Here is a 144,179-nt window from a genome sequence, read left to right as displayed (position 1 = left end):
ATATAAGTTTATCACGAATAATCTCAACTGTTAATCGGTTTTTAAGGATTTTTTTGGAAATTCTTCATGGCGACCACAACTTGATAATCTGGAAAAATTTGCCTAAAATAGGGATAATTGAAAAGCATTTTCCTTTTTTCAGCTAAGTATTTTAAAACGAACTGATATTTTCGGTTGATCTAGGGAAATCTTGAATTATGCTACACATTGCATTATACGCTTGAAATAATGTATTCCCTATTTATATTTACACATGAAGGAAAAATTACTTAAGGAAAACAACAAAAAGAGAATGCATGGTTTTTATCCAATCTGAAAGTTAAACAGTTATAATGTTGGTACGTTTAGTTCGTTCTTGAAGGTTGCACACAAATTGAGAAAATTCTGGAAATAAAGCTTTGGTGATGTGAAGATCAAATAAACAAAGTGTTGGGGTTTTTTAAAAAAATGGAAGTTTAGCTTTTCTAAACGGAGAAGAACAAAATGGAAAATCTGGTTTTTTAAATACAACGTCTGCAACAATAAAAAAACAACAAGTCTTCATTTTACCAATATCTAATGCGTTTACAAATAGATTTTAATGGAGGGAGGATGAAAATCACAAATACTTTTTAGTGTAACTGTTTATATCGGCAAGGGGTTTCCGCGTGCCTTATTAATACATGAATGGGAATTTAAATCAAGCAAATATTTAAACAAATTTATAAACAAGAATATAAATATTTGAAAAATAAAAGTTAACATTGTTATTACAAACCCAAAAGTTAAGAAATTAAAAATCCTCTTTAAAACTTTTTGGGGGGAAAAGGGAAAAAATATCTTTTGTATTTAACAACCGGAACCGAATCGTTAAGTTTGTAACCCAATCAAAAAAGTTTAAAACCCCGTCAAAACAGACAGAATTGGGTTTTCCCCAAAATAAAAAGTAGAAAAAATATCGCCACAACAACAAACCCCTCCGGGGTACTTTGGGTTGGGGGAATCTAAAAAAGATATTGCAGATGCAAAAAATAAAAGCAAAACAAAAATCTGAATCAAATTTTTTTTACTTTAGAAAATGTAAAGATCGTTGGGGTTTTTTTTTAAATTTATATAACAGTTACTGAAAATTTTTCAAATTTAAAATAAAGAAAAAAAAAATTGCCCTTTTGACGTCATTTCAACCCGCACAAGGTTACCCGTTTTTGGAAACCGGGGCAATTAACTTCTTACTTAAAACTAAAGGAGGACGTACATACACAAGAAAGGGAAAAACAAATTTTGCCTATTGTACAGATTTCAAATTTTAGCTCAATACAAATATTTTGTTAATAAAAGCAGGTACTTCTTGTACTTTATCAATAATATGCTAAAACTTTTTCGATTCCCTTTAACCCATTACGCGATATACACGCCTTTTAACGCCTTTTTCTCCCACCCCATGTTTTGTTGTCTTAAATGGTGAAAAAATGCCTTATTTAGGCCCCAACACTTGTTTTTGTTTGAGAAATGTTGTTAAAAAAACGTACCACTTTTTACGGCGCGGCCCCCAACCAAAAGATACATCAGTGGGTTGCAATAAGGGGGATGAGTCCCCCTCATCGCCAAGAACATTTTGGACTTGTGAGAGGCTATAAATGACCCCAGATTGATCATAAGGTAACATGTAACCAACGCTGAAAAGAATTTGACTCTTTCTCAATCCATTGAGAAATTGCAGCACTTTGAAATCAATTTTGATGGAATAAATCAACGCAAAATGGTGATTTTTGGCAATTTTGAGATGTCCCCTCGTTGCCATGGTAACAGAAAATTTAAGCCTGAGCATGTTGTTGCAAGGGCAATGGTACAGTCAACATTTGTGCCAAGTTTGATTAGTGTTGAAGCAGTTTTTATATTATAATAGCATTTTGAACTTGTAACAGGAGACTTTTCAATGAAAACAGCCATTTTTTCACAAAATGCTCATGAAGTAATGGGTTAAAGGGTCTTACATAATCGGGTTTCAAATTTGTGCCCAATTAAAAAAATTTGAAAACATGCAAAAACAACCCTTTTTAATAATATTTTAAAAAAAAATATAAGAACAAAAACTAGGGTATTTTCAGGGCCCCTTTGGCAAGATCAGGTCATTATGCAAAAATTCCCGGCCCCCTTGCTTCTCGGCATTATTTTTCCTTTTGGGCGAGGGGAAAAGAGGAAGGGGTGCAAAAAGGTAATAAAGTGAAATTTCAAGATGGCTGGGTGAAAGTTGAATGGACTGTTAAAAATTCCCCAAAGACGTAAACAAACCCCAATCCCAAAAAATTTTTAAAATTGAAAATTTTTTTAAACTAAGAAAAAAAAAAACCCTTTCTTACCAAAACAAAAAATGAACCCCCAGAATTACAAAAGAGAAAAAAAAAATTTGGGGGGGGGCCGGGTGGGGGAAAAATTTTTTAAGGCTAGAAAAAATTCGGAAACCGGGGTTTTTGGGGAAAGGGAGAAACTTTTAAAAAATACTAGAGTATTTAAACGTAAAAACAAAAAAAACATTGTTCTTTTTTTTTTTGTATGTTTTAAAGGTATTTCAAGGATTAAACGAATGAAACTAAATGTGTTTTTGTTTACATTGACAAAGCCGTTTCTTAAAAAGGGGCGAGAACCAAGATTAGGGCGTTCTAAATCCCGTTTTTGGGACATAGGAAAAAAAACTTTAAATTTTTGGTTTTGCTTCTGGGTTTTATGCGATAATGGTAGAGTTCTGAAGTCATTCGGCCGCGGCCTAGGTTTTATGCCATCTTGGGCCCAAATTACGCATTATCGAGACCAAACTAAGAATTAAACCCTAAATATTGAAAATGCCCGTAGGGGGAAAAATAATTTTCCATAATTTTTTTGGAATTTAATTAACCCTTTATTAATGTATTGTTATCCTCATATGTTCAATTTTCAATGGCTTTACAGCTGTCATCTACCTGAAGGACAAACATACTTGTCACCATTAGATAGAATCAAAGGAGGAGATCTCGTATAAATTAGATATATCTCGATTAATGTTGGACTAGTTTCTATATATCCTTGACTTCCTGTCACGATTTGCATTATTTTCTCATCATCTACCCGATGAAGGAGAAATTGATGATAATGTGACGGATATAGCTCAATCATATAAATAACGCAAAGGATAGCCTACACCTTGAAGCATAGTGCTGGATGATTGTTAAGCTAACTCAAAATTTTGGAGAAAGGAAACCATTCGTATTGCCGACTGCGTATTAGGCTTACAGTCACAATTGTTCCAATGTTTACTTTGATGTGTGTTATACAGTTTTGTTTAAATGTTTAGGTTGATATTTTATATAATATTCGTATCGATGAAACAGTCACTTGAAAAAAAAAGATTTTAATACATTTCAGCCTGTGCATAATAAAAAATATAAATTACATACTCGAGGACACTGGTTTAAAGTTACATTAAATAAATATGTAAAAATATTTTGCCGTCGGCCTAATAACCAAGCATTCTACTGTTTTATTAACCTTTTTAACAGTATTGTTGTAAATCTCATCAAATATTGTTCATAAATTACGATTTTAAACGGAAAACCCCACGGTAACACTAAAGTTCGTATACGAATTTTAACATGCAAATGAAGACTATAATCAGTTCATGTATGTGCTGCGTCACAGTGTTATAGTTGCTATACAGAACACAGCAAATACGAGATTTTCATGTGCATACACACTTTAACCGTTTTAGCTTCACGGTGCACTTGGCATAGCGTTCAGGAAAGAGTAATCATCTCGTAAAAATATTATATTTGTATAAAAACAACCGTTACAAAGCGTAAATATACCGTTATATTAGGACTGCTACTTATAACTATGTTTGTTGATTTAATATTGATGTACGGATTACCCGAAGGCGGAGTTTCTCATGTAAATTACGATTTCGCCACAATGAGGTCGCAGATGTTTATGCTTATAAAACTCATTTTAGTTGGCTTGACACCATAATAAGATCTGGAGTCGATATGAAACCAAATTAACTAATGAAATTTCGCTATTTCTGTTTTTAAGAAATTCATTTAATGTAGCTTTAAGTGTATGCGGATTGTTACGTTTGAAGACACATTCCTACATTCCATTGTTTATTTCATTAGCAACTGGGCAGGGAAGTTCAAAAGTTGAAAGGTAGAAGAGTGAGGGAGGAAATTGCAGAATAAAACATAAGTAAGCTATTTTACCGTGGGCATGTTATATACACTGTCATTTACTTGATATAAAGCCAAGTCTAGTGGCCACACATAAATTAACCTGCGAAGCTTCTATAGGGAAAACCAAATATCTTTATTTTAATGGTACATTCAAGCAAATAATACTGCCCTTGAAAACGAGCACGAATTTTGTTTACGCTATGCATTAACCAACTAGCGTGCGATGACCTGTCGTTACATAACTCATGGGAATGTAAACTATTTTTCTATCATTCTTTGCTTAGTTAATGTTTCCAAGATGTTATAAGATTGTTTCCATTATACAGGTGCATTAAATACAGAGGTACAGGAATGTAATAGTTTAATATAGATCATATAGATCAAACGAATACATAACAGAGAGATATATGAAGATGAAGGTATGTACTAAAGCGATTCAATTGTTACTGCCAACTTGGTGGAGGTTCTCTGTAACTTATCATAAATTTTTCAATCTTACAAATTATTGTATATCTAAGAAATCTGAAATTGAAGTCAAAATCAGAATAATTCGGAATAATCCTCTTCATAAATATGTTATTAGCTCTATATTGGCAGTTCCTTTATATGATTTACAAAAACAAAACAATCTCAAGAGAAAAAGGGGAAAAAAGAAAATAACCACAAACATGTAATATATCGCCAAATAAGACAATAACTGAAAAAGATAGACACATTACAGAGACCATACTGAATCAAAAGTATAAAGAAAAATACAAAGGAAATGTCATTGCTATGGCTACAAAGTGTTGTTGTCTTTTCATTTATTTGGCAAACGATTTTTATTTTGGATTTTATGTTTCAATGTAGACAGCATATGATCTTTGTATTGAATTTCTTCATAATAACCTCTCTGGTGCGATAGTGGTTTTGAAATAATTATTATGCTTACCGTGACATTTTTTATGGAAAAAGAAGACAAAACAAACAACAGCTATTACATAAATATTAGATGAAAATATTCTAATATCTAAGTGTTCTGTTTATAAAATATTAACCAATCATTAAATAAATTGATAACCCTTTCACATGCAACCACCCCATTTCAAGATTAAAAATGGCGAATGATAGCATGAAGCAACGTTTCAAAAATATTTTGAAAGTTTTCATGCTCAAATATAGAAAGATATCATATTCGCAAATTACACTCACTCCATCTGAAATATAATTAAAAAATAAGCAACTGCTATGTCAATAAGGACCAATAATTAATAACCATTAATAAGATGATGAGATTAGATGATATGGACAGTGAAATATATTTAATAATTTACAAATGTGTATCAAGATTTATTAGTCTTTTTAAGCTCTCGATTACTGTTTTGAATTTTGAAGTTTTGCGTGTTATGCATCAGACCATGCATGTTATAAAAAGAAAATAATATATAGAAAACATTTTATGATAGTTGCCATTTGTGTATCGTTTTTCGTTTTTTGGCTGTTGTTTCATAACATTTGAATTCGCATTATTTCAAATAGATGCCATACAATGCAAATAATAGTTGTAAATTGATTTCACATCTCATGTGACCATATTAATATCGACTGAAGTCATAAAATATACAATTACAACACAGACCTTTTACTTCTGGGAACAAGAAAGTAATTCAAATACAAATTTGATTTGACGGACGGACATTCACGTTTTACAAAACACATAATCATCCTCTTCTAAGATTTGTTTCCCTTCTTTACATGTATGAAATATGAAAAATGAAAAAGGGTATGTGTTTTGTTAAAGGAAATGAACCCGGTTTAAAATAAAGTAACAGTTTTTTTTATAATTTTATTCGAATTTCTAGTTTTGAAATGACTTGACGTAGGGAACAACTCTTCGCCCATTAAGAAGCCATTACAACTTAAAACAAGGTAATGGTCACTAGAACAAAGATATGACCGGGGACAACCATCAAAATACTTTTAGTATTTGAAGTATATTTTTCTAGATCTCAAACCGAGATTTGCGTGTGACAGGTCTAATGCGTCACATTAAACGGCCGATGATAACCGCCGTATGAACACGTCTGCGGATGTTTCTAAATCAAAATTTTTTACCATTTCATAACAGTGTTGAATTCTGCTTAAGCCGATGTTAGGAGCAGTGACGATGGCTTGCATGTTTCGAGAAACGTCTATGAACAGACTCAATCAAACCGAGCATGCAACATTTTAAAATTTGCCTCTGGAGCTTGCTAAATTAGAGCCGAGTAAAAGCCCTAAACGACAAATAGAACTTAATCGAGGATCGGAGATTAAATAGTATGCGTTTCTCATTACGAATCGTATATGTCAAAAAACGGATAGAAATTCTAATTGATTTTTTAAGTAAAAAAAATCTGGAATCGGATCCCTCGGAAGCAAAAGTCACAACAAATTACATGAAAATTGCAGGCTCAGTTTAACTGAGTCTGAATATCGGAGATAATGAATAAGTGCAACATCTTACATTCTAGCACTGGCTTGAGCGGTATTCAATTCTCAACACTTAATAGTGCTGGAATCAGAAGAACCAGAAAAACGTAAAAAGACTAAGTGAAGTACGGGGCAGCGTTTTCTGCCACACGGCAAAATAATCAAATAAACAGACACTATTTAGCCCCGTTATCTTATTTTCGTTTGATAGAGATACGCTATAACTGTCTGTAAGCCAATATAAAATTCATCGAATACTTCGTTTGGCAACTTACGCCGATATTGGAATGTTTAACAAATATAAAGATGTTTTAACTTAATGATCATAAAATTATTAAATCCCCACATGATCGTTTAATGTTTTGTTATATAACAATTGAACGGCTTAATGTTTGTACTTATACCATGCAATACATTGAAACAGCGTGTGTTGATTTCAAACGTAAATATCTCACTATTTATGATAATATGGTAAACCCATGATTTTACATTTGGTAAGCACACTTGTTCATAGTTTCATAGGAACCAAGACCAATAGAATAATGGGATGTTGCTTGGAGTGTGAGAGATGTTGAAGTGTCTGTTATATTTCTCATGCACACACTCAATAAAAATATGATTTGCAGTTTTCAGGTAACTGCGTTTGTTTAAGTGCCACCGAAGGAGAATTTTAGCATCACATGTAGCTGTTTCTAACAAATGTTATCGATAACATTAAAGGAGATTTTGCACTAATATGGTAATTTTGCATTTCACTAAATAAAAAATAATTTAATCTAATATTCTAAATATTTTATTGAAAACCATTTTTCCGTGTGAGCTTTGCTCAGTTATAATTTGAACTGTTGATTACAAATTGATAGACGTTCCCCCTGGTATTTTTTATACAAACAACATTGTTATATTGTTATGCATTTAAATATTGCTCTCTAAAGATATGGTGAGATTATTGTTTCCATCACTTGGTTTTGCGATTTGCATTATTTTCTCATTATAAAACTTATTGACAAGAATGTTGTGAGAATGTGAATAATAAAGATCAATTTGGTCAATATTGCAATAAACACAACTCTTGAAGTGTTCTAAGTGTTTATATTGGTGCTAGATGCTAGATAATTATTTAGTAATGAACAGTCAATATTTTACAAAAAAGAAATCGTTATTGACAGAAGAAGTACTACTTGAAATCTAAACTTTACCGTCATACAAGTGATTCACTTATGTTTAAGATCGAAGTTGTTTAACAGTTTAATATGTTCTACAAATGCCGAACCATAAGATTTCAGAAGAAATAGAGGAATATGCATAGTGTACATATTTTTGTAGTGTAGTCGCATCACATGTTTCTATTGTCCATTTAGAAAGTGTGCTTTTTATGATCGTTTTTCTTAGCAGCTGATTCAAAGTATTAGTCGGGAAATGCTTTTGTTACTGCAACAGAACCATCGTGTTTTCTTCTTGGAATAATATATCTTCACCTTTGTTAAATTTCATTAATTCTTACTATTGTCTTGAACGGGGAAAAGCTTTTGTATTATATAAACTGGCCATAACTTAAACAAACGCATTAGCATTGCTCAATGTCAACGTTCCATAAATGTTTTTAAACATGCATTTACCTAAATGCTCAATTACCTGAATGTCAAGATTATTTAACATTTTGCTATAATTCCTTTAAATTGAAAAGCTACTTGTCATAAACGATAAATAACTAACTGGCCAAATGAAATTTTGTATCTGTTATTTTCAAATTATAAAGAGTGGGACAGTCTTTTTATAATTTAGGCAGAATAATTTTTTATCCTATTCACTTTTCAATATCAACTGTTTGTCAATCACCATTATCAATCTTTTTAAATAAAAAAGTCAATTAATCTCTACTTGACAAGTATAATGCCACTTTAAGGGTGAAATAGAAAGTTAAAATATTTATGAAGAAGGTAGTTCACAAGCCGTTGATATACTGTATATTTATCCTATATTAATTTGTGTCTTCATGTAATTGAACTGGTGCCTTATAGACCGGATGTGGGTTTTCTTGTCCTTATGTGTTATATTTGTGTAGAATATTCATGCACACTAATAAACAATATCTTCTTTTATCTTATTTTCAAAATACCGTGCTAAGGGTAAAAGGAGATATTCGGTCAGTGTTATAAAAAAAAACAACAACAGCAACTGAACATTATTATTTGTTGTTTGACAACATAATATTGGTAAAATATCAATCTTCATTATACAGTAGGACATTACTCACTGTCGTAGTGGCTTATAAATGTGATCGTAAAATTAAAAATCTAGTGAATAGTTCATTGGATATTTTACTTTGATGGCTAATTAGATATTTCACTGTAAGGAGAGGAAACTGTTGAAAATGACATCGTATATTGGTTTGGTAACGGCATTTTCTAATTTCCGTATATACTTAGTAATAAACCGTTGTCGTTCTTGATTCAATTTTGAAAAACAGACCACACGTGATATTACTAATTGTGATTGAACCGATAATGGAATAGCAATGTCCTTACTTAATATCTAAGAATTGCATTAAAGAGGGAAAAATCATATTGTTTGTGATATTTCGGTCATCAAGGTAATCTTTATTCCTCTAAAAATTGCATATTTATGTTTGAATGCATATTATCCCTGTTAAGACTTACAAATTGAGGAAAAGTTACGTAAGGACAAAAAAAGTTAAAAAGGAGAATGAATGGTTTATCAATCTGAACGTTAAGATAATTATATCTTTGGTTCGTTTAGTCCTAACGGTTGCATAAAAATGAGAACCTGGAAATAAAGCTTTGTGAAGATCAAATAAACAAGTGTGTTTAAATGATGTTTAGCTTTTCTAACGAGAAGAACAAATGGAAATATGGTTTTTTAATACAACGTCTGCACAATAAGAAACAACAAGTCTTCATTTTTCTGTGTCTAATGATAGTACAATAGATGTAATGGTGGATGATAAAAAATACAAATACTTTTACTGTAACTGTTTATATTAGAAGGTTTCGTATACTAATTAATACATGAATGAGAATAAATCAAGCAAACGTTTACAAATTATATAAACAAAAATATAAATATTTAAAAATCTACACACAAAGTAAACATTGTTATTACACAAACGTGAAAGAGTTACACTTAAAACTTATAGGAGACAGAAAATATATCTTTTGTCTTGAACACCGACCGCAATCGTTAAGTTTATAACCAATAATTAAGTTTAAGCTGTCAAAGTAGACGGAATTGTTCCTTACAACACAAGTAGTAAAAAATATCGCCATAACAACAAACGCTGCGGGACTACTTTGTTGGCGGAATCTAAATAATATTGCAGATGCAATAATAAATGCAAGCAAAAATCTGAGTCAAATTAGTTTTATTTTTATTACATAATAGATCGTGTTTGAATTATATAACAGTTTTACTGATATTTGCATTTAATTAAAGAGAAAAAACAAGTTGCTAATGACGTCATTTCAATTGCACATGTGTTCACTGTATCATGGAAACCGGTCAATAAACATCTTTCTTAAAACAGAAGGAGGACGTACATACACAAGAAAGAGAAAGCAAAAACTGAATCAAATTTGTTTTACTTTTACGACAGTCATACTAGATCGTGTTTTAAATTCATATAACAGCTTTAATGATATTTGCATTTACTTAAAGGGGAAACAAGTTGCTTATATGTCAGTTCAACTGCACATGTGTTCCATTTATCCTGGAAATCTGTCAATTAACTTCATTTTTAAAGCTTAAGGAGGACATACAAACACAAGAAAGACATTTTATACATCATACAGATATCATATTTTTTCTCTTATTTTGTTCATGAAAGCAGCCTCTTTTTGTACTTTATCAATTATATGCTAAAACTTTTCCTATGTTTTTAATAGAGACTTACACGATCACTTGCAAATATTGTGGCCCAATTTAAACCCTTTGACCATACATAGAAACGATTGATGATAAGAAAATGATCGTTAAGAGGGTCTAATAGTGTCTTCCAGTAATACTTTAGAACTTAATTTACCCTATATTAAGGGTGGTCATCCTCTCATTTTTACTGTTCCATGACTTACAATGTCTTTTGTTGTCATCTATCTGAAGGTCAAGAAAACTTGAGACCATTACATAGAATCAAAGGAGGAAATCTCGTATAAATTAGATATATCTCGATTAATTTTGGACTAGTTTCTATATATCCTTCCTGTCACGATTTGCATTATTTTCTCATCATCTACCCGATGGAGGAGAAATTGATGATAATGTAACTGATATAGACCAATCATGTAAATAATGAAAATAATAGCCTAAACCTTGAAGCAGAGAGCTAGATGATTGTTAAGCTAAATCAAAATTTTGGAGAAAGGAAACCATTCCTATTGCCAACTGTGTATTAGGCTTACAGTCACAATTGTTTCAATGTATAATTTGATACAAAAACTTCAAAGTGTGTTACACAGTATTGTTTAAATGTTTAGGTTGATATTTTATATAATATTCGTATCGATGAAACAGTCACTTGAAAAAAAGATTTAAATACAATATAAAAAAGATAAAACACATGCTCGAGGACACTGCTTTAAGTGTATGCGGATTGTGACATCTGAAGACACAGTCTTACATTCAATTGTTTATTTCCTTAGCAACTGGGTACAGAAGTTCAAAAGTTGAAAGGTAGAAGAGTGAGGGAGGAAATTGCAGAATAAAACATAATTATGTAAGTTATTTTGCCGTGGGCATGTTATATACACTGTCATTTACTTGATATAAAGCTAAGTCTAGTGGCCACACATAACTTAACCTGCGAATCTTCTATAGGGAAATCCAAATATCTTTATTTTAATACGGTACATTCAAGCAAATAATACTGCCCTTGTAAACAAGCACGAATATTGTTTACCAACATGTCAATCTAGCGTGCGAAGACCTTGTATTACGTAACTCATGGGAATGTAAACTATTTTTCTATCACTCTTTTCTTTTTAATGTTAGCAAGATGTAACAGGATTGTTTCCATTGTACAGTTGCATTAAATACAGGGGAACATGAATGTTTTAGGTTAATATAGATCAAAAGGATAAATAAAAGAGAGGTAAAAAGCTGTATGAAGATGTAGGTATGTACTATAGCGATTTTATTCTATTGTTATTGCCAGTTTGGTCGAGGTTCTCTGTGACTTATAATCAATTTTTCAACCGTAAAAACTATTGTATTTGTAATAAATCAGAAAATGAAAAGTCAAAATCAAAATAATAAGAATAATATTGTTCATGACAATTTTAATAACTTAATATTGACATTTTCTATTTGATTTACACAAAAAAAATCACAATAAAGGAAATGAAAATAACCACAAACAAAGAATACAAAATCATATCGCCAAATAAGACACAAATATATAGGCGATTTAAAGAGCACATACTGAAGCAATAATATAAAGAAAATTACAAAAGAAATGTCATTGCTATGACGACAAAATGCTGTTTCTTTTATTTATTTGACAAATGATTTTTCTTGTGACATTTGCAGTAAAATGACGCCTGTTTCAAAAACAGTTCTAGTGCATAAAAAGAAGCAATTGTCTCATATGATAATTTTGGTTGGTGTTTTAATGTTTCAAGGAAGTCATCAAATTGAAACACCCTGCCTTTGTAATCAATTTGCACATACTTTCAATGTGTTTATTAAAAATTATGCCAACATTTTATGAAAAAAAGATGATAAAATAAACTGAGACAAGAGCTATGATGAAAATAATGAAATAGGTAAGTCTACTGTTTAAAAAAAGTATTAATCAAATATTGAAGTGAAACATTACTTAAATAAATCGATAAACGTGATAACGATACATGAGAGCAAAACGGCAACGCATCAAAACTATTGTGAAAGTTTTAATACATATATAACATATTTGCAATACTCTCACTCCGATTTTAAGTCCTACAGGGCCAGTATTCCATAATAATTTATAATATACTAACATGAGATGATATGAATATATATAATTAACTACAATGGGCATCAAAGTGTGTTAGTTACATGTATTTTATTTACGAAGCTCTCGAATACTGTTTTAAAATTCTAATGTATCGCATATTATGCATCAGACCATGCATGTTATAAAATGAAAATAATATCTACAAAACATTTTATGATAGTTGCCATTTATGTATAGTTTTTCGTTTCATAAAATTTGAATTCGCATTATTTTCCAATGGACTCCATAAAATGCAAATAATGGCTGTAAATTGATTTCACATCCCATGTGACCATATTAATATCGATTGAAGTCATATAATATACAATTACAACACAGACCTTTTACTTTTGGGAATAAGAAAGTAATTCAAAGACAAATTTGATTTGACAGACGGACTTTCACGTTTTACAAATCACCTTATAACGCTTTTCTAAAATTTGTTTCCCTTCTTTACATGTATAAAATATGAAAAATGAAAAAGGATATTTATTTTGTTAAAGGAAATGAACCTGGTTTAAAATAAAGCAACAATATTTTTATTATTTTGATCAAATTTCTAATTTTGAAATGACTTGGGAACAACTCTTAGCCCATTAAGAAGCCATTACACCTTATATCACGGTAATGGTTACTAGAAGCGGACAACCATCAATATACTTTTTAGCCTTTGAAGTATATCTTTTATCTGTTTAGATCTCAAAATGGGATTTGTGTGTGACAGGTCTAATGCGTCACATTAAACTTTCGATGATAACCGCCGTATGAACACATCTGCGGATGTTTCTAAATCCAAAATTTTTACCATTTCATAACAAGTGTTGAATTCTGATTAAGCCGGTGTTAGGGGCGATGACGATGGCTTGCATATTTTGAGAAACTTCCATGAACAGGCTAAATCAAATCGAGCATGCAACATTTTAAAATCCGCCGTTTTGGATGTTTTTTAGGGATTCGTGATTCGTCATTTCCCTTTTTCTGAACGTATCATACAATTATGCTTTGTTATTTTAAAATCTTACCATGAATAGTTGATGACCGGACACGACCATCAATGAACTATCATGTACTAACATACTGTAACTTATGATATTCAAATATAATCGTTGGGCTGCTTACTTTATAGGCTACATATTTATCAATAATTGTTTCACAATTCACCAATGAATAACCATGAAGTGTCCGAGAAGAAAATTTTTACATTTTATGCCAACCTTCAGGAGCATTAAGATATGAGCATAGCTGCTTCATGATGAGGAAGGTAAATCAATGTCATTGTGAAATGCAACACCACACGTCAATTTGTATATTTATTGCTTCGACAGAATCACAAGTAGCGAGGAAAACAAAAGTCATGACATTCAGACACTTTGTGATTAAATAAGTTTATATTTAAAATGATATATGCAAAAGACAAAACATAATGGTATTAAACACTGCAAAAGTGGATTATTTGCTGGCTTACTTTGATTAAGACTGTTTATAGACAATGATTGTATGTGGTAAGTACCTCAAAACCCCCAAGAGCTTGATAAATTAGCACTTTATTGATTTTAATTGGAAATAGGTGCGCTTAATATAGAATGAATTTCGCATGGCGGTTATCATGAAACGAAACAGCTGTTTCTAACAAATGTTAACGATTACAATTAAGGATATTTTGCACTAATATGATTAATTTTGTATTTCACTTACCAAACAAGTATTTAATTTATTCTATGTATATTATTGAAAAACCATTCTTCCAGGAGAGCTTTGCTCGATTATAATTTGGACTGTTGTTTACAAACTTATAGACGTTACCGAGCTATCGTTAGACAAACATCATTGTTATATTGATATGCATTTCAATACTGCTCTCTAAGGATAAGGTTCGATTATTGTTTCCATCATTCGGTTTTGCGATTTGCATTATTTTCTCATTATATACCTAATTGACGAGAATGTTGCAAGAATGTGAATAATAAAGATCAATTTGGTCAATATTGCAATAAACACAACTCTGGAAGTGTTCTAAGTGTTTTTAGTGGTGCTAGATGATTATTTAGTAATGAACAGTCAATATTGTTACGAAAAAGAAAGCGTTATTGACAGAAGTACTTGAAACCGTTATAAAAGTGACTCACTTATGTTTACGATCGAAGTTTTTTAACAGTTTATATTCTACAAATTGCCGAACCATAAGATTTTAGAAAAAATAGAGCAATTGTATAGTGTACATTTTTTGTAGCGTAGTCGCGCCACATGTTTCCATTGTCCATTTGAAGGGGTGCTTTTTATGATCGTTTTTCTTAGCAGCTGATTCTTTCAAAGTATAAGTCGAGAATTACATTTTTTATTGCAAGAGAAGCATCGTTTTTTCTCCTTTTGTTCACCTTTGTTTTTCTCACATATATCATGGCCTTCCTTGAATAAATTTAATAGTATTATGTCTTGTAACAGCAAAAAGAAACTGATTTTATTATCGAAATTTATTAAAGAAGCTTTTGAATTGCGTAAAAATACCCTTGAAACTTTAACTGTTTCATGAAAGTTTTTGTTTGTATGAATTTGTATTGTTATTATACTATTCTGTATTGTATGTCTTTGCCATACTTCATGTGTTTTCTTTGTAAATGGCCAAAGGCAATTGATTTGCTGATGATGCTAATAAATTTGAAACTTGAAACTTGTTTAATTTCATTATTTTTTACTATTGCCTTGAACGGTGTAACTGGTGCCTTATATAAACCGGCCATTACTTAAACAAACGCATTAGCCTTTTTCAATGTCAATGCTCTATAAATGTAGTTGAACATGCATTTACCTAAAATTATCAGAGTTTGAAATATTTTATATTGGTCTCTCCATTCGTTTTATCAAAACTATATATCTATATAAAATACAAACTTAGATTTCATACGAGTCAATGTAACGACAAACATTTTTTTCAATCATTGATAAGTCTATGTACTTTATTAATTTGCAACATTTGTCATTTTCTGAATAGATTATAACAACTAATGGTTTTGTCAACCTATAGTGTTAACACGAATTACTAACTGACTTCATCAAATTGCATGCATACCATTTGGCTGCGGAAATATACTAAATTTCTTAAATCATATCTAAATTGGTTGTTTTTGGTAAATTTATTTAAGATTACATTTGTAAATGTAGGAAACGAAAAACACAATAAAATAGGAAGATGAATGGGAAAGTCGCATGGACGATCAATCAACACGAAGAATTTTCCCTTAGCCTGCTAGCGACAACAGATTTTACCCATACAACAAGACTAAGAACACGCTATTGGTCACTAAATATCTTGAAAATGATAAATAGAAATGGCCCGGATTGAACGACTAGCAAGACCATACAAGTTACTTTTTAGCATATCAAATTTTGCTCATGCAAGGGTATATAGTGAGTAAACAGATTAAAGTCAAAATATGTTAACATTTTGCCATAATTCCTTTAAATTTTTATAGTTTAGTTCGAATGATTAGTAGCTTACGTGGCCTTATTATTATTTTTTGTAAACATCCATCCTAATTTACTTGTATTATTCAATTTATAAAAAGAGTGGGGCAGTCTTTTTATGTTTCAGGCAGAATGATACTTTATCCTATTGACTTTCCAGTATCTGTTTGAAAAAGTTAATCTTTTGAAATAAAAATTCAATAAATCTCTGTTTCAACAATGAAATAAATTAGCATAATGTCACTTTAAAGGTGAAATAGACGCGTTAACATATCTATCATGTCCATATAAAAGGTATTTCACAAGCCGTCGATGTACAAAGCAAAATTACATTCTAGTAGATAAATGTAATTGGAATATGTAAAATAAAAGTAAAATTGTAGTAAAATATTTCATAAATATTTAATCTGTATACATTTGTATAATTATTTTTGAACTGATTTACTCATGTACGGTAATAATCTTGCAGAACCACGGTTAGAAATAACTGTTTTGTGTGTTTAGTGCGTCTCGTATAAGAAAAGCTGCTGTTACAGACTTTCTTTGAACAAAATACTGACACAAATTACAGCTACCGCAGGGACAAATCGTATAAACGTCAGTTGCAATCTTTCAATGCTTACTCGTGTCTATGTAATACATTAATAATAAAATACTATTGTATAAACGCTGTTAAAACTGAAAATATATCATAGTATTGAAAGCAATACAATTGAGAATTGTTTATGCATTCATAAGTGTTTGTCTCATAGCAAGAAATAAATTCGGTTTCAATTTTTAAAACAAAGGTATATAGAAATAATTATCATCAATTGCCAAAAACTATAGAAAGAATATTGACTAAGATGTGATAGAATATATATTAATTTAAACAAAGTGATGTCATCTGGGTTATGAACATTCTTACGCATATCAAAGGAGAATAAAGACAATGATAATCCGTGCCACCTGATCATGGTCTGCATTGTTTGCTATTCAGTCAGTAAATATTGTGGAAATTTCCCTCAAAACAGTGAAGTAAGGATTAAAAAACATTCAGTTAGAACTATAGCAACAACAACAACAACAACTGAACATACTTAATAAATATGTGTTGTTTGACGACATAACAGTGGTAAGATATTAATCTTCATTATACAGTAGGATACGAATTACTCACTGTCGCACTGGCTTCATTAATGTGGTCGCTAAAAAAGAAAACTAATTGATAGTTCATTGGATATTTCACTTTGATGGCTAATTGGATATTTTACAGTCATGGCTCATTAGCTTTTTCAACTGTAAGGAGAGGAAACTGTTAAATGACATCGGATATTGGTTAGAAAACGGCATTTACTAATTTCCGTGTGTAATTAACCGTTCTCATTTGATGTTTCTGTACATTTCTTTAACGACAGTAAACACGAAAAGACTTCAAATAGAAACAAATTATCGCGTTCAAGTTAATTTGAAAATAAACAAAAAACGCAAACATTACAAGAAATGCTGTACTTGTACATGCTTTAAGTGGTCAAATATTTTGTGTTTGTTTTGTTTCTGTTTATAATTGAAACAAGCCTCACGTCAGAAATATAGACAATTTAGATTGCTTACAGTAAATCATATTAATTGTAACATTTTGCTCGTGACTGTAATATTGTTTCAAAAGTAAATGATCAGTCTTGTAATGTTACCATATTCTGCATAAACAATTTAATATGTAAAGAAGATTAACTTGGCGATGGTTTTAGTTGTATTTACAGGTGATAATAAAGAATTTAATATTAATAGTCTCTGAAAATTTCACTAGTGAAGACAACTTATCACCACGTTATTAAACCCCACGTGACCTTTTTGTTATCGGTATTTAAGTGGTTTTGCTGCCAAAGGATGGGAAACTCTTTACTTATTATATTTGCTTTTACTTTAATTAGGAGACATTAATTTGATACGGAAAAGCATTAACCGATTTTTGAAAGTTATTTAGCGACATTAAGGGAACAGAACGAAATTTAACGTATAGAAAGCATTCATTTACATCAAAGACATATAAAGATTCTGAATTAAGTAAATCTTAGCCTTAAAGGAAAGGCAAAACCGTGTTTTTATAATTTTTGATCTTTGAACATCCTTAAAGTTATTTCGCGACTAAAAGCAGCAGTGGTGTAACAGAATATGTCATTGAAGTAGCAAAACGTAAATAAAATGGCTTTGTAAATTCCATACAAAAAAAAATGAAACCACTTTAATTTTACTACTGATCAAACAGCAAAAGATGATTCAGCTGTGTAACCGATGTGTACAAAGGATTGACTGCTAAGAACAAAATGTATCAATTTTAGGTTATTCAGTTTTAAACAAAATTACTTTAGATTTCGATAAAAAGATAAACAAAGAAAAAAGATTTACTCCGTAATTAAGAATACTTTGGGTTCAAACAAACTTTTGCCAATAAAACTTCAAATATAAGCGCAACAGTATGTGAACTATATTGTGCCAAGGGATTAGCATGTGGCAAATACCTTTGGAGGAGTTTGGATAAAACATGTTGGAAGCCAAGTTACTTTCGTAAACACTATGATGTTTTATTATAGTATTACTTAAAATAAAAATGAGATTGGACGAGAAATGATCAGTAAACCTGTGTTATATAAACTTTGTCATCAAACTTCAGCTACTTTCTGCTTTTACGGGACAGTGATTTATCATCGCAGCTGGTGTTCCTCTTTATTTAGGTAGCAGTGACTTTGTAAATAATTAATAAGCCTTATTCTGGATTACTTTTTTCATGCATTCTTTACTCAAACAATTCCTTTTTTCAGTCTGTTCATTGCAATAAAAATAACACATAAAACATATTCAAATTTTAGTTAAAAAAACTTATTCAATGATCGGGATTAAATATAAAATGGTAAACAGCTTTTATAAGTGAAGGAAAACGTATAAACTATATAAACTACATGAAATTGCGGATGGGTATAAATAATTTATCGTTCATTCTTATTTTTTTGGGGAATCTTGAATAATATATTAACCACATCATAGTCAGCTCGTTGAATGAATCTAAGAAGATTTTGATGATTTTCTCGCTATAAATAAACCTTGATGAGGAAGTGAACGATTAAGATTAAAAAGATACCATAATTGTGTACGTTAAGATGAAGCTGTTAACAATCTGTGCGTACTAAATGATGTTTCAGTGCTAATGGTGATATTTCATACCGATAAGATGCGCATTTAATAATTGATTTCAATAAATATAAATGTGGTTTTCTTTTATTGTAAAAATGAAAGAATGGAATTTAACGCAGTCATATAATTAGAATTGTAATATTTAGAGTACTATCCTGATATTTGAAAATATGGCAATTGCAGCTGGAAATAATTTTGAAATTAGGACAATGGTTTGAAAACATTACATAAACAAGTTGTCTTTTGGGGAGAAATTTTGTTTCAAATTTGTTGATTTACACTTCTAATGTTTTATTCTAAAAATAAATCAAAACAAAGAAAATGATCTGTGACTTGACATGCTTTACTCTTTCATATTCGAAAGAATGTTCGTTAACTATACCACAAAAGTACGGAATGCCGTTAGGGCCATCGCCTATGAATGTGTTGATCTAAAACGCGATAGTCGATAGTACGATGGTGAAAACGCGAAATCACGAAACTACGATGGTGAAAACGCGAAAGCACGATGATGAAAACGCGATAGTACGATGTTGAAATCGCGACAGTACGATACTACGATGATGAAAACGCGATAAACTATCGTGTTTTCACCATCGTACTGTCGCGTTTTCACCATCGTAGTTTCGTGATTTCGCGTTTTCATCATCGTACTGTCGAGTATCGCGTTTCAGATCAAACCATTCATAGGCGATGGCCCTAACGGCATTACGGAATGCCGTAAGGGCCATCGCCTATGAATGTGTTAATCTGAAACGCGATAGTCGATAGTACGATGGTGAAAACACGAAATCACGAAACTACGATGGTAAAAACGCGATAGTACGATGATGAAAACGCGATAGTACGATGATGAAATCACGACAGTACGATGGTGAAAACGCGATAGTACGATGATGAAAACACGACAGTACGATGATGAAAACGCGATAGTACGATGGTGAAAACGCGATAGTACGATGGTGAAAACGCGATAGTACGATGATGAAAACACGACAGTACGATGATGAAAACGCGAAATAACGAAACTACGATGGTGAAAACGCGACAGTACGATGGTGAAAACACGATAGTTTATCGCGCTTTCATCATCGTAGTATCGTACTGTCGCGTTTTCATCATCGTACTTTCGCGTTTTCATCATCGTGCTTTCGCATTTTCACCATCGTAGTTTCGTGATTTCGCGTTTTCATCATCGTACTATCGACTATCGCGTTTCAGATCAACACATTCATAGGCAATGGCCCTAACGGCATTCCGTACAAAAGGGATTTGTTAACATGCAATATTATTACTTTATCATCATTTCATAGTTATTCTTTGATTCTGGAGATGGATGACTTTTAAAAATTGTCTTGCGTTTTTAAAATTGAAACCGATTTAATCTGTTGCTAAGAGACAATTAAATAAATGTACTAATTTGACTCAAAAATAAAAGTCAGAGTTTTTTGTTTGTTTTGTTTTTCAATACTCTGATATCATTTTTTTAGAATTAACAATCTCTTTGCGGCGAAGACGTTGCCTTTACAGGTTGAGGCATCAGAATTGTTGCGACCGTTATACCCTGCGTGATCGTAAGAGGCGGCTAAATGGGTTCGAATTACTGAAGTCTATGCATCTCTTAGCTCCTGCAGGTGAGATTGTTTAGACTCTAGTGTTTAGGTTTGTAACAACCAAGGTTAGCCAAACCCATCTGTCCTGTTTCGGCCTAAACTATATTGGTGCGCCGTAAAACCAAACAAACACAAACAAAACAAGATATGTTTGTAAAACATGTATGCCCCCTATCGGCAGCCAATTTGTCATGTGATCAGGTTATTATGCATGACTTCTGACCCAGTGAACAAGCAATTAATAAGGGTTATCTAGTATCTACTGGTCATGACTAGTCACAAGGTAATAATTATTGTGACCCCATAGGTTGTGTGCAGCAATTAATGTTATTAAAAATCTTACCAAATAATATATACATAAATTTTATGAATCACATAGGCCTCATTAATGACAGCCAAGTTGTTATATTACATAAGACCTTCAAATGTGTATACCAAAAGCACATAAAAATATCAACCAAGACAACTTGAGTTGTTGAGTTATTGCTCAGAAACAGTCATTAAGTACAAGGTCACTATGACATTGACCCCTTGACCCCAAAATCAATAGGGGTCATCTACTGGTCATGACCAATCATCATACTAAGTTTGAAGTTCCTAGGCCTAAGGGTTCTTTAGTTATTGATCGGAAACCGTTTTTACCTACAAGGTCAATGTGACCTTGACCTTTGACCCCTTGGCCCCAAAATCAATAGGGGTCATCTGCTGGTCATGACCAATCATCATACCAAGTTTGAAGTTCCTAGGCCTAAGCGTTCTTAAGTTATTGATCAGAAACCGTTTTCACCTACAAGGTCAATGCGACCTTGACCTTTGACCCCAAAATCAATAAGGGTCATCTGCTGGTCATGACCAATCATCATACCAAGTTTGAAATTCCTAGGCCTAAGCGTTCTTTAGTTATTGATCAGAAACCGTTTTTACCTACAAGGTCAATGTGACCTTGACCTTCCCCCTTGACCCCAATATCAATAGGGGTCATCTGCTGGTCATGACCAATCATCTTACCAAGTTTGAAGTCTCTAGGCCTAAGGGTTCTTTAGTTATTGATAGGAAACCGTTTTTACCTACAAGATCAATGTGACCTTGACCTTTGACCACTTGACCCCTAAATCAACAGGGGTCATCTGCTAGTCTTGACCAATCATCATACCAAGTTTAAAGTTCCTAGGCCTAAGTGTTCTTTAGTTATTGATCGGAAACCGTTTTTACCTACAAGGTCAATGTGACCTTGACCTTTGACCCCTTGACCCCAAAATTAATAGGGGTCATGTACTGGTCATGACCAATCACCATACCAAGTTTGAAGTTTCTAGGCCTAAGGGTTCTTTAGTTATCACTCGGAAACCATTTGGTCTACGGACCGACGGACCGAAGGACCGACAGACCGACGGACCGACGGACCGACAAGTGCAAAGCAATATACCCCCTCTTCTTCGAAGTGGAGGCATAACTAAGATTTTACAGCTTGTCTGATTGTGTGGTATCGTATAGACTAGAGAAAGTACTTGCAAGATTGCAAATGACATTTACATGAAATGCCTCTCTTAGTCGTCATTTGTGTGTGCGTGTGTTTTTTTAATGCTATGCATAATGGAAATCAACATTTAACGCCTTTCTTTTACGAGACGCAATAAAATACAAAAATAATACACATATTACTGTCATAGTTCTGGTTGCGACAAAATTGTATCATTGGGATACAAATTTATATTAACAGAATTACCATTTTATGAAACATTTTACAATAAATTAACAATTTGACATTATTATTATTTTTCTTTGTATTATTTCCTTCAATGTCTTGTCATCTATAAAATGATTAAAAGCTTTCCTACTTGAACGTAATATATCTCGACTAATAACGTCTCGAAATATATTGTTTAAGTTAATATGTTTACAGGAGAATGGGGGGGGGGTTACTTTCTTGTTTTCCAATCACGTCCAAACAAATATATTCACATATAGATTTTAAAACAGATGTCAATCACTTTGTTATACAAAGAAAATTTTACTTATCCATTTTAAAAGGTTAATTATCTCTATTTACATTATCCTGCCTGCCTAAATCAAATCTAAAATCAAACTCTTACCCATCATTGTTCGCTTAACAGCAGTGTATTTACAAAATATAACGATATTGTCAGTTCTTTGAAATATTACTTTTAAAGGTCAGTTATTCATTTACTTTTAACAATTGGCTGGTTTTTACCGACTTTATACCATGTAAACTTATATCATTGTAGTACATGATGCGGAAAAAGAACAAAATGTTTTCTCATAGCAAACCTAACTTTAATTGCTTTACCAAAAAATAGATAAATACAGAACATACAATTAACATTCTTTTTGAGCAGGGAAAATGACCCTTTCTTGGTAAATTGCCAACAGCAAGTAATCTATCCACACACGATTCACTTTTAACACTTAATAATAATTTTAGTCTTTATTGATACAACAAAGAAGTATATTTATATTTTCTTAATTTTTACAATAGAAATATACTTTTCTGCGTGTAATAATTAGATCCTTAGATATCAACTTTTGGACACAAGACAAGCATAAAATTCAGATTTAGTTTGATTTTTATCAAATGATTAATGACAGATAGTGAAAGATGCAACGGTTATCACATCTAGTCTGTATTTAAAATTCAAAATACAATAACTCCAATGGAAAATACTAAGCAGGAGTAAGGTAATCCGGATATTGCATATGATTTATGACACAGGGTACCCCACACAAGTTACTTACAGATACAATATTCAACCAATCTTTCATGAAATGAGACAATTCAATGCCATAAATTCATTTGTATATTTCCAAAAATAACCTATAACATTTGTTAAAGGGTAGTCGGATGTGTGTTTTGGTCTTTGAAGATAATTTTGTACATCGCCAATTTTGAGCATGTGCTATTTTCGTTTACTTAAACCGCACCATGTTTCGATCAGGGGTTCAAACATTTCTATAGTGTAGTCAACACTATGACGAAGGCTAAATGCTTACTTTACATATATGTCTAATACAAGCTGTGATGCGCAGGGCTACTAGAAATAACTTGCGACCATGTCTAAAAGTGCTTTTGTTTTGTTTCATTCGTTTCATTTTTGATAAATATTCCTATAAAAGGACTGATGGGACTGATAACTATAATTGTTTGATTGATCTATCGGCTAAATTTAGTTTACAACCAGCTTTAATTTATGTAAGACTGTATATATTCAATATTCAACACCCTTTAAATCAATCACAAATCTCTCAATGACTAGGACGACTCAATCAAACTCAATTATGTTTTTGTTTTAGTTTTTGAATCGATAGACGACTTATCTCGCTTTTTAAGAGGAGATATTTTTCTAGTAACCTTTATCTAAAAGTCTGTCTAGAAAATATCAGATTTGGATGGCATCACACAACGTCTCGCCAATAACATAATTTACAAATATTTGGTTCATTTGGCAAAGCAGGAATATTCGTTCATACAAGTATCTACAATCACATGTCTACCTTACACAAAAATGTGCCATTTATTTACTATTGTCATTTACTGAAAGGGATACACTGGATATCTCTCGCATTGTTTGAATGAAAACCATTATCTTACTATTAAGATAGTACCTTTGTCTTTGTTTTAAAACTCGAGATCTATATTTTAGTCATTCAACGTCACTAAGACTAAACGATGACCATTAACTTGATTATCTGTTCCTGTGTCAAATGAAGTCATTTTTGTGTCGCCTCTACGGAGTAGTGGCGACAAATAGGGATCACTTCTCCGTCGTCTGTCTGTCCGTCTGTCTGTCTGTCCGTCCGTCCGTCACAAAACTTGTTCGGACTACTCCTCATAAACTACTGGTGCAATTTCATCCAAACTTTACAGGAATGATCAGTACCAAGTGTAGTTGTGCATATTGTCAGCATTTTCCGGTTCAAAGATTTTTGTAAGAGTTATGGCCCTTTAATATTTTTTATTTTTAAAGTTTGTCCGGACTACTTGGAAATGTTGCAGGCTTTGATTAATACCGTAAGCTCATTTTAAAGAAAACAAATTCGTATCATTTACATACCTCAGACAGTTCTGGTAGGTGTATTCGTGTCTTTAAATGATTAACATGGAAAGGTGAATTTGACCGTTTGATATCCATATCAGTTTTTTTGTGTGCAGTTTAATGTTTAACTCCAAATTTATTATAGTTCCGGTACATCCATAAAAATGTGAAAAACATCCAAGTTAATATTTAACAACAAAATTATGCCCAATTTACACACCAACACATTTTCATTTCAATTATATCACTTTTCATTTTAAACAAAATTTATATGTCCGCAAATAAAATATCTGTTAATTAAATACCGTAATGTCCCTGTTGTTAATTATATTGAAAATGACTATTTTTATCTTAATTAAGCTTCTTTTATTTCTCCAACATCATGGTATGCTAAAATACATCATTTTTTATTTTGAAAGAAATAAATGATTTCTGCTCAGATGTTTTTAAAAGGAAATATTATTGATCATTTCTTGATATTAGAAAACAACTCGCTGAATATAATAATCCAGAAGTGACGCAATGCAATATCTACTAAAGTGTACAATTGATACTGATTTGAATAATAAGAACAAAAACATAAGTGTTTATCACAGACTTTTCACTCCGTATTGCTCAGAAGATTATTGGTTATTTCCACTCAATGTATAAACTATTATAACGTTCCGCCATGCCATTACTGTCAGGTGTCGATGTCCGTAATTCATTATTGGACAGTAACAGAAAGGCGGCATACACAACGATAACAACAGAAAGGATTTTATAGCCAACACGCGTCCGATTATTTATCAATTATTTTTAATTAATAGTAGATTAAATAATCTACTTATACATGTTAGTGACAGATAAAAAAAATACAAATAAGAAAATTGAACAAATTGTACTATTAAATGGGCGTTGGCCTTTACATCTCTTTCTACCTACATCAATAGTCAAAACCAAAACATTTAAGGTTTGCTTACACAGCAAAGTTGAAAATTATGAAGGCTTAATTTGTTTGGGTAAATTAAGTAACGACAGTAATAAGTGCAATTAACCGACCTACCCAGATAGCGATTTTGTGTATGTGTTACATTGTCTGTCTATTTAATATCATATTAATGAAATTTCAAAAATCTTTAAGGGATTTTTTTTCCAATTCATATCATTTTGCAATTTCATTTTATCAGAAACGTATGCATGTTTTAACTTTTGTAACGAATCAGTTATTCCTATATTTCCTATAAAATAATTAAACACAACTCAATCACGTGAAACTTCTACCTCATACTTACTTGCGTAAATGTTATTATATAGCCATTCAATAAGCTAATTGTTTTTATTGTGTGTCAATTATCTATGATGTGCAGATAATTAAGCTTTATCGCTGATAATGGAGAGAAATGCCAGAAATAATGCTATAAGAGAGAACACAGGTCAACAAGATGTGATGCTACATTGATTACGATATTATTTGGGCAATTGCCTGATAATTGATTTTGTTTATGTGGGTTATGGGTCTGGAACATAATACAATGTCCCATTTTGGTTACAATTTTAACCCTTTTAGTTTGAATTATATTATGGTTGAATTGTTCATGTTACTCAACTATAATTTGTCAATAACCGATTAAACAAGTATTTTGTTTAAATTATGCACGTTTATATGGAGAAGAAAACGTGCTATAACGCCGTTATTTTGAAAATGCAAGATCTTGGTGCCACTCAAAAATTGCTGACTGCAGTTAAACCTATTGACGACTCCAGCAATTACATACCGTACTTTACCATCTGCAAAGTCACTCAGACTCTTTTTTCAATCCCTTGCAATGCGGGTTTGGGCTAACATACGTCCTCGTGCGAATATGGTCCTCGTGCATATGCAGAATTGATGCAAATACAAGTACAAAATTCATTCACCCACTATCATTATTGAAATGGAACAATGAGTTAACAGTAAAAAACTATTTTTACTATAACTTTGTTTATTCTAAAAAGTCATATTTCAGTCCTAAAAAAATATTCCTGTTGTTGGATTGAAAATTGAATTTTCCAATGTTACACGATTTATTTGTAAACAATCTTGACAAAGTAATAGTAGTAAAAAGAAGAGGGTAATTACATCATGTTCGCATCGTTATTTCGGTTTAAGTACTATCATGCTATTATATATTTATGTTTATAGGTCATACCATTGTTTATAATTGAGAAAAATAAGTCTGCAGGAAACCTGAATCATTGAGAAGATAGAGTATTAAACTGTCTTGATAAGATAAGCATCTGATGAGAAGCTAGCGGAAAAAAACATTATTACGACTTAATATTTAATACATTGTGCGATATTCTTTCTTGCTAATTGATACAAGATGTTGAAGCAATACAAATAAGGCCGTGTCTACACCTATTCAAGTTTCTTACATGTCACATTTAGATAAGCTAAATAAATGGCCCTTTCAATATTTAATCAGGCACAATTTTTACTGGAATGTCTAATTAAGATTGTCCAGGATTTATACCTTTGTCTTTGCAATGCTATCATGTTTCTGTAAAATATGTGAATAAAAAAGCGGGAAAATGATGCAATTAGCTAAAAACAATGGAGCAAATGAAATTGAAATGTGTACATTCTTATAAAATAATGGAAAATGTGAGAAAAATATTTTTTTGAGCTGATAAATTGATGCAAATTCTTTATTTGATGAAAGTTATTCACTAAATGAACAAGATCATTTAAAATCTATTTTGACTACTTGAAAAACTTATTTTTTTTTGCTCTTCTGGTGTATCAGTTTATTGATATGATCCTCTGACCAAGATATTTTATACATTTATTAAAATTTACAGATCATGAACACTGAATCAGTAACAAGAAAAGTCAGAAAATAATAAAAGAACAACACTATCACACCTTCGGGGCACATGTTTTGTGTCAAACCGGTGTTATCAGTGTCTTGACAGCCAAAACTTGTAGAAAAATAGAACGTGTTCTAACTTTCTTGCAAGGAATTATCTTCTTGAATGTCACATAATTTCTCTTTAAAACTCATTCAAGTAGGGTGTCTACACTATCCAATACAAGAGAATATGATACTTGCATTCAAGACTTGGATAGGTGAAGACGGGCCCTAAGACTGAGCCAACACTCATTATCTTGTTTTCTTGGTATATAAGACACCGATGAATCTTATTAATTATAGCATTCCAATGTCAACACTGGTGTGATGAACGATTCAAGTTTACTGTCCGGGTCATTTATAGATTTACAAAGATCTACAATATGTCTGACTATATTATACAGCACAACGTTACAAGCTAAATATATTAACTGCCAAGATTTGGGTTTTCATTTATATTTATTCTGCTACATGTTCATGGGCTATTATCAGTTTAGAAATATAGAACAACATTCTTCAATATATTTCTCTTTCTCCCTCTTTCTGGATGAAAGCTTATTGTACAAATACGTTGTTCAGAGGAGACCGAAATATAAACATTGTTTTTAAATTTCACTCATTACAATCTGTCATTCATATTATATTTCCCCACCTTCTTAAATGCTCTAAGATATTAAAATATCAGATTACAGTCCATTTGACATTATTGTCTAAATGATCCGTCAAATCTTAAAGTGAAATATATGACTTTATGAAACAATATATGTTCTTGACATGTAATGTTTAGGAAGAAATTTATTATGAAACATATTTTTAATTTTTTACATAGTCACAACTGGCCTCATAAATATTCATATGAAAATCACCTCATTGTATCATTTTCATCCCCCGGACAGTTTATTCATTTTCAAATATCCATAATCACACAAATGTATTATGATTGTATCAAGTTTTGTTTTTCCCCATTGTGTCATTTGATACTGATTTATGACAAATAATTCACATTTTATCTATCTTATACATTGTCATTATAAAAGACCCAAGTGACATAGACTTTGTCAACATTGTGTAAATAATCATGTATTCACGGTGATACAATTCTCGGGGGATTGTTACAATTACATAGAAACATATTATAGTTGAATCAATGCGTTCTTTACCAGATTTAGACTATGTAGAATTCCATACTAGGTCTTCAATTAATGATGACATATAAACACTTATCATGTCAATACTCCCGCGTTGTTGATGTATAAATTTAAAAATAATGAGGGTAAGTAAGCACAGTTGATAAAAAGTAATTGAACTGTGGTTGAAATGTTCATGTTACTCAAGTATGCTTTGTCAGTAACCGATTTATGCATATAATTACACACCTTTATACGGAGACGGATACGTGTGTTAACGAATAATATCACGCGTGCAAACGTCGTTATTACACGTTCTTTGAAAATGCATAATCTGACTGCCACTTAGAAATTGGCTGACTGCAATATAACATCATGACGGCCTGGCGTTTCATAATGTGTCGTGCTTAAACATCTCCAGTGTCACTCGGACTTTTTTTCAATTTCTTCATATGCGGATTTTTTTTTGCGGGATGCATTTGCAGATTTAAATACTCGAAAGAAATAGATACACCCACTATCAATATTGAAATGGAACAAATGAGTTAAAAGGAAAGAAAGCTATTCATCTAAAACTTTGTATCTTCTCAAAGGTCAAATTTCAGTCCGAAAAAATTATTCCTGTTGTTGAATTGAAAATGAATTTCCCAAATGCTACACGATTTATTTGTTAACAATCATAGCAAATTATTAGTAGTAATATCAAAAGGTAGGGACATCATGTTTGCACTTCTAATAGCCTCATTATTTCAGTTTAAGTATTATCGTATTATTGTTATATATTTGTGTTTATAGGTCATACCATTGTCTATAATTGAGAAAAGAAGCCTGCTTTAAACCTTAATCATTGAGAAGATGATTAAACTGTCTTTATAAGATAAGCAGCCGATGAGAAGCTAGCGGAATATAACATTATTACGATTAAACATAATAAACATACACATCTACATTGTGCGATATTCTTTCTTACTAATTGATACAAGATGTTGGAGCAATACAAACGAGACAGAGCCAACAATCATTCTATTGTTTTCCTGGTAACAGATTTTAGTTATAAGAACCAATGAATCACAATTATAGTTTCTAAGGTCAACACTGGTGTGATGAACGACTCAAGTTTACTGTCCGGGTCATTTATAGATTTACAAAGATCTACAATATGTCTGACTATTTTTTACAGTATTGCAAGCTAAATATGTTAACTGCCAAGATTTGGGTTTTCATTTATATCTTTTCTGCTACATGCTCATGGGCTATTATCAGTTTAGAAAAATAGAACAACATTCTTCAATATATTCCTCTTTCTCACTCTTTCTGGATAAAAGATATTTGTGTACAAATATTTTATTTAAAGGAGACCGAAATATAAACATTGTTCTTTTAAATTTTACCCATTACAGTCATTCATATTTTCCCACCTTTTTAAATTCTCTAAGGTATCAAAATATCAGATTACAGCCCATTTGACCTGATTGTCTAAATGATTCGTTAAATCTTAAGGTGAAATATGGCTTTAATGAAAGAATACATTTTCTGGACATGTAATGTTTTGGAAGACAAGTATTATGAAACGTATTTTTAATTCTTTACATAGTCACAATCTCGCTTATGAAAATCACCACAGTGTATCATTTTCACCCCCGGACAGTTTATTCCTTTTCAAATATCCATAATCAAACAAATGTATTATGATTGTATGTTTTTCCCCATTGTCTCATTTGATACTGATTTATGACAAATATTTCACTTCTTATCTATCTTATGCATTGTCATTATAAAAGCCCAAGTGACATAGACTTTGTCAACATTATGTTATAGGTCATACCATTGTCTATAATTGAGAAAAAAAGTCTGCTAGAAACCTTAATCATTAGAAGATAGAGTATTAAACTGTCTTGATCAGATAATAATCCGATGAGAAGCTAGCGGAATAAAACATAATTACGACTAAATATTTAATACATTGTGCGATATTCTTTCTTGCTAATTGATACAACATGTTAGAGATACGCCAACAATTAATTTGTTTTCCTGGTAACATATATTAGTAATAAGACACCAATGAATCTTAATTATAGCATTCTTAGGTCAACACTGGTGTGATGAAAGACTCAAGTTTACTGTCCGGGTCATTTATAGATTTACAAAGATCTACAATATGCCTGACTATAGTTTACAGTATTGCAAGCTAAATATGTTAACTGCCAAGATTTGTTGTTTTTTTTTTTTTTCATTTATATATTTTTTCTGCTACATGCTTATGGGCTATTATCAGTTTAGAAAAATAGAACAACATTCTTCAATATATTCCTCTTTCTCACTCTTTCTGGATAAAAGCTTATTGTACAAATATTTTATTCAAAGGACACCGAAAATTAACCATTGTTTTTTTACATTTTACTCATTACAGTCATTCATATTTTCCCACCTTCTTAAAAATGCTCTTAGATATCAAAATATCTATGTTCTTGACATGTAATGTTTAGGAAGAAAATTATTATGAAACGTATTTTTAATTTTTTACATAGTCACAACTGGCCTCATAAATATTCATATGAAAATCACCTCATTGTATCATTTTCATCCCCCGGACAGTTTATTCATTTTCAAATATCCATAATCACACAAATGTATTATGATTGTATTAAGTTGTGTTTTTCCCCATTGTCTCATTTGATACTGATTTATGACAAATAATTCACTTTTTATCTATCTTATACATTGCCATTATAAAAGACCCAAGTGACATAAACTTTGTCAACATTGTGTAAATAATCATGTATTCACAGTGAAATAGTTCTCGGGGGATTGTTACAATTACATAGAAACATATTATAGTGGAATCAATGCGTTCTATAACAGATTAAGACTCTGTAGAATCTATACTAGATTAATGATGACATATAAACACTTATCAAGTCAGTATTCACGCGCTGTTGATGCATAAATCTTGAAATAAAGAGGGTTGGTAAGCATAGTTGATAAACAGTAATTGAAACTGAAAGACTCGTTTTAATTGGGTCACTATGCTAATACTGCAACGCTACTTTGCGAAAATATAACATTTTGAAAAAAAGAACTTTACTTCCATGCCCAGCAAACACATGACGTTAAAATAACGTCGGATTACTGTAAGATTTTGGTCACAACATCGGCGACCAAAATACGACGTAAATCTGACGTTAAAATACCGATGTCTAATAGACGTTTCTTTTTGACGTCGTACTAACGTCAGGTTATGGTCGGTGTCCTGACGGTAGGTAAAAAAAAATAACAAAAAATAATCCTTATTCGCTGTTGTAATCATTTAAACTTTTTTCAAATGTTATTTGGATTACAAATGAAGTGTTCTTATATAAATACAGACCAAGATCGCGGCGCTGCAACCTAATAAAACATATAGGTGGCGCTGTATATACGCAAGTTACATGTGTTATTGTTATGAAAGCTATTTATAGTCACAGATCTGTTTACAAGTTCCAATCATTTAAATTTTAACGTTGTACATAATATTATCATTTGTGGTACATTATATGTATCAAAATAACGCGTTTTTAATAGTGGTTTAACATTTAATCTTAGTGACAGAAAAGGGAAAGAAAACATGATTAACCTTTAATTCGAATCTAAAGTCACGTGGATGGAAATTCAAATTCGTAGGCGTTACGTTTTGGCTGTCGGTCAGGAATTGGAATGCATTTATAAGTGAATATTATAGATTTTCTTGAACAAAAAGGTCAGTTCAATTTATTTAGATTTATTTCTACTCTTTATTTGATAAATAATTGCATGGTTGCAAGCACTCTTAAATTTAATTATCATTATTTGAACAGCTGAAGTAAAATGTCACACAAATTCGCGATAATGTCTAATAATAAATCCTTTTAAAATTGACATGTTTTAACTCTGCTTGTGATAAGTTTATAATATGCCTTTCAGTATTACCAAAGAGAATATTTAGTTTTCATATTTTTCTTAAACTGTAATGTTTTTGTCAGTTAAAATCTGAGAATTGAGAATGAATTTGTACGATTTCGAGCATTTCGGACCAAAACGTTTCGGTCCCAAATAACCAAAAACGTTCCGGTCCCAAATAACGCAAGACGTTTTGGTTCCAGACATTTCGGCATTAAATCTTTAATTTAAGACTATGAAATATTTAAAGTAGAATATATACATAAGTTAGAATATAATTTTCTTTTCAGGTAGTTAAAGTGTTGGACATGCTCTCAAAGGTCGGAGGGACGGAAACACGTGAATATGTAAAAAGAAACATATGAAAGTAAGATTTTTGTAAATTCTATTACATACTTTAATCCATACTAAACTGGAATTTAAAAGCGGCTTTTTAAATGTTCAGTATTTATGTTTACTTTTAATTTTTGTTAAAGCTCTCTTATAAAATGTTGGCATAATTGTCCATTAAGTTAAGATAACCATGATAACCATGAAAACATTTTTGCTTGTTATTTTTACATGTTTCATAAATTTCTTTTTTTTTTCAGTGAAAATGATGTCACACACGCTATTGGGCGCTACAAACGCTACATATTAATTCTCCGGACAGACGAGGGGTGCTGAAAGAAGGTCATATCTTAAAGCATCACACCTCAAAATTCGTGCTAATTCTCATGGATATCTAAAAGTATAACTTTGTGAAGTAACTAAAAGGCAGCAATTTATACATTCCTGACAATTATCAAAGGAGGTCAAAATATGCAAAATGGCATTAAATGTTTTAGAAATGCTGTAGAAATATAGTTAAAGTACTGAAAATCTGTCATAAATTGCTTGAAACATTATTATCAGAATCTTTTAACTTTTCTTAAAATTATAATATTTTCATTGTTTTATTTGATACAGCAAACTTTGATAGAAATGTGCATACATTGTTTTGTTCTTTAATATTTGTACATGTTTTCTTAGTTTCATTTATGTCATTGTTTTTGTAATACTTTTTGTTTTGTAATTAACTTATTTTATGTTTTATTTTGTTTAATTATGAAAATTATTTACCTTGCAGAATCTACTAAAATTGTATGTATCAGCTTAAAATTGCAACTTTTATCTTAAATTAAAAAAAGCATGAAACATATTTTTTGCTTTAGTTTTCTGTTATACATTTCATTTGAGGGAAAGTTACTTAATAGAATGAGTTATATTAAATTAGATCAAATCAGGATTAGCCAGAAAATATTGATGACGTGGTGAAACAAAAAGGATTAGGGGAATGATAAGATGAAGGTCAGAAAATGATCAGATTTAGGGCAGAAAAGGCGTTAATATTTAGGTCGGAAAATGGTCAGATTGAGGTCGGAAAATGGTTAGAAACTGGTTAGATTTAGGTCGGAAAATGGTCAGATTGAGGTCAGAAAATTGTCAGATTGAGGTCGAAAAATGGTTAGATAATGGTCAGATTTTGGTCAGAAAAAGGTTAAATAATGGTTAGATTCTGACGTCTACCTGACGTCAGATTATTACGTCAAAAAAACTTTCAAATCCAACCGTTTTTCCGACCGTCATCCGACGTCAGAACCTGACTTAAATCTGACATCAGTATGACGTCTTGTGTTTGCTGGGTGTTAGTCTATAAAAAGTACATTATCGGGAAGGAGATTGAATCAGCCAAATTTTGATTCAACGTTTTTGATAATTTAATAAAAGTGGGGAGTATGACCCTTGTAAAACTATGGTAGGATCTTCACATATTCGTTCATCCACAAGTCATTTATCAATATTCTGGATTTATATTATATGAGATATTGTTAAATATTCTTTTCTTTGATGTATTGATACTTTACCTCCAGAACATTTAATAATAACTTTATCAGTAGAGAAAAAAAAACGTTTTGTTAGGATTTATGAAAATGCGAAACAAATGTTGCGGTATGTAGTTCAAACGTTTTTAAACGATTGTCAAATATACGAAAATTCCTGTACCAACCTCGGAATATTCTGTATGAGAATAAAGTTACGCTCTTTACCAGAATTAATCTTACTTTAAGCCAAAAAGGAAAGGAAGGGAATGTTTAAAGAGTAGCTATTTCTTTACTACTTCATGAAGATTGACATGTTTTCTTATGTTTCATCACCTATTTCATTTGACCAAAGTAAAATATTTAAGTTGTCTTACTTGGAAACATTTTCTGAAATTATTACTACGTTACGAATGAAATTTAGAACTATTTTAGAAATATTTATGCCTATATTTATCTCTAAATCATTATATTTAGTTTAATATCCAAATATTTTTAAACACGAGTGCAAAAATAACATATGTGAATGGAGATTTTTTTTTATTCAATAAGGAACATAAATGTAGTAAATGTTGCATGCTTCTATGCCTTGCGTGTTTTAATTTGCGCATGCGAATGTGTCACATGGGACGACCAATGTAGACTGAGTGCATCAAATATTAATTAACAGCCGCAATCATTACCCCTTATAGAAATTTAGAAGAAGAAAAACACCTCTTGTTCTTGGACAATGAATAATACAGCAATTCTTGTCTTATGTAATAGTTATTTAGAGGTAGCTAAACAAAATCAAATCTACCTCTTAATTTGTAAATCAAGATTTATTGCAAAATCTTCAAGATAAGACGATTTGTTTTGATTATAATGATTATTTTACTGCAGCAGAACTAAATTTAGAATCTTTTCTAAGCGATACATGTGGATCGAATCTGTACATCTACCAAATTGTACTTTGCTGTACTTTGCTGCGATTGTAAACAACTACGATTCCGTACTAAGAACATAATTACTATTTACAGAAAAACGTTGAAATTGAATATACAGTTTCCGTTATCTACATGAACCACTTAACAAACTGGCATGTGTGCTTTGTAAAAAGTATTTTTAGTGTGTTTGAACGTCAAACGAGAACAACAATGTAACACATACTGATTTTATTGTACTTTTCTTATGATGCGGGCAATTAAAACACTAAGTTAATTACTACAATGTGTTGAAAAGGTGTGTTAGCCACGATACAAAGTATTTGTCGAAGAAAATGATACGTAGTGGAGTTTATCTAAGAGTAATAATTCATCTCCTGCGAGAGCAAAATAAAAACATCAATATTATGAATGAATATTACTTCTCAGGTAAATCTTCCATAGCTTTGATAGAGATTGAACTATTTAATACAATTATTTGTTAAAAGTAAATTAATGCTTTAGAGAGTAATAGATTATATATTTCTAAGAATCAGACGTTACCGTGCATTTTTAAAATAGGTCGTTAATGTAATGTTGATCAGTTGATTACATGAAAATGTTAATATGCCTGTACTCACCTCTGTATATTCTGGCGGCGGATGGCGGAATTGTAGATCCGATTGATTATAAACCTTGTAATATTCCTTATCCATTGTCTTAATTAAACGAATCCTTGTTAATTTGACCACTTATAGCATCTAAATTGTTGCTGATTTCTTTAACGTTATTCCAATGTATTTTGAGAACTATACAATCATAAACGCTTATTATCAATCATGTAAATTCATAAGTTTGAAGAAACATCTCTTTTGAACTTTAACGTTAACTTTAGAATAATTATCACAATCCCCGACAATAATTCAAAACTTGGCCGATGGCCTAAGGTTAGTTATAATAATTTATTTTAGTCCCAAATCATGAACACTTCTGGTGAATAAATGTTAAAATTAGCGCGACTAAAGTGAATTATACTCTCTACTCTATCTTTAATTGATATTTTATCATGTAAATCCTTTATCAAGGTATCCAATACACTTAACTGATGATCTGTATAAACAGGCAAAATACTAGAGCGCATTGACTTTTGGCGTATTACAAAACACTTGATTATCGGGATTTTTACTCAATAAAAAACGATGTTTGCGTGGCTTCATAATACGACAGTGAATTGGAACTACTCGTCGTCTAAGATAGCATTATAAAGTGTATGAAGAGAACAATTATGTATTGATGTACAGGTTCCTAGTTATTGAATGCAGGCCATTTGACCCATTTGCCATTTATGGACCTACAACACGCATAATGGTTAAAATTTATGAGGCGACGCAAGAGGTAACGGACGGCCAACATGCTGTCTACTTTTGTTTAGTTTTATATGGTTATTCAAAAAAAATTCATCAACCGTTATGAATATTTTAGTCCTTTTTACAATCTTGCAATCTTGCCAAGTATGAAAGGTAATATAATATGATTGTTATGTGCAATAAATGGGTATTAAAGTTGATTTGCTCTCCGACATTGTGTTCACCAGTGAATGTATCAAAAGTGGACTAAAACAGAAGAGTTAGTGATAATTAAACCAAGACCAATGCCTTATGATATAGCAAATCCATAAATATTCTCTAAATCAACTTAATCCATCCAGGTAGCAATACATTTTCAAAAAAAATGGTTTCGCAGAATTTGATTTATGTTTTAAATGCTTCGTCAAAATTTGTTTTTATAACTAGTTATATTTTTAATTATTGGCATCTTTTGTTGATTTTTTATATATAGAGAGAAAATTTTGATATAATAATTTGTTGTTTTTTTATTCTAGGAAATATTGCTAAAATGTTTAGGAAAAACAGTCTAAATTGATAATTATATTATAGTTAAGGTAAAACTATTGCATAATTCATATATTATAGATGGAATCTTGTAAGGTTTGTGACTATATAAGTTGTTACAGTATAATAAAGGCAAGACAAAAAACCTACTTAACACAATATTTCTATGCCGACTTTTTTCTAAGAAAATAATATCAGTCAATAAAATCATGGCATCTTTACTTAATGATAACATTTTTCAATGATATCACTTTTATTATATGTTAAATCTAATTTCATCATATATATTATTACAGTCAGTGTTATATTGAAGCAGAATTACAAATGTATATGTGCCTGCTCTCTACAGAGCTGTAAAATACTATATGACTTTAATAACTAGAAGCAAAATGTCAGCAGATGAAACCGACATGTTTAAATTATATCAATTAGTATCTTGGGAACTTGAAACTAAGCCATAAATGTTCATTTGTCAGTTACTAATATAATTTGTTCAGGCTTTAAAGATAAATTTAAAACGACGATGAACGGTATGACTGAAGTTACAAAAAAAACAATGCGATATTATAATACACTTTTGATGTGATTTTATTCCGACCAATCATGTTCTAAAGTACAAAACATGTAATTTATAGCATTTAAAATGACACACTATCATTGTAAAATATGAAAAGCAAGATCAACAAGGAAAGGAGGCATTCAACGAACGCATCCCTCAACACAGGACCATCGGCAAGGAGCCCAGCAGGACACCAAACAGGACAGGGTACACGGCCGAAAAACGGCGGGATGTCATTATAAATTATTCAAACAGGAAATTATAAAACTTATAGAAACCATTCGGAAGATGGTAGATAACTGTGTTGAGAAAAGTATTAGTACCAAGCAGATATAATAACGAAATCCCAAGGGTGTATCTATGCAATTTGCTGGATAGAAAATTAACTATTTATGATTGTTGGCGTTCCAAATTTAGAAAAAACAATTGCATCAACAGGAGATCAATGTTAAATGATATATACACAAATATTCCTCGACAAACAAATTACTGACAGTACCGTAAATTGTATAAATTATCTTCATCTTACAAAGAAATACTTCAAAATGAATTTCAGACACACTCATAAAAGTAGATGGTTTGATACTGTGGATGAAGGAGAAAAGAAGAAACACTTGCATACTAGTATCTGTTCTTATAACAAAGTTTGGTTTGTGATCAGATCTGCTTTATGTTTCTGAGATCGCAGTATGAACAACAAACACTTTTCTAATTATTTTTATTACACCTTGTATTTAGTGTATAGGATAAGGCCCTTTAGAGCAAATTCAACTTGTAAGGAGGAACGACAGCATAGAATTCTACAAAAACAATTTTACTTTTTTAATTATTAATTCATGACATCTTGCAATAAAACTTGAAGAAATATCTTTCCTGATGTTAAAGTTAGTTTAATCCGTCTCAGTAATGACGGTACTGAAAAATTCATATGTGTGCTAAGTAAAAATTCAGCTAAACAGGAAATGGAAAATGACATATAAAGTAACTATAAATCTACTTCTCTTTAAACACACTGTCGTAACTGTTTTCACATTTAAGTAACAAAGAACTTGTCATTTTATTCAATATATATATTACAGAATAGTGTGTTAGAACGCACTTAGTAATACGGTTTGTCCCTCTTGTGGCTGAGGGTTGCTTTTTAAGGTTGATGCCTAAGAATTGCAGTCGCCGTATACCCAACGGCGACTAAATAGGTTCGATTTACTGGAGTTTATGTATCTCTTAGCTCCAGAAGGAGAGGTGATTTTGACCCCCTGGTGTTGCTTTAAAGTACATGTAACTAACACTCTGGGTTGTTCAAAACTGTTTGACTTTAAACTGTTTTATTTATTGTGTATTAATTTTATCTGTAGTTTGAATGTACGTATTTAGTACGAGTATTCTTATAACTAGTGATATTTATACGTTGAACACTTTGCTATTCACATTTCTATGACATTGGGTTTATTTAAAGACGTAATATAATGAATAGAGGTCTGTTAATGGAATTGTAATGTAATGCAGGTCATTACATTTCAATGTAATTGACCCCAAGTTGCAAGAAGTCGTGCTGTTATGTAAATTTTCACTTTTAATAATACGATTTCAAAATTATAATCACCAACAAAAATATATTCTCAAAACAATGTATGAACATTAGAGAAGAGTAAAAAGCTGACTGTAAAAGCGGACAGTAAAATGTTCTAAACATTTAAATTCAATAAACTCTCCTGCTTTCATTTCACTTTATCAATACAAATCTTGTTATGAGGATTTAGAAATTTATGTTTTCCCACAAATGTTGCCTCTGACATAAAAGAGATTCAGTTTTTCTTTAAAAAAAAACCCAGCACGCTGTTAAGCTGAAATTCAGGTTAAAGTCATTCTAAAATACAAAAAAAATGTTATCAACTTGAAATAAATACAGCGATTCAATGTATATGGCGATTTAGTCATGTGCATATGAATAGACGCACTGAGATAAGAATGTTTAAGCCACTATAAAGTTCAAAACACTGGTTTATTTAGAAACAATAAGAAACATAGTTATATATCTAACGTCCCAAATCAAGAGAAAAAAGTATGTTATATGCTATATATTGTCTTTTTTATTTGTATTTGTCTAACAATTTGCCATGTTAATTATTATCTGACAGTAATCTTTACAGTACTTGTACTAATTACTTCAATATGTAGCTATGTCTGTTAACAATTTTTGTGGTGTTTTTTATAAAAAAAAACTATTATAAACAGATGTACCGTATGTACTCTTAACCATCTTTTATAAAAATGCTGTATGTAATAAAATTTCGTTGTTAGACAATATACCAAGTTAAATTGGCTATTCTTTCCAATATAGTATAATAATCAATGAAAAGGATTCAGGAAAAGGACATAGATTTGAAAGGAAATCAAATTTATCATACTTAAAAGCTTAATTAAAAAAGGATGTTCAATTCATTTTTAACAAAGGTAATACAGTGGTAGTCATACTAAGTATTTATTAGTGTAACGACAAGTTTACGCAAGGAACAAAATACCGTGAATTTGATTATTTAAATTTTAAATGTTCTATGCAAGTTGTTAAGTTTGTTTGCTGCTCCTATTTTTGTTGTGGTTACTTTTCATTGCTTTTTACAAAGTGAATTCAAGCTTATTCATATTATTTGATACCTGTGTTTTGACGCATTTAATTTTGCAAAATATAACCCAACGAAAAAACGCATTGTGACTTTAATTCAGTTGTTACGATAAGAATTAATAAGTCTACTCTATCGTGGGAATTTATCATTGATATTTTTTTTAATTATTGTTAATTTTTGTTATTCCTCAATGATAATATATAGATGACATGTTTTAATATAATTTTGTCATCCAGAAGAAAATGTCGGTTTGTTTGTAAACTGACTGTTGTTGGTACTTGTTTTTGTAGAGAAACGCATTTTTTGTAATATTAAAGATACTTATATATAGAGCATTTTTTCCACCCATGCAATTTTTGTCATTTAGGTCAATTTCACAATAACGCTTATTTTTACCTCTAAGTATAACTTACAACGTACATGGTAGTATAATTATTGTTCTAGTATTGCATGACAAAGATTAATGAGACTGATTTATGAAAAGTAAAACTAATAATATCTTAAATTAAAGACAGATATGACCAAATTTATGTAAAAGAAATGTTTGTTATTGAAATCTGATATGGTTAAACTCCTACATATTACAAGAAATTGTTTTTGATATATACTCAGTTGCAAAAGAAAGCGTGCACTTGGTTACTTGGATTGGCAAATCTGAGCAGAATAGTGACAAATATGATATCAAAATTTGCAGAATACACAATATTTTACTCTGTTTTGACGTTTTTCAATTGTCACAATTGTGGCTTCGTGTAAATAGCTGAAGGGAAAAAATGATACTGTGACTTTTAAAAGACTATTGTACAATTAAGCAATGCGTCCATCTAGAAAATGGATCATCCAAAGTGTTCGAGACAGCATGGAACTGATGTAACGTCATGTTACGGACTTGAGATGATGAATGATGTTTCGGTCAAGAACTCAGATATCCAAATGCAAAACCGCATACACAAAAGGTATACTTCTGAAAATATTATTTTCACCTCTCCCTCTCTCTTGATAACCAGTATTTGAAGTTCTGATAATGATCAAATTTTAATTAAGTGTAAACCATTTAGAAGTCTACGCATTTCTGCAAATTTTGATACCAACAGTTTGCTTTTAAAAAGTAAACAAAATTTCCCTGTAACCAAGGCCAGACTTTTGAAAGGGTATCGGCAAATAATATGTATACTGTAACCAATACGTGCAAACTTTATCTTCAACATCGACATCACCTTTGCCATACTTTCCATGACTTATTATTCAATTATTATTCCATTTCTAAGTATCTTAAGTGCTTCAGTACATGGAAAAAGCCAATAAAACAGACACTTTTGTCCATTCGTGGCCAATGGAATGGTTTGCATTAAATTGTCTGTAGACCGGGCTCAATTAGTGGGCCTGCCATATTCGGCACTTATGTTAAAAGGGTTAAAAATACGCCATATTTTAAGTATGTCTCGCATGAACATTGATTGATCTAATTGATTTTCTAGTTCTTGATGTATAAATAATATAATATTACTAAAATAAGCCTGATATTAATGGTACGAGCAATAAGGTGTAATTTGTTGTTGTCTAGGGGATGTAATAGCAGCAAAACAGCCGACTAACTTTGTTATACAGAGATGTTTGCATGCTTTCCAGCAAAGAATATCACATTTGGACTTATAAATCGATGTTTGAACAATTTCTTATCAAATGTAGACTTTTACCGTTATACCACCAATTGTCAGTATATAGGGGAACAGCACTGATAAAAAACGGGTTTTAATGTTTGTCTCATATTAAATCCCCGTTTGCAATGGATTGCTGTTGTATTGTGTTATTTGTTTTATTGTTATAAAATATTTAACGTCGTAGATATGAGAACGACAACAAATTCATTGTAGAATAATTTATTGCTTTGTTTTGTATGAAATATGGACCCTCTTTGGATAACATGATATAAAATGACATTTAAAGGTTACTTCTGCTATACGAAACTATCTAACATCCCCAAGGTGCGCAGCTACGTATAGCTTATCGCATTACGTAGTTTTCGAAACCATTGGAACAAAAGAACAACATTGTTAAAGATTATATTGATAAGCTTGACTAAGTAATACCTTCAAAATTCAGATTTAGTTGTCGTTCATGTAGTTTGTAATGCATTTTGAACAAATTTTCTATTGATAAATTATAAAATAATATTTATTATGTTTATACATTTATCTTTTAATCCATCACGCTTCGTACACTATTAGTAATACAAGTTGCTGACGAGAAATCAAGAAGGCTATATACTCCCGTATATGCCGTCAATACTAGAATAACGAGAATTATAAGAACGAAATATTGTAATTGACTACAAGTTCATAAAATACCCCAGCAACTTTATACTATTTTTTAAAAAGCGCGGGAAATAGAAGTACATTATCAACGGCTACGCTTACGCTGCGCAATGAAAAGTAGTTCAAGTATAAGGGTCATCATTGCGGTTTAACTTTAACTAATTTTTGGAAGTAATGAGATTTGAATGGAGAAATATACCATAAAGAAAATAAAAAGGAATAACAAATATTTATGCACACACGTACTAGTTAACTGTCGAAGAGCAGAAATATATTGTTATGACTTGTGTGAGTGCTTCGGTTCTTCATGGTATAAACAGCATAGTATACATTGTGTTAAAGTCACTCAAATTTTGAGAAAATTATTTGCATTATTATGATATTAATTATATTGATGAAATAATTTCTTATTGCTTGAATATTAAATATTGTAAAGTTTACTTGTTCTGTAAGAGTAATGAAATATATAATATTCTTAATAAACAATATAATTTTGCTTCAACTAAGAACAAACCCCATTATTTTGATATATACAAATTTCCGTGACCGTTATTTACATACATATATGTGGCATAGTTTGTATTCGTAAATCAAACATTTATTCATACATGAAGTTCTTACCTTAAGGATTGAAAATGATACGTTAATTTTATTCAGAAACATCCGCATTCTCCTCTTTCCCCAATCTTACTCGCTATTATTTTCCATGAATTACTTACATATTTGTATTTCTTTTCTAATTTTTCTTCATCTATTCTCTTTAATTAAAATTCTAATAAGTCAGGTATTATATGTTCGTATTGCTTTTATTAAAGGAGAGAACTACCATGAGTTACTGTAGCTCCTGTCCAATTTCTTTTGCTTTAAATTGTAAAATATAAACATGTGTATATAAAAATATCTTAAATGCAAATATGTTTAAACCAAACTATATTATAACTTAACTATATTATTGAACTAAAACAATAATTGATATGCAGGTAAAACGTTAAATAAACAATTTTGTAATTACCTCACTATGTTCCTCTGGAGGTTGACAATAAGAAGGTTCACCAACAGAAACATCCGACATACTACTTGTTTCTTCCATGTTTTGAATTTAAGTTATTTTCTTGATATAAGTAAAATCAATTCTATAGATATTCCTTTTTATATGTTTTTTTTCCAGAAACTATTATTACTACTGATTAAGTTATTATTTCTTTTTCCTGTTTCACGTTCATTACGCGCAAGCTAATTGTTAGTTAATCAGACTCGAAAATCTGCAATTGATTAGATTAGCAAACACTAATACTGCTCTAAAGCAGCAAAACAAAGTATAATGTTTGAATAAAACCACACGACAGCACACTGTAATGAGATGATATTCGCGGCATCATCAAATAATGACACACTATACATAAATTTCTTCCTGCCTTAATCTGTACTTAGGATCGATACCAGTTACGGTAATGTTTTTCTCTCATTCCTTTTGAATATATAATTTCAGATCAATTGAAAAGGAGCTCAATACAGCAAAGAACTTGACTCTGGGTCTATTGCAATAGGAACATTATTGGATTTTTTTTTCACATTGGAGTTACGATGAATAAATGCTTATGTACTGTATTTGACATACTTTTTGTGTCATTTTGGTGTCAGGTAATGAATTGTTTGTTGTTTTATTTATAGTGGCTGCAGAAACCCCAAAACAAATATCATCCCAGGGGGTATGTAGATTGTAGATTGTGGCGCATAGTGTGAGGTACAACATTATTACAAAATTATAGTGTTTTTCCTTGCATATCAGACTGGATTTTCTTGCATATCAGACATGATTATATCTACCGTTTACACCGGTGCTAGAAAAACCTGTTATATTCCCCCCACCCCTCCCGTAAGCAAGTCACCTTTTTTTAAACGACGTCATTCCCGCGCGCCTTTTATGCATGAATTGCGTTCTTATTCTCGAGCCAGATACTGTGATTTGTACCGGCAGCCGGTATAAGACTCGTATGATCTTAAGTGTACTTGGTTTGAAAAAAAAAATTTATGGTACTTCGTTTTAATTATCATTGCAAACAGGTTTAGCAATTTTCAGCTCGAGTTCTGGGGATTAGTGACTTTGAACGGTGATCCGAACTTGTGGACTGGACTGGACATTATTGCTTTTCAGATGCTATTTAAGGCAGCACCAGGGCGTTCTCCTTCAAAGTGGTTATATGTTTTATACTTCATTATTTGAACTTAACAATGCGCATTTTTAAAAGGAACATAAGCATAAAACATCCTGTTATCATTTGACATACATATCTGAACTGTTCTTTATTATCAGCAAACATCGCAATAAGCACAAATCAAGCAAATAGTCAAAATAATATATTTTTATTTCAAATGTTAAAATATATTATATAAAAATAGCTGCAATTTCGTTGGTTCAAGCAGTTTTTAACAGAATAAATTATAAAATCATATTCACTTGATGACGTATCATTTATTTTCCATCAACAAATATCATTACTGATTCGGCAAATGGCAACATTATATTATAAAGGCATTATCCTCTTCAACAATATGTACATTAATGGATTTGGTAATATGTATACATTTTTATACTTTACTGGGTTGTAATAATACACACAATAAATTGGCATCATCCCATCCCTTAAGTGATATATCAATATTGAAAGTAATATCATTAACTTTGCAATGGAATTCCACAAGATATCTGACATTATGGTAAATACTGTATATTTATGTTTTCGCTAGCGCTTACGCGTCAAACTACAAGACAAAAACATATGAATTTCGTCTGCTGCTTCAAGGAACCGCACGACAAAGCGATATTAGCTGGGCGATAATATTTAAATACGTGAATTTGGCTATTTGTCGTCAAGAAACCGAGTAAGCAGAATAAAACAACTGAAAGTGGTTTGTTATCCTCTTTTCGTAAGCAACAAACGAATCTGATTTGTTGTTAAAGTTCTTCGCTGACATCATTAATAAATCAGCAACAACGGACAATCCTGAAATGATTCATATTAAAAAGATGTTTTCCTTTATTTACTTCTGTCCTTTCGGCAAAGCAGATTTCGTGAGCTGGCGGCAATTATTCTCAAAATACTTTTAAAGCAGCATGGTTCCAGCTTTTTTCATGAACATTACAAATGTGTTTAAAAGTAAAATATTGTGAAGTGAACAAAAATGTAAATTACACATTGCAAACGGCACTTTATATCTATGTAAATTACCACAAAAAAAGTAAATACAATGTAAATGCAAAACTAGCCATTACTGTGTTAGTCACACAGTAGAAATATGGTGATAAATACTGTAAAATCAGTTTTTACCGTGTATAACATGTACTAATTATAACTTAAATCACTAATAATTTCTACTTCGTACATTCTTTCAAGTTTGATTTCTTGATAAACATTCGCTCATCTGAAAGAATGCAGCTTTAAATAGCATGTAAATATAGTACATTATACCAAAGAGTACAAAATTCACATTGAAGACAACCATTAGTTTTTACAAGTATTTTTTTTCGACTAAAATAATGTAACAAAACAAAAACAAAATTTGAAATAAATTGTAAAGATACATTCTCATGACAATATCCCAAAGGTTTTGATCGATTCGATGATTTTGATCGAATCGATGATCATGACAAAAATCTCTAAGTTGCAATGCCAAAAATTATTTCCTAGTATAGTAAAAAGGAAACAACAACACAGTATTGTATTATGAAGTTACGTCCATTCAATATCAATTATGCCGTTATTTGCTTAGTAAATAAGCAACACTCGTACAACAGGAGCTCAAAATGATATAGTGCGTGACTTTTCACTAATACGAAGAAAGATAATTGGGATTTTGACACGAAAAAGTGACACCGACAGAGTGTTTCTATTATTTATCTGTCAGTATGGTGTATACCGCTGTGTCAGGAATAATGTGAAAACTTTGTTAGAGGTAGAATTGAAAAAGATAAAAACACATTTGAGCCGCGTCATGACAAAACCAACCAACATAATTGGTTTGCGATCAGCATTGATCCAGACCAGAGAGCGCGGATGCGCAGTCTGATCAGGATCCATGCTGTTCGCTATCAGTTTCTCTACTTGTAAAAGAGTTGGTAAGCGAAGAGCATGGATCCTGATCAGACTGCGTGGATGCGCAAGCTGGTCTGGATCCATGCTGGTCGCAAACCCACTGTTGATTATGGTGTTATTTAACGTACCAAATGCCTGACGTGTTAGCAATCTTGAGAACTGATGGAGTAGAATATGTTTTGTCAAACGTTAAGTATGATCAACATGTTTTCTCTGGTTTATAAAGTCTGAAAAATTCATGGCATTATGATTAGAACATTAAAATGGCACAGTCATTTTAAGATATAGATATAAATCTTTTAAGATATAGATATAAATCAGCAAAATCATAGTCTGAAAAAAGTGATCCATCAATAGCATTGAATAAAAAGACTTTGGTTTGACTGAGTCTATTCATGGCCATAAATGGGAAGCGCAATACACCTTATGCTCTCTAGCACAGGTTTAAGCAATATTCAAGCTTTAACATAAAAATATTAAAATTTATTTAAAGACGTTTTCCGGAGTTTTCATATAGACATATAAGCAAAATGAAAACTGTTCAATAGAATTTCTTTAAACTTTGCATGTTATTAGAATATGATAACAAAACATTTTAAACGGAAAAAAATGGGGTCATGTTTAATAAAAGGGCACGTTTGAATTCCCTATTTGCCAATTACTTCTTAAGGATAAATTTATATACATCATGCTTTTAAGATATAAACTAGTACTTTTTTCAGAACCAATACAATTCAAACTCACTTACATGTATGGAAAATATGTTAATTATGTACATTGTAATTTCAATGGAGTGTTCCTAAAGATACGACATTGTTTTTCATATTTAACGGCAATTTCAAAATAACTTTAATAGAATGTACATACAGAAAACACTCTTAAGGACTTATTTAGAGGACAGGGTAACAAGTGTTAAAACGCTATAGTTCAATATGGCAAAAACAAAATCAGGTACTACTATGTTAGACATCGTTGTTATCGTTTCTTAACAGTCTAGAAAAAAGCAGTCTAAATTCCAACCATTCACCGATTGAAATATTTGTTCTTGATATCTTCTAATAATTTCTTTCATGGCGGGAACGTGTAATATTTTTTACACGATATGATTCTTTTATAATTTCTATAGGACAATACATACTCCAGGCTTTATGCAAAATGTTGCCTATACAAAATAGTTTCTTATTTACTGCATCACGATAAAAATGTGCAATGGTCATAATATAATGTACTTATCATGTATGTATAACTTCTTTTTTCAAAGTTCTATTGCTTACTTAATGTACCTGTTAATAAGATGTCTGTGCTAAAATAAAAAATAAAAATATTTAGATTACTAACCTCGTTATATTCTGGAGGAGGATGGTGAAATTGATGTTCATTGGCCGGAGTTTCTGACGGCAGATTAACATCCTTCTTTTCCTCTTCCATTCTTTCTAATTCAAATATGTCTCCACGTAAATTTGATCAAACACTACTTCTAAATTCCAATTTATCTCCTCACGTAAAATCTCGAAACGACAAGGTTTTATCAGGTAAATTTAATCAATGAAAACGATGATGTATTCACGCTATCTTATAATCTAAAGCCAAAAAAAAATCCTTTCTTATCTATATTTCTTAATTGGCAGATGATCTAGTCTAATTTAGTAAAAAGAGATAGCTTGGAGTAAACATTTGTAGCAATCCGAGTCAAAATATACTTCCTAAAGTAATGCTTACACAAAAAACATCCTACTATAAATATTTATAATCTTTTCTTTCCTCCCTATCGGATAATTTTAAACTATAATACGGTAAAACCGCATTCCCAAAGCGGGCAGATTTTACCTTTTAATTTATAATCCCTGGGCAAACGGGTAAAAGACAATAGCCCCATTGACTCTTAACGCTTTACAATGAACATGATTATTGGATTTTAAACTCAATAAAAAGAGCGGTGTTTGCGTGTTTCCATTTAATATTTTGAAAAGACAATGCAAATTTTTTCGGGTGGAATTACAATTTTCAAAAAAAACAAAAAGGAAATTTTAAAAAAAATTTCGAATTGACTTGTATATTTTCATTGCATTTTTACACATTTTTTTAGTTGATTAAATTTCTGTGGGTTTTTTTCGTTTGCACCAAAACAGTTAAAAGGTCAAAATGGCGACTTAAACCCGTTTTTTTGGGAAAACCTCAAAGGTTTTCCCTTTTCCCTGGGGTTAAATTTTAGGCACAAAAAAGGGTTTCCTTTTGTAGAACCACCCCCCGTTCCCCTAAAGCTTTCCCGGATAGGGTTTTTTCACCCGACACTGTCGGGGGTTCGAAGCCCCGCGGTTGGGGTTTTAAAAATTCTTTTTAAGTCAGCGACCTTAAAAACCCGTCGTCAACCGGGCGCCCCAAAAGTTTAATAAATACATTTTTATCTTTAGCTGGTTTCATGGTTTAAATTGTGTGTACCAAACATTGTCATACGACTAATGTGCCATTGTTGTTTAAAATGTTTTAATGAGGTTTAATCTTCGTGACGCAGTAGTATTTGCTATCATAACAACCACCTCCAAAAACAATGGAATATTGCTTGCTTAGTGCACGATTTATGTCAATACTAATTCCGGTCTGTTGCACATTTTCCATTTTAATTTAAGAAAAACGGTAAGTAACATTTAAAAAGAGTATGCACAAATTCCTAATACAGCACAAATATCGAAAATTAATAAAACTCTTATGTATTTCAGAAGCAGCACAAAATTACAATAATGGTTAAGTCACTACTCTGCACAACTACCCGAACGCTGTGCATACTAAAGTAATTCAAGTTTATACAAATCATTGCGGTGTAATTCACCGGGAATTGCTCTATTACCTGCCGTTTTAATGTAAAGAAAAACGAAAAAAGGCACGATTGATATGCTTTGATGCGTCATTTTCTCATGTTAAACTGGTTGCGCGTTTGGAAGGGCAATTTTTCTTATTAAAAAAAAACAACAACAACAAAAACACGTGCGCTTCCAGGGAATTGATTAGATGTTTGATATTTTTAGAACGCTGTTTTGAAAGATACAAAATTGGATACAAGAAATGAATAATATATTATTCAAATTAATTTTGCGTCTGCAATGTTGAATAATACGCTTTTTTGTTGAATGAATGCCAGTTGGGAGATGAAGTCGGAAATATGTGTTGCTACTTTTAATATCCCACCAGAGAGCTCGAAAGACCCTGCAACATTACAAGCTTTCACTTTTTCAATTACCAATAATATATATACATGTACGAGGGTTGATCAAAAATAAACCGGGCTGGGGCTGTCAATTGAAGAAGTTTTAACCTATCACGTATGCAAAGTGAGTATATCACACTTAATCGTATATCAATATTGCATCGGAAAATTGAAACAGTCAAAGTGAATTCAAATATCATAGCCAGAAGAACATATTCTCATTTCCAATAGGAATATACATTTTTTTCTTTGCATGATATTTATGATTCAGAATTGACAAAAATAATGTACCGTAAGTGCATGCCATAAAGTTTCTTCTTGCATAGACAATTGATATTTAGGAGTCAACACGGTCTCATAAACATGGAATTGCATTTGCCAAGTCATATTGTAATGCCGGATACCATGTTGCAGAACGTTGCCTATTACGTCCAAAATAATTGCACTGAGTCACGTTGCTTATTTACACCATACAGTTCATGGTGTGTGTTATTCTTTGTCTCATAATGACTTTTGTCTTGAACCTTCGACCGTCGGAAGTTGTTTGAAGTTTTCAATTAATTTTGAGTCTTTTTCATGGGTTAGAAAAAGAAAAATAATGTTGAAGATAATTCTTCTTATTTTTCTAGTGTTGAACAGTATAATACTCTTAATTATTGTACATTATTACATTTCTGTTGGGTTTTACGTCGCACCATCACAGTACAGGTCATAAATGGCGACTATCCAGCTTTTGAAATGATGGAGGAAGACCTCAGGTTCCCTTCCATACGTTTTTTCAGGCATAAACGGGTACCTGAGTAGAACTACCGACGTTCCAAAACCTAGCTGGGTAGCTTCGTCATATGAAAAAGTCAAAAGTCCTTTCGGATTTGATGCCAACGGCCTTAACATCTCGACCATTGACGCTCAATGTTGATTTTACATTATCTGAGCTATATACATGGTAATCATTTTGGTTCACTAAACACTCATACTAGCTTTGTACACGATTTATGTCAATAACAATTCTGGTCTGTTGCACAATTTAAAATTTGATTTTAAAAGAACAGCTAAAGAAGGTGAACATATGTAAAATAAACATTTAAAAATCCCTAAAGCAACACAAATATATTTAGAAAAAAAATCTTATATATTTCTGAAACAGCACAAAAATACAATAATGTTTCAGTCACGACTCTTTAATTAACCAGAAATTACTTTATTACCTGCCGTTTAAATGTGACGAAAAATCATAAAAAGGCAGGTTTGACCTATTTTGATGCGCCATTCTCTCCAATACATTCATAGATGTTTAACTGATTGCGTTTGGAATAACAATGCGATTTCATAAAAAAAAAGAAAAAAAAGAAAGAAACAAAACCAAAACAACACGTGTACTTCCAGAGAATCGATTGGAAGTTTAGTCTTTGTATTTTGGAACACTGTTTTGATATATAAATATACACAATTAGACGTGCAGATGAATTATATATTATTTTAAGTTACATTTCGTCTGCAATGTTGAATAATACGCCTTTTTGTTGAATGAATACCAGTCGAGTGATCAACAAGGCAATATGTTGTGTTTTTTTTAATATTACACAAAAGAGAGAGAGAGACCCAGCAACATTACAAGTTTTTCTCTTTTTCAATTTTCAATTCTTTATATCGATAATTATATTTATCAATATTGCATCAGAAAATTGTAACAGTCAATTTCAAAGATTGAATGTCATAGCTAGAAAAAATGTTTTTCAATAAGAATATACATTTTTGTTCTTTGCATGAAATTTATGATTCAGAATTGGCAAAATAATGTGCCGTAAGAGCATGCCATAAAGTTTCTTCTTGCATAGACAATTGATATTTAGGAGTCAATGCGGTCTCATAAACATGGAATAGCATTTGCAAAGTCATATTGTAATTCCGGATACCATGTTGCAGAACGTTGCCTAATACGTCCGAGATTATTGAACTGAGTCACGTTGCTTATTTAGACCATACAGTTCATGATGTGTGTTTTTTCTTTGTCTCATAATGACTTTTGTCTTGAACCTTCGACCGTCGGAAGTTGTCTGAAGTTTTCAATTAATTTTGAGTCTTTTTCATGTGTTAGAAAAAGAAAAATAATGTTGAAGATAATTCTTCTTATTTTTCTAGTGCTGAACAGTATATTACCATTAATTATTGTACATTATTACATTTCTGTTGGGTTTTACGTCGCACCATCACAGTACAGGTCATATGGCGACTATTCAGCTTATAGAATAATGGAGGAAGACCTCAGGTGCCCTTCCATACGTTATTTTAGCAACGAACGGGTACCTGAGTAGAACTACCGACGTTCCAAAAGCTAGCTGGTTAGCTTCGTCATATGAAAAAGTCCAAAGTCCTTTCGGATTCGAACCCACAGCAGCTAGTGGTTTGATGTCAACGTCCTCAACTTCTCGATCGTTGACACTCAATGTTGATTTTACATTATCTGAGCTATATACATGGTAATCATTTTGGTTCACTAAACACTCATACTAGCTAGTACATAATTTATGTCAATACCAATTCTGGTCTGTTGAACAATTTAAATTTTGATTTTAAAAGAACAGCTAAAGAAGGTGAATATATGTAAAATAAACATTTAAAAAGAGTATGCACAAATCCCTAAAGCAACACAAATATATTGAGAAAAAAATCTTATATATTTCTGAAACAGCACAAAAGTACAATAATGTTTCAGTCACGACTCTTTAATTAACCGGAAATTACTTTATTACCTGCCGTTTTATCCTGAGGAAAAATCATAAAAAGGCAAGTTTGACCTATTTTGATGCGCCATTCTCTCCAATACATTTATAGATGTTAAACTGGTTGCGTTTGGAATAACAATGCGATTTTATATATATAAAACAAAACAAAAACAACAAAGAAACAGAACCAAAACAACACGTGTACTTCCAGAGAATCGATTGGAAGTTTAGTCTTTGTATTTTGGAACACTGTTTTGATATATAAATATACACAATTGGACGTACATATGAATAATATATTATTTAAAGTTACATTTCGTCTGCAATGTTGTATAAAACGCCTTTTTGTTGAATGAACGCCAGAGAGATCAACGAGGCAATATGTTGTGTTTTTTTAATATTACACAAAAGAGATAGAGACCCTGCAACATTACAAGTTTTTCCCTTCTTCAATATTCAATTCTTTATATCAGTAATAGATATTTATCAATATTGCATCAGAAAATTGTAACAGTCAATGTGGGTTCAAATGTCATAGCTAAAAAAAAATGTTGCTCATTTTCAATAAAAATATACTTTTTTGTTTTTATTCAGAATTGGCAAAATGATGTGCCGTAAGTGCATGCCATAAAGTTTCTTCTTGCATAGACAATTGGTATTTAGGAGTCAACGCGGTCTCATAAACATGGAATAGCATTTGCCAAGTCATATTGTAATTCTGGAGTCCATGTTGCAGAACGTTGTCTTATACGTCAGAAATTATTAAACTGAGTCACGTTGCTTATTTATACCGTGTGTTTTTTCTTTGTCTCATAATGACTTTTGTCGTTTTAGACCAATAGAAGTATAAGTCTTGGACCTTCGACCGTCAGAAGTTGTTTGAAGTTTTCAATTAATTTTGAGTCTTTTTCATGGGTTAGAAAAAGAAAAATAATGTTGAAGATAATTCTTCTTATTTTTCTAGTGTTGAACAGTATAATACCATTTATTATTTTAAATACAAGACACTTTCACGAATTATGCTTCCAAAAAAGCAAACAAGAAAACGAAGAATAAAAGAAGCAATAAAATTTTTATTGGTATCATGAAAGAAAAAGAACAACGCATTATTAATTCATTTTGAAAAAGACAAATTCTAAGCTAAATAACGTTATACAAACATAAAATGATGGAATAATGATTAAGTCAAGAGTAATGTCAGTCCTGATCTATTGCTTTATTACAAGTACATCATTCCGACATCGTTACTGTACTTTTATCGGCTTTGTTATAATCCTTAATAAAGTTATGTTCAGCCATTGTTAATTTTTGACTAATGTCAAACATATATCATTATAATGAATTTGATCACAGTCTATGCAGCTTGTCTTCCTGGCAGAGGGTACGTAGCTTTATACTGGCAGTTAACCTCACGTATGTAGCTTTCCTACCGAGGGATAAACGTATTGACATACCTTACTAACTATCTTGACAAACATTATTTTAGTGTTATAAACATTTGTCCTACTGATATTCTTTGATGGTACGAATATAACGAAAAAATATGACATGTTCAAGTTAAAAATTTCTAAATATCTGACTAATATCATGTGATTCTTATTGGCCAACAATAAAAAAAAATAATTTGTATAAGCCACTGATCGGTTATGCAATACGAAACAAATTTTTCAACAGAATGTATAATTATGTTTTATGACAGAACGCAAAATAAGTTATTTCTCGTTTTCTTCTTCTTTTACTACCATAAGTAGAAGTAATAATAGTCTTTGAACTTTCATACAGTTTTTCTTTCATGTTCACTGATATTTAAAAATGAATCACACGTTCCGAATGTGACGTGTATGTAGTTCAATGTAGTGAGTAACAAAAGTAACAATCAAAATAGACACAAATATCAATATAACATGACATATCAAATTGAGCAATAATTAATCATAACAAAAATAACAAAAATTACAAATATCAACATAACATGAAATATCAAAAGGAGCAATAACAAAAATACTCATAATATTATAATATCACAGGTAGTTTGTTTGTAGATTTGTATAACTGACGTGTTCTCTTTTACAAAATAAGACATGAACTTGAACCTCCGTGTTTACCGACCGGAAGTGGTGGTAGCATAGCTGGATCTGGCTCAATATATGGTCCACAGAAGTACACCCTGTAAAATAAAATATTTGACCAATTCCACTACGCTGTCACAAAAATAGTCACTATGTTTTTTATTTAATAGTCAAAATACAACGTTTTAATTGTTTAAGTCCTGTCTCGCTAGGTTTTACAGTTCAAATACTAATTTTTTCCCTTATAAAATGTAACTAATAAACTTTCACCCTTTGCAACATTTGATCTTCCAATAATCAATGTTGGATACAATTTTTATCAACCACGTGTTTAATTACCAAGTCCAACACATCCATATCAAATCATTATAAAAGCAAGCCTTGTTCATATCAAGTTACAACGGTATATATAACCCGTGTGGCTCGGTTTATTTTTAGAATAAAATAAAACATAATGGTGCCCAAAGTAACAACGTTCTGTCAAAATGGCAACAACAACAACAACAACAAAAAACAAGTGGTGAAGGCAAATCAGAATGTCATTTTACTCTGTTGAGTAGATTCTAATGGATGTGTACACAGTTGCAAAACCTATATAAGAATCGGCTAACGCCGTGTTCAACAGTGAAGTTAACTTATGTATTACAAACAGACCTACATTTCAGAAAAGAAACGCGTATCTAGTAGAAGAACCTAGAAAAGGTTTACTTAAAGGTTCATAAGAAACTTGTATTTTACCAAAGAAAACATGTTTCTAGTAGGAGAATCTGCTAGATGTTAGGATGTTCGAAATAAACCTGCGTTTTACCAAAGGGAATATACATATACAGTGTAGTAGCAGTACCTGATTGCCGTCAACCAATGTTTGCCTGACAGAGCCTGGACGGTGTATTCTGAACGTGTACAGTCGGCGCCATCTGGGTTCGTCTCGTTAAATAAAAGCTCCACTGTTTCGACCGAATAGATTGGCACACCTTTCAAATTATTCAAAAATACATGTATGAAAGTAAATACAATTGCCTTGTGTGTGGCCATATTTGTATAGAAGATGTTTTTAACATTGAAACGTGTTGAAGAATACGAATAAGAAAATACCGCTTCTTCTATTTGATGGCACAAACTCTTATATCGGACAGTACAATAAGACTTGATAAGTTTTTACATCACACAAGTTATTTGTTTGGAGAAGTCAAAGGGAAATCATTACACTACATTTTATGAATCCCTAGTTAATGAAAATCAATTTATTCCAATACACTATCTATTAAAACCATTAAAACAATTACAATATCATATATATAGCCGTATAATGGCGATCCTGTTATTGACATGAACGTTTTCAAGAAAAACATCAGTACGACCATTTGTCTTATATTCTGAATGACCAAGTTACGTGAATCGATGGTACAATGTAACAACAATTTAATTAAATTTTACAAAAATGCCTTAAAACTGCTTTCAGCAAAGAATGACTACTTGCAAGTTAATCAGACAACACGAGTTATTTACCTGTCACACGGAGCCAAGCATCAATTCTTTCCATTGTCTGTGTCATACATTCAAATGTCCGTCTTCCTGTCCGAGCAGGTAAAAACAAACGTGACGTCACAATACTAGGTGGCACACCGTTAGAAGCTGTTGTGTAAATCCTAATATGTGCATACGTCTACAGAACTAGACCCGTGTCATCGTAGAATAGATGTGACGTAACTGACTGTTACTGAGAGAGATGTAATCATTAATAGATATATTGATGACTTGGTAGAAGTCATAATACTGAATGAGCATATAATATGAAACACTAATGTGTGAATAAATAGGACATTCCCGATTATAAGGACACAAACCGACTTTGTGATAGATTTTCACGACAGGTTTGTGTGCTTAAACAACATATGTGGGATATTCAGTACTCTTAAAGAAGGTCGTAACAAAAATAATTGTGCAATTGGGTGACAAAGAAGTAACATGCCACATGTCAGTGTAAAATGTTGCATATTGAACTTCTAGACTTTTAGGAGAAATTATGCATTATGTCAGAAACAGTATGCTTAGACTTTGGTTTAATAATGATAACAACATCTTTGTATTTCTCATCAAATGTATACGCTGTCATCTACTTACACATTGAGGATTTTACATAAGCGTCGTATTGCTGAATGTTGACAACCCGTAGCCCCTGAAAAATATTCATCAATGTTACTAGCATTCAGTCGATAGATACATTCAGATACAGACGACATTGTCAATATTTATACATTTTATGTTTCGCGAATGGCGATCTGGCGATGGAGCTATGTCTTTTTGCAAGTACACCGTGTTTCCAAAACTCCCTGTAATTCATTGGTTTCATTTGAGGCACCAGTCCAGTCAGCTTAAAGAACGTCTGCGTGGTCTACCCAGATAGCCGAATGCTTCCGAGTTCCGACTTCTCCCTCTGCTAGTTAAAGGAAATGAGTATCCATGTGATATAGTGTCGGGCCTGTATTAAAATCGAAACAGAGAAAATGAACTTATTGAGGTGCCAGACGGTCATGTTAAACTGAACACTTACTTTAAAACAATACTCATTACTTACTTGGTTTTTAGACACCCATTGACTTAATGAAGATAAAACGTTGTCAAAGTTTTCAAACTTCCCTTGTTTAAGTGCCGATTCCGGTTGTTCTTTCACGTCCGGTATGATCTCTGTGTAGCCTACAAAAGTGATGCAATACTGACAATTATTCCAGCAATAATAAGATAAAACAATAAGCTTATAAAAATAAAGTTATTGTTCTATCATTTTTGTTTTTGTTTTGATTTTCGTCTTATTTTAGTATTAGCAAATATCATTATTATTGCCACGCATAAATGTAATAAATAAAGGTTATATTTCTATATACACCTCGCAGCGGGATCGTGAAGCTATGCTTCTGTAAGAAAATGAGAGAGTGGGGGATAACTGCTACGAGGAAAATGATGTTACTAAAGAAGTTACAGCACGCATAAGCAACGGAAAAAATCAAAGGAGGATTTTGACCACATTACTACTACATGTCTTAAGTTTGATTATTCAAACATACAATGAATTATTAACCTTACAAAAGAATTATTTATTAAAATCAAAGCATAAATCTTATGTTTTATTTTTTTCATAGGTAACTATATACTATATCACTAAAGGTAAGTTTTTACCAATATCTGCGTTTGTAGGTGATCCTTTGACGTAGAATATTCGGATAACCTGTGTATTTCTTTGTGATTTATCTTTATTCTCAGACCAACACGTACTCTCCGGATCAAAGTCCTTTTGCAGACCTTCATACGCCTTCACATTGTCGGTTTCTATTGTAAGCACAGTACCTGTTTGCATAATATTAGAATGTTGTATATGATAAAAAAATATCTAGAAACGCATTCACACTCGGTAACAGTACCAGTAGTAAATAGTAAGTTCAGAATCCAATTATGCAAATTGTCGAAATATTCATCATCATCATCAAAACATCATAATACTCATCGTTCTACTTGCTACTGTCGTCGTCAGCCTAATTATCCACGTCATCATCACCACCATCATCATCATCATCATCATCATCAACAACATCTACATCATCGTCGTTATACTTGTTACTGTCGTCATCAGTCTAATTACCCACGTCTTCATCATCAGCATCAACATCATCATCGTTATACTTGTTACTGTCGTCGTCAGCTTAATCGATAATTATCCATGCAATTATCATCGTTATCATCATCATCATATTCACGTATACAGGATTTGTCAACACCACCATCATACTTATTGCCGCCATCATCATCATTATTAATGAACATGTAAACGCAATTTCATGATTATATTGGTGAATTTATTGTTTCCCATCAATCAATCTTTATTACTTCGATAATATTTAAGAATATGGTAAGTTATCACAAATCGTGTAGATAGATTAACTAATTTAAAAGCAAGACTTGTACAAAACCCCAAAACAACAAATTTCAAAATGATGCAGGCTCGGTTTGATTGAGCATGTTCAGGGATGGTAATGGAAAATGCAAGTTACCGTCTACGCCCCCTAACACCGGCTTAAGCAGAATTCAACATTCAAACATAAAATGGTAAAGTTTTTGTTGCCATTGTTCATTTTCAAGACGAAAAGAAAAACAAATATGATAAAAACCTGGTATTGGATCGTCCTTCAGTTTCGTTTGTAACTTCTTCATGGTATCTTCCAGCCCCTCAAATGTTGTTACTGTGTACATGTTAGTATTTAAATGAGTAACAACCTCGCCACCGATAATAATCCGTCCTCGGCCACCTCTAAATAAAAAGTGAAATAAAAAGTCAGTTGAAAGTGTATGTAACTTTATTAACAGTCAATGATAGTCTAATTATATCACACGTGACTCCAAAAAGTGTAAAGATATGATGATACCTTGAAGTTATATGGTATGTTAGTTTATAGAACATGCTTATTTCTTGAAAAGAAAATAATATTTGAACAAAACAAATAAAAATGCAAAATATCTTATTCTCAGATAATTAGTCGTCGTAGTAAGTAAATGTTGTATTGGTTATATTAGATAGATACATCCCATGTTAAACAGTTTATGTTTACTTACATTCATTACGTAACGAAAAGCCGATATGGGCATCTTAAAGTCTTTGTATCATGTAAGTTACCAACATTTTGTACGTATTCCTCAACTTGTGTTATCATTTATTATGTTTGTATGTAAATCAAATAATTTTATTTACCTATATCTATTCATAGGGACCTCAATAGTGACTTTCTCCGGGACTACAGTTTTGATACCTAGTTGTTGAGGTGGACCAGCCAATGTCTTCTTTGTCAACCATAATCTGATACCTTTTATAAACACAATAAATCCGAATGTTGAATCGTGTCTCAACATTTCATTCAGTTCATAACTTAGTGAACCGTCTTTACCATGTGTCAATTTTCTGATGATTGTCTCGCATTTCCAAACACTGAGTCCCGGATTGTCCTGGAGCCAGCGGTTTGCCCCTTCAACAATTGCGCTGAAATTAAATTAATAAGTTTAAACTAGCGATCTCATATCATTTTTTCCGTAGTAAGTCTTTTGTAAATATGTATGCTTAAGTAGTATTCTGTTGCAAATCAGAAATGTTAAACATGTTCAATATACGTGTATTTATCTGAAATAAGAACTGTTAGTTTCTTACAGTTTTGGAGACAATAGACCTTTTTACGATAGAATTTTTCCACAGAAACGGATGCGGCATTTCGCACATGCGCATTCTGCATAGGGCTAAACCGCAATAACGATGACTGCAAACGATCATACTTAAAGGCTTTAATAGACATGCTTTCATGTTATGTCATCCAGCAAACAGTAATTTTGGAATGACTTAAAGCGGTAAGTACTTAATGCTTGATATTTTTATCGTTTTCCTAATGTTTTCTGTGTTTTTCTTGATGAATATCATAATTTTTTTTTTAATTGATTTCTAATCGGTTTATACCTAAAGTCGTCGAATGTTGGAACTACTTTCCCAGCGATATTACCGACTTTAAGACATCTTGGCATTATATCTATGTATGCGAGCGGTGATATGTCCGATGTCTGACCAATAGATTTGACCGATGTTTGGTAAACTCCCATCACCTGTAGAGAATGTAATACATGTAAGCTCTTAATTATACAAAAAAATATAGTGTGTTCTTTTTAAATAGCTTACTAAAATCAAAACTTCACATTTTCTGTCGAGTTAACATGTCGATTAAAGCGCCGATTTTTAAACTGTTGCTGTATATTTGTATAAAGGTATTAGGGGAAAAATGTATACTTCAAGGCCTGTTACTGTCTTTTAAATTTATATATCCAGCCAGATATTCTCGTCTGTTCGGCTATTAAATGTAAGATTTTATAATTATGAAAAATCGATGGTATTGAATGTCTTTTCTCATATAATTATCTAATTATAAGAGGAAAAAAATAGATATCTAAAATAATAATTGAATACAATAAGATATCAACAAATTATGTATCAGTTAGTCGTAGTAGTTGGGAAGGACACTATTGGATTATCAAGCACCTGATAGAAGCCCCGCGCTGCTGGTCGCGGGTATTCACTTATCCAGATTATATAATTGAGCCGTGTCATGACAAAACCAACATAATGGGTTTGCGACCAGCATGGATCCAGACCAGCCTGCGCATCCGCGCAGTCTGATCAGGATCCATGTTGTTCGCTTACCAACCCTATTACAAGTAGAGAAACTGATAGCGAACAGCATGGATCCTGATCAGACTGCGCGGATGCGCAGGCTGGTCTGGATCCATGCTGGTCGCAAACGCACAATGTTGGTTTTGTCGTGACACGGCTCAATTATATTTTTATACGTACATGTATAACTTAGCAAGTTCTGATGGTAGAGCCATTAAATCTAACAAAAGTTCAGCAAAACGTTGCATATTCACTTTACATATTATAAACTTCAGGAAACTTATAAATTATTGTAATTATGATAATTATAGACTAATCAAACCTCTTCATAAGTTGGTGGTGGAATGCGGAATGCCGCCTCATCGGCCGTGAATACATTTGGTGGATACCGTCCTTCATCTCCTTTCTCCATCGTGATGTCTTTTCTAATTGATTTAATATTGCATTAAGATATGAATACCCACTTTAGCTTGCAATGATTCGACACAGTACTTCACATTTCTCTGAAATAGTATCAAATATATTTTATATGATATAAGTTTATGTCCACAGAAAAAAGTACTAACATGTAAAAGCTAGTTATGGTGGCTGTTTTGTGCCATGTCGTACTTTCGCTTTGCGGGCGCAGGGCGAAAACACGAAAATACAACAGTCACCATTTTGTCGTACTTTCGCTTCGCGGGGCGCACTTGGCGAAGTCACCACGCCCCGCGGACCGAAAGTACGACAAAGTGGTGTTTTACCGCATTTTCGTATTTTCGCCAGGCGCCCGCGGAGCGAAAATTTGACATGGCACAAATCAGCCACCATAGCTAACAATTATATACAATATAGAACCTTTGTAATCTATTAGTATATAAATACTAAAGGTTATGCCGGAAGCATTAGCCATATGGTTGAACAATATTTGTGATTTTTGAGCATTTTTGACAAACTATGGGTACTAAGAATGACAAATTGTAATTTAGACAATATTTACTTATTTAAAAAAAAGTTTAAGTTTTTATATACAAACAAACTTAAATCCCAAGGTCTTAAATATATATATTTATTTTTGGAACGATTACGAAAAAAACTTTAATCTTATAGTCAAACGATCATTTTACATTGCTATAATATGGTTGCGAAATGTGATTTAAGCTATTATTTTACGCGTAAAAAACGGGTTTAACTATTATTCTACAATGTTATATGGTCGCGAAAAAAGGCGTTTAAACTAATATTTTACAGTGATTTTATGAAACTCAACAAATCGACGAATTATTAAAAACATGACCCCATTACATCACCAATAACAAACGTAAACAAAGCATATTCACCCTTTAAGTTCATATCGTACAACATGTTTAATAACCTGATAACCGTGTATTGATCTATTTACATGTATAAATATTGAAATACAATTCTTACCTTGCAGTTAATCGATCTGTCATTAATCAGTCACATTTTTAGAACTAGGTTTTGTTTTAAAATGACTTTATATCGCACATTTATCACTGCCTGTTCTGATATTCCTTGTGTCTCTTTTTAATTTCTACATTTGTGTATTTTGAAATAAGCTTAACCGGTTATATAGACCACTGCAATACTGCCGTGTTGAAAGTATTGTACTTTTTATCGATAGTTTATGTATGAATATCGGACTTCTAACCCGGACACGGGTACCTGGTTAATATACATAAATATTGTTTGCAGATACTAGCACCGTCCGGTTAGTTAACAGTGTAAGCCGGTCAATAATTAGAGCGTTGGACAGTGAATTGGGCGATCCGAGCTCGATTCCTGAACGGTGCATTGTGATTGATTGAGAAATTCTTTCAACGGTTATTCACACTGTACCTGTCCAGGAACGATTGTGCTCTGGTAAAATCTATGTGGCTTACTGCCGTGATCCGGAGCGAAAACTACCAACACCACCATTGTTTGGTACCTTTCTTCAAAATTCCGTCCAAGGCGTTGGAGAGAAATGAAAATTATTGGACTGATAAGATAAATCTATACCAATGTTTCACCGTTGTTTTGTTGTTATTGTTTTGTCGTTACAACAGTCGAGGGGGTATACAACGATGGCTTTTAGCATCAGACATCGCTAACGTAACTTAGGGGGGGGGATCATAAGGGGAATATAAAATATAATAATAATAATAATAAAAACAACAACAACAACAACAATAACAATAATAATAATTATAACAATAATAGAAATACAATAATAATAATAATAATAATGATAATAATAATGATAATAACATTAATAATAATAATAACAACAACAACAATGATAATAATAATAATAACGATAATAACAACAATAATAATAACAACAACAATAACAAAAACAACAACAATAATAATAATAATAGTGATGATAATAATAATAATAATGATAATAATAATAATAATAATAATAACAACAACAAAAAAACAACAACATCAACAACAACAACAACAATAATAATAATAATAATAATAACGATAATAACAATTATAATAACAACAAAAAAACAACAACAATAATAATAACCAAAAAACAACAACAACAATAATAATGATAATAATAATACTTATAATGATTAAAACACAAACGAACAAACAAATGTTTTATTAAACAGTTTGAACCATAAGAAGAAAATCACAATAACACAAAACATTTTCATCATTTATAACAAAAAATCTACAACATTTCAAATATCGTTTAAATGTTTATAATGAAAGCACTCTTATGTACAAGCATGTTCATGCCTATATTCATGTAAATGCCTTTCTAAAGTAAGTAACAGACAAAAATATTTTGTATGATATTTATGATTTATAGTTTAAGTTTCTTTAATAACACTTGTCCAATACTATCTTCTTCTATCAAAAGATTAGAAGTAACGCATCCACTATAAGCTTATTGTCTTCAATAACGGAACCTGCTTACAGTTTTAGAATGACAAAGTTCTTCATGTATATCACAACTTATAAGAAACACAAACATATATTTATGCCTGAACATGTAAAAAAAACAACAAGATTTTCTTCATTTCATTAAAGGGAATCCACTGAAGGTTTTTTTAAAAACTGGACTAGAAATAAAAAAAAAATTAAGATTCATATTCCACTTATTGTAGGTATAGACTAATAACTTGTATACAACATTTCAGATCATTTGCTCCGTCTATTTGTCCAGAATAATTATTTTTTAGTTGTAAAAAGTGACCCAAAATTGAAAAACCTTGCAACGCTTTTCACTCAAATCGGACTAATAGACAGGACTGATTTTAAGAAAATATGAATGCTAGAGGCATTTTATAGTACAAGTAATATCTTGAGTGTTTTAACCTAATATGGGTATGCTGAAGACGATGAGGGTGGATACCAAGAAAATAAAATTGACATTGACCTTCAAAAGGTCAATTGAAAATCGCCGCTTAAAATAGTAAAATAAGTCATTAAAACTATGATACAATATGATGCAATTAACTATTCTTGTCAAAATCAAATGATTATTCAATATGATCAGATTTTAATGAGATTGGCCACCAAATATAGCGATTATAAGCCTTATGGCTCAATAAACGGTATATACAGCACTGTTTTACTATCCTATCGCGTTAAGGTATATGACAAAGATTGAAAAAAAAATGTTTACTTGACTTATATCTAACAATAAACTTAGTTTATAAGTATTACCAAAGAATAAATATTTCGTAATAACAAATTAATATTTCGTAATTACTTCGTAATTTATGGTTTAAAATGAATATTTAAAAACTATTTTGAAATGTCAAAAAATGTCATTTCAATGCCATAAACACAACACAAACTGAGACAAAAATTTCTTAAAATATATACTGCGCCCCCACCCAAAACAACAACAACAACAAAAAAAACAACAGTAGGTCTTAAAAAAGGCAACGGTAGGAATCAAACCATAGACCTCTCACACATCAGTCAATCACTTAACCGGCTGTGCTACTGCGAAAGTAGCGTTGACGTGTACACTTTTAGCAGATGTGACTTTCACTAACATTAGTATTATAGTTTTTTTTAATTTTATGCTTTTCAGTGGAATACTGATTTATCCGTGAAAATTATATTTCATAATTTCACAGTGAAAATTATAAAAAAATAATTTCACACTTTTCAATGACGAAACTACTTTCTTAAGATTTTCCACATGTGGTACCTTAATTTTATTTTTGCTGACAATTCTGACAATGTCAGACTGTTTAGAGAAAAGCAAAGCTGAAATTGATAAATAACTTAAATGTCAAAAGTAATAAAAAGAAGAAAACTTACTTCTATTATCCAAATTACCAATCAGCAAATATCGTCCCTTAATTGATTGTTTCATTTTAACAGTCTGAAAAATACATTCCTTCCACATGCAAAACTGCTCTTGATGACATTTGGGCATATTTAAGTTTCCTACGAGCAATAACTGCCGTATGCTTTATGAAAACTTGAAAAGCAATGACAGCCATCAGCCCAAAGAATAAGTACTTTCAACAATTCCAAGTTTCATATTCCCTAGCCACTTTTTAAATGTTTAAACATCTGTCAACACTTATTTATTGTCTGTTACAATCCTCAAATAAGTTTTCTTTCTTTAAAAAAGGTGTATGACTTACAAATCCAAATGATATCCCTCTGAATCAAACACAATTATTTTCCTCCAGTGAAATACACAACTTTTTAAAAATGGCGGCCGCTTACATTTAACAGAGCCAGATCAAATATATATTCGCAGTAAGTAACAGAAATATGGATGGATGGTCGAACTTCTTCTCCTACTAAAATTGTTGTTTTTATTATTAAATTAAGCGATCATTCGTATTTTTTTTAATAAAATGAATAATATCATCGACATTTAACGTTGATTGTCGAACTTATTTTTCAGCCCAAGAATTCTTGTATTTTAAGAGAAATTCGACTAATACATGTACATAATAGAGGCTACAAGTGGGGAAAACAGATTTAAATATTAAAGTTGCTATCAAGGAAATTTCGTTTTAACTTATTTTTGAGCATAAAATAAAAATAAAATGTGTTTGTTTGTTGTGTCAGATGTAATTTTATTTCATCTCGTGAACTTTAAAAACAGTATTCTCACTCGTGGCCACGCCACACGTGGGAATACTGTTTTTAAAGCCCACTCGATGAAATAAAATTTCATCTTACACACAAACAAACAAATGCCCTCTATATACTCCATATTTATCTCGTAAACATTACCAACGAAATCGAAGAGTAATCTTATATTTCAATTAGTGATGTAATGTTTTCAAAATTGACAGGTCAATAAAATAAGACTATACAAAATAAGCAATGAGGCCGTGTATCCAAACAAATGAACTATAATATATTGTTGTTCCAACATGCAAGAGCGGGATTAAGTATGCGCAAAATCATCACGAAAAATCTTTTTTCAAGGCGACATGTGACACATTATTAAATTTATCTACATTGTATTAAGTAATAGAAAGAGCACCGCAACAAGAGGCTATCTGATTTGTACGAGGGGGCGTAGCCCCCGAGTATTAATCAGATTGCCGAGTGTTTTGGTGTTCTTTCTCTTTTGTATCATAGTCAAACATAAAAGCGCGTACCTTGTTGTCACAATATGAAACCCCGGCAAAAATGAACCAATGAACGAACATCTTAATATGACATTTCTGTCGCTTTCCCTTTCTCTGCCGTCACAATATGTAAACCCCAGCAAAAATGAGCCAATCAATGGGCATGCTCTGGAGTGCGGGTAACTAATACCCGCACTCCAGTTAACGCACTGTGTATGTATATGTATACGATTTAACCCTGACACATTTTCAACAGAAAGGTCTCCAAACTATGATACAAATAAAAGATACCACCTTTGTTAAGCCTTTTCTCCAGAAACTAACTAAAGACATAATAATTACATAATTGCACGTTTTTAAAAAAACTGAATTAAGGCGGTACAAAATTTTAAGAGTATAAGCTTGTAATATGTATATCCTACTTAAAACATTATCAGGATCAAAATCTCCTTTTGTCACCCAAATATCTACGACATCTTGGCTCCATCTCAATCTATGAAAGTTTTTTTCTGTCAATTTTCTTTACCTCAGGTTTATATATAAAAATGTTTTAATTGAGTATTGAGCAAACTAGGATAAAAATATCTAACTTACAAATTTACAAATCCTACTTTTTAAATGGTTACAACAACATTTTTGTCCCATTAAAAATGTGTCACTTGCTGAAATATTGAAATTAATAAAGTGCCGTTTTTCAGCACATCGTGAACATTACACATGTATGCTGCATGTTTTTTTGTTTGCATTTGTTGTTTTCTGCCGAAAATAATATCTGCATAATTCATTTTTTAGATTCAATTATAACTGCAACAGGTATATTATGGATAATCGATAATCTTAAAGTTAGAAGTGTAGACTTATCACATTCTTAACAAAAATACAGAAAACAACAAATGTTTAGTATCTTGTTTAAAAATTAGTGACTATTTAATTTGAAATTTAAAGTTAAAGTTAAAAACAACAACAACAACATATTTTCATCGAGTCATAACATGTCTGAAACCGGGAGATTGCTACGTGTGCTTGCTTTACCATGGCAGCTCTCGAAAATTTTGAATTCAGTCACGATTTTGAGATAATTCTACAAGAAGATTATCACATCATTCGATATACATTAGAATTCCAGGTACCCTTCAATAAATTTCCAGGATATCTTAAAGTAACAGCAAATTCATCTATAAAAATATTATTTGTTATAAATCGAGCAATATTTTCTTTGACCATACATAAAAGTCACGTGGGTTGGCTACATAGTAGAGGTGTTAAAATATAATTGTAATACACCCTTGTTAGCCATTGAAATAGTATTTAATGTATAAAGGATTTTCAAAAATGGTTATAATTCAGAGCGGGCGCTATGGTGCAGTGGTAACACTGTCTGCCTACAAATCAAGGGGTCGTGAGTTCGATCCCCGCTACTCTACTGAACGAATAAATAACTACAAGACTGGTGAAACTGGGACATGGACACATAATGACGGCAACGAAAGAAACAAGAGAAGACCTTATCGGAGCAGGAAACAAGTACCGAAAGTACAAGACCGAAGACAACGACTGATAACAGAAGGAAGAACGGAGACAAGAACTGACAACAAGCGAACAGAGACGAGGATCGCTAACAGAAGAACAGAGACAGGGACCGATAACAGAAAAACTGACAACAAGGGAACGGAGACGAGGACCGATAACAGAGGAATAGAGACAGGGACCGATAACAGAAGAACTGTCAACAAGCCAACAGAGACGAGGACAGATAACAGAGACAGAGAACGATAACAGAAGAACTGAAAACAAGACAACGGAGACGAGGACAGATAACAGAAAAATAGAGACGGGGACCGATAATAGAATAACATAGATGACAACTGATGACAGACGAATGGAGTCGGGAAGCGATGACAGTAGAATTGACAACATAAAAACAGAGACCAGGACTGATTACAGAAGAAAAGATAGAGAAGCACCGATAACAGAACAGGACAGGGACCGATAAAAGAAGAACTGACAACAAAAGACGAGGATTGATAAACGAATTACATAGACGAAAACTGATGACAGAAGAATGTAGACGGGTATCGATAAAAGACGAATTGACGACATGAAAACGGAGACCAGGACTGATTACAGAAGAAAAGAACAGAACAGTGAACGATAACAGAAGACCTGACAACAAGACAACGGAGAGAGGATTGATAACAGAATAACATAGACGAGGACTGCTGACAGAAGAATTGACAACAATTAAACTGATTACAGAAAAATAGAGACAGAACAGATGACAGAAGAACGGAGAAGAACGAAGACGAGAACCGATAACAGTAGAACGAAGACGATGACCGATAACATTAAAACAGAGATGAGCACCGACAACAGAACGTCTAACAACAAAAAAAATTGAGATCAGGACCAATTACAGAAGAACGAAGATCACGACTAATAAGAGAAGAACTGACAAAAAGAGAACTCCAAAACCCAAGAGAAAGGTGCCTTTAATTAATGTATATTTTGCATGCACATGTTTTAACCCCCTCACACATAGCAGGCTGTGTAAGTAGGCATCTGAGTAGCCTTTCTATATGCTTGCATAGAGTGCCAGATAAAATACATGAAAGCAGATAGGACGGCTCTATTGGATTGTTTTTCTTTTTAAATTATGTTTTGGTGTCAAATTAGTTTTTACCTAAACATGCTTTGTGACAAATTTCAGGCTCTATCATCTATTTATGATAAAGAAATTTGGCGTCCATTTTAGTGTTCATTTTAAATGGCCATTTCAATAGTCAAGATCAAGTTTTTCAATTTGGTATCCACCTTTATCGGATTCAGCATACCTTAAATAGGTTAAATACACCAAGATACCACTTGTACTACAAAATGCCTCTAGTATCTTATAGGGAGCCAAATTCTCAAAATCAGTCCTGTCTATAAGAATAGCACAAAAATAAGATTTTTAATTTATTCGGAGTATATTTCTTAACTTTACTAGGATAGCTTTCTATTTTAAGTGACCCAACTGGTCTGTGTAAGAAATTCAAAAGTTATGTTTAAGGCTTTTGGACCTCAGTGGAGTTTCTTTGACCTTTTTCTGCCACATATATGGGAACTGAACATTGCTGTCGGATATATTCTTCGTCAAAAACAGTTCTATCTATTTCTGCAGGCTGTTATGACAAAGACCATCAAAGAATATTGCACGATTTCGACTTTGATCCGCCGGTCATGTACACTGGTAGTGGGGGTAAAAGATCCAGGTTAGGCTCACTGAACGGCGTAGTGAAGTATACCCTTAAATATATATATAAATATTTATTAAGATTTAATTATCTCTTAGCAAATTAAAAAAAAAGAACAATAGGACCCTGGGTTTATCGGTTAGATATAATTAATATCAAAGTCAGTATACAATACAACTTCTGATTTTCATCTAAAAAATAAACTGACTTTGTTATTCCTGTAATGTAATACACATGTACCGGCTTACATCAAAGGTAATTCGATTTCATACAGTGTGAGAATATCTGAAATGTTTTAGTAAAAATTGTAACTGTCATGAAAATAATAACTTTCATCAGGTGTTGTTCTAATGAACAAATAAGGGAGACAAATCTGCAGTGAATCTTCACTAAAGTAATATGTGCTGAAGAGTTATCCCTCTAATCAGTCTAAGAATTGCTTAACAGAATATGATTTTCATTGTCTGTGCGCCAATGTTTTATATGCAAATTGTTTATATACGATAGATGAGACTATGATAAAGAAAGAAACTGTAAAACCTGATTGTGTTTTCCTTAGTTGTTTATGACAATTGCTAATATAAGTTGTGAATGTTTTACTAGGAGTTCAAATGTTGTTTGTAAAATAACAAGAAAATATTAAAAATTAACAAGCATGCAGTTCGTCCTATGGTGTATGTATTTACTACATAATGTAATATATACCCTTGTTTGTCCGAAAATTACATTATTAAAACCTGGACCATGACCTGTAATCGTAAAATAAAATCGATCACGAGAAAAAAATGTAGATTGAGGTTCCTTGTAAAAGGATTCCTAGATTCAGAAATGATGTCTGACACGGGTTTTACAGTATCAACTCATTAAAGCTACCTGATAGCTGTTATCCAGTGTTTGCCCGACAATTGTTGTGCCTTGTAGTCCGATTTCACACAATCTGCTCCCAGTGGGGTATGATCATTGAACAATAACTCTACAGTCTCCACAGAAAATATAGGCAGACCTGAAAAAAACAATTAGCAAGTTACTTCAAACGTCACCAAATACTTTCGACATTTACGGGATAGGATGTCATATTGCGACTTTCCTGCTTAACTGCTGAAAGCTATAAGCTACATACCATGAACTAGTTCAGGCAAAGTCGAGACAGAAAGTAATATTGATATAAGCTTCACCAGTGGATACCTTAGTTTTTAGTTCAAAGATATTTAGTTTAGCTCAATCGTAATGAAAGCTTGAATTTTATCTGAATGACTCTAGATAGAGTCCTCTTCCTGGAAATAACCAGTTGGTAAGGCCATCGTTGATGGCATTTTCCCTAGTAGGGCTCGAATCCGTTTTATGTTTACTGAGAAGCAAACAATGAAAGTACACGGCCAATTGATCCCCGTGCATATATAAGGTTATGGAATGCATCACATCACGAGATTGGTTGCCTCTCTTAAAACAATTACAACTCCAAACTGGAATGAAAGATGTTCAGACAAATACACCCTAAAATAGTTTCATTCTATGATAGTTTGATTTATATCCTATGTATTGTATATTCAATATGTGCTTATGATTACCAGTAAAACAAAGCCAAAAAAAATAGTGAACGTGAGGTATTGAATGCTTAGTTGGACACAACTAGCTGTGGTGTAAGGATGGACTGAGTGTCACTGACGCTGCACCTTAAGGTTAGAGATGTGACTCCCAGTATATCAAATAGTACCCTAAGGTCGATGTCTCGAAGATGATGTAATATAAATCCGTGGTAATACTAATCATTCGCTGTCTTAAAATGCAATGAAGGATATTTTGAATCTCTTCTGGACGTTTAGTATTATTAACCCATTACTTCATGAGCATTTTGTGAAAAATGACTGTTTTCATTGAAAAGTCTCCCGTTACAAATTCAAAATGCTATAAAACTATAAAAACTGCTTCAATACTAATCAAACTTGGCACAAATGTTAACTGGACCACTGCCTTTGTAACGACATGCTCAGTGTAAAATTTTCTGTTACCATGGCAACGAGGGGACATCTCAAAATTGCCAAAAGTCACTATTTTGCTATGATTTTTTCCATCAAAATTGATTAACTTCTCAATGGATAGAGATAGAGACAATTAAAGGCTTTCCAGCGTTGGTTACAAGTTACCTTATGATCGACCTGGTGTCATTTTTAGCCTCTTTCAAGTCCAAACATTTTTTGGCGATGAACCTCCAAACAGAAGGGGGCACGTCCCCCTTCTGGCAACCCCTGATGTATCTTTTGGATGGGGGCGGCGCCAAAAAAAGTGGTCTATTTTTAAGCAACATTTCTCCTCAGACAAAAACATGTGTTGGGGCCTAAATAAGGCATTTTCACCATTTGGGTGGGGGTGAAAAAGGCGTTAAAAGGCGTGTATAACGGGTATTGGGTTAAGTAAACTTAAACTATCTTTAGGACAAACCAAAACAGTTGTTTGATTATGTAAGGTGATCTAGAAGTTACCGGTCACATTGAGCCAGGCATCAATCCTGTTCATCGTCTGTGTCATACATTCAAAAGTTCGGGGACCAGTGCGCGCGGGTATAAACAGACGACATGTTATGAAATTGGCGGGAAGCGCGCGCACAGCAGACGACTTGGTGTAGAATACTCGAAGTGTCCGCGCAAAACGCTGCTCTTGGAACGTTGAGATGAAATCGTCCGTAGAGTCAGAACAGACCTCTACATCGTCTGTGAAATAGAGAAGTAATCTTACTTAAGTTAACTTATGTTATAAACATAGCACATGAAAGTGGTATAGGTCTACTTGATTGATATCTTAAACAACAAAACAAACCTAAATCGACATCATTCTTGTAAAGTATGGAGTTAACACACAGACAGACAGACATGCACACACGCACACGGACGCACGAACGCGCGCGTGCACACACACACATACACACATACATTAGGCATACCAAAACACTTAAAACAAGACAAACTCAACAACAAAAACCACAATTTATTTACTAAAAGATGTGAGGATAAATCTTATTCAAGTATATAGCTTTATACGAGTATAAATGTAAAAACTCACGAAAATATTTATTCACTATGGCGTCATACTGTTGAATATTCACAATACGTTGTCCCTGAAAGCATTAAAAGCAGTTAAAAATAACAATCTATCCGACTTTAATATTCTCAAAGTGATACTGTGAATTTAATTTTATGTCCGTTACCTACCTATCTACGTATCTTAAGATTTAAGAAAGCATTCATTCAAAATTCATGTATGCAAATAATGAATACATGTATACTGCATTACAACTTTGGTCTGCAGCTTAAATATGACAGAACGTTCGCTTTAGTTACTGTTCCGATTTAATTCAATTCATTGGTTTATATAAGGTGTAACATTTATATAAGGTGTAACAACAAACTAAATAAAGTTTCAGTCGGCTTGAGTTGTATATCATAGCTAACGAAATCTAGCTATCATAATTGTCCAAAAACCTGAAACCGTAAACTGCCTGAGTACGTCCATTTGCCTTGATAACAATTTAACTTAATCGCAAGTGTACCCGACAGGTATTTTAAAGCAGCGTGCCTGCAGATTCATGCTTATGTCCATGAAAAAGTAAATTTTATAGTAAAATATTGTGAATTGAACAAAGATTGAAAACGGCACTGACAATCCACGTGTATTACCAAAAAAGGGGACAAAACATGCAAAAATAGCCCTTAATGCGTTAGTCACGCAGCAGAAATTTGGTGATAAATACTGCAAAATCAGTCATTAACTGCAGTTAACATGTCAATCTTTTCTTAAAATCTTAAAACATTTTTCTCGAGTTTGATTTTCTTGAAATATTTTGGCTCATCTGGAGGCATGCAAATTTAAATAACGTTTTGCTCAATTTTTACTGATGCAAATCCTGGTTCAGAACTGAAAATTGTGCCTTACCTTATTAGCTGATACCCAATAAGCAAGCCGGGTCATGAGGTTCTCGAACGGTTCGAACTGGGCAGGTTTGAGGGAGTCACCCACAGCACATACCTCTGGTACAAATTCTTCATAACCTATCATATACATAGATGTCAGAGTTTACATAGCACCTGGTGTCCTGATATTTGTTACTTTTCAATAGACAAAAATCTAAATCAAAATCAAATTCAAAATTCAGCTTGAATTAGTTTTAAATGTTTCAAAAAATTAATTATCGGTATCTTCGGCACAGAGGGACATATGATGCCACCTTCTATAGGTCATACTGTAGGGCTGCGACCAGTACCAGTATGACTAGAAACTCGCCGATTTTATGAGTAATGTGACAATGCAACTTATACACTGACAGCTTTCAAACTTCACTGATTTATTTTTTTAAATATTTTCTAGAATATTTTATATATTCATTTATTTATTTATGTATTCATTTTTATTATTTTTTGCACTAAAACAGTTTCGGTCATATGGCGACGAAACGGTAAAGACGATATTAGCAAACCTCGGTATTACACAACACCTGGGTTCAAAACCACCTCATCTGCTGGAGCTTAGAGATTCATAGACTCCAGTAATACGAACACATTTAGATTTTGTCTCCTCTTACGATCACGCAGGGTTAAACGGTGGCTGAAATTCTGAGGCCTCAACCTATAAAGGCAACTCTCCGCCACAATGGACTTCACTGAAAGCGGCCTTTACATTATCTTAACTTTGTAGAACCAACGATCCTCCGTAGCTAGATGAATAAGTTCCACACACAAAACCACATAAGTGCGGGATAAGTTAGAAATTTGCCATTACCACTTTTCTACGGCGGCGTTATGGTCTTACTGAATATAGAGGAAGGTTCAGAACTGCTCCAGGTATTATAAGCTAAGAGACGAGGAACTATTTCTGTAATATCAGTACTTCATTTATTATGATAGCTGGTAAAGTTAAGATAAAATTATTAAGAATAGTTCATTATAATACCTATTTCTTCCTTGGCCGGGGTCCCCTTTATATAAAATATTCGGATAACTTGTGTGAACCTCCGGAACCGTGATTTGTTTTCGGACCAGGATGTTGACTCCGGGTCAAGGTCACTCTTGAACTGGTCATATGCTTTTATTCTGTCTGTTTCGATTGTCAAGATTGTACCTGTGTTTAGTTTATACAGAATTTATTTTAGTTCGACTGTGTAGGTAAATCAAAATTATAGACACACTCTCTGTTCCTGGAACCGACCAGTACAGAATGTTAATTATCTTGCGGCTTGTCCCTCACGGGTTTTGAACATGCACGGCTAGAGATCCTTAAATTACTAGGCCGACGCGTTAACCACTTGGCCATGCCGCCAGTAAATGAAGTTATGAAACCACATGTCTAAAAACTAGATCAACATATACATTTCATATGTTAGAAGAGACAGACCTGGCATAATTCTATATGATGATACTCTAGAGTTTAAACTTTAAGCATAAATAAAGATTTCTGTTTATTCAATTACTAGAGTCAATAAAAATCAAACATTACCAAAATATGATCAAAACTAATTTAAAATGCATTGTCTGAAAAAGAAAAAATGCAAAAAAAAAAACAATTGCAAAGTCTTCATGTCATTAATTTGGTGATTGATTTATTCATATATTTACTTATTCATTGATTCATTGATTCAATCATGCATTCATCATTCATTCATTCATTCATTCATTCATTCATTCATTCATTCATTCATTCATTCATTCATTCATTCATTCATTCATTCATTCATTCATTCATTAATGCATTCATTCATGCATTCATTCATTCATTCATATCAAAAATCGTTTTCTGTATATTGTTCCTGTGTTGGACCCTGTAACGTTAAACCTATTACAGTGGACTACGGAAATTTCAATGAATACAAAAAATGTATAGTATTTTACCTGGTAATGGGTCGTTTTCAAGGGTTTCCTTCATATTTGCCATAGTGTCACGGAGATTTTCTAGCACTTCAATCTGGTTAAAGCCATTGGTCATTTTGTACTGCTCTCCGTCGATGGTAACTTTACCACCACTTAAGAAAACAAAGCCATCGAAATTACTTAATTGATTAAACCAACATGAATTTGTTAATTTTTGGTCGGTCGGTCGGTCGGTCGGTAGGGAGTGAGTGAGTTATTTTGCGTCGTATACAAAAGGTCCGCAAACAAGAGCCGGAAAGAACATTCGGGTATTTTAGCAAAAGTACAGTTGAATCAATAAAATTAAATGTCACATTAAAAAAGCTTGGTTATTTTGTAAAATATGGCCCTGTTTAATACAGATGATAAAAGCATTTCACTATCCTAGCTAAAATAAGATCCAGAACCGTACCCATAATAGCCTCTTCTTGTAGGCATTTCTACAGACATCTTGCGAGGTACAATGTTCTTCAGACCGATCTGTTGAGGAGGACCTCTTGGGTTCGGGTCTTTTGTCAGCCATAACCTTGAAACACATATATACGTTAGATTATCACAGAAAATATTCAATTTTCTTCTTACTACATGTACTTATATCATAAAAATGACTTTTACATGTCATAGCATTGACTTTGAGCAGTTAAAACCGGGGGTAAAATAAGTATGAACAGAAATAAGCAACTATTGCTGGGAACAAGTCTTGGACATTCTTGCTTCTGATTTGTCAATCTGAAGCGGTGTAGATGAGTAAATTATGTTCTTAAGAGATTCAAACAAAAAGATTTTTATTCAGCTATAAGATTTCAAAACTATTTAAAATTTCGTTAAATATCTCGTAATTGCGTTAAAAGAAACTTATCAGTATTTTATAACTCAGCTGATATCATAACGAAGTGTATATTTATCTCAGACTTCATGTCTGAATGTCGTATAACGGAAAGAGAACGCACAGATGTTTCACATTTTATTACTTAATACATAAGTATATATCTGCTCTGGGCAAATACCAAATTCGAACTCTGCACACTGGGCGTTGAGACAACTTTTTATGATGACAGCTTGTAATAATGACAACTTATAATGCATGCACGCGTTTAGAATTACATGTAGAACTCTCATTTATCAAGTTTGACTTATATTTACCACCCAGTCCAGTTTGCATGTATATTGTAATATAATATATAAAAATTAATGTCATATTATACAGTTCACATTATGAAATAAACACATGCACTTATACTAAAATCTTTGTTGTCATTCTTTTGAATTATACAAAATGTATAACTAAGTAACTTAAAATGCAAAATGCAACATGAAACGAGAACTAAATCTATATATCTCAGCCATCTGGAATTAGATATGATCTCTGAAAACTTACCTTAAGCCTTTAATGAACACTAAGAAGCCAAAGGTCGCTTCGTGACGTATCATGGTGTTCAGTTCGTAACTTATTGTTCCTTTCTTGTCCCAGCTTAGTTTCTTTGTCACAGACTCACATTTCCATATAGCCATGTTGGGGTTATCTATAAGGAAGCGGTTTGCCGCGTCTATGAGCGTACTGTAATGTAAAATAAAACTTTAGTTCCTAAAGTATTTTCCGGTCTTATGATTTATCTTTTTTGTGCTTACTTTGTGCTGATATAAGAAGAGTTATAAGTACGTGTAATTAAGATTTGATAAATGTGTTTAATTTAGTACAAAAGTAGACCATTTATACATTTACTAATAAGAATTCATTTGGTCACTGTATTTATAAGGCCTTTGGTCCATACACTTTATTCGTACTTTTTAATTCGCTACATAATTTACAATGAAACTTTCGTTTGTTTGTTTGTTTCATTTACGACTTTTCCCCAACAGTATTTCAGTCATATAGGCGGGTAGTTTCCTAACCATCGTTCCTGGAGAGTTACACCAGTACTAGACTACCTTCCTCCGTGCTAAACAACCAAAGCATCTCCCGGGGATTGAACCACGCAAGAGAGGTAACCGGATTAGAAGTCACCGACTCTTACCCCTCGACCACGGAGGCGGTCATTTCGAAATGAAAATGATTATTTCTATATAAAACTCTATATTATACAAACAGCAAACTTTGTCTTTATCATTTTTGTTGTTTGCTTGATTGCGCGAGCGCGTGTGTACGTGTGTGCGCGCGCATGTGTGTGTGCGTGCGTACGTGCTCACGCGCGTGTGTATGTGATGCTTTGTACCTAAATATACGCATACCTATAGTCCCCAAATTTCGGCGCCACATTCCCCGCTATATTTCCGCTGCTAATACATTTTGGCATTAAATCTATATAGGCCAACGTAGGAATATCACGGCTGATTTCCACTTCCTTAATCGATGTCTGATACACTCCCATAATCTGTAAATATTACAGAAACTCCAATTCCAATTACATGAAAGAACAACATCAAAAACAGCTGGGACACTTAAACAAAAAGGTCTGCAAAAGACAAATAAGAAATACATCCCAGAAATATTGAAAATCGTATTGCTGACCTATAATTCTTACTCAGACTTTAGTTAAAAGCGTTGCAACGCTTTTTAATTTAGGGTTAATTTTCACTTTGACAATGAATATTTATTCTGGGAAAATGAACTGGGCCTATGATCTGCAATTTTGCAGATAAGTTATTGATCTAACCCTCATCAAATGGATCAATAATCTTGAAAAAACTATATCCAGTCTGGTTATGTAAAAATAAGTCAGTGGAGTGCCTTTAAACTTTATAAAGTTAAATATGTTCTTTTGTAATTTAAATTTAAAAGTAAAATCATCATCTCGTTCTAGTTGGTTTATGTTTTCTCATTTTAGTTATAAATAAATTCAAAAATAAAGTAAGTTCTGTAAGCTTAAAAAACAAAGTGTTACACTGTATATCTCTTTCTTTATGTCGACTGTACATCTCTTTCTTGATGTCGGTAAGTGGCAATTTTGAAAACAGGTACAGTAAAACCTGTTAACAAAGGTCATCCAAGGGCGAGGCAAGTGGTCTGTATATGGAGGTTACTTTGTTCTTTATTATCAATGAAGGATTGTCTCTGAGTGGCCTTTATGCAAATGGTGATTTTTATTCAGAGGTGGTCTTTAACACAGATTTGAATGTAGACATGTTTCACTCCCAAGACAGTTTACACCAAGATGTTTCACTCCCAAATTTTTATACCAATATAATTTTGATACTTTCGATTTAATAAAATTTCTTAATATAAAGTTTAATGGAGTTTTGATAAAGAAACGACGATAAAAATTTATCAAATTGTCTTAAAAAGTGGCTACTCACGTCTTCGTAAGAAGGTGGAGGAAGACGGAAAGCTGCCTCATCGGCGGTCAAAGGGAACGGCGGCGGTAAACCGTCCTTTTCCATTTTATCTGAAACATAATACATGTATAAGCATTAATAATTTTAAAAAAGCAACCTTTATATCTGTGTTTCATTTCACGAATGTCGCTGTCTTGATCTTGCATGACTATATATTGAATAATTGTTTTTAGAACTAAAGGTCTTACCTATCCATAGAAAATGATATATATGAGAAAAATTATCGTCAAGTTGACAATTTTCTTAAAACTGTTTAAAACATTGCTCGCTATGGCTGTATGTGCGCGCAGGGCGCGTTTGTAAAATTTGTCGTATGAAATTGATTTGTATCGCTTTAATTTTTTATAACTTATAGTGCGTGTGCTAGAACGAAAACGTAAACAAATTAAAGCGATGTTGAATTCTCTTTAACACAAAGATGGAAAATGAAAACACGCTAAAACTTATACAATGTAGTTTACAACTGAATATATAAAGAACAATGGAATATATTAATATACTCGCTGAATGTTCTTTGAAGTATAAAATGAATTAACATAGAGCAATTTCACAAGAGAATATGCTTAAAATGTAATATGAAATTGAAGTAAGTTAAACGAAATAAGTAAAAAAACATATTATACTTTACCTCTGTTTAAAACCCTTTCAAAATAATCAGTTAAGTATTAAAAAAAATTGACATAAACCTTGAATTTTGATAACATAATTACTAAACAGCTGGCTATTATGTATTTAAACCCGTTTCATAGTAAACATATATAATTATATATACGCAGATATATATAAACGTATTCAAATATCATATTTCGCCTTTTTATTTTTCAAAAATGTGTATATCGATTTATACAGTTCAATGACATAGGTTTGAATTCAATTGAAAAGTCAATTTATAAAGTAAAATGTTTTCAATAGAGAGATTTCTCCGTGAGTTACTTTAGGATAAGTTGCATAGATCAAGTAAATTAAACTACGGATTCTACAGATTGTTCGGCTGCATTGGAGTCATTAAAATTGGTGCGTTCGTCGGTATTACTCCAAATTATTAAAGAAAAAAATAAGTATATTTATTATATCTTAAAATCCTTTAAAGCATGACAAAGGTACAGTCCTGACAGGAATGTGCACATTCAACCTCTAAGTGTGACCTTGACCTTTGATGAAGTTGCATGGGCCTTAGTTAGGACACGCCGCCTTGATGTGGAAGACGTAAAACTTTATGCCAAGTTATTTTAAAATCCTTTAATGTTAATGCATGACAAAGTTACAGTCCGCACACAAATGTGTATCTTCAAACTCTTCTTTTGAGAACGAGTTCATTCGAACTAAAAGTGTGACCTTGACCTTGGAGGTAGGGACATGGGTCTTGGACTCGACACGTCGTCTTCACGTGGTTGACATGCATGGTTATTTCAAAAATCTTCCATGCATGACAAAGTTACAGTTCGGACTCGAATGCGTGTACCTTTAAATTCTAATTGTGAGAATGTTAACCTTCAAACTGTAAATTTGATCTAGACTTTTGAGGTATGGACATAGGTCTTAAATGCGACGCATCGTCATGATGTTGTAGACATGTATACCAAATGATTTAAAATCTTTCAATGCATCACATAGTAACAGTCCGGATACTAATGTGTACATTCAACTTCTAAGTGTGACATTGGCCTTTTAGGTAGTGACATGGGCCTTACACGCGACACGTTGTCTTGATGTGATAATTGATGATTGTGCCAAGTTATTTTAAAATCTTTAAATCCATGACAAAGATACAATCTGGACACGGATGTGTACTTCAAATTCTTCTTGTTCTAACTACAAGTGTCGCCTTGACCTTAGAGGTAGGGACATAGGTTTTGGACGCGACACGTCGTCCTCAAGTGGTAGACATATATGCTAGGTTATTTCAAAATTCATCCCTGCTTAACCAAGCTACGGTCCGGACACGAATGTGTGGACCTTCAAAACTTTTATTGTGAAAATGAGAACCTTTAAACTCTAAGTCTGACCTTGACTTTTGAGGTAGGGACACACGTCTTTTAAAGACGTGACATATCATTACGATGTTTTAGAAATGTATGTCAAATTATTTTAAAATCCTTCAATTCATGACAAAGTCATAGTCCGCATATAAAAGTTGTGTAAGTGGGAACAAGGACAGACGTACGTTGCGATTTCAATATGCCGCCCGTTGGGGCTTAATAAAAAGGTAAGTGTATAACCTCGCTTTTCTACATAAAAGTCTAACTATGTCGGCACAGCAGTATCCAAATCATCACATAAGACAAAACTTTAAAAGATATATACATATTAATTTCTTTAAAACGAACCTGTTTCCTTGTTTGTAATAGTAAACAAATTGATAGATTGAACAAGAGCTGTCTCCCAAGTGACGAATGCCCCCGAAAAGGTTTCTTAAGCATGCAGGTATTATGAAAAGAAAAGAGAATGAAAGTAACTAATTGCTTAATATTATTCTTTGTATTATTGTACCTGTAATCTCTTATTGTGATAGCATGAACCTTCAAAGTAAAAGTGTGACCTTGACCTTTGAAGAAGGAACGTGGTTCCTGGACGTGACAAAATGTTGTTATGAGATAGACATTTGTGTCAAATTATTTCAAAATCCCTCAAAGCATGACAATGTTACAGTCTGGACATGATTGTTGTGTAAGTGGGGACACACGGACAGACGGACATAAGCCTTAGCCGCGACACATTGTCTTGATGTGGTAGACATTTGTGCCAAGTTATTTTAAAATCCTTCCATGCATGACAGAGTTACAGTCCGTACATTAATGTGTATCTTCAAAATCTTCTCGAGAGAACGAGTACCTTCAAACTATAAGTGTGACCTTGACCTTGAAGGTAGGGATATGGGTCTTTGTCACGACATGTCATCTTGATGTGGTAGACATTTATGCCTAGTTATTTTAAAATCCTAAGATGCATGACAAAGTTACAGTCCGGACACGAATGTGTGTACCTATAAACTCTATTTGTGATAAAGTGGTAGTGTGACCTTGACGTTTGAGGTATGGACACGATTATTGAACGGGACACATCGCCTTGATGTTGTAGATATTTATGCAAAGTTATTTTAAAATCCTTCCATGCATGACAAAGTTACAGCCCGGACACGATTGTGTGTACATGTACCTATTCATTCTAATTGTGATAGTGTGAAACTTCAAAACGTTAGTGTGACCTTGACCTTTGAGGTAGAGACGTTATTCTTGGACGCAACACATCGTCTTGATGTGGTAGGCATTTATGCCTAGTTATTTGATAGTGTGACCTTGACCTTTGATGTAGCGACATGGTTCTTGGACGCGACTCATCGTCTTGATGTGGTAGAAATTTGTGCCAAGTTATTTCAAAATCCCTCAATGTATGACAAAGTTACAGTCCGGACTCGAACGAAGTGGGGACGCACAGATGGACGGACAGACGGTTCAATTATATAATTCCTCCCTTGAAATGCAGATGTGTTATGACAATCCAATGCAACAGCTCTTACAGCTTTGCTTTTTGTCCAAATGCATAACAATTCCCGTCAACGTGTTAACGCATGATTAAATGTAAGCCTGGTTCCACGATATTAGGCCTCATTACATGAATCAGACAGTTGTATTGTTCATTACTTGTATACGGAAATAAGACAGCATTGTCTTTGTATTTGAGGAAAATGTATAAAATGTTTCACAGTAAAGTTTAAAATTTGCCCTAAAGTGTAAAGCTAATGTATGTGAATGTTTGAAGTACTTGTATTTTTATTGACGACTCGCGAAATGTGTCACTCCGTTGTATATCATGCGTGTTGGTGGTGTTGGTAGTTTACAGGGAGCCAGAGCTCAATCCAGCCATTGCATCGTTCCTGTGCAGGCTGTCAAGCCATTTACAAGTACTAGTTGCCTTCTACTTTGCAAGGACCTGATAACTTCTGTACATGCCAGAGCAGAGATACAATGTGAATGACTGTAGAAAGGATTTCATGCACAACTGCAACAACAAGAGCTGTCGGAAGGACAGCGTGTTCCACTATTCTCAGTGCTCGATAGTAAAAGAGCCTAGATATGGTAAAAAAAAATTAAGTTTGCAAATGGGCTATTTTTTTTACAAATCCATGTTACAGGCCTAAGAAAGAGTCCTATTATGCCCACAAAGAAGTGTATAAAATTTAAACTCGAGTCTGAACAAGTGTGCAAAGTTTCCAAGCTTTATGCCAATGAACTTTGAAAATATTTGAGGGGGTACACAAACTCTAAGTTCAAAAGGGGGCATAATTCTATCAAAATGCTTGATATGAGTTACCACCTCCTGTCTAGTGGTCAGGGTCATGATGGTGAACAAGCCATATGTCAATGGAATTTGAAAATATTTGAGGTATTACAAAAAACTTTCATATAAGTGGTTACGCCAACACTAGGGCGACTATTATAGCTCTACTTATTCTTATCGACTAGTCAAACTAAAAATGACCTGCACTGTCAGGGAATCGAACCCGGGATGCCGGATTCACAGCCCAACGCTCCACCTCAATAGCTTACCAGATGGCTTACAGGGTATCAAGCATCTTACATCATACAAGACTCGGCTGCTTTGCATACTTATTAGAATATAAAAGCTTACAGAATGAATGATACATAACCAACTATAGTTGTGCTACTGTTCCTGTAACCACCTAAGTATCCAAATGTAAAACACATCATACTAAAATTTAAGTTGTCAAAAAATGAACCTGTAATATTCCTTACAAAGATAAGGAAAATGTTATCATTAGGCCAAAATGATGTGTTTCTATCAAGTAACATGCATGTATTTATTGCCATATATTTATATCTAATCTTAAACAGGTAAAGAAATTTTCAGACTCTCAAGTTGACCAGGACATCTTTCGTGTCAGACATTCAAATGTTTGTCTTTATAAATAATACCTCACACAGACTTATTCAGGTTGGCTTTATGCCATATGGCGACATTCCAGCTTTACAGGTGGAGGAAGACTTTAAGTGTCTCAAGTGGTAAGGTGCAGGATGTTTGAAGTCACTGATCATAACAACTCAGCCATGAACACCCCAGACATTTACTGATAAATTAAGAACACAAAAAGATTCCCATTATATTTATTCTTCATACATTCACATACACATATAAAAATCTTAGTAATTATATAATAATCAATAAAACTGAAAATGAAAGACAATTTTACTAGAATAACATTCCTGGACTATAAAACAAGTTCAAAACAAAACCAAAACCCTCCTTGTCAAAAGTTACTTGAGAACCTAATATTGACTTTAGGTTTAAAAAATGTTCAATTTTAGGGTTCAGCCAACGTAAACTTTTCACCTTCAGTAAAAATTCTTTTTATTTCTAACTTTTGGGCTTACTCCAAAAGCCTCCAAATAATTTGCTGAAAAAGCTGGCATCTTCTTTTGTTAAGTCAGTGTTTACACCTGGCATACCACGGTTTGACACACCTGGATTGGGCACACCTGTGTTTGGTGCACCTGGGTTCATTTCAGGAAAAGGTATCGTGAAAACAGCTGATCCCTCGGGTAGGTTGCCAAGTGGTATTCCATCTAAAAGAAACAAAGTAGTTATTATTACAATTTTGTTACAGTAGCACAACACACTTTATAACCTTTTACTGCCTGCAAGTTGGTTATGCCTGGCTTTAAAATATGAATTCAGATCATTGGTTTCTTTACAATTTCTTTTAGCATTTTTAATCAATTTTTGCTTGACGTAAGTAAGCTATAATTTAATATTTACTACAGTAATTAAGTTCCCCTTATATTAACTAAGATCATTTTTTTCACATAAAAATTAGTTGTTATTTAACCTTTAGTTATAATAAAGGCAAAATTAATAATTTTCTATCAAATCTATCATTTATACATGAATTCCATTGTTCTAATTTTTAAAAATTTTCAAAGCATTTTATCTACAGCTCAATGACAGATTTCACTCTATCTAAACCTTATTACATACAATAACGGTTGACCGCAATACTGTTTTAAGTCCTCCTTTATTTCATAAAAGTTACTACAGTTAAGTCCTTGCACTTGACTTGATAACCATTTCCGGTAGTTTAGTTTATACATTTTTCATTTAAAGCTTGATAGTGAAGAAAGCTTGTAGTTTAATTTTAACCCCAATCTAGCCCGCCTCTAGGAACAAACTATTCTTGCATAACAGACTGGCGTTTCCACTAGTTTTACCCATGCCAGATGCAATTTCAAGCATGGGTAAAACTCACGGAAAAACCAGTCTGTAAAATTTCTGCTTTTCAAAATAGCCTGACTTTTTTCAAAACAAAATAGCTTATAAAAATCATTTTAGGGCCATAACTCTAACTGGAAATGCAAATGATATGCATAACTAGAGTTTGTACAGAGCATTCCTGTTACTATAGTTTCGTTGAAATTGCACAGGTACCTGTAGTCAAATATGCATTTTAAGTACGGACTGACAGACAGATACATGATATAGAACTGAACCTTATAATTATGTCACTGCAATTTTGTAACAGGCTACCCAAAAATGTACCATTTATTTACTTAAATACGTTATCTTCAACTCACATTATTAAGTAAATATAATATTGAATGAAAGAGTATTCAAATTGCTACGTTTTTGAGTTGTTTAAGCAGTTAGAGATGTTCCATCATAACCATAAGTGCAACAATGTAGGCTATTATAAATTAAAGTGTCTGCCTCTCTAGCCATGTACCAGGAGTTCAAGCACTAATGAAGTCACTAACTGGTTTCTTCATATCAAACCATTTCGAGTCAGTTCCGAGAAGCTGTCTGCAGTGTGGTTTTAAGCTTTCTTGACTATTGCCCTTATTAAAGTTATGTTTAAACTTACAAAACTGATGTGAGATCCTGTACTTTTTAACACTACATTTTCTTTGTATGTAACTATCAATTTCTCTTTAAATGAATGAAGGAATTATCAGAGATGGAAGAGAAATGGCCATAGATATTTTGACATTTTCAACAATTACATCTTATACCTTGTTGCAAAACTAAAATTAAAATCAGATATTTCAAGAGCAGTGGTCTTAAAGGCTTTGTAAAGATGGCTTAAACTATAGAGTTTTTAACCTCTTAACCTCTGTTAATTTATTGAAAAATATCGAAAGCATGAATGGAATGGAATAGTACACCAAAACATTTATTCAGTGCTTAGTAAGTTTTTGTTTGGTTTTTATGACAATTTTAGCACATTTCAAGTCATATATTGGCAGTTTGTCTGCATTAGTCCCATTACCGCCTTTCCGGGATAACTAACTAGTAATTACCAATTACTCAACAAGGGACCGACAACTTCTCTACATGATTTCTGAATCAGCGGTGTGACTCAAATGTCTATTAGACTCATTGTCATGATTAAATGTCAAGGAAAAATTTCGCCTCGCCCATGGGTGGACCCATAGAAACTAATATTCTTCCTATAGAGCTAAGCAGACTTAAACTAAGATAATGTAGGTAAAACTGAACAGTTACCTATGTTAAGCCTCTCACATGATGTTGTGGATGTTGTTTCACCTTTAGGGTCTGTTATCATGACGGTTTTACACGTCTGTCCATTCTCTACAGTTGTCTCAATCTTCTTGGTGCTGCCATCACTAAGCTGTACTGTCTGTACACTTCTCATTACACCTGATATCTGTAACATAACATAATCATACTGTGATATTTCTCACTCAATTTGGAAAAAACCTAAGCCGCTTGATTTTTTAGGTAAAATTATCGCTAAAATTGCGAGTTTAGGAAGTTAAAAAGCTGGTGTATTTTCAGATTTTTTGCGGGAAAACTGCATGATTTTAAAGAAAAATTTGGATTGGGAAGAAGCCTTATATAGGCCTCTTTTATATAAGGTTAAAAAATCACTGCATCATACATTTTTTATTAAATCTTCACCATCTGTATACATTTGTATCTTAAAACAGATGCCTTGTCCAAATTCAATTTTTTAAACTGTTTATTATCAATGTTGTTGATATGAAAACTGTAATTTAAGGCAAGTCAGCCAACATTTACATGTTATCTAGATAGACTGCACAGATATTAAGACTGGCCAAGCTCTATACCAGTGCAGTGGCTGTTCAAGGTCTGCGCTTTTCGATACTAATACAGTCAGTATACATCGACGATCATGATTTCTATGCTTATTTAATGAGGCTCCTTCTGCCTCTGTGGAGTACAGACTCCGGACATATTCACCAATCAAACCCAAAAAGGTTTAATTTTGAAGTGGAGAGTGGTAATAATTTACCAGAAGGATTAGCCAAAGAAATAAATTTTGAGCCAAATGTACGTCACTGTATGGTGGTCTATGAGAATTTAAATGTACAGTTGAGACAATATAAAAAGGAGATCTTATGCCTAGCAAAGGTTGACATCCTGAAAATTTACCCTTTAAATATGAAATGTTTATGCCCAAATTAATATCCATCAGAACTAAAGCTGCTCAGACTTTACAGACTGTTCAAAGTAAAACCATGACCTGACTTAACACTGCTGACACCAGGTTTTCATTATCACCATTAGCATTCTAGAAGATAAAGTTGTCCAAATGATTAAAACAGGAGCTCTCTGAGGCGAATAGTGACTTCAAGTATTTACAATTACTACCTCTCTGATATGACTTATTGCAGGTGACCAAAGTTGGATACAAGTATGACATTCTGAGGTTGATGGGCAGACACCATTTCAGCCATGTCACAAAACAAACATAATGGGTTTGCGACCAGCATGGATCCAGACCAGCCTGCACATCCGTGCAGTCTGATCAGGATCCATGCTGTTTGCTATCAGTTTCTCTACTTGCTATAGGGTTTGTAAGCGAACAGCATGGATCATGATCAGACTGCGCAGATGCGCAGGCTGGTATGGATCCATACTGGTCACAAACCCATTATGTTGGTTTTGTCATGACGAGGCTCATTTTATAAATACCGGACAATGCTCAACAAAGGCATTCAAAAATATTTTCAGAACAACTTGTCCTGCAGGATGAGTAGCTTCTAAATCCATAGTGCAGGCAACATTTTTTCTACTCAGCCTGCATAGAATTTTCTTAAATTCTACTTGTAATTAAGAGCAGATAAGAGGAATGTTCTGTCTCTGAGTTAAGGTGTTAAAATGATATAATTCTTGTTAACATTTTAATTTTTGTAGCATTCAGATGCATAGGAATAAACATTCAGTACTTGCAATAAAATCTTGTAAACATATCAATATTATTTTTGTAGAGCAAATTCCACAAGAAAATGGATTAAGACAACTTACGATGGGTTTATTATTTGTAGTAGAAGATGGAGAGGATAATCTTTCCTTCTCTTCAGGCGTTAATCTTCTCATAGATATTCTAGGTCTGTGGGGGACTGGCGACTGATCCTGAAAAATAAATACAATGTATTCTATTGTAAACACAATCAAATTTGTTGAATTGATATCACCCAATATATGATACAAATCACTTCATGAAGCTTATTTAGTGTAAAGTATCTCAGAATATGAAAGAATGATTTATGTGACTACTAATAACAATTCAAAGCCCATAAAAGTTAGGGGACTCAAGTTATAATGACATTAAGTAATAGAGAGAGCATCAAAACAAGAGGCTATCTGATAATGATTGGTATGAGGGGAAAAGCCCCCCCCCCCCCGTTTAAATATAAATCAGATTGCAGAGTGTTTTGATGTTCAGTCTCTTTTGTATCACAGGCAAAAATAAGAACAAAGAACAAGTTCCCTGATGTCGCAATATTAAAGCCCAAAATTTATTATTTAACAAAATAATTTTTTTATATATAATGTCAGTGTAGAGAAGCATACAAATCTATACATGTATTTAAAATACCTGATTCATTGAATCCAATTTGATTGATGCTCAGTAATGAGTGGTATTTATTTGACAATGCAAACTGTTCTATAACTCATGCATTTACATATCAATAAATAATATGTTTAGAAAAATTGCAAGAAATTTAATGCTGAGAGAGAAAACATAAAATGTAACAATACATTATAAATCTGGGATTTTTTTGTTGTTTTTTTTATAGCTGAAATTGGGTAATATTCCCAATTAAAAATAGTATATTACTTTCCATATCCACAGACAAATATTCCAATTGAAAATTACAATATAAAAATATTGAAAAACAATTTCTAAAATCTTTAAAAATCAGGGCTTCTTTATTGTTATGGTGATTAAATGTTTGAAGATGCTATCTTAGACAATGATTCTTTGCATTCATTTAATCACTGCAAAATTTAAGACCTGCATTTTTCAAACATCACTGAAATTCTCAATTCCATGGTTATGGGTCATGTTCCCAAAATCATGGGAAAAAAACTTGTTAAACAGCTTGCTCCTTGAGAGTAAGAGATGTTTAACCAGCCTTGGAACTTTGAAGAAAACACAGATTTGTGAAATAGAAATCTAATCATTATATAATAATTCCTTGCTATTACAAAATGAAAAATCAAAAATATTAACAAGTGCTTATTTACAGTTAATATTTCTTTATTAAATAAACATAATTATGGTATATTTGACTAAACATAAAAATTATGGTAAATTTGATTGTTTATTTAATACAGAAGTTTTATTAAACCCACCTGTGAGCCTTTCATCATGTTTGTCTTATCATCACTGTCATCACTTTTCAACATCTGATCCCTGGGATTTGTGGGAGGGGTACCTGCTCCTCCTCCCCCTCCCCCAGGAAACTTCAGGGGTGGGGAATTCATTGGTGGGAAATCCCCGGGAAACTTCAAGGGTGGAGATTTTCCATCCATGTTAGGTGGATGAAACTCTGCTTGTGCAATGTAATACAAACAAAATGGTAAATTTTATGTTATACAAAAAGCATCTTAACAAAATGATAAGTCCAAATAATATTTATGATTACAATGTATAATATCTTTAATGTAAAAACTAGAGCTATCACTCCTGAATTTTGATTTGTTTGTTGGGGTATAAAAATGGTAAATTTTTATTTCTTACAGTATATAAGTATAAAAAAATGCATGGTTACCAGTATCACATGACATGATGATCATGTGAACCACTAATACATCAGTATTAAAGGAACTCCAAAAACATAAAAACATAAAAATTAAATTCCATACATAGAACAGCTGGGGCACAAAGTGCAAAAGATAATTAAGTAATGAAATGAGGAATAAAGTGATAATCATACTTTTATGCTATCCTTAGCCTTAGCGTTCGAACCCTTTTAAATTTTCGGTCATTTTTCATTATAAAAAATAATAATCCTGGAAAAACAGAGTTAGCAAACAATCTTTTTTGTACACAGGTTATTAGTCTGCACATACATCAAATGGGGCATTAATCTCAAAAAGTTATTTCCAAACCCATCATGTTGAAAAACCCACAGTGGAGTCCCTTTAAGAATATGGTTTTGAGATACATGTGTACAGATTTTCTATAATGTTTTCTTTCAGTTCCGTCAGCCAAATATAAATCATTTATTGTCAAAGCATTATTATCATAAGGAATAATGACCTAAACAACTAAATAGGAGTGACAAATACTTGTCAAGGCGGTTTTCAATAGTAAATACTATTACAAAAAATACATGTATTTTGAAAAGTATACTGAAATACTTTATTACCTATTCTAGCATTTCTAAACATTTCCTCAAACTGTCGACTCATCTCTTCCATCTCTCTATTCATGTCTTTAAAATGGTCGCTAAATCCACCAAAGAATGGAAATCCTTTCCCAAAAAAATCATCATCTTTATCATCATTCATCTTGCTGCACTACAAAATAAATGTATCAAAAGTGCTTAATGTTAAATCTCTTTTTACTTTTTTAAAGGCACATGATGCATAATAAATTTTTCTTTCGGTAAGAAAAGAATTAATGAGTTTTATATATGTTTGAATAATGGTTACTAACAGAGACCATGTTAGATGCTTGTTAACTTAATAGCTATGATTGTAAAATTCATTTGTCATAAAAGTAGCAAAATGCAAACAAAATAGTACTCCATACAATGTGTGTACTAAAAGTAAATAACTGTACCTGTACAAATCGGAAAATATATATTTATATAATTTGACAATGACTCGTCGTCGAATGAGTAACTTTTATGACACTATTTATAACAGTACACCAAATAGAAAAAACTCTTGGGAAATAAGATTTAAACATTTTCTTGGGTAATCCCTGTATAATGGGCCTTTAGATGTTAGGGTTCTCATACTATAAAGCAAATAAACCTGATTACAGGAAGTACCGTTAGACTGGTTTATACTTTTGGACAACTGCATGCACGTATTTTTGTCCCTGTCTAAGAGTTAGATCCAATGCACTGCATATATACCATAAATATCAATATTCGACGACAAATATCGTCCATGCACCAATATTTCAATAATTACGGTTACCCATAAATACTTGATTAGAATTCATTTTCTTATCAGTAATTTACGATTATGTTCTGTTCATGCAATTATCATCTGTCTTGTTTATAAAAGTCCTTGCATGATATTTTTCTAGACCATTTCTTGTAATTTTTGTTATCTATAAAAAAAAAATCTATTATGTAACAACTGCAGAGTGTGAGACTGTGAGAAAAAGACATCAGCATCTGTATATGCTTTGGGTGAATTTTCTCAATTTCTAGACATTTAATTAATTCTGTAATAGTATCCATTTTTTTTAAGTGTGTATCTTTTCTCTATAGACAGAAAAATATTGACGATTCATCAATATTGTTTCTATCCATTATACAGAGCTCTCTACATGTACCTCGACAGCTTGAGCTGACACTTTCTGTTGAGTGTAGGACTCAAGCCCACCTGGGCTCAAGCCCTCCCGTCCAAAAATGGGTGCTTCTTCTGCCTTATTATTTATTACTTTCACGGGAGAGCTTTTGTCTGCCTACTCTTTTTCGCAGACAGGCTTTTGACAGCCCTGTTATTTTCATGGAGGGATTTTGCCTGCTTTGTCACTTTTGGATGGGAACACTTTTGTCCGGCAGGGCTTTTGTCCATTTCCCCTTTCAGTTTCTTTACTTGTTACAGGGTCTGTAAGCCAAAAGTATGGATTCTGATCAGACTGCGCGGATTCGCAGGCTGGTCTGGATCCATGCTGGTCGCAAACCCATTATGTTGGTTTTGCCATGACGCGGCTCATATGTCTTGTGACTCCTATGGCTTAGCAGTTCTCCAAAAACCAAAATAATAAAACCTGAAAAATTGTGTTATTCTCGTTTTATTTACCCGACTTCGGTTTAAACAGAAAGAATAAATGAATAGTCTTAATAAACTGACGGTGGAAAGTGTTACTGCTGCAAAATTAAAGTAAATATTTTTAAACTTACATAAATTGCCGGATAACACTGCCAATTTTACGTCTTATGCAATATTGCGGTGCATAGAAAAACCGGAAAGCACCGGATAGCACCGAAATACCGGAAAGCACTCAAATTTCTCATAAAAACATATGAAAACGTTAATTAATCGGTTTGAAAGTGTTATCAATCGATTTATTAGATCAAAATCTTTCAGAAAAGTCATATTTATAAGTATATATTGATAATTATTAGGAGTATTTAGGAAAATATATATATCGAGTGCTTTCCGGTCCTGTTAAGATACATGTACATTACCGGATAGCAATATTGTTTATCAAAGTTATACATGAAAACTTTATTTTATTGGTTTGAAAGTGTTACCAATCGATTTATTAGATCAAAATCTTTCAGACAACCCGTTTTTGTAATTAAATTATGATTATTTTTACGATTATTTAGGAAAATAAGATATATCGAGTGCTTTCCGGTCCTGCTAAGATACATGTACTTTACCGAATAGCAATATAGTTTATCAAAGTAATACATGAAAACTTTATTTTATTGGTTTGAAAGTGTTACCAATCGATTTATTAGATCAAAATCTTTCAGACAACATGTTTTTATAAATATATAATGATAATTATTACGAGTATTTAGGAAAACTGATATATCGAGTGCTTTCCGGTCCTGCTAAGATACATGTACATTACCGAATAGCAATATTGTTTATCCAATGTTTACATGAAAACTTTATTTTTATTGGTTTGAAAGTGTTACCAATCTATTTAGTAGTTGAAGATCTGTATATCATGACGTTTTTATAAATATTTTATTAAGTTGAACTTATTTCAATTAAAGCACGGATTTAAATTACAATTAAAGTCCGTGATTAAAGATATTATGATTAGTTACACGATTTTTCAATCTTGCTCATACCATATATCAATGTATCATATTTCTAATATTTTATAGGTTGTGTGAAGGACAGAAAGAGGATGTGTAAAAAGTACCAATAAGTTATTCAAAGCATTGAACCATATTTTTTATTATTATATTTTTATATTATGTAAAATAAAGAAAAACTTATAAATTTTCGTTCAGTTATGTCTTTATTACTATGTGTACCGAAAAGCAATGTGGTCATCAGTGGAGGACAGTAGTTGTTGTATTGTTTATCACACGTGCTAATCCATGCTGATTAAAGACCTTGTATATTGTAGCACAAAAAGGTGATGATTTAATCAATTTGTACACAATTATGATAATTGAGAGTACCGACTAATCTAATAAATCGATTGGTAACACTTTCAAACCGATTAATTAACGTTTTCATATGTTTTTATGAGAAATTTGAGTGCTTTCCGGTTTTTCGGTGCTATCCGGTGCTTTCCGGTTTTTCTATGCACCCGCAATATTGTTGTTGTTTTCTTCTTCCGGTGGGGTATGACTAAAGTACGTACTGTAACGGATACAATCGGAATGTCCTCGGAGGGCCAAAAAGTTGCCATTGTATCGGATACTTATCGGCACAGGCACGAGTATAATACAGCAAGCATATTTTTTTAGAGAAAAAGTAAGATTTCTTCATGAGTCGACAATAGCCGTGTATATAAAACTATAATATTAGTTATAAAGATCATTGACAGGTTATATGGCCCTATATAAACGGCTATTTGTAAATATAACCCGAGCCGCTAGGCGAGGGTTATATTGCAAATAGTCGTTTATATACGGCCATATAACCTGTAAACAATCTTTACAACGAATTTATAATACAGCACGCATCATTTTTTAGTGAAAAAAAGTAAGATTTCTTCATAAATCGACAGCAGCCGTGTATATAAACCTATATAAACGTCACGATTATCCAATGAAAAGCGACGTTACAAACGTGCAGTATTATAATATAAACGTCACGATTATCCAATGAAAAGCGACGTTACAAACGTGCAGTATTATTTAGAGGATATTTGTTTGTTTTGCATGTTAGATTGAAATTTATCCTGTCACTTGTCTCAATTTCGGCCCGATAACAAGGTGCCGTATATTTTTACTGATCTACGGCACTTGATCACGTGGTATGCATGTTTGCCGGACTACTTTTCAAGAAAAAATATAAAAACTGTCGTTAAATCTTCTGTGTGTAGAATAACGAATTTTGGAAACGTTGATAAAACTTTGTTTGTTTATTTTATTTCACTCTATAATTTTTCAAGCGAAATAAAAATTAATTAAAGTGAAATAAATGTAAAACTTAACTGTTTGCGACATTTTAGAATAGCGTACTTGATTTGATTGTTTTGCACGTGCTGTTTGGCGCTACATTGTGACGTCACGTAAACAATACTTTAAACGTCTGTACAGCGTTAACGACTGAATAAAAGATATTGGTATTCGAATTCATTTTCTTAGTTAGACCATTTTCTTTCATTCTAGATAGTTTTCACAACAAAATTCGACAAAAAATTGTTTTTATTTATCACATTTTTCAAACAAAATGGCGCCCTCAATGTGAAAATACACGGGGAGATAATAAGAACGGCGAGTGCATTGGTGTAGAAAAATTAGGGCCTTCTTTGTTTATATAGAAACATTTCCGATAGTGTGATTAAAGGTTGTTTGCCTAATAAAATTCTTTAAAAAAACGGTGACAGGATAAATAGAATAATAGATTGGTGCCGTGGATGGAGAAAGTTTATCTGGCTCTGCTCCGGAATTTATTGGGTTCGCCTTCGGCTCACCCAATAAATTCCTCCGCCTCGCCAGATAAAAAATACTATTAAACAAATATATTTTACTATTATAAAGTAAGTGATGCTATAATACTATAACTTTTAAATGATGTTATATAGAAAATGCGAATAATGAAACTAAGTGTATATCACAGTAAAAGATTAGCAAATAAGGACATAGGGAATAAATGTGCCTTTAAGAAAATATTGGGTTGTGTACGCAGCGCTATAATTTTACAAAGAAAGATGCTGTAGTTTCTTAATCATTTACATGTATATAAATTTGACAATCCTTTTGTCCGGGAATCATGGAATTGTGCCGTTTGCACGGAAATCACGGAATTTTGCGTTACTTATTTGAATAGAATATGCCTGTTTTGTGTGTATTTTGTGGAGTATATAATATGGCAATGCACGGATTTGATGAACTCCATAAAACGCGCATAATAACGGCTTGGGTTATGTGATATTGATTTTCGTTTCAACATATTGCGTTGTAATTAAAATCTATTGTCTAATATTTGTTTAAAAAAGTATTCCCAATAGTACTGACATGTATATTTCAATCACAATTACTTCCATAAATTATTTTATGTGTCCTTTAATTCTATTACAATTCTGGTTTCAAATTGTCCAGCCTGTGTCATAATATTTTCCCTTTCGATTTCCTTGTTACGCGTTGTCGTCGTTTTTGTTCTCGCTAAAATGTAAACATATGGCACTTGTATTGTCTAATAGTTGTTAAATTGTATCACTAATGTTACTTATAAATATGTTTAAATCAAATTTCTCTAATCCAAATAAAATATTATTAGTGTCCTGTACTTCTTCTAATATTGCGGTTGTCAAATACTGCTTTAATATTTTCCGTTCCAAAGTTCTTACCATACGGGATGTCATGTAAACGCATTGTACGTGTGTTGTAATTATTATCTATGGTCTAATATTTGTTAAAATGCATTTCTAATGTTACTTATTTATATGTTTAAATCAAAATTACTTCCATCAAAAAATGTAATTTGTGTCCCGTATTTCTATTTTGCTGTTTTCCAGTTGTCAAATATGTGTCATGATAATATGGGTTGCGATGTCCTGGCCACGTAGGCCGTCGGTTATTTTTCGCTAAAATGTAAACATATTGTACCTATGTTGTAATTAAAATCTGTTGTCCAATATTTGTTGAAAAAATATTTCATCTTACTAACATGTATATTTAAATTACAATTACTTCCATTCCAGTTGTCAAATATGTCATAATAATTTCAGTTGCAGTGTTCTGGCCACGCGGGTAGTCGATTAACTTTTTGCTAAAAATGTAAACATTTTATGTTTGTGTTGTAATTAGAATCGGTTGTTTAATATTTGTTTAAAAAATATTCCAGTGTTACTAACATGTATATTTAAATTACAATTACTTCTTTCCAAATCACTGCATGTTTCTTTAATTCTATTAAAATTTTGGTTTCAAATTGTCCAGTATGTGTATTTTGCCGTTGCGATGTCCTGGCTACGCGGGTAGTCGGGGTTTTCCCCGCTAAAATGTAAACATACGGTACTTGTGTTGTAATTAAAATCTGTTGTCTAATATTTGTCAAAATGTATTTCTAATGTAACTACATGATATGTTTCAAATTTCTCCAATCTAAATAAGATATTGTGTCCTGTATTTCTTTTAATATTGCTGTTATCAAATATGTGTCATAACATCTTCCGTTCCGATGTTCTGACCATACGAGTCAAAAATATGTTTGCTTTAAATGTAAATATATAGTAGGTGTGTTTAAATTAATGTCTATTGTCTATTTTGTGTTTTATTAATTGTATTGAAAATGTTATAATCTCAAGACCTCCATGTTTGTCTTAATAAAGTTATTTTCTGATATTTCGTTTGCCAACTTTCTCCTATAAATATTTCTTTTTGTACTATTGTATGTCCAAATGTTTCTTGGTGGTGATATGTTATATAATTTAAAGGCAGTTGAAAGAGTTGTTAGTTGATTCTTAAGTTTGCTGATTAGCCTCCACTGTTAGGACATTTATTGACATATGAGAATGCAGAAGGTTGGATTCATCCCCATGACGTTGCTTACTAGTGGTGGCATGTCAAAAGAAGAAGATATTTTTGATCCAAAGAACAGATTTCATTACATATGGAGGTAAATGTTTGAACGAAATTTTGCTTGCAACCAATACTAATGTGAAAATATGATTCACAATAAAGGCCTTTTCAGTTCTGAATTTTAATTTAAACAAGTATTTTGTCCTATATACTCATAATTTGAAAAGGCATGATATGTTGTCGGATAGTCAATTTGGATTTAGGGACCATAGAAGCACCATTTTACAGCTATTATCAGTATTGGATGATTGGACTGAAGCTTTGGATGAAAATTTACAAGTTGATTCTGTTTATTTTTATTTTGCTAAGGCATTTGATACGGTTCCCCATAAACGTTTACTTCATAAACTTTCAGCATATGGCATTACAGGGAAATTGCATCAATGGATTCAAAGTTTTCTTTTAGATAGAAAACAGCGTGTTGTAATTAATGGTAATATATCCAAGTGGAGTAATGTTATTTCTGGTGTACCACAAGGATCAGTATTAGGCCCATTATTGTTTGTTATCTTTGTGAATGATATTCCTTAAGCGGTTAAATGTGTTTGTAGACTTTTTGCTGATGATACAAAATTATATCGAATTATGAGAAATATGTCTGATCAACAATTACTTCAAAATGACATTAATACACTATGTAAATGGAGTGACGACTGGTTACTCAGATTCAACTCTAGCAAATGTAAGATAATGCGGATTGAAAACAGCAATTTTGATACAAAATACAAAATGAAAGACAACACTGGTATTGATGTTGATATTGAAATCATTGATAAGGAAAAAGACTTAGGTATTAATTTTGCGTCTAATTTGAAATTCGATGAGCACATCGGTCGTACTGTTAATAAAGTAAACTCACATATCGGGTTGCTGAAAAGAAATTTTGTTCACATGGATAAGAGGCAATTATTTGTTATTGTATAAAGGTCTTATAAGACCAATCACTGATTATGGAAATATCATTTATTACCCTGTAACAAAGAAAAATAAACAACTAGTGGAAAATACCCATAGAAGAGCTACAAGAATCATCCCTGAACTAAGAGGACTCACATATGAACAAAGATTAAGGGCTTTGAATTTACCAACTCTTGAATACAGACGTCAACGTGGAGATATGATACAAGTTTTTAAACTTATACACAAAATAGACGATTTTGACTATGAAATGTTATTCAAATTATCTGTTACAAATTATGAAATCCGAGGACATATTTATAAATTAGGATAGTTAAGACCACTAAAGGCAATAAGGCAAAATTCCTTCACTTATAGAGTCGTAAACGAATGGAACCTACTTCCCAGTGAAATAGTTTTATCAAAGAATGTAAATGAGTTCAAATCTAAATTAGATAAACACTGGCAATGGAAGAGATTTAAAATGGACAATATATATTAGATAGACCAATACCGGAGCGGACGACACTGAAAACGGAACTCGAGGGGAATGATAGTCTGTTAGAGGACTAATAAAGTTTCCCAAACATCACAAGGTATCACAAGGTATAAATTGTTTAATGTCCAAAAGTAGAAGACACTTTGTTTTCATTATTCAGCTTCTAGGATAATCAATGACTTGGCAGACACCGTGGAAGTTGATCAAGATTGGTCACGATTCTTTCGAGATGACCGGCACTTATTTACTCTGTTTGGAGCAGCTTCCTACACCTCTGTACCGGCAGATTTGTTAGACTGGAAGTTGTTTCATTGTTGGGAGAGATGGATATGGTGTATTGTTAGAAAATATTTCCACTTTAATCTATTAGGTATTACATGTAGTTCAGATCAAGAAAATGATTAATGAGAATATTAAAAGTGAATAGGTCCGAAATGATACAGTTTTTTTTAATTACTTCAAGATTACCATTATTAACCTTTGTCAAAACTTGCTGATTAGCCTCCAATGTCTTGAAGAAATAAAGATTTATTCTCTTTTATCATCATAGCCTATATATTAAGTGAACCTTATTTGTTTCATATAAGGAGCTGGAGATGTGACTTGATGACAGAAACGATTAGTAACTTTGTGTTGACGGCAGGGAAAAAACAACCGCCTGAACACTCATGTATGACTTTTTGTGTTAAATTGTCTTTCAAGAGTTCTTCCACCTTTGGTCTAAAATTTTGTTTAAAGTTTTTATTCTATCTTTGTATTGTTTGGGATCATTAACTTAATGTTTGATCATCACCAACGTCATATATGACAAGGCTCATATCTCTCGCATCTTTTCCATAATAGTGATCATTAATATTTCTATATGAATTTGCACGATAATGCCTTTATTTTTCCCTGATTCGGCTTCATAACTTGATGAAGCCTTTCTGAATTTGTTATGGTGTCTGTAGCTTGAGAGAATACAAATTGATGATTAGAACTGAATTTAATCTATTTTGACGATGTTCGTAAAGTTAGCCAGACAACTAGAGTAGCCGAAACAATTTTTACCTAGTCTAACCAGAGATGAAACAGTAAAACATGTGCAAAAGATCATCAGTTTATTTCATGATGTATATAAGTTATAACTACAATGTCTGGCCAGCCAGAATAACCGGAAATACGACTACTACTGAAAAAGAAAAAAGAAGACGATAAATTAAAAGTGTGCCGTATTTGATGTTTTCTCGGGTATCAGTGTGTCCCTCGGTATTAATCTGGTATTTGTTTTGCCGGCGTGAAGCCGAATATCGAACTGTAAAACGGTCATGTCAGCTCAAACTCCCATTTCCGACTATTGTAAGGTATTACACTGAATCATTAATTAAATGTAATGTGGTTTCTACACACTCATAAAATCATACCAACATATACAAAATGTATATTATTTGAATAGTGTATAATGTATACACATATATTATTACAGTAATATTTCAATAACAAATTTGATGTAAAGTTGTTCAATTTACAATTTGAAGGTATTGAACTTTTTGTCTTGATAATAAAAACTATAGTGATATACATGTATATAGGAAGATATATGTATATATAAAAATATACAAACAAATTTAGAACTTTACTGTTTTTAAAAAAGCCATAAAATACATTAAAGATACTATGCTCATCATTGAGTATAATATTTTAAAGGCCTGCTTTGCCGCAGAAATGCTTTCATTTTTTTTCAATAACTGTTAGTTTTTGGTATCTTGTTACAGTTTCCAAAAACATATTCTAATTTGCTACATACATGAACTATTTTTTGCATCTTTAGCACTGTTGTATTATGAATTTGTTACAAAGATTCCTGACAGGTTATATGGCCATATAAAAATGGTTGTTTGCAATATAACTCTCACATTGTGACTAGGTTATATAAGCAAACCACCATTTAATTAGGGTCATATAACTTTATTACTAATACTTTAACAAGTATAACAATTTTCATGTTGATACCTTTATAAATTTGAATTAATTCTATATAATAGGCAATTATGTCAAAAATTCTAAATTGTCTAAAAAAAGATTTAACTTAAAATGCGATGAATAATAGCATAGCTAGATTGATATCACCCTGCACATTCGAAGGGCAAACAGTGATTTTAATTTGTCTGTTTTCTTTGAAAAGTTGAAATCAAAATAAGCCAGACCAAAAGATTAAAGTTTTGCAATTATTAAATATACTTAAAGGAACAAGTTTAAGACAAGGTCAATTTGCAAAAAGTGTATTTAAGTTATAGATAGATAGTTTTATTCTGGTAAAAATACATGTCATAAAACAACTACAAATTAATGTCAACATCAAAAGATACATGTAAACATGAAAGTGCATGTGTTGATGCCAACTATTCAATACCAAGGATGACACAAAAAAGGCATATGTTCATAAGTACCGACAAAAAAAATCATAAAGTGGTCTGGTAGAAAATGCTGTCTTGTAGAACACGTTTCATAGTCACCAATAAAACAGTCATAAAGTTATCATGGACAACGATGCCAGAACCGTATAGCCCATATCGTAGGGACTCATACGAGTCTGAAGAATCACTTGATACTTATGCTGAAAACTGCTAAATGGATACCCCATACCCCATTTGCTAGCATCTGACCAGAAGACATCGGAAATTACTGTATTGAATAATATATTCATAAAGGCGGAGAAAGTTAGGAAGATAATTGTAAACGTATACAAATTAAAGATTTTACTAGTTTCCTCTTTGCATTGGTACGTTTGAGAAAATGTACACATGTTAGTATAAACCAATGTCAATGACGTATGTTGTGTTTACGACAGAAGATACGTTGTATGCAATAACACTGATGCCTCGATTATCGGACTTCTTTAAGCCTCGTAATAACATGCTTTGTATTAATTATGAAAATATTCATACGAAAGTTGGTAAAACTTTCTAGGCGTTAAAATATCTACTTATTGTAGTGTTTGTAAAGGATATCCGCTCGTATATATAAACAGGTATATTAGAGTTATAAAAATTTTGTTAAAGATAATTAATTAATTAATTAATTAATTAATATAATTTCAAATTCATTCAAATTCATTCAATTGGTAATTAATGTATGTCTGTTATAAGCAAGAATACACAAACTGGTTTGAAAATGTACGGAGTCTTCTTGAAAATATAACTTTTTGGATGTATAATTAAATCTTTCAAGTGTAGATTCTAATCAATATATATTTTGTTTTTTATTTAAATATAAAAATTAGATATTATTACTTTATGCTCAATTCTATCTCCATTAAATGTTGTCAAAAATCAATGTTATTGTATCAAGAATCAAGAACAAAACTTCATTTCATTCCATTTATTTTACAGTAAATCAATATTATAGTTAAAGTTAGACTAGTATTGTAAACACAATCATGAAATCCAGATCACGAGTAAGGTATTCTTTACAATCGGTTCGTAATTGCTAATTTTCAATCCAGACCATATATAGAGTTTTCCTTTTATTTATTGTCTAGTATTACTTTTCTGTAATAAGATCTCCGAATCATTTTTTGTTGTTGAAGAAGAACAACACTCACTTTCCATAAAGATATCGCTTAAGTTTAAATGTATCTTCAAACTATAGATGGAACGCAAACCCTGATTGGTTGAAGACATTCGGAACCCAAGCCAATAAAATTTGACAACACAATAAGTCACCGGATATGCAGAGCAAATATTTATAGATCAAATAGACGCCGAGACGAGTCATGGGGTAACCGATGTATGAAAATGAAAACGGCGTTGTAATTAAGCGGCGCTACGTGCACAGATAGGGATACAGGCGACGCCGAAGGTCTGCGACAGGACCAAATCCAATCAAATATTATTTGATAGTATCATTAACTATTTGTTCACCAGATATCAATCCTATCATATCAAGAATCGCAATGAAATTTATTTCAGTTCATTTATTTAACAGTAGATAAATACAGATGGCATAGTTATACATATATAAGACACTGTTCATCCAAATCACGATACTAGCTTAACAATTTTTTCCTATTGGTTCCTGACTTATTATGGTGTCAAAATTGTTATAGGTTATGTCCATGATCAATGCAGCTCGTATAATGACGGCTTTGGAAATAAAGCTTTGAAGAATGAATCTATAACTCTTTGTGTTCGAATCTGTTCTTCGATGTTAAGGTCCAAATGGTCATTTATACATACAAACTTCCTGTAAAAAAGATTTATATATCAATATAATTGGAGCAAAAATAATGTTTGAAATATAATCACGCATTGCGATAAAAATGATATACAATCACTGAACAGTTTCAAAAGAACAATGAATGTTTAAAATACAGTGGTCTATATTTTCGCCAAGTGGATTGAAAGTTCCAACTTCTAACTGGAAATTTCAGGCTTATTACAAGCGAAGTCTATTCCATTATATCATACTTTCTTTTCTGATTAATTAATGCACTAGTTTATCATTAAATAGATTTTACGGCCATTTATTTGTCTCCTTACTTGTGCCCAATTTATAGTCGGTGCCCCTCTGGGTCCTTTTATATTAAGATTAACTAGGATTGCGTTCCATGAAAGTTGTTTTCACAGTGCGAAATACAATAATCAACAATAACTCACTTTCGTTTACTTCGTAAAACAATGTTGAGTTGTTGTTCCAACATCGTTGCATTGCCCGTCGCGAGGTAGGCACTATCTTCAAAATTCGCCAATAACGTCGCACTGTTAGTAAATAAAGTGACTGTTTAAAACAGAGAATGACGAATGTACGGTATAAATTTATCAAATGGTATACATAGAATCTTATATTACCGGTTTTGAAAAAAGAAAACATATTTAAACGTTTGCATGATGCTACCTTTCGAAAAATGAAGGTATATAAATTTGCAAATGCCGACCGGTCGGTCGGGCAATGAGTGGACTATTTCGTTTCCGCTCAATAACTAGTGAACCATTTGACACACAGTCTTGAAACTTCATTGGATAATCACCCGATCCTTATTGTTGTAAGGCCTGATGCGTGAAGGTCAATGTCACATTGAATATAAATAAATAAGAAAACTGTTTCTGCTCAATAAGAGGTTCATTTGCCTACAACCTTCAAACTCCATAAGGTGATTTAGTTGGAGACCCATATTGTTTAAGGCGTCAATGCGTAAAAGGTCAAAGCCAAATTGGCATTGAATGTGAAAATCGTTTCAGCTCTATAACTAAATGGAGAGTCATTTGACCCACAACGTTCAAATTTTATACGATGATCACCCGATGTAGACCCCATTTGTTGTATGATGCATGAAGGTCAATGTCACAATGACCTCAATGTCAGGAACATTTAAATGCATACTTACATTGGAAAAAGAACTTTATGTCCAGGCTTTTGCCCCTGAGGTCTCAAAAGATAATGGTAGTATGCGAAAGCATACATCAAATTACGTTCATCACGAACTTTAGACGCTGAAGTTTTGTCCCACTCTTCCGGAAACCTGATTAATAAAAAAAAGTATCACAGATAGAGTAATTTGTGTCATACAAAAACAACCATAATATTTACAAAGAGGATATAATTAAAACACTTTGTCCCCCGATCGAGAACAAGACAAAAGTATGCACGTCGTATGAGGTCAGGGCAAATAATATACCCGCTGATCGATCATGGACAAGAAAAACAATATGACTGCAGGTCGATTTTTGCGTAGGCGTGATTAAATGAGATGTTCTTTAAATGGACAAATAAACAAATGGTAGATAATCCGGTCGTCTATAATCAGTTCGACTTCCTGAAAAATTAACAGAGAATAACTGCCCTATTGGTCATTTTAAAACAACAAACTGAAATCTGGGAATGTAATCGGCCATCCTAAAATAAAATACAAAGGAATGTTCGTTGGAATTTTTAAGAATCATTTATAACAGTATTCTATCTGTGTAAACATGTAACTAAACAACAATGAGATACATCATATTAAACCTTTCTTGTAGCTCATTCATTAGAGATCTGTCTATTATGTAAGGTACATGCGCTGGAACTTGTCGATCAACAGACCCAAACGCTTTGTTGTAAACAGTTGCTGTGTAGATAACAGAAGCTGCAAAAGGCGGCATGGATCGCAACAAATTGTTGTAAGGTTTTTCGTTTGCTCTGCGAGTTGTCTGACAGTCGCCACCATCCCAGTCACATTGTTTTGTGTTGCATTCTGCTTCACATATCCCATTATTAATATTTAATATTTTGCATGTTTTATTGCAATATCCTAGTTTCATATCAGTAAAGCGGATCTGTTTGAAATAATAAAAGGTTAAATGATTCAAATACCAGTTGTCATGGTCAATCGATTAGTAACAATGACAAGCTATATCCTTTCTTATTGTAAAGTAAACCTAACATAAATCTTTAAAGAAATTACATGCAAAGACCTTGCTTTTTCATTTTATGTTTTATTTAGAAGACCAAGTGTTGAAAAAAACATGATAACAGGAATGGGATTCTTGAAATGGTCATGTAACAAAAGAAACTTTATAAGCAATAGAAACAAATACAAAAAGTAAAAACAGTCCGAAAGAATCGTTTTCTTTTGTTTTTGTTGTTGTTGTTGTTGTTGTTTTAGCTTTTGATAGTTACTAGTAACTCGTTAAACTTTGTATTTCATTCTTCCAATCTTGAAACTAGGTAGATTTATAAAAAAAAACACAATTATAAGAAACTCGCAGACACGGTATGTTTGGATATGATAATAAGAGATGATGTAATGAAAAGGTGCAACATCACTCACAACAATAGCACCAGCTTAAACGGTATTCAATGTTCAACACTAAATGAACAAGAATAAATGATAAATTGTATAATGCATAATGTGTGCATTAATGTAAAGTTTTATATTATGATTGCATTTTGTAAAGTATTGAAATGATTAGTGACATATTTCTTTTGTTTCACATTTGCAATCATAGTTTATGTTAAGGCAAACTTTTGTCAAAGTAAGTAACGCCTGTTCTGTTGACAAATTCGTTTATGTGAATGAGATTACATATAAACGAAACCTATAAAAATGATGTCTTAAATAGGTAAACTTTTCATGCAATTTAAACTGTAGAAAAGAGTTGCCTTACCTTGAATCCAGTCTCTTTTGTATAAAAATCTTTCAGCTCCACTTTATTTAGAAATAAAAAGTCATCATTCATGTAAATGAAATGTTTGGACAACCCTGGAATCCGATGAATGTGACTTTCTATTGCCAGAGAATTGAAGGTGGGTAAATGACTTTTATTCTTGAATATTTCCTGAAATGCATGTAGAATATATTTAATTATAATATTGAATAGCGCGAATTCAACATATCACGTTCCTCCTTTTATGTGCATACATTTAGAAAATAAGCATTATTAAGATTTAATCATTGTTATAGCCTATAAAATTGTATGAGCATTTAGCAATGTAATTGTGTTATTGTTAAAACCCTGTATTTAATTATTTAACAATTCGTTTATTATACTTAGGTTGAGAAAAGGCACGGTTTTAAATTATCGTTAAAATGCATATGGAACATGCGGAGAAGAAAGAAAACTTCAGCATAAGGTAGAGAATAATTAATATTTACATTACTTGAAAATGCTACAAATAATATTAATTAATTTAGTTAATCATGTAACCGTTGTGTCCATCCGCTAGACTCATTTTTTAAACTTCTCCGTAACATTTGATTTCGGACACTAGCCTAATCGTCATTTGTCACTCACCGCTTTTAGAAAGTATGTGGCATTAGAAGTCGTACGCTTGCGGAGAGAATGGTAATTACTGAATAGCATGTTAGTTGGGCCGACTGTCGAAATATGAGTAAAATGGATTGAAATTGGCAAAAACAACAACAAACAACAAAAAAAAAACAACAACAAAAAAAAACATAAAAAGGTAATTATTACACCAAAAAGTTAAATTAAAAGAGAATATAGAACAATCATACCGTATGCGTCACAAGCTTAACTCTATGATATTTTAGATTCAGCCATCTCGGGATTTGACCATTGGTCACTATATACACATTACGAAACCAGTCCGCGTTTCTCTCCACTGATCGTAAGGCGTATCGCAAGGTTCCCCAGTCACGGTATCTTTTTGGCATAAAGCTCTTATTTCTGTAAATTGTATTTATAAAGATATTCAAAGTATATATACAACAAGAATAAATTGCCTTATCAAAATTTGTAACTTAGTGCCCTTAACTTTACAGCCAAAATCTTACAAAGTTTTTTTCTAGTGTAATATTCATTGATATACGATGTTAATTGTTTCAAGCAGTTCCCGTGAAGTTCTGTCATAAGGGAATAATAATCCAATATGTATACATGTACAATTCCATTTGTAAAAGTAAATGCGGTTGTTAACCTTGATGCTCTTGATGGTGCAAAGACGACGACGACGAGGATAATTGATGATGATAACGACGGTTAAAATGATGATAACGATAATTATGATGACGATGACGAAAATCATGATGGATATGATAATGGTAAGAGGACGCTGGTGACGATAATGCTTTGCTTACCGTAAGTCAAATCTGATCATTTCATCGATAAATGCAGGGTCTGAACCATTCACCCAGGTAAGAACGAGGTCAACTGGTCCTGAAACCCTAAAATCAGTCAAATTGAATCAGGTATTCAAACCTAAGTTTGAGCAATTCAGAAAAAAACATGTTTTGTTTACACACATGAGTAAAATATGTTGTCTTTAAAATTGTTGCAATTTTCATAATAACATAACATATATATACGTATTTTTATTTATAACATGACAATTCTATATTAATTATTTAAAATTTTACATTAATTAACAGTCAAATAAAGCAATCAAGAGAATTGCATCAAGTTGTTTATTTCTTTCAGAGAGCAGAGCTATATTTATTTCTAAATTTATAAAATTATTAGCGATATTAACGTGTATTCAAAATAATAAACGTACAAATGCAGATATATTTACCCTTGAATATCCGAGTAACCGAATGTTGTGTCCGTTTGACATTCTCTTATTTTGTTTTGTGATGGATAATAACTTTGGTCGAGGCATACCTTAAATATTCCCTGAAATTAAATATTGGACCATACGTAGTAATAATCAAGGATAAGCACATTATCTATTTCAATAGATGAAACGAAAATCTATCTGTTTTGTTAAAAATAATATTATTTACCTTCGCTTAAAAGATAACAGTATCTAATTTCAACTTCCGACATTGAACCGTTTGACTAGCTAGCTAGCGTGCCTGTTGGATTCAGATAAAAACCCTATGCTATTCGGTTTGAATTACAATAAAAACAAGATTTCCATCTGACAGATAGGACGGATATTGTTTTAGATTTTAACTTTCCACGGTAACTTTTAAACAAGAGGGCCATGATGGCCCTGAAGTCGCTCACCTGTATATAGGCCCCCGGAGCGGGGCCAGTTTAAATCCCAGGGCTTTTATTTGAACAAACTTGGAAGACACCCATTAGAAGATGTTTCATGCTAAACATCTAAGGTCTAGCTGGTCAAGTTTTTTCTTTACACATATAGTTAAAAACAATGACACACCTGGGGCAGGGCCAGTTTTGACCCCAGGGCTTTTATTTGAACAAACTTGGTAGACATCCATTAGAGGATGTTTCATGCTAAATTTCTTAGCTCTAGCTCTTTGGGTTCTTTAAAAGAAGATTTTATAAATTTTTACTATATACATATAGGGAAAATCAATGACCCCCTGGGGCGGGGCCAATTTTGACCCCAGGGCTTTTATTTGAACAAACATGGTAGACACCCATTAGAGGATGTTTCATGCTAAATATCTTAGCTCTAGCTCTTTGGGTTCTTTAAAAGAAGATTTTATAAGTTTTTACTATATACATATAGGGAAAATCAATGACCCCCTGGGGCGGGGCCAATTTTGACCCCAGGGCTTTTATTTGAACAAACTTGGTAGACACCCATTAGAGGATGTTTCATGCTAAATATCTTAGCTTTAGATCTTTGGGTTCTTTAAAAAAAGATTTTTTAAGTTTTTACTATATGCATATAGGGAAAATCAATGACCCCCTGGGGCGGGGCCAATTTTGACCCAGGGCTTTTATTTGAACAAACTTGGTAGACACTCACTAGAAGATGTTTCATGCCAAATATCTAAACTCTAGCTTTTTTGGTTTTTTAGAAGAAGATATTTAAAGTTTTTTCTTTTGGTTGCCATGGCAACCAGAGTTCTGCATGGAATTAAATTCTTTGAACACTTTTCAAAGGTGACCACCATTGGAACATTCCTGTGAAGTTTGGTTGAAATTGGCTAAGTGGTTTATGAGAAGATGTCATTTAAAGTAAAAGTTTACGGACGACGGACGGACGGACGACGGACAGACGCCGGACGAAAAGTGATCACAAAAGCTCACCCTGTCATTTTGGGACAGGTGAGCTAAAAAAAAAAAATAATAATCAAAGCACAGAAGGCGCTGAATTTGTTTGGGTCTCAGAATGTCAGAAAGGTGAAGGTTGTGAGATTATAAACCAATTTGTTTTTGTATAGTGCCACCAGTGTTTTAACTGTAGTAAATTGGCTATAAGACTAATTGCAACACTGATAGTCAATTCAATGTTTATTTGACTTAAAAAAAATATATAAAAACATGAGTTGCCTCAACTGGGTTTTGAACTCCAGACCTCTCGTTTCATAAGCGAGCATGCGAACCCCTCGGCCTGACGACCCAAACATATAATAATAATAATAATAATAATAATAATAATAATAATAATAATAATAATAATAATAATGATGATGATGATGATGACTAATAATAATAATAATAATAATAATAATAATAATAAAAACACACAAAAGAAAAGTGTACACCATTGAGATACCTTTCCAAGCATATTCCATAAAACAATAAAACATATGTATGTTAATGTAAATTTAATGAAAATTCCAATATTCCATTTTCGCACAAGCACTCTACATGTATTAACTCTCATTGTCGCAGGCAATTGTTCTTAAATGTAAATCACTATAACTATTATAAAAGTTAACTGATTCACTGATTATATGCGATTAATTGTTTGAAAAAAACACAACTGTATTTGATTTCCAAAATCATTACTACAGCCTTTGTTTATAAATTTCAGGGTGTTAGGTTACGACATATGACACTAGTGTTGAATACATAATACAAAATAACGTTTAACACTAATAATAGTTGTGCAATTATTGATCCCTATCTGCCTAAACGTCCGAAGACACAAAAATGATTAACTGATATACTTAAGACTGTCAATAACTGTTTTATATAGCAAGATCATTTCATTCGATAGGGAACTATTTGTGGAAACGAATATACTAGGACGCTGAAGAAAATTATCTATGATCAATATTAAAAGTACTTCTTCTAAAAAAGGGTGACTTAAATGATATAGAGAGTAAACACATATTTGGAGCGGTTTGTTTGTAAAATTGATTGACGTTTAAAGAGTATTAATGCGTTTTTTGGGAAAATTTTTAAATATCAAAAGGCATTTTTTTCTATATTCAAAAAGAATGGAAAAAAATTTTAATTTTAAAACCAAAACTACCCGTTAATGCATTTAAATATCGACCTTTTTTAAAGTATGTTTTTTTCCCTCTAAAATAAACCGATATTTTCTTGTTGTTTTCTTTATGTACAGAAACCGTTTCTCATAAATATTTTTGATATACTAAAGCATTTTCTTCGAGTCTATTTGCAGTATAATTAAGTAATAAACATTGTACATATATAGGGATGTTTAATGCTGCTATCGACAATTTCAATACTTATTGGCCCTGTTGTCCTTGTTAGTTTGTCATTTTCCCATTTTGTTATATCCAATCTTCCTTCAAGATTTTTTACTTCCTCTATATGGTTAAGCAATTCATTCCTTGAAACTTCAATGTGCCTACCTTCTATACCTATTTCGCAAACAGATCTGGCCAGATAAACTCTCAGTCAGTTGTTTATTTGCAGAACTCATTTCAAGAAAAATTTCAGCAAAATCACGTGTCTCATTTCGTATGAAACATTTTGTTTCCGTTTCCGGTGTCTATGGTATAGGTGTAAAATGTTCATAAATTTTTTGAGCTGGGACTAATTATTCACCCTTTAAAAATTGTTTAATAAGTTCTTTCTCCTTAGCTTTCTCTTAATGCTCTTCCTTTAATTAGCTATTTAATCTTTTAGACATTCTTTTTTTTTGTCTTTTTCACATATCCTGTTAGTGTCCCTTTATCTTTCATATTTTTTTCCGCAAACTCTGGGGACATTCAATTCTTCGAACAAAGAAAAGAGCTTAGGATACTTCAGCTGTAACGGTTCAGTATAATTCTTTGGTATTGAAAAGAAGATTTTAAGAATCTTTGATCTGCTTTAGTATAAAGTCATGTGAAACATTGCTTGTGTTATTTATAAACATGGCTGCAACAATTGAAATTGTCTTTCAATTTGAGAGACATGGAAATTGGGAAAGAAATGTTTGTAGTGTCCGTGTGTATGCCAGCTTATTGGTCTGTCGCCCGTTTTATTTCCGCTTTAAACGTCTCACATATCAACTACATCTCATATTAACTACATTTAAACTTTAATTGCTTGTATTTTAGGTTCAATCTATTTGCAAAAAAATTTGGTATTGGGCTTTTTGAAAAAAAGAAAGAGTGGATAACAGAAACGTATCCAGTGAATTTTTATTTCTCCTGTAGGTGTGCGGGGAACTGGATTATTACTGTCATTGCTGACAACTTTTGCCAAATGCAGATAAATACAAAGGGTAAAATTTTTGTGTAACACATTTGTCTTTCTATCTAAAGTCAACGAGTATGAACTTTTGGTAAAGCGCATATTTTGTAGTGTACATGTTGATAATATCTTGACATTCACGCCAAAAAAAAAAGATATCGTGACTAGGAAGCTTGTGGTGTGCCGTACGTTCAGTGAAGGTGAATGCTGCAAGGTTTTGCCACTTTATCATCATAGCTTGTGAATGTTATAACAAAGACTTCAAGAGCAAATATTTCACAATTAATTTAGGTTTGCAATACTTGCTGTTTTGTTCTTTTTTCATGAAGCTGTCTTTCTTTAGAGTGATTGCTAAAAGAATTACTTTATTGTTGTTTTTTCCTTAGATCTATTCTTAAATTATTTTGTAAAAAATGCCCTATTCTGATATTTTGAGTAAATTTAATACAGTAATAGATTTATTCTTCAAAACTCTATTTTCCAAACACGATCACTATTTGAGGTGCAAGGGGTGTCCTAGACCGAGTGGTCGTTGACTTCAAACCACTTGCCCCTCACCACCGTGAGTTCGAATCCAAAATGAAATTTGGATTCTTTCATGTGAGGAAGCTATCTAGATAGAACGTTGGTGGTTCTACTCAGTATCCCGTTCGTGCCTGATATAATGCACGGAAAGGCAACGCCATCTTCCTCCGCCATTAAAGCTGGAACGTCGCAATATGCCCTATACTGTGTCGATGTGATGTAAAACCCTATCAAACAAACAATCCAAATTCGACCTGCAGTGATCATTGACAATGTCTTAAATCTTGTAGGGATAAAGAAAAACAATTTGTGAAGTTAATATATTGTTTATTTATTGTAAGACTACTAACGGTGTTTCATTAATTTACTGTAAAAATAAGTGGAATAATATAATTTTTTCTTCGTAACTCTTGGCACATTTGGATTAATTTCTGACATTTTTTAGCAATATACAAATTGATGTTTATCAAATAACTCCAACAAATAAATCCTGATTTTACACTTACTTCTGAGCATCTTATTACGTATATCAAGAAGAAAAGACGAACAAAATGCCACAAAATGAAAGAAAAATTGTCTGGCTAGAACTTGAAGAGTTTATCTTTGAAATAAAATTTGATTTTTTTTTAAATTTATTATGATTAAAGGTAATTGGTCTATGTAAGATATTCATTTATTTTATTGTTAAAATGATAAAACCGCAACATTTTGATCAAAATTTTGGCTATCTTTGTACTAAAATAATTATTATGATATCCATTTGCTGTAAAAATTATTGGACTTAAATGAATATTTCTTCGCCATTCTAGACAAAATAGGATTTATTTCTGACAATTGTATAAGATATACAGTCACATGTTGATAATTATCAATTACTTCTAGAGATATACTTGTAGTAATATTTTAAGGGATATACAAACACACATAGTTTTACAATCAACTACTATCTAGAGAAATACAAACATACATTATAATAAAGTAATACACACAGCTACTTTCTAGATATATACAATTATACATAGCAATACACTCAGCTACTTGTAGAGATATACAAAGATTCGTATAGATATATAAACATTCATATATTGTTAACCTATGTTTGTATTAGAAAATGAAGGTTTATATTGAAATAAACTGTGGATTGGAATTGTTCGAGTTTTGTGCCGATTGAAGTTTTTATATCTTTTTGTGGGATTTTCCTAATTTAATAGGGTTTTAGTTGCGTGCTTAGATGCCTCACACCTACGTGGATTTTTGTTAGAAGTGTTCCAAGTTGAATGCATCTAAGATTCATCATAGTTTTCATTTAATTTTTCATTTTGTTCTCTCAAAATATACACCTCCAACATATATGAAAAGTCTTCGGATCCAATCTTTGAATGCATTCTTATAGTCTATTCATTATAACAGATTTACCAATATTGCACTGTAGACATTTAGTGCGATGACGCGTTGTCATGCAGTAATCTGATATTGGCAAAACCTGTTGCAGGTCTTTGTTTTCGAAAATATATGTTTAGTTTTCGAGGAACTAATCTTTTGTTTGCCTACGGAACAGCAACCTTAAAGGCGGGACAAAATGTTTCGTCAAAATCCTTTAATACACGCAGTACACTACATAGTTGCATTTTTACAGCATCCACAGGCAAACGCATACTAACACATTTGCATACTTTAATTTTTTCTTAAAGTTATATCTATTTATAGTTTACTAGAATACAAATTATTCCTGAAATTAAAACCTTCCTACTTTAAGCCGTTCCATATCTATCAAAACATTTAGAAAAATTAAGAAAATATTAATTCTAGGACAAAATATGTCAGACATTTTCACAGGAGTTTATATAATCGGTCACTCATTTTTGTCACCTGCACCTGAAACATCAATTCATAACTTCGAAAGCTCTCTTTTTTTACGGTTTACTACACTTTTTTTTATGTTTTCGAAAATCGTATCCTTATAGAGTAGTGTGTTGAATTCCATAAGGCTGGCAAGTCGGTCGAAAGCTTGTGCTGAGTATTTAAATTTAGATGTTGAATAAGGTTCATCCGGATCGTCAAAAACATCAAAGTCACCGAAATCTATCTCTTCCTTCGTTTCTCTGAGAAAGCCTAGAAATCGGATAAAAAACAAGTCATTTTTTTCAATGCATGTGTATTTAATATTTTATGGAGAATAGATTGTATAGGCTGTGAGTATGAAAACCAATGCAAAAATAAAACATTAAAAACTCACGGACTAAATTCATTAGGTATATTATATTAATGACAAACTGTGAAAAGGGAAGTGTGTCCAAAAACCTTAGCAGTAGACTACTAAATTTACAATGTAAGAATTTTAATCGATAATACCTGATGATATCACATGTTTACAAGCACCATGCAACGTGTTTTTGTATTTTTTTCTGTTAAAATCATCGCAACTTCTTACGTCAAGTGTTTATTTTCTGATGAAAACACTCTCAAACGTTCATTTTTATCATTTCAGGCACATACATGTTCTAATTCAATAAGCACCATAATGCATTATATAAATTTATGTTTCGACGTGCATTTCTATAGAACTGTTTATTTATCAGTATGCATCTAGGCCTTGCTTGACTTTGTGCAACATATATAAGTTTTCAGATCATGTTTATGTTAATAATAAGTAGACAACACTTCATCATGTGAAATAGCAGCAGTCATACATCATTATCTTGAATGCCATTAGTTCAGATAATAGTGATAAATAAACCCATTTCACCTGGTGATTTTAACTTCCTGAATTCATTGTTGATGAGAATGAAATGCATGACAATCGGACAAGTATGATCATCAGGGTTTTCAAAGACATAACATTCCTTATATCCTTCTTTACCAATTTCAGGAGTGTTGATGTCAGGAAAGGGAATCTCATGAAGTTTTGCCCACTCAGCGGCTAGTCGTAGTTCCTATAGGATATAATGAAGCATATAAAATAACAAGGAACTGGTTGTTTTAAATGACCGACTGCTCATACACAATTTATAAGGCATACTGTTGATAATATATTTTCCAATTATTTACAAAGTCGTATTAGAAATTTTATTCCAACGTATTTATAGATAAGGCCAAAAGTTCATTTTTTTCAAGATTGATTTGTAGCGACTTATAAAGTGCCTTTCATTTTCTTTGACTTAAGGCCGTTATCACGGGTATGTGTCTTATCATACTTATATAGAAAACGAGCATACAATACAATGTCTTTAATTTAAAATAATGAAATGAAGGACGATTCACAAAGTTAAATTTCATACTAACTAGTTGTAGAATATTATTTTTTTCTTTTGTTTTGTTTCACGAAGCACTTAAGCATTTTCTTCTTAAATGTAGGTTATTTATAAACATTGCTTAAAGGCAATAACTAAAAAAATAAGAAGTGAAGAGAACCAGTTCTTGTGCACTGTACTTCTTCTTCATGAGGTCTATCATCCTATGAAAATAATCAAGTCCATAGCTTTTATAGTTGAAGAGAAATGGCCCGGACAAAATTAAAGTATGAAAATTAACCAAGGGCAATAACTCAAAAGCCATGGAGTACCGGTGTTTGTGTAATGCACTTTATCTGGATGAGACATATCATCCTATGAAGTTTCATCTTCAAAGCTTTTATAGTTAAGGAGAAATGGCCCGGACAAAAGTAAAGTATGAAAATTAAAAAGGGCAATAACTTAAAGAAGTGCTGAGTACCAGTTTTTGTGCATCGCACTTCTGGTTATTGTAAAAAAATGCATACTTAGTTTGAAGTCAATCCGACTTATAGTGACTAAGTTATGGTGCGGACAAGCTTTAGGGGACGCCGACAAAAGTAACCCCTATACGACACAAAAACTGTGAAATAGAATATATATTGTTATGCAACATTTTAACATGTTATATTCAATGTTCAATTAAATTCCTTTCAAGAAACCGCAAGAAGGTTATGAAAACAGTATATTATTACAAAATATATTTTATCAGATATAGCTTAATATACTTTAAATATCGCTAAAAAGTCCTAAATTGAATTCAAATTGTATTTTAACCATCGAAGAAAATTTCTTGTGATAAAAAACTGAACTGTAAATGGGTCTGCTTGGTCACGTTTTCTTGCACTGAAATCAAATGACAGGATGAGATCAACCTCACGTTCTGGTCGTAGTATTAGAGGAAACGGAGAGTTGAATGCCAAGCCAGCGTCCACTACATACATCTTCTCCGTATCTGTGGGGTTCATTTCATGCAACTCCTCAAACAGTCCTTCAGCTTGAAATGATAAGAAAAGGTGCTGAATCACACCATCTAAAAGTGGGTTGTTCTAAAACGGTCTTTGAGTATATAAGATATTGATAAAAGCAATAAAAATGTATCATTTGTATATTTCTTTTTAAAAATTTTGAAAAAGAATTCTAAAAAAAAATCTGATTTAGTAATGAACATTATGTGATTAATCATAATATTTTGTTTTGGAACAATTTATAATCTGGTATTTAAATGTTTATTATATTGGATCAGGTATGTCTGATACTAAATGTTGTCAGCATATTTATTTATTGTATTAAAGACTTTCAGTTTCAGACTAATTCACTTTACAGATCAGTCATTACTTTGTTTAACAAAACGCTATTTAAGGCTAAAATTTACATTATCATAACACAATATTATGACATATTGACAAAACATAAAGGGTGTAAAAATAAAACTCTTTCTTACAAAGTATAAAGCTATATAGGGAAGTGTATATCAAGAATAGTATTTGTTTGCGTCGCATAACAAATTATATTCCATAAGTTCCTGAAATGACCAAATTTCGACCTATAGGAGGCGTACGTGAAATCTGTGTTTGTGTAAATTATCAATAACAAAAAATAGCAGTATGTCCATGTTTTCATATTCGCGTATACCTCTTGCCCCAACACTGACAGGGACACATTTTGTGCAAACTAATCTTTGCTGCGTTCATTTGAATATAAAAACCCAATATGGATGTACTATTTTTAAAATGTTATATAATATTTCACAGACACAGCTTTACACTCTGAAAAATAAACCATTTCAACACAGCTTTAAAGAGGTTTTCACAAAACTAGATATATTTTCACATATTTCCTATTTTTCGCAGCAAAGTGATTTAAAATTTATTGGAAAAGAAAGAAAATGTCTTAAAATGATAATAAAACAAAAATATACATTATGTATAAAAATATTTAAAAATGAAGGAATATATTTATCTTTCATAACATTTATAACTAGTTGTTTTATATTAAGAGAATTTTTTTTAGACAAAACCACACACATATTCATGTTATATACTTGTCAATACAAATGCATTGTGTATCTCAATTACTTACTTGATTCAATGGCTGCAAAAAGGTTTCCATCCGGTCCTATTAAACAATTATATACAGTACATTAATTCATTTTGATCCATCTAGTCAAACATTATTCTAGCCATGCTTAATTGCTATATTTTAAACAAGTCATACCTTTTCGCAGAATATTGATTCAATTACACTAAATAACAATATATTAGTCATTCCAGTCATACTTAATGAAACTATATAGTTAATCAGTCTTACCAAATTGCAATGCATATATATTATTCCAGTTATACTTAATCGTAACATATATATGTTATTCAAGTCAGTATATTAATCAAGTCTTATCAAATTGCAATACTCTTTTTCTAGTCATAACAAATCTTGAATCTTGAAACAGAGAAAAAAATTAATTGGCAGCTAAAAAGGTGCATTGATTATACATTTGATTTTGTTATATTTTAGAAACGCGCTAGGAATTATATATTCTTAATAACTGATTTGCATTATACAGACAGACGTCCCTTTGTTAATAAGCAAAGACTATTTATTTAATTTACGGCGATCATCATTTGTTATATGTTCAAGCATATTGAATTATAATTATGTATGGTCAATACGAAACACAAAGTCAACTTGTAAATTCTTCAACTTTCATTTTGAACGTAAAGTTGAACTGTCAACTTAGACAGACATGATTAATTTTGATCATTTCTTGGTTCACAGTCCAAGTCGGACTTAGGTTAGTAATGCCCAAACTTAAGCAGCCATACAATATTCAAAATTAACAATTTGATGTTATGTGATAAACTTTATTGAACCATTTTTGCTTGCTATTTGATAACTGATTGATTCAAATACCTTTCAGATTTAAAGCAACAGTCAGTTGAATTCGTGGAAGCTTGTAGTTTTAGTTTACATTGAAAACTATACAAACTGATTAAAGGTGAATGGGTGTGAGATATACCACACTATTATTCCTTGTCATCTGTTTGGAAACTACATTTTTTGTGTTGAATGAACATTATATAATTGATTTGTGACTATTTTATCTTTTAAAATGCTTATTATATTCTTCTCTCTTTCTTTTTCAAGCTGCCTGGTTATTTAATATTGTTTGCTAAAAACACAAAAAGCCATAAGAATTGGCAATATATAAAAGCGTATGTACAGAACATTTTATCATGTGACTTTCTATCTAGAAAAGGATAAACAAAGGACAAGAGACACTGGATAGAGATAGTAATTGTTAGGATGTGAGCCGAATATATCGCTTATCTGAAACCATTTTAATTGCCAACCAATTATAGGTTCTCGAGTCAACTCAATGTCCAAAATGTCAACTGATCAAACATACCCACTTTTTTCTAAAATTTTAAATGATAAAGATGAATATTGGGCATAAATTCCTCACATCAAGTCATTAGCGATTTTAATGCTCAAATAATGCGAGATATAAATGTTGTTTCCTTCCTTATAACTTTAGGTGGAAACGTATTGCAAGCTTACGACTTTAGTATTATGATAATGGATGCATTTAAATCCTCGAAACTTATAAGTCTAAGGTATACCCTATGATAAAACCTTACCGTACTTAAAATAATAAGCGGAGAAATGATAAATGCTGATAATAATATGTGATAAATCCAATCGTTGTTTGTGTAACGATTGTTCTATTTTGCCTAGATTTTTTAACGATATTTACACATGTAGTGGTTTTATACCTAAATTGTCGATAAGTTAAATTGTAAACAAATATGTTATCTTGAGTTTAAATGTATAGATTAATCTTATAAAAACATAAAAATTAAATAATTAGATTTAACAACTTACTCGTAGCAATTATTTGGTAGAACGGGCAAATTTTTATCATTTCTAAAATATCAAAACAATTCGTCCTTAAAATCTTCGAACTCAATGCCATTCGTACCAATATTCGACCCGTTATCAATATCTCTTGAATGCTTCATTTCTTCAACTTCAGTAACCGATTATTATTAAATATAACAACATTATTGGGTATAAATACGAGCGTAGAGCTCAAAGCTGCGGACAGTGAGTCTCTGTCCAGCTGCCGAAGTATCAACACCACAGAAAGAATTAATTAATATTTTAGATTAATTACTTGGATTCTTGTGCCTGCACTAATTACGAAGCTTATCATGTGCATCAATTCAACATTGCGTTAGGTGTAATTGTTATTACTAAAGTATTGAAAACTCGATATCCAAGTGGTTTTTCTATATATTAAATAGCCTAAATAAGTGTCATCCCCAATTTTATATAAAGTTCAAGTAAAGCAGATCAAATATAAAAGCACGTAACTGTTATAAACAATAGTTAATTAAACTTGATTCCAAAGTTTGAATGAATCATTTTATAATCATTTGAAACCAATCAACTGGCAAAGTAGCCATGAGACTAATTATATATATAACAGCTAGCTCGTGCACGTTACATTTGCAAGATCTTAGGACACCGCTTTTACATAAATACTAAGACTAGAGGCATTCCAAGTAAATTAAGCTACAAGCTTTTTCTGTTATACAAAACATACCACCTTCCCCTAAGTCAAAAATTGAATGATTTCGACATTAAAATAGGAAACAAAGCTTTATCTATTAATTCTAAATGGCTATTAAAATGTTATATAAAAATCGCGTGAATAAAATAAAATCATATGAAGGAAAAGAACCATGTCTTACTTATTTTTGTAGATGGTCGGTATTTCTGCAGTTGAAGACCACGCATGAAGTTATTTACAACAGCCGCCCTGTGTTGAATATCATTAGTGAACCTGTCTAGAGAAGGGTGTTCCATTATCCTCTCAATTCTTGTTTTTCTCTTATCACCTCTCGAGGTTGTCTCCGCTTCTGGTTCGAGGTATTTTTCTACTTCTGATTCTGTTGAGATTGGAAAGAAACTGATCTACTTTTTTCTCCTCATAAAGGATACAACCAAAATACGATTTCAATTAAAAATATAGATATAAATCTTTGTAAAAAGGAATAAATTCAACTGAAAATCTTTTAAAATACCAATAAAAGTTCTTTCTTCCAGTACGTTTGTGGCCTCCTGGTTAGTTTGGATGAACCGATATAACAAAATGCAGAACGCGCTTCCCCAGATACCTGAAATCGATTTAACGTAAACGTACAATGAAACAAGGAACGCTGGATACGAAGAAAACAGCAATTTACGCAGAAAGATTTAAACTCATAAAATGGATCACTAACTTGAACACATGAGTTGAAGAATGAAAAGACTTTTGCCAAAACTGACTAATATTCTTATACAAATTTAGAACATATTTTAAAACATGCCTTTGTTATGTATAAGAAATAGAAAGTAGAAAGAAATTAAATTTTGCATCAACAGCATTGGGGTCGGTTTGGCGTCACTTACTGCGCATGTGCGAGATAATTTTGGATTATAGTTTGAATGGCATTACACAATCTATTGTTGGTTAGATACGTTATCAAGTAGTGTGTATTATATGAAACTCGTCTAAACAGATCGATGCGTCTATATTTTATGATAAACTTCTGGGTGGTATCTATGACTATCAGAATAAAGGTTCTATCTGTATATGCGGTGACTTTAACAGCCGATGTGGGGAGGAATATGACTTTATTGAAGGTGTTGACTGTATACCTAGTCGAAATATAATTGACTATACATGTAATGAATATGGTGATGTTTTAATTGATTTTTTAATTAGTGCAAACTTTTGTATCTTAAATGGTAGAAATTGTGTTGGAAATGACTTTACTTGCATTAAACCACAAGGTTGTTCAGTGGTCGACTATTGTCTTGTTAGTCATGATGATTTGTATATGTATTCTGATTTTAAAGTTGTACGTTCTTCAGATTTAGTAAATTATGCAAATTTTGTACAACCAATTGGAGTTCCCGACCATTCTCTTTTGCAGTGGAATATTCTTTATAATTTTTCAAGAGTTGATTCAAAGAATAATCATGAAATACATGAAACTAAGTTTGATTTCAAAAATATTCCAGGTAACTTTTTACAAGATCAAAAAGTAGTATCGGACTTATTTGAGTCAGTCCGACAGTTGGAACAAGGGCTACGAACACAGTGTGATATTGACAATGCATACGAGACACTCTGTAATACTATTAAAAATGATATGCATGATAAACTGTCTTGTAAACGTTTTGTTTTAAACAGTTCTCAAATGAATACAAAGAGAAGGGTCGGGAAATCATGGTGGAATGATGATTTAAGTTTGTTATGGAACAATGTTTGTAAATCAGAAAAAGACTGTCTATGTTGTAAATCTAACGGTAGAAGGAAAGAGCTGAATTGTATACAGTCGACATTGTATTAAGAGACCACTCAAGGGACTGCCAAAAAGTGGTATCTTGATAAAGTGGTCTCTCAATAGAATTCTGGAAAATTCGAGACTTTATTATATTACAAGTCATAGATATAATAACATCTTTTTACAATAACAAAAACTGTACAATATTTTATAATCATTATGTATTACAGTTTCATAATTACATTTATGCCTTTTGTTTAAAAAAGTCATCAACATGTGTTCGTTTTTTTTTTTTTTTAGTAGAATTTGTGTACAAATGTGATCTACACTCATAATACTATTAACAGGTCATTTTGACCTTGAAACAAAGCATATTGTCATATATTATTAATATGTTCATACACATCTATACACATCCTGCTAAACATGCTTTCAAATCATCAGCCCAGACCTCTAGATAATTTTTCATGCAATGAGTTTTAAAGTTCTTGATTTTTTCAGCAATTAGTTTTCACACTACCCCGATTTCAAAACATTAAAGTTTGAGAGATCTTAGATTATCATCATATATTTTTGGATTATTTTTTTTTGTCGAAGGGTCATATTTAATGGGGTACTACATGTATTTCATAAAGCATCAGATGAGCACCTAGATCTACACCATCAGCAATGAAAGGCTGTAATGTTTAGTCCACTACGTTTCACGATTTTATTTTGACTACAAACGATGGCATTTGCTATTTACTCAGACTCAATTCCATGCACGATTTCCTCATTCAATTTATCCGGTATTATTAGTTGTCTGTCATTTTTTGGCTCGTTCGTTCGTCATTTTCGATTTGATTTTCTGGAAGGGGGGTCACTCTGAGCACATGACAAAACTGTGCCAATGCGGTGTTGTGATACGTTATTGCTCTAACAAAATATGTCACAATAAATATTACTATCGGAAAACTGTTTCTTTCTTTCCGATTTTGAAACGATTGCAATTGTTATTAATTTCGTTTTTAAACGACAATTATTTGTGACGGTCTAATTGACGGCCGTTTAATAGATACTTAAAGACCAATGACCATGACAAATATTTGTTTGTTCAAACCTACTCGCTAATTACACAAGTGAGAATGTCCGTAGGGACGATTGTTTGTCAGGGCCGTTTAATAGATACTTTAACACTGAATTTTGTACATTTGGGCTGACATTTAGTGGCCGCTGGCCGCGATATAAAATCGTCGTTTAATGGAATTAACTTAATTATATAGTAAAAATCACCGGGAGGGATTTTATGCGGCTGCTTAATAAAAATGTCGCTCAATAAAGGTGGACGCAAGTACGATGCCGACTGTATATAGAAACTGTAGAAAACTTTTTGATAGGAAGGTACAAAAAACTAAAAGAAAATACTGGTTCCAACAGCAGGGAGAACTACTTAACTATGTAGAATGTGACCAAAACAGGTTTTGGAAAACAATTGGTAAAGTTGGTATATCTAAAACAAAAACACACAACATTCCATTTGAGTTTGTTGATGACAAAGGAGTACTAGTTACAGATCAAGACAAAGTTTTAGTTTATTGGAAAGATAGTTTTAAAGATCTCTTGAATGGTTCCTCTGCTGATGGATCTAGTGTTTATCGCCAAAGAGACATTCAGACAGATCATAACATTTATATCCCACAGCTAGACAATAATATTTCAGTAAATGAAGTAAAAAAAGCCATAGATAAAGCTGATTTCCGTAAAGCTTGTGGCGCCCCACTGTGTTCCTCAGATGTATGTCTTATGTTGTTTCATACTGTTTTGGTGACACTTTTGCTTGTGTCCCTTGTTGTTTTCTCGTCTACGGTAAGTATCTTCCCCATTGCCTCTAGTTTTTATTTCTTTGATTACTCCCCACCCCCTCCCCCCGGTCTCCTGTCCCCTTCCCCTTTGTGGGCCTATTTTTATTTTCTTTGAATTCCTAATCAGTTACAAATTAATTATCATTTAATGATTAACCTGTCCGTGCTCTGTCTTTGCCCTGTCCTGTTTTTGTTTGGGGTCCCCCTGGGCTCCTTGCCATTGGTTCTTGTTGCTGGGTCATGTGGGGGTTGCGTTCATTGAACGCCGCCTTTCCTTGTTGATCTTGTTTATCATATTTGATAACAAACCATATGAAGCTTTTAAAAATGATACTGCAGTTTCATTCTTGCATGTACTGTTTAATGTATGTTTTGAAACTGGTCAAATACCTAAAGACTGAGGAAAAGGCATTATTAATCCCATCCCAAAATCTAATACAACAGATCCTTTGAATCCGTTAAATTATAGGGGTATAACTTTAGCACCTACTATGTACAAGCTATATTGCTCAGTTATTAACGAACGGTTATCATCATGGTTAGAGGATAACTCCAAATTGGTAGATGAGCAAAATGGCTTTCGTAAGAAGCGTAGTACTGGGGACCATTTATCAAGTATCACATCTATTATAGAAACTAGATTAAAAAAGAAACTCAGCACTTTTACTGCGTTTATAGATTTTAAAAAGGCTTATGACACAGTTGACCGTTCAATATTATGGGAACATTTATTTAAGATGGGATTGAATTGTAAAATGTTAAATGTTATTAAGTCTCTATATTCTTGTGTAAGTTCATGTATAAGACTGAATGGTTACACTTCAAAGTGGTTTGATGTTAATTTGGGATTACTTCAAGGATGCATTTTATCCCCTGTGTTATTTAACTGCTATATAAATGATCTGGCTGTTAACATAAAGTCTCTAGGTCTAGGAATAGAACTTGAAGAGGGTAAATTCTTATCAATTTTATTATATGCTGATGATGTAGTACTTTTGGCAAAAAATGAGCAGGATTTACAAGCCATGTTAGGTATATTATTTATATGGTGTAATACAAATCATATGACAATCAATGTAAAGAAAAGTAATATTGTACATTTTCGAAGCTTATCGACACCAAGAACATCGTTTCCATTCAAGTGTGGAACTGATAGTTTAAATGTCACTGATAGCTATGTCTATCTTGGGTTGGCTCTTAATGAGTTTCTTGACTATAACTTTACAGCAAAATTTGTTGCTAAAAAAAAGTGATCCCTCGGAAGCATTAATCACAACAAAATTACATAAGAATTGCAGACTCGGTTTGATTGAGTCTGTACATGAGGGATAATGAATAAGTGCAACATCCCTCACGCCCCCTAGCACCGGCTTGAGCAGTACTCAATTCTCAACACTCAATAGTGCTGGCATCAATGATCCCGAAGGACCAGAAAAATATAACAACACTGAAGTGTAGTACGGGGCAACTTTTTACAGCTGCCACACAGCACTTGACACCTGCTGTTGTGAAGTATAAAAATCTGGAAACAAAGTGATCCCTCGGAAGCATTAATCACAAACAAATTACATAAGAATTGCAGACCCGGTTTGATTGAGACTGTACATGAGGGATAATGAATAAGTGCAACATCCCTCACGCCCCCTAGCACCGGCTGAGCAGTACTCAATTCTCAACACTCAATAGTGCTGGCATCAATGATCCCGAAGGACCAGAAAAATATAACAACACTGATAAGGCAGCAAGCAGGGCTCTTGGACTTATTATTGCAAAATTTAAGCAACTTGGAGGTATGCCTTTCAATGTATTTAAAAAATTGTATGATTCCATTGTTTGGCCTGTTATGGGTTATAGTGCTGCTATTTGGGGTACAAAAAAGTACAAATGTATTGAAGCAGTACAGAACCGGGCAATGAGGTTTTTCTTAGGAACAGGCAAGTGTGTGGCGAGTACTTGGTGTCGATCTGCAAGTATGAACAGTATGAGAATAAATTGTGAAGTAAATATGTACTGTTTTAAGCAGGCGGGTAGAACTTGTAAGAACTGGTATTTTAGAGTAAAAGAATTTTTTGAGAAATATAACTGTGGTGAATTTTTAGTTCTTAATAATGTTTTAAATAAAAATTGTTTGAAGGAAAGGCTAACCAGTTCATATCTGGATGAGTATTTGGATGAATGGATTGAGTCACTACATACAATAAATAGTAGTTCTGGGCAAGGGGGAAATAAATTGAGGACTTACAGAACCTTTAAGTTTAGTTATGAAACAGAAGCATATGTAACTGCTATCCTGCCGAATAAGCATAGAGCAGCATTTGCAAAGTTTCGATGTGGGGTAGCCCCTATTAGACTCGAAACTGGCAGATATGAAAGGTTAGCTTTAAACCAAAGAATTTGTCCAATCTGTAAAACTGGCAATGTAGATGAAAATCATGTTATTTTGTATTGTCCAAGGTATGAGGATATTAGGAAAGATTTATTTGCCAAAGCAGTTTAAGGCTGTCTGATGACAATAAACTGTCGTTCATTTTTTCCAATACTGAAATTGTAAAGTGTGCTGCAAAATCCCGTTTCAATATTCTTAAAAGTAGAACTAAATGGTTGTATTCTCTTATTAGGTTACTTTTTAATTATTAAACATTTTATCCAACAAATATGGGGTCTTACATTATATTATTGAGAAATTGTACTAATCTGTGTATTAATAATCCTGATTTTAAGGTTGGTAATATTTAATACTTTTATTTATCATTAGACAAGGGTAATTGTAAACTCTCGAGGTCTCTTGAAATGGTAAACATACTCATATTTAATAATTAGTAACTGATCGTTTTTATTTTATTTTTAGGCAAAGACATTATATGTACAGTCACTTAAATGTGACTTATGTTTTATTTTTACTCGTATAGGTTTTTATCTTTCCAATGATGCGAAATAATTTTATTCACATGATTTTATAGTTTAAGAATCTATTGCTATTCAGTGTAATTTTACGGGTTTAAGGAAGAGAACATTCTAAGGATTTTTACTGTAAAGCAATAATACCAGAAACACTTTAAGTATTTTAGAACAAGATTAGCAATAGTTTCTTATTTTAGCAATTTTAAATTGTAATATGCATATGAATATGGAATGAAAAGAGAGGTAACTCTGTAAGTGACATTGGACATTCTTGCAGAGTTGCCTCCCTTCCATTAGATTAAAATTTTATAGTCTCTTGTAATTCTGATAAGAATGGCCGTACATAAATAACTTTTACTTTGTAAAATTATATCATTGAATTGTTTTATGTTGTTATGTATGGATGAGACTCAAATAAAGAATATATATATATGATAATATAATTGATCTTATTGGACGGGTTTTACAACAAAGGGGTAAAGAATACGAACAAAGGTGTATTGTTAGTTAAATTATTTATATTAAACTTGTATTTCAATAATGACAAAAGGAGATTATTTAGGAATGTTGATAAAAAAGTTAAGATAATGGTTGCTTTTGAAGGAAATAAAATCGAATTTTTGTACCGGTAATTTTTTATAAAACACCGTGATTATCATGTCAAATTTTAATAAAATAAAAGCTGAAGGATTTGTTGCTGAGTAGGGTCCTCCTGTAATATATGTAATAGTCAATTAGAAACTCGGCATAATTCTTTCTTAATTTCTTTCTCAGATACGACAACACGTCATTAGCAGCATGAGCATAAGCTTCGTCAAAAGTGTTTTGATCCGTGTAATTGTTTAGTCTTTCTTTAAATTGTTCTATACGAGACTGGCTCAAAGGCTTAAGAAGTTTTCTATTCCAGACGTCGCGGCATCTGTGTTCTTCCTCGAGCTCTTCTTTGAGACGCTTACCAGGGGCCCCCCGGGATAAAGATTTTCTCGTAACGCTCATATTGTTATTCGCTAATTCCTCTTCATCATTATTATGATGTTCATCATCATCATTATCATCATCATTATCATCATCATCACCATCATCAGCATCATCATCATCATCATCATCATTAGACTCAACATCACCAGTTTAAGACAAGTACCCTTTACCATGTTATTGATTTTCCAGCATTGTATCCATATTTATTTGTTTTCTTAGCATATTTTCTTGAATGTTCACCTCAAAAATGTCACTACGTAAACGATCATTTTCCAAAGTGGTCGATTTCTGGTTTACCACCAAATAGCCATATGATCTAGTTGTCGCTTGTTCAAATCGTTTTATGAAAACGGCACTGGATTTTAGGGAAATTCTTTTCGCCAATATTGACACCTGCTGTCTGACTATAGGATTATTGAATAATACCAAATACTGCGTATTCAAAGCTATATCCCTACAGGCCTGTTCTTAAGGAAATAAATTCTGGGTGAGGTAGATAATGGATATGCTCATGTGATAACAACCTTTTGTAAAAAGATCGGCGAATCTTTGGTCACATTTTACTTCAGTCATCAAATCATCAAACACAATAAGATTTCTGTTACCAACGTCGATGTACTCAAGGTAATCTGGATTACCTTGAACAAATTCTATCCAGGGAATTGTACGCTGAAGTTCATCGTACAGAGTTTGCCATTGTCCGAAAGGCCTAACGAATATTTTGATTCACTTGGAAAAGGCCCCGAAAGTTATGACGTTAGCTTTGAGAAGATACTTAAGAAGGAAATCTCTTGTATAATGGACGACTTCAGAGTTTTTCATCAGAAGTGTGTGGGCTCTACTGCGCATACTACGTCATAAAACCATATCAGGGACAAATTATGAAAACCATCATCCAAGAATTTAATCCATGTCAGAAGAGGCACAATGATCGCTTAACCCATTACTTTATTAGCGTTTTGTGAAAAATGGCTGTTTTCATTGAAAAGTCTCCCGTTACAAGTTCAAATTGCTATAAAACTATAAAAAAACTGCTTTAATACTAATCAAACTTGGCACAAGTGTTGAATAGACCATTGCCTTTGCAACAAGATGCACATGCTTAAATTTCCTGTTACCATGGCAACGAGGGGACATCTCAAAATTTCCAAAAATCACTATTTTGCATTGATTTTTTCCATCAAAATTGATTTCAAAGTGCTGCAACTTCTCAATGGATTTAGATAGAGTCAAATACTTTTCAGCTTTGGTTACACGTTACCTTATGATCGATCTGGGGTCATTTGAGCCTGTTACAAGTCCAAAATTTTCTTGGCGATGACAAACCCCCCAAATAGAAGTGGTCACTTTTCTAAAAAACATTTCTCAAACAAAAACAAGTGTTGGGGGCCTAAATAAGGCATTTTTTCACCATTTGAGACACCAAAAAAGGGGGGAAGAAAAAGGCGTTTAAAGGCGTATATTTCGCGTAATGGGTTAATAGTGACTAAAATGACAAAAATAATCAATAAACAATAATCATGACTAGATTGACGAAACCAGTGTATCATCAGTCATAATGATAATAAAACATTGTGACAGTATCGTATAAAATATGAATTAACATGATTTTGCTTCGTTAATAAAATTAAAAATTAACTTTTTTTGCTTTTATTTATTGTATTTATTCCGTTTTATTTTTACTCTGTAAAAAACAACATCTAAATATATTTGAAATGATCAAAACTACATATTTTTCCGATTGGAATATCTATGATGAATAAGTTTATATTATTTAATATTTAAAATATTATATATTCATGTATTTATTAAAGTATCATCAATATACAAATATCTTTCAAATATTTCTTAAAATGTTGCAGTTATAAAACTATTTTTTCTCTCATAAAGCAATTCAATGCAATTATCAATAGTTTAAATCGACTTAATCCTCAAAACTCTGGCTTAGTTTACAATACCCATTCAAGAATATTAGATCCCTTTTGTTATAATGCGAATTTAATACAATAATATGGCTTAAATTACAATTAGCGTACCCCCCTTCATCAATCTTTACTGTCATTCTCTGCACACTCCCCAATGATATAATAGGATTCAAATCAATTTCAAGTAGTTTGATATTAAACGCAATTATTATCAATAGTTTAAACCGACTAATTCCTCAAATTACAATACCCCATTCAAATAAATTAAATCCCGTTTATTGTAATGCACATTAAGTACACTAATCTGACTTAAAGATCTTGTAACACATTTTGTTTATGTTTTATAAATAAAAATATGATGCTCAAATTAAGATTTATCAATATTGTTATTTCCAAAAAGCATTATTTATAAACATATTACCGAATTTAATATTTCATATAAATAAAGGGAGGTAATTAGAAATTTGTTTTCTATTTATTCTAAGTCAAATTTTCCAATAAGAAATGAATGCATATAATTCAATGATTACATTTAATCTGTACAAATATTTGCAGTACATATTTTACATATATTAATACATCAATATCTAGGAAAGTTATTTGTTCAAATATATTTACTTTAATATAAAAAATACCGAAATATAGGTTGTTATCATATAAATAAAAAATATATATCAAATTATTTAAGATATAAATTCTTTTAGGCGATGTAAATCGTTATTTATTTCGTATTTGGGTAAATATCAGTATTATAATTTTTACCGCATTGTAATCTATTCAAAAGTGATGTTCTGTCAAACAAACAGTATTTAATATTTATAATGTGACCAAAATCATAATTCATTCTTCAAATAAGACATATTTGAAACGTTTATATAATTGCTAAAATATCATCGAAACGTATAGTAGTTCAGTAGTACTTATAATTTATATCTTTATCAATCTTTTCAACAGGGATATCACTATCCTGAATAATAAAAAACATTGAATATCAAATCGACCAAACTTTATTCCAAATTTATTCTTCCAATTAATATAACGCTTTTATTTTATTCAATTTTGACATAATGATTACGGTGTTTTATAAAAATTTACCGGTACGAAAATTCTATTTTATTTTCTCCAAAAGCAATCATTATCTTAACTACTTTTTATCAACATTCATAAATAATCCCCCTTTGTCATTATTAAAATACAAGTTTAATATAGATAATCTAACTAACAATACACCTTTGTTCGTATTCTTATCCCCTTTGTTATAAAACCCGTCCAATAAGATCAATTATATAATACACACTACTTGATTTTGTATCTTACCAACAATGCATTGCGTAATCCCATTCAAACTATTATCCAAGATAATCTCACGCATGCGCAGTAAGTGACACCAAACCGACCTCAATGCTGCTAGCATCAAAATAAATATTCACGCATGGTTGCCAAACATTGACGCAGGTATGAAAATACTATTTTTGTTCATTTTTTTACTTATTAACCATGATTGCGGGGAGTTGGTGAAGTATGTGTTAAAAGGTGCTAAAATATTTTTTAATTCTTACATAGATCTAGTGAAATAGTCTAAATGGAAAAATGTGTAAAGGCTGATAAAGAAATGTAACCGGAGTAAGATTGAAAATCGGTTGTGTTTTTTTTTTTTTTTGGGGGGGGGGGGGTTGTCTTTTTTGTAATTTACAGCCCAACTGACCCATGTTTTGGGATAATGTTGCACATTTAAAATTGATCAATCGGGTAAAAAAGGTTGTGGGAATAATCTGAAAATTTGCACACTAGTTATTGATATAGACCCTCATCAAATTGTACTTAAATCTCTGTCAAATATTTCCAGTCCAGTCAATCAGCCTTTCAAATGGCAGTCTTGATTATTGTATCTTAAAACTGCATAAAGAAACAGTATTAAAAATGAGTAACAATAAAAACATTTCAATGATTTTACCTAGAAGAAAATGCAATGGAAATTCTTCAAATTGTTTAAGTACGCGGCCTGAAAAGAATTCACTTCCGAACAACTTTGGTTCCAAGAAGGTCCCATACTTTGGCATGCCTATCGCAAAGGGGCTAAACTCAATCCACTCTGCAAATTTACATTGATAAATTAATTAACATATCATCTGAACATATATGAGAAAATTTGTGATTTCTTTGCCTTTATGATCAAAAGTAAATATTTTTTTAATTTAAATTTACCTCATATGAACGATGAAGAACTCACACCACCTCAGGAAATTTCTGTAGATTTCCATTCGAATTTCGAAATTTACCTGTAGCATTTAATTTATATATAAAGAAATGCGACTTTTATATTTCAAGCAGATTACTTCTTTATCTTGAATATTTATCCAATATTAATTTTTGGTCAATCACCATTAAAATAGCCAAAAATATTTAGTAATACAGCACAACTTATCATTGACAGGTGAAACATTTGAAGCAAGTTTTTTATTGCGCATCATTTTTAAAAAATCGTAGAAATCTTCAAATGCCTTTTGTTTAACTTTAGTTACTGAATCTTGCTTTAACTTAAGTTGATTAATAACAATTTACCATGAAACACCTTTGCTGAAGTTTTCCTTTTCACATTAACAGCTGCATATAATGGCAAGGGAACTAATCCTTTTTTCACTTTAACTTGTTGATTTGTCAATGTTGAATTCATCTCCTAGTTAGTGTGTTCAAAGGATAAGATAACAAGAATAATAAATTTATAAAAAATTGCTGGAAATATACAATTAATTATAGACATTATTAAATCTAACAATTTTATTTGAATAACAGTAGATTCAACCACTAAAGCTAACACGTGCTTTTTGTTAACAAACGTGTTGTTACGGACTTCTTATTGTATCAACACCTCTGATATTTAGAATCAGGAATCAATGCATTAAAATGATTTCACTGATGTGCTTCGTAGACGTTGTAAAATAAGATGAATAAGTTAGTACACAAAGTTTTGATCAATGTTTAGCAAAGGTGATGTCATATATGACATGAAATATGTATCAGCTTGGTGGAATGTAAAAAATAAGCTATATCAAGATTTAAAATTGTAAAACAAATGGACAACACAGTACCACTCAAATATCATGATTTCAAACAAATTGCAGAAATTTTGTTTGCTCTAAATAATAACATGATAAACTACAAATACACATACGATCTATAAAAAAAGGATGACTCGCGATATCTTTTTAAAATATTTAAAACATCTTTCAACTTAACAACGATGTTTTCATCAGTACGCCATGTACATTTCGCAGTAAGAAGTACCCGTATTGTTTCTAAAACAAGAGTAGTTTACCTTCTTAAGGAGTCTGTTTCCTATGACACGTCCGTAAATATTCGTGAGGGAGTATGTCGGTTTTACGAAATAGTCGTAAATCGACCCGCACACGTTCGAACAATTAACAATCATACTAATCGTACTGGACTGCATGCGTTTTCGTAACTTTAAACGAAGGTCACGTGTAGACTTCTCTAGAGGCCAATCAGGATGGGAATACAGAGTTGAAAGGTACCTTTGTTTTAAAATAACTATTTTGTTATGAAAACAAATTTAATCTCCATGTACATTTGCATTCCCGTATATTTAAATCTATTTCTATGAATTTAACTAGTTTTTGAAGTGTACATGCAAAGTACCGATAACAAGTATGTAAAGGAAAAGAGTGGTACTACAGAAAGAATACACCGGGTGCACTTATGTGCATTGTTTCAGACACGAACGGGCACCTCCGATATTCTTCCACCAGCAAAGCTGGATAGACGCCATATGACCTATTATGTGTTGATGCGACGTAAAACACAACCACAAAAATAAGAAAAAAGCTTAAAATAAGCGCAATCCAGATTCTTAATGGACTCCTTAATACACTGCATTAACAAAATGCAGTTTCCGCCATTTTTTTAAAAATCATTATACAATGAAAGATAAAAGTTTTGGAGAACAAATATCTTACCAAGCCGAACCAGAGAGACCTACGTTATACATAACCATATCTGCTATTCTAGAGTCCGCCAGGGCGGACATGGCACCAGAAAATGCAGTCATAGCACGTAATCCACCACCAGATCCCATGACAGCTATTCTTGGAACCTGTCAGTGTAATCAATAAAACTTGAACTTCACTTAGATAACAGCATTTTAAGATCATAAAATATCAATACGACATTGGAAATAACATATATATCAATTAAAATCATTGTACAACCATAAAAATAAATTTAAAGTATATTCTAGGAGGTACGTTATACAAACAAAGTTTACAAAGTTTTGTTCACGATAAGCTTTTTCATATAAAAGTTGTGTAAAGATTTCTAAGCATCAAAGATAGAACATTTGAATGCATTTTCCGGTAGTCTCTCTACAGTAAATAATATGCTTTAAAATCTATGTACCAAATTTAAGACTATAACAACCATTGTTACGACATTTGAAATCACTTCATCTGTATCATTAATCATATTATATCTATTCTAGTAGTTTACTTTTACGAATGAGTGTTTACGATACGCATTTTGAATATAAAAGTTGCGTGGGCATAAAAATGTAACAATAGATAATGTGCATTATATTTAAGTACCCAAGTACTTTCAGCTGGGGCATGGTCTTTTAGTTCTTCCTTCATCACGCCCAAACAATATTTTAGCCTTTCGTTAATATAATCCTTTTCTTCATCACAAAGCCTATGTCCAAGCAACAATTGTGTTCCTAAATGGCTTAATAAAGCAACAACAACAAACTTGTAAATTAATTATTGAAGGACTGACAAGTACAAACTAGAATAAAGCGAACTTATCGGGGCATTTGACATTCAGCATGATATTTACCAGTGTAAGGGCTTATACATTTGAATTATAAACAAAACCGATTTCATTCGAAAATCTTTTCAATTAAAGACGTCCAATATTACTTTCTAAGGATTTAACTTAATTTTATATTTGTTAGGGGAAACAAAAATAATCCTTAACAAGAGCAACCGCCGGGTGGGGCAACGCTCGTCTTTTAACTTTTTCTAAAAGCAAACAAAAACACGGTTTAAACAAATCTTAGGGAATAGTTATGTTTTCATTTTTATAATCTTTATAGGTCGGTCTAGTAACACTAGTTGTATCAAAGTATGAAACCTTACCATAAATAAATGACAATGTTAAGAAAATTTAGTCAAAATTCAATCATTTAACGATGCATATATATGATTAATTAATGCAAAACAAGTGAAAATTCAATAATTTAACCTTCAAGGTCAAGGTCATAAAAGTGCCAAGGTCAATTTGATTTGCTAAGGCTTATCCTAAAGAATATGGTCTGTTGTAATATGAAATCAATCTATTCAATAATAACAAAAGTTACAGCCAGTTACAGCCAAACAAAGAAAAGAAAATAATTTGAAACTAATTTGACCTACAAAGTCCTCGGACATCTATAAATGAATTTCAAGGTCTGTCTGGTTAACTTAAAGGGATATCCTTAAAGAATATATGGTTTAAGTTAACGATCAATTCAAATTAACAAAGTTATAGCCAATTATAGCAAGAAACAAGCAAAATTTGTACATTTAACCTTGACGGTCGATGTCATTTATGGATGAAGGTCAAGGTTAGTCTTATCTACTGAAAGGTCTTGTCCCAAGGGCTGTTGTGGCCAAGTATAAAGACAATTCACCAAGGACTTAAAAAGTTATGATCAAGGTGTAAGTTACCGGATGGCAACGGACGGCAACGCCGACATGACTGTAACATTAATTCTACTTTTTTTTAAAAAATCGAGCTCAAAATGGAAGAACTCATTCATAAAAAAACTGTACGTACAATGCGGTATCTGAGTAATCCCTATAATTACATTACAAGTGAAAGAAATTGTCACAATATCAAAATATTTTTTCATTTTTTTAAAAATATTATTAAAAATGAGGGGGGAACTAGGCAGATTCAAACAATTTATTATGTCCTTGGAGCATTTATTTGTAAAGAATAGTAAAAAAAACTGTTCTCTTTATGAATTTACTTATATAAAAATTCAAATAAAAATCAAATAATTTTGAAGAACTTGAAGTAGTTTGTTGTCTTACATTAAACTTTATCTTAAGATTTTAAACCAATTGCATCACATGTTGTGCTAATAAAAGAGTCAATAAAGAATATTGACGTAAATGGTAAACACAGCTCGTGTAATGAATTTGAGATAAGTTGATCACTCATGTCTATTTAATGGTTCAACATGTGATATGTCAGAATAATCATACTGTTTCACTGTAGATAATTTTTTAACAACGAGTTAATGTTTTCCTACAGCGATATACTGAAATGTATCATATTTCAATGAACAAGCTATATTTAACTTAGTTGCTGTACGTATAAAATTTATCTACATGTAAATGTAAAGTATCAAATATGCGAGTTTTGGGAGAGATTTGGAAGCACACTTACAGTGTGTAGCGTTTATTTATTTTTGTTGAGAGTAATACGTTGTTTTGAAGGGAGTTTTGTTGATTTGTTGAAGTTGGTTTGATTTAATTGGTGGTGATCTTAATTGATCAGTGTTCATTGGTTTAAATTAGTTGTTTTTGTCTGTTGAATTTTATTTGGTTGTTGAGTTATATCTATTTGGTAAGATATACTTGGTTGATATTGAGAGATTGTGTCTTGTCAATGTTATATTAGTTGATGCTTTGTTTTTGAGGATATTTGTAAATATTGGGTGCTTTAGTTTGCTTTACTGATGCTGATTAGATTTTGTGAAGTTAATATTGTTGGTTAAATGTTTGTGGTTTATGTTCTAAAAATATTCATTTTTGTGTTCTTCATTTTGTGGTGATTTCATTGTTTTGTTTGATCATAAGTTGTTTATAGCTTGGGCTCGCCATGTGTCTAGTATTGTTTCGTATAAAATACGTATACGTGAAGAGATATTTCGTATAAGTGGTTGATAAATGATGTGTGTTGGTTTTGGGTGTAAATTATGATCAGAGTTCTTTGTTTTGGGTGTGAATAATAATCAGAGTTTGTTGTTTAATGTATATATTAATTTGAGATAGAAAAGATAAAAATACCTAAAAAATAGTGTTAACTAAACAATTACATGCTAGTTCTCCAACTGAGAATATTTCAATAATCTTAAGTCAGGCGGTGCTGCTCAGCCCCAATATTTCCCAATCATTTTTTAGAAAAAAATAACATCAAGGCAGTCATTCCATTCTCCTGGCAGGATAGCAGAAATGTTTTAGTAATCTGACTGAAGAAAATGATACTGTTTACACAATAACGCACATTTTAATTGGAGAGATCCCTTCACTTTGAGAATGATTGCTGGTGGTATCCATTTTTTCAAGTATCAATTTGAAATTAATGAATCTCATTTAAAGCATTGTATTATAACCAGTCTACAAAAAATTATATGCTGTATGAGTTGATCATAATATTGTTTTCTGAAAAGGGTATTATTACTTTTTCATGTTTTGAAAAATAGTAACAGTAAAATTTTTAGCTACAACATCACCTAGCACTACTATTATATGACCGAGTGAACCGTCTAAAAATGTTGCTGCTCATTTAACTTGTGAACACCTCGCCAATAATTCCTTATAGCAGCTTACACGGAGACTGATGGGACTAGTCGATTTGTTTCTATTGTTCCCAGATGCTATTCGACCAATCAGAAATTCTTACTTTCACGCTATATAAACAATTACTCAAATCTTTCACATCTGCAAAAATTACTTTTGTATGGCGAGACATTAATTCTGTGGAGATTTAGTGCAAGATATGGTACTTTATAATTATACTCACGGTAACAGAATATGAAAAAATGTGATTTTTCCTTCACAGATTTTAGCACATTGAAAAAGTAAGATAGTTTGAATAAGAATAACTTACTCGGGTCCCGCCGTCATTTGTACTTGAATTGTGGCACCCTGCAATAGTATAAATGTGACTGACTATATCATGAAATGTGTTTTGTTTAATATGAAAGAAAAAAAATCGATCATTTTAAAAATATTAATTGATATGTTTGTGATATCTGCAGTAAAAAGACATTTTGAATGAGAACTTAATTATATGAGTTATAAACTGATTGCCACAAGAATTCAATATCATATCTCCTAGGCAATTCTGATATAATCACTAGTATTTAATCTTTACCTCTTCAATGTATAAACTGTAATACCGAATGTCTCAAATAAGTAAACAGACATTGATTTTGACTGAGTTCCTGTAGAATTATTACAGCATGGTTTTAGTTCAGAATATAGAGGTTTTATACGTTAGATTAAGCGACGAATAACAAATAATTGGTTCCAAAGTTGTTTTGCATAGAACGCAAGAATATTGCATATATTTCCATTCTTGCAAAGTGTCTTGACGATATAATTATGTTGATTAACGACAAAATATCTCAAACTTGGAAACATTGATTTCAGCAAATAAGTGTCGAAGTTTGAATACAAATCTTCAAATTTATTATAAAATCGTTGTTTTAATTGTCTCGAGTGATCTCCCCTTTTCCAGATATATTGTTCTCTGTCTAGAGACCTGCTTACAGTTTCATTTGAGGTTTTACATTACTGTTATTTAAGTTGTACAGATTAAAGACCAACGTTTTCGGAATAAAATTCAAAATAAGTTTTTGTTCATGTTCAAAATGAGTATCTGAAGCCCCTGAATAAGTGTTACCTTGTGGATGTCTATGATTTTGTCCATATTCCTTTCGAGCAATTCCTTTAAACTTAGCTTGATTTTAGTTGAGGCGATAACACTGCCCTTTTTTACACTGCCTTTCATCAAATATATTTCTGTAAGTAATAAGCTTGCAGTTTTTATATTTTTCGCTTCTAATCTCTATTCTAATGAAATCAACAAGAACATTTTCAAATCAATAATATAGACTTTTTTCTCAGGTTTTGTAACTTTTAAGACAGAAAGATTTGAAATACTACCAGGTTTCCATATGAATGATACATTTTTGTTATCATGCAAACTTTGTTGTCGCTTTTTTCTGAAAATATTCTTTATTTTTAAACGTACCCATTTCGTTTTCTTCATAATCTTTTAAGTGAAACTCGAACGATTTCCTTTTGGATGTTTTGGCTTCACGTACAGCATCTTGTGCTCCCTCAACAACAATTTTAATACACATCTTCTCGCCGAATTCTTAAATATAAGGGTATTCAAATCTATACATAATTTTATGTTCCTGTCTACATAATAGCAATAATCGGGAATTGTTAGATCTTGGTAAATAAATATACTTTAATATATATATAAACAACTGTTGATAACCGCTTAAATGGATTGTCAAGTTTTTATCAGTGAAAAGAGTGTGCAATTCGCTTTTGCTATAGGAAAGATAATATGATTTATCATTAAACATATTATCATTTCGTTATAAATATATAAACATTTTTAATCAAGTATACTAAAACCACTCTGTGTGTTTAATCTCGTATATACCATTCTATAAAACCGCGTATCTTCTTCGAAAGTATATGAGCAGACTGGCATAGAAACAAGTAATTACTGACGTGTAATTTTTTGTTTAATAAGTTCGTTTAACAAGAGTTCACATGTTCGAGTTAGACATTTAAAGAATCAGAACAGAATAGAAGTTTCATAATGACTTGTAAAAAGACAACATGATTTTGTTTACATGCATAATTTCAGCTGCAATGCAAGAAACAAACAAAACTATTTCAAACACTTTTTCAGGAGAGAGTTTCATATTAGCTTTATCTAAGAAAAAGACGCTTCCAATCTCACAATTAAGACGTTAATTTATGATGTTATGCGACGTCACCATGGGGGAGGTCCACAAAAAGATACGACAAGAAAAGACATACAGGTAAGTTTCATGATCATCCATTCATTGGCTTTTGAGAAGAACATGCTTAAGGACATCTGAAGTGACAACCGAATATATTTAAGCGATTATGACAGAAAATCAACTTAGGTTGGTACACATAAACTTTTAATTGTTTTTTTTTTTTACAAAAAATTGCAAGCAAAAATAAAACACGGTTACTTACGGACGTAACAAAATAAGTTTGGTGAGATCACAAGGAGATTATATTTGAACTTCAAATAAAGACATTACTTTTAAACTGAATAAAACTTAAAATTATAAATTAAAACTTACTATTTTAGAACACTTGAAAGAGGCCTACCTAAGGATGATCCTGACAAAGTGTTTTGTGATATCCATTCATTGCTTTATGAGAAAAAGATGCTAAAATATTGTTGGTGGGTCTCAACATTATAAGAAGGCTACATAACAAATTTAAAGTAAATATGAATATGATGAGTTTATTCCTAGGAGAAGACAATTATTTAATTAATATGACGATTGCTGGACAACGTACACCTAAGTTACCCCACTCCAAAACCAAAACCTCATAATGTTTGTTTATCCTGAACTCCCGCTCATTGTGAGCGTGCACACATTATGTTCCCAGATAAAAAAGGATAATGAGTACAAATCAATAAATTCAAGATTGAAAAGGGAATGCTTCCATTCCGTAAAAGGACATAAACAGTCAAATAACATTCGATACCTCTGTGAAACGATCACGCTAATGAATCTGTGCTCAGTAGGACATATTGAAGGTTAGAAAAATAAATATATTATATCGCTTGTTTCTCCGTTGTTTTTCTTTTTTTTCTTTGCCTATATACGGGGATAGATTTCCTATTAAATTGTGCATCATTTGTAATCATTATATTATAATATTTCTTATTCATGATGATTATCCTGTCATAAGCATATATAACAAATAATATAATTATGACCTATCGCCTTTAATTTGTCTTAATATTATCAGTTGGAAACATTAAAGCGTCAAACGCAAATTCAATGAATCTAACAACGTGTAGAAATGGTTAGAAAAATTGAAATGTATTTCAAAAAAACTATATTATGCTTTAAATTAACCAACTGATAACATTAAAAACGAATTAGGGATGTCAGTTTAGATTTAGTATTTATTTAAAATAAAATCTTCGAAATCAATGTCATTTGTGTAAATCTTATAGAGTCAATTAACAATATATATTTTTAAGAATTGGCTTAGATTTAAGAATTTACCTATTTCTCTTTATTGAATAACTTTGACCCTTACTTGTTTCCGACCAATTGTTCGAAAAGTTGCAGCCAATTTCTAGTTTTAAAGTATACCAATCTCCTTCCTTTACCTACAAATAAACATATTGTTACAAAGTCACCATTTCAACAACTTTATCCATGGCAAAAGCACTTTTCCAAACAAATAAAAATGTTACACCAATGTTTTGTACAAGTGAAATGTTGAAATAGTCAATTCTTATGTAATTTGTACTATATCATATCAATTGAATTGAGATATGATTAAAATTTTAATTTCTGTTGCAGCAGTTTTCAATCGGCTTCCCCCAAGCTTGTATTTGGAATTTCACTCAACGATGCTACATACTGCATTGCATTGCAATTTTTAAGTCTTTATGACACAGTTTTCATATAGATTTAAAAGGGATTCCAATAAAGTTTTTCCTATGAAAGGACCGAAAATATTTTTAAAGGTTTTTGTAACACAAATAAGGCGAATAACACGAATGTGAAATTTCAGATCATTCGATCGAATAATCAATTTCATAACAGTAAAAACAATAAAATGTGACTTTTTTGCTTAACCACAAAAACTGTTGTTTTCTTTCATATCATGTAAAGTGAGATGAGATTACTTCTAATTAGATTACATTTCTCATGTTTCAAACTTACTTCAAAAACTCCAGGTGGATCACCCCTGTAATATAGAAAAATTTATTTGTAGATTCATCATTAAGCCTGCTAGATGCAACTGATTCCATCCGTGCGAGAAGTGCAGTCTATCATCAGCCGGCTTGTCCATACCTACTGATCATGGACTGCACCGATCGCTATTAAATATTTATGATATTCCCTCAATATGATGAGATGTTTTGTCAATATTGAACGATGAACAAGACAATTAAAGATTTTTTTCGCTATGATTAAGAAGGAAAGACAAAAGGATAATATTATATCGTGAATGGTTAAGTGTTAGCAATTACTGCAAGAAATGTTATTATACACATGATATTTATTATAATCATTATCACAGTTCCTCAATTTCTTAAAAGTATGATACATATATATATATATATATATATATATATATATATATATATATATATATATATATATATATATATGTATATATAATGTAATATAATTTAATATAAGTCGTATATATAATTTTATTGAAATACCTCATATGTTTCAATAAACTTTTCCACATGCACGACAAAAAGAAATGACGATCACTCTTTTTTAAAAAGAAACGTTTATACTTACTTTGTCGGACTGCAGGTTTTCTGTTTATTCATATTATCTGTAATGATGATGATTTTAACATACGTAATATGTTTATATACCACGTAATACTTTTATATACAAAATACAATTAAAACACATTAAAACATCTGTATAATTCAACTAGTGCAATTTGTAAAGTAAATTTTTGTCTGATGAAAATTCAGAGACTACCAATAATACAGAGTATGTCGAGATTTTCCCAGTCTAAAAATAGATTGAGACTCATATTCAATGACCATACACCGTAGACTGTTAATTACGCGTGCGCATTAAAAAATAATTGTTGCGTATTGTTCGTTATGGCATATTTCTCGATTAGAATATCATTTTTTTACTATTATTATAGTTAAAAGTTACACCCCAATGATAAGTTTAAACTTGAATAACTTTTGTATGCGCAGCGATCGCGTAGTCGATGCAGGCCTGACACGTGCGTCTTTTTCTTCCCGCGTCAACGAAACGGACAAAAGTTGAATAAGGTTGTATTTTTGTGATTTCTTTTTAAAAGTCTTTACCTTTTTTATATAATAAAACAATTATTGACTAGGCTGCCATTGAATATGATATAATATTCACCGGCAGAAAGTCATATTGACCTCGGCTATCGAATCGGTCAATATGTCATCTGCCGGTGAATGTCATATGATATTCAATGGCACACTTGTCAATAATTTTATAATATTTCACCACTTATACATTATGAAATGACAACCATATATAATCATGCATCTTAACAAATATTTAGTCTGAAGTAACCGAAAAGGACGTTCTGAAGATATTGTTTTTAGTTTTAAAAATGTCAAACAAATTTCAATTCTTATCTTTTATACATGTCTATTTCTTGGTCTTGATTCAAAATATTATATGGCCAAAATATTTTTTTAAAAAGGCTCAAACGAACTGTCTATAACAGTGAAAATTTACACAAATTGTTTAACATTGGTCCCAGAAAGCAAATTCATTTATGTTTCATGCAAAATAAAGTTTTTCATAAACCGGATTTTTACTTTGCTAAACTGCTTGCATTATAGCTCGAAAATTTCCAAATGTCAGTGCGATTTCCAAAAATAGTTTTCATGGCCAGACCGAGTTACACGATCAGCCTTGAGAACGCATGAGTCATAGATAATTTACGTGTCTGGTTTTCAACATATGTCAAGGAATTTCAATTTTGTGCAACAACTCTGTACAATTAAGTGGGACATAATTTATTTGTTTGTTGCACCAGTATAACTGAGGTTGCAATGGAAATAGTAAGCAGCATATTTAAAATAAAGCTGCATACCTCAAATGAGAAAAAATATTTTAAGACAAACAAACTTCATTTTTGAAAATAATGTTGTTAGAAATAAAGAAAGGGTAATTTTCAAGGATTCCGTTTACAATGTTTAAATTGTTTTCTTTGTTCACACCACAATATTGTACTTTTATACAATATTGTACTTTAAAAAACATTTTCGAATTGTCATGAAAATAAGCATAAATCTCGAAGTATTCTTCTTTAAGCATTTCATTTTTTATGGTTTTCATTTTTTATTTCTTTAATTATTTATTTTTTTATTTTGAAAATGTAAAGAGAACTGAGCGAGTCATTCCGTATTTCATATAAACATGTGTGTATTTATAATATATTAACTAATGCTCGATTAAATTAGTAAAACAATCTTGCAATCAAGTGGGTCCAAAATCCCTCGTTTAGAGGTAGACATATTTAACAGAAGACCATCGTTGCCTTATACAAGAATATATATATATATATTAGAAACATTATGGATCTTAATGTTTATAGAAATAAATGTTACCTCCGATAAATTCCTCCTGTGTGTCTTTTTGAGTTCCATCAGGGTTGTCAGCTAACTTCTTAGTGTCCTCACCGTTTTCAGTTTGCTCCATCATTACTGGTCAGAAAAACAGAAAAAAAATTAAATAGTTATAGAAAACTTCTTCTCATTAGTAAGTCAATCTTTTGTCTTTTTCCTTATTCCGGCCACTGTTATCTTGTTAACTGAGAACAAACATCTTTACTTACTTATTTACTAAAACGCTGTTATGCACGGAATGCAATGAAGTTTAAATAACCAGAACCGTACGAACACTTTTGTGTGTACTATCTGCAGTCTGCAGAACATTTACTACTCCCGTTCATAATCAGGCCGAGTTAAATAGAACCTGCATAAATTATGAATATGACTTATCGGTCGATCTGTAAGATGTATAGTATTAACTATTTTATTCATAATAACGCTCTTATTCTTGTTGCATATGTATATGTAAGATATAACAAACTATAAAAAACGCATCGCATCTGTGACCTCTTCAACTGATATGATTCTTCGCTGAATAAGTTTGGAAGTCTCACAACATTAAATAGTGTTTTTTTAA

General features: G+C 32.0%; 5 protein-coding genes and 1 long non-coding RNA gene across 6 annotated transcripts; 1 reads left to right on the top strand and 5 right to left on the bottom strand.

Annotated features, from left to right (window-relative positions):
- Window positions 1-32,014: 32,014 nt before the first annotated feature.
- LOC132735859 (uncharacterized) lies at window positions 32,015-33,899 on the top strand. The gene is made up of 3 exons (XR_009626511.1): window positions 32,015-32,652; window positions 33,122-33,198; window positions 33,422-33,899. It is a non-coding gene; the product is annotated as an uncharacterized LOC132735859 (long non-coding RNA).
- A 20,151-nt stretch (window positions 33,900-54,050) lies between these two features.
- LOC132735856 (uncharacterized) lies at window positions 54,051-62,851 on the bottom strand. Its single transcript, XM_060722872.1, has 11 exons — window positions 62,662-62,851; window positions 61,574-61,754; window positions 60,547-60,689; window positions 59,797-60,081; window positions 59,219-59,358; window positions 58,233-58,400; window positions 57,634-57,752; window positions 57,176-57,234; window positions 56,565-56,704; window positions 55,900-56,029; window positions 54,051-55,153 (listed from the first exon to the last, which is right to left on the bottom strand). The coding sequence occupies exons 2-11, from the start codon at window positions 61,661-61,663 to the stop codon at window positions 55,054-55,056; spliced, it is 1,374 nt and encodes a 457-aa protein (XP_060578855.1). The 5' UTR covers window positions 61,664-61,754; window positions 62,662-62,851; the 3' UTR covers window positions 54,051-55,053.
- A 6,591-nt stretch (window positions 62,852-69,442) lies between these two features.
- Window positions 69,443-80,019, bottom strand: LOC132735858 (uncharacterized). The gene is made up of 12 exons (XM_060722874.1): window positions 79,904-80,019; window positions 79,237-79,325; window positions 78,172-78,314; window positions 77,321-77,500; window positions 76,355-76,468; window positions 75,925-76,055; window positions 74,990-75,157; window positions 73,976-74,091; window positions 73,106-73,160; window positions 72,529-72,756; window positions 70,922-71,051; window positions 69,443-70,100 (listed from the first exon to the last, which is right to left on the bottom strand). Exons 2-12 carry the CDS (start codon window positions 79,318-79,320, stop codon window positions 69,995-69,997), a joined length of 1,455 nt encoding a protein of 484 aa, XP_060578857.1. The 5' UTR covers window positions 79,321-79,325; window positions 79,904-80,019; the 3' UTR covers window positions 69,443-69,994.
- A 4,365-nt stretch (window positions 80,020-84,384) lies between these two features.
- On the bottom strand, window positions 84,385-94,070 carry LOC132735855 (uncharacterized). The gene is made up of 7 exons (XM_060722871.1): window positions 94,042-94,070; window positions 92,652-92,698; window positions 90,933-91,083; window positions 89,914-90,110; window positions 88,579-88,686; window positions 86,791-86,953; window positions 84,385-84,857 (listed from the first exon to the last, which is right to left on the bottom strand). Exons 3-7 carry the CDS (start codon window positions 91,072-91,074, stop codon window positions 84,649-84,651), a joined length of 819 nt encoding a protein of 272 aa, XP_060578854.1. The 5' UTR covers window positions 91,075-91,083; window positions 92,652-92,698; window positions 94,042-94,070; the 3' UTR covers window positions 84,385-84,648.
- An 8,168-nt stretch (window positions 94,071-102,238) lies between these two features.
- On the bottom strand, window positions 102,239-110,143 carry LOC132735857 (N-acetylglucosamine-1-phosphotransferase subunits alpha/beta-like). Its single transcript, XM_060722873.1, has 9 exons — window positions 109,768-110,143; window positions 107,863-107,963; window positions 107,429-107,515; window positions 106,847-107,018; window positions 105,996-106,166; window positions 104,857-105,164; window positions 104,237-104,371; window positions 103,509-103,610; window positions 102,239-103,095 (listed from the first exon to the last, which is right to left on the bottom strand). Exons 1-9 carry the CDS (start codon window positions 109,876-109,878, stop codon window positions 102,972-102,974), a joined length of 1,311 nt encoding a protein of 436 aa, XP_060578856.1. The 5' UTR covers window positions 109,879-110,143; the 3' UTR covers window positions 102,239-102,971.
- A 2,335-nt stretch (window positions 110,144-112,478) lies between these two features.
- Window positions 112,479-143,948, bottom strand: LOC132735853 (cytosolic phospholipase A2-like). The gene is made up of 19 exons (XM_060722868.1): window positions 143,827-143,948; window positions 143,600-143,695; window positions 141,777-141,813; window positions 141,183-141,207; window positions 140,548-140,620; window positions 138,461-138,586; window positions 138,110-138,228; window positions 137,312-137,349; window positions 134,020-134,155; window positions 133,396-133,532; window positions 132,738-132,954; window positions 131,984-132,098; window positions 131,376-131,513; window positions 120,529-120,621; window positions 120,196-120,393; window positions 117,524-117,559; window positions 116,254-116,438; window positions 114,919-115,105; window positions 112,479-114,284 (listed from the first exon to the last, which is right to left on the bottom strand). Exons 2-19 carry the CDS (start codon window positions 143,691-143,693, stop codon window positions 114,061-114,063), a joined length of 2,178 nt encoding a protein of 725 aa, XP_060578851.1. The 5' UTR covers window positions 143,694-143,695; window positions 143,827-143,948; the 3' UTR covers window positions 112,479-114,060.
- Window positions 143,949-144,179: the final 231 nt, after the last annotated feature.

This window comes from Ruditapes philippinarum, unplaced genomic scaffold (genome assembly GCF_026571515.1).
Source record: "Ruditapes philippinarum isolate M1 unplaced genomic scaffold, ASM2657151v2 ctg420_1_1_1_1, whole genome shotgun sequence".
NCBI classification, from domain to species: Eukaryota; Metazoa; Mollusca; class Bivalvia; order Venerida; family Veneridae; genus Ruditapes; species Ruditapes philippinarum.
The sequence above is the reverse complement of the archived record's forward strand: the minus strand, read 5'-3'. Positions and strand labels throughout refer to the sequence as shown.

What these genes read in the sequence shown, in the direction of transcription:
- LOC132735856 (XM_060722872.1), bottom strand. Translation starts at nt 61,663, where the DNA reads ATGGAGAAAGGAGATGAAGGACGGTATCCACCAAATGTATTCACGGCC. An exon ending in GAAGGACGATCCAATACCAG is followed by an intron (nt 58,401 to 59,218) that starts GTTTTTATCATA and finishes TTATGCAAACAG; the next exon opens with GTACTGTGCTTACAATAGAA. An exon ending in AATGGGTGTCTAAAAACCAA is followed by an intron (nt 57,235 to 57,633) that starts GTAAGTAATGAG and finishes AATATTTTTCAG; the next exon opens with GGGCTACGGGTTGTCAACAT.
- LOC132735858 (XM_060722874.1), bottom strand. Translation starts at nt 79,320, where the DNA reads ATGGAAAAGGACGGTTTACCGCCGCCGTTCCCTTTGACCGCCGATGAG. An exon ending in ATTGGGTATCAGCTAATAAG is followed by an intron (nt 73,161 to 73,975) that starts GTAAGGCACAAT and finishes TAATGCTTTCAG; the next exon opens with GGACAACGTATTGTGAATAT. An exon ending in CACTGGATAACAGCTATCAG is followed by an intron (nt 70,101 to 70,921) that starts GTAGCTTTAATG and finishes TATATATTTAAG; the next exon opens with GGTATACTTCACTACGCCGT.
- LOC132735855 (XM_060722871.1), bottom strand. Translation starts at nt 91,074, where the DNA reads ATGAATGATGATAAAGATGATGATTTTTTTGGGAAAGGATTTCCATTC. An exon ending in ACATGATGAAAGGCTCACAG is followed by an intron (nt 88,687 to 89,913) that starts GTGGGTTTAATA and finishes TTTATTTTTCAG; the next exon opens with GATCAGTCGCCAGTCCCCCA. An exon ending in CTACAAATAATAAACCCATC is followed by an intron (nt 86,954 to 88,578) that starts GTAAGTTGTCTT and finishes GTTATGTTACAG; the next exon opens with ATATCAGGTGTAATGAGAAG.
- LOC132735857 (XM_060722873.1), bottom strand. Translation starts at nt 109,878, where the DNA reads ATGAGAGTTAATACATGTAGAGTGCTTGTGCGAAAATGGAATATTGGA. An exon ending in ATGATCAGATTTGACTTACG is followed by an intron (nt 107,019 to 107,428) that starts GTAAGCAAAGCA and finishes TACAATTTACAG; the next exon opens with AAATAAGAGCTTTATGCCAA. An exon ending in CATAAAGTTCTTTTTCCAAT is followed by an intron (nt 103,611 to 104,236) that starts GTAAGTATGCAT and finishes ATTTACTAACAG; the next exon opens with TGCGACGTTATTGGCGAATT.
- LOC132735853 (XM_060722868.1), bottom strand. Translation starts at nt 143,693, where the DNA reads ATGATGGAGCAAACTGAAAACGGTGAGGACACTAAGAAGTTAGCTGAC. An exon ending in CCGACCATCTACAAAAATAA is followed by an intron (nt 117,560 to 120,195) that starts GTAAGACATGGT and finishes ATTGTTTAATAG; the next exon opens with GACCGGATGGAAACCTTTTT. An exon ending in CAGGAAGTTAAAATCACCAG is followed by an intron (nt 114,285 to 114,918) that starts GTGAAATGGGTT and finishes TCCGATTTCTAG; the next exon opens with GCTTTCTCAGAGAAACGAAG.